The 144,179-nt window shown below is 37.3% G+C and overlaps 2 protein-coding genes across 4 annotated transcripts; one reads left to right on the forward strand and one right to left on the reverse strand.

Moving 5' to 3' along the window:
* Positions 1-17,585: 17,585 nt before the first annotated feature.
* Positions 17,586-18,059, forward strand: LOC145667682 (uncharacterized). The gene has a single exon (XM_081735140.1). It carries the CDS (start codon positions 17,586-17,588, stop codon positions 18,057-18,059), a length of 474 nt encoding a protein of 157 aa, XP_081591266.1.
* A 2,055-nt stretch (positions 18,060-20,114) lies between these two features.
* Positions 20,115-51,747, reverse strand: LOC145668360 (methylmalonyl-CoA epimerase, mitochondrial-like). Of its 3 annotated transcripts, none has more exons than XM_081736131.1 (4): positions 51,621-51,747; positions 25,611-25,786; positions 24,402-24,531; positions 20,115-20,525 (listed from the first exon to the last, which is right to left on the reverse strand). In XM_081736131.1, exons 2-4 carry the CDS (start codon positions 25,778-25,780, stop codon positions 20,322-20,324), a joined length of 504 nt encoding a protein of 167 aa, XP_081592257.1. In that variant the 5' UTR covers positions 25,781-25,786; positions 51,621-51,747; the 3' UTR covers positions 20,115-20,321. The 3 variants fall into 3 exon arrangements, with proteins under 3 accessions (XP_081592257.1, XP_081592256.1, XP_081592255.1); XM_081736130.1 differs by lacking the exon at positions 51,621-51,747 and adding an exon at positions 51,274-51,412; XM_081736129.1 differs by lacking the exon at positions 51,621-51,747 and adding an exon at positions 33,119-33,233.
* Between the last annotated feature and the right edge of the window lie 92,432 nt (positions 51,748-144,179).

Consider the following 144,179-nt stretch of genomic DNA (forward strand, 5'->3'; position numbering starts at 1 on the left):
GAGTTTTTCAAAACTTTTAGCAAAATTCAACAATTCAGATTTCAAATTTTCAAAATGTAGATGGTAGTGAAAACAATCGGTGTTATTTTATGATTGTAAAATTTATTTTCTAGGGATTACAAAAGGTGATATTATGCTTTATTGCTAATCGCTGTGAAGTGTCAAGAAAATACCAGAAAACTCATCGTTAATCGGCTTCTAAGTTATGGCAATAATTAATTTTAACATCTTTCCGTGACCTGTTTGCTTCGGGGAGCCCTTCGTATTAAAGACTCATATGACCTGTGTAATCCATACATTAGCCTGATGAATTATTCCACGTAACACACGTATAAATACAATTCAAATTATATTCCGCCTTATGCAGAGTCAGTTTGACGTATGATTAGGGTCATACTAAAGGCCTGACTACTGCAAGAAACATATGTTAGTCGAATTCTTTAATATGGCACTATTCACGCGTCGGAACGACTCTGCATAAGGCCCATTATTTTTAATGTTACTATTAGTAGCGTAACTAAGATCGCGTGCCCTCACCCCCCGCAATATTTGAAAATGGCCCCCCGTCAATGTTTGTGCAGTGTTGTTAGGTATACCGAAGTAGAAATCCCCTCTTGCTATCCCCTTCCTCTTTATCGAGTCGAATTAAAAAAAAAAAAAAACTATGCATCAGCAATGAACACCTCTTTCTACCCGAGTTTTGAAAGTAAGTAAAAATATATATTTGGTCTAGGAATTAATTCGTGCGGTTGGTACGCACACATTGAAGCTGTAGTACAAACACAAAATACATAAATACCTTAAGAAAAATATTGTCCATCGCTAGCTACCACTTTCGCCCATCTGTCAGGCAATGTACGGATTCCGTGGCGAAAGAAGTCCTCATCTTTGGAAGCGATCCAGTCAGAGACCCATGTTTCGATATCTTCTGAAGAAGTAAACCGCTGTCCAATCAAATCGTTGTTCATGCAATCGAACAAGTAGTAGTCCAAAGGAGCAACGTCTGGTGAATACGGCGGGTGGGGTAAAACTTCCCATCCGACATTTTCTAAATAGGTTTTGAAAGTTTTGCGACATGTGGGCGAGCGTTATCATGTTGAACAATAAGTTTATCATGTCTGTTCTCCCATTCTGGTCGTGTTCTGGCCAGAGCTTGCTTCAAACGCATTAATTGTCGTCGATAACGTTCTCCATTCATAGTTTCACCCGGTTGCAGCAGCTCATAGTACACCACACCTTTCATATCCCACCATATGCACAGCATAACCTTTGCACAGTGAATATCTCGTTTTGGTTGTGATGGGCCTGGTTCACCTGGTTTCACCCAGGCCTTTTTTCGTTTAGGGTTCTCGTAATGGATCCACTTCTCATCACCCGTAATAATTCGATGCAGAAACCCCTTTCTGCTCTGTCGTTGAAGCAGCAATTCGCAAATGGTTTTTCGTCTTTCAACGTCTCTGTCTTTCAGTTCATGTGGAACCCAATGTGACATCTTTTGAATCATTCCCATGGCTTTCAAGCGTTTGGAGACTGTTGTTTGATCAACGCCTAATGCTGCTGCAAGTTGTTCCTGCGTTTGACACGAATCCTGCTCGAGCAATGCTGTCAATTCTTCGTCTTGAAATTTTTTTGGCTGTCCAGCTCGCTCTTGGTCTGCCAAGCCGAAATCACCACTTCTAAACCGTGCAAACCACTTCTGACACGTTCGCTCAGCTAGAGCATGGTCACCATACACTTCCACCAAAATACGATGACTTTCAGTCGCACTTTTCTGCATGTTAAAGTAATGCAGCAGGACACCCCGCAAAAACACTTTATCAGGCACAAATTGCGCCATGTTCACTTAACTACAAACTGGTGTTGTTGACGCTTTAATCCACTGCCCTATACTACGAACGATACGCGATGACAGGGGTTTGCAACACATGTGTGGATACACGGAACTGTGGGACGCTTCGTTCGTTGCGCCATCTCTTGTCCACCCGCACGAATTAATTCCTAGACCAAATATATAGAAATCATGTGTTAAAAATAAATATTTGCAAGAAAGAAATGGTGCGTTTCATTGGGGTTCACTATTTCCTGTGTACTTTATATATATGATAAAAAGAAATTGTCCCAATCTAATACCCTGTTAATTCCCACAGCTTTATAATGTCTTTGTTACTTTTGGATAACAAAATGGAGAATATACCATGAAAATCCTCCTACAGTAAGGAAACCATGTTAGACATGGAGTTGAAAACGCGGGTTGTGACGTCGTAATGAACCGGGTCTTCTGAGCACAGCGGTTATGTTAGAAATCGGTCATGTGGTCCGAAACTATAGAACTCGGGCCTCACATGTTTGAGCTCAGGTCCCTTCTAATGAATAACATTGAGTTACCATCCAATTATGTAGCTGAGAAAAAAGAACGTAACAAAACACAGAAAGTTTAGAGAAACGGTTTTAAAACATTTCTGATAAAGCATGCTGAGTTTGATAAGAAATAATTTCTGGTTGACTTCTTAAACACTAATTAAATTGCAACATTTCTACAATATATTAGCATCACAGCCTAATGTTTTTCTAAGAAAAATGGAACGAATAGCACGAACTTTTGATGTAAAAATTCACATATTTATTGACAACACAGAGGTGATAACGCATTTGTCAGTCATGTTTTTGATGCGTTCTGTAATTCTTATAAAATGCGTGAGTAATGAAGTTCATTTATCAAACCAACTTTTACAGTACCATTTTTCTAAAGACAGAGGAAAATTTCCCAATTTCATCGATAATTTCATCATTAAAGATTTTTTAATAGAGCATCCCTTTAAATGGGCATAAGCATAAATGATTCCAGAATATAACTGAATGCTCGCTCACATGAGTAACTGAAAGAGTTATCAATATTTGTATACAGTAAATGGTGTTTGAAAAGCGGAAATATGCATGTTATATCCCTTAACGTACCAAGCCTAAATCGTCAACGTTGTTTACCAAGCTGGGGTCTTATGAGAGCCCCAAGTATTATTTTAATTTCTCAACTTATTTTTTGTACGTTTTTAACGAACGTAACATTGATCTTCTTATGTAGCAGATATCCCAAAAGGATGAAGGGCACATATAAAAATCGAGAATAAATTGGTTCTTATAGTTGCAGCAGTATCACAAAATATCACCCTCTGGTGTCCCTAGAGGACCCCGATTGGTGTGTTAAGGGATATATTAATAGCAACACAAGTAACACTGCTTACACAGATTATTTTCGTTGCACATCTTATAAGACTGGCATTTTAAAAAACAGGCAATGCATTTCTCAGGTTCACTTTCGCTCTCCGAGCACCACAAGGAAAGTATTTGGGCTCGAACGGGTGAATACGCACAAAAAAGAAAGCATGTGTAATGTTAGCGCCCCGGGAGCAAACAGTGATATCCGTTTTTCTACAAGATGCTGTAAACGTCCGCAAGAGCAGAGAAAGGTAGAGCATGCCATAATTACAGGACGTCTATACTGTTCGACTCCGGGCGATTTTCTGCACAAAAGGGTTGGGTGAATTGAAAAAGATGCGAACACAAATCCCATTATTTTTATTGCACTCATATTGAATGAAAAAGTTATCCCAGGGTCTCCCGAAGGATCCCAGACAAGGTCCAACCAAAATTTTCAAGTGGTTAGGAGGAGTCAAGTAGTGTATCGTTGGAAAGGTATTGCGAAAGAAGACAAGATAAAGCAAGTCCCGAGTCTCTACGCTCAGCCTGTACAAAATGGTAGACGGTCAAAATGTCAACACAGTTGTCATGAAATCGTCTATGACCACCGTTTTGCATAGGGTGCGCATATAGACTTGGGACTTGTTGCGCTTGTTTCTTTCCACAATACCTTTCACGAAATACTACTTCACCCACCTTACCATTTGAAAATTGGTACCCCCTGGAAATCTACAAGGGCCTCTGGGGTAATATGTTTTCATTAAGCATGTGTGCCCCGAAAAATAATGGGATACATGTGCGCCGATGTTTCCATCTACCCAAATGTTTCAGCAAAAATTGCCCGGGATCAGAATTTCTAGACGGCATGGTACACGCTCTTGCGGACGTTTACATCAGCTTTCAGAAAACCGGACATTACTGTTTGCTTGATGGGTGCTATCATTACACATGCTTTCATCTTTGTGCGTATTTGCTCACGTACTAGACCTAACAAATGCGCATAGAAATAAGAGTATGAATAATGTTAGTACCCCAAAAACGATAGGTGATGTCAGTTTGACTGCAAGATGGTACAAATTTGACCAATAGATGGCGCTACATAGTGACATAGAGAGCCCACCTCATATCTACCGCTACACTACTCCCAACGGTGAAGCTGCAAACGCTAGTTCTTCGCACGAGGAAAGATTGAATATGTAGTGAGACGTCATATGGCGCGGAAAGTGGTGATCAAGCTAATGAATGTAGTGCGATTGGTTGGAGTGAAAGTGTGACGCAAGGTACATCATTAGGAAGGAATTGGTCTGGAAGATGAGACATTTGCATGTTTTCTAGAATAAATAATGATGCAAAAATATGGAAGTCAGTTAGAAACCGAAAGTCTCCGAATGTTAGAATGCAGTGGTGAAGATTGTAAAGAGAATGAAGAGGAAGAAATGAGAACGTATAATGACACTGTAAGTCTTGCAAGAGACAATGAAAGTAGCCAAAATGAATACAAACCGTCGCCGAAAAGGTGTAATGTCGACAGTGTGATCACACAGTTTACTGATGTCACACTAGATAACATATTCGAGGATTATCATGTGCACGGATTCAACGCAAAAACAACTCCTGCAACGATACCCGAAACTTAAGAAAAAAAACAATATTAAATGCGTGTTACAAAACGTAGCAAAAAAACGGAAAACACGGCTGCGTTCAAAGCAAATCGTTCACTACAGTTAAAGACAATCAAGCAGGGTACCATAACAAAGTTCGATGAAGCGCGAGGTATGGGAGCTAGCACCCTGTGATTATGGCACGTGCTGTACTTTGCCCTGCTCGTGTGGACGTTTATAGCATCTTGCAGAAAAACGAATAGGTGTTTGCTTCCGTACACTCAGTGGTGCCCCCCCTTATGTCCATGACGCACCCCCCAATTGTCTATTCGTAGGTGTTCTTCCATGAAAAAAAAACTTCGATTAATTTTTACACCCCCTCTTAACTCCCCAAATTTCAATGACGCAGTTTGCGTCATAGCCCCCGTCGGCACCACTGATTACACATGTTTTCCTTTTTGTGCGTATTCACCCATTCGAGCCCAAGTACTTTCCTTGTCAGTAACTGTCGCATTCTGCAACATCTATGTCGGGTTGTATGTCAGTACAATCGTTATTATTTGGTTTATCACAGTAGTCTGGCAGAGTTTTTCAAAACTTTTAGCAAAATTCAACAATTCAGATTTCAAATTTTCAAAATGTAGATGGTAGTGAAAACAATCGGTGTTATTTTATGATTGTAAAATTTATTTTCTAGGGATTACAAAAGGTGATATTATGCTTTATTGCTAATCGCTGTGAAGTGTCAAGAAAATACCAGAAAACTCATCGTTAATCGGCTTCTAAGTTATGGCAATAATTAATTTTAACATCTTTCCGTGACCTGTTTGCTTCGGGGAGCCCTTCGTATTAAAGACTCATATGACCTGTGTAATCCATACATTAGCCTGATGAATTATTCCACGTAACACACGTATAAATACAATTCAAATTATATTCCGCCTTATGCAGAGTCAGTTTGACGTATGATTAGGGTCATACTAAAGGCCTGACTACTGCAAGAAACATATGTTAGTCGAATTCTTTAGTATGGCACTATTCACGCGTCGGAACGACTCTGCATAAGGCCCATTATTTTTAATGTTACTATTAGTAGCGTAACTAAGATCGCGTGCCCTCACCCCCCGCAATATTTGAAAATGGCCCCCCGTCAATGTTTGTGCAGTGTTGTTAGGTATACCGAAGTAGAAATCCCCTCTTGCTATCCCCTTCCTCTTTATCGAGTCGAATTAAAAAAAAAAAACTATGCATCAGCAATGAACACCTCTTTCTACCCGAGTTTTGAAAGTAAGTAAAAATATATATTTGGTCTAGGAATTAATTCGTGCGGTTGGTACGCACACATTGAAGCTGTAGTACAAACACAAAATACATAAATACCTTAAGAAAAATATTGTCCATCGCTAGCTACCACTTTCGCCCATCTGTCAGGCAATGTACGGATTCCGTGGCGAAAGAAGTCCTCATCTTTGGAAGCGATCCAGTCAGAGACCCATGTTTCGATATCTTCTGAAGAAGTAAACCGCTGTCCAATCAAATCGTTGTTCATGCAATCGAACAAGTAGTAGTCCAAAGGAGCAACGTCTGGTGAATACGGCGGGTGGGGTAAAACTTCCCATCCGACATTTTCTAAATAGGTTTTGAAAGTTTTGCGACATGTGGGCGAGCGTTATCATGTTGAACAATAAGTTTATCATGTCTGTTCTCCCATTCTGGTCGTGTTCTGGCCAGAGCTTGCTTCAAACGCATTAATTGTCGTCGATAACGTTCTCCATTCATAGTTTCACCCGGTTGCAGCAGCTCATAGTACACCACACCTTTCATATCCCACCATATGCACAGCATAACCTTTGCACAGTGAATATCTCGTTTTGGTTGTGATGGGCCTGGTTCACCTGGTTTCACCCAGGCCTTTTTTCGTTTAGGGTTCTCGTAATGGATCCACTTCTCATCACCCGTAATAATTCGATGCAGAAACCCCTTTCTGCTCTGTCGTTGAAGCAGCAATTCGCAAATGGTTTTTCGTCTTTCAACGTCTCTGTCTTTCAGTTCATGTGGAACCCAATGTGACATCTTTTGAATCATTCCCATGGCTTTCAAGCGTTTGGAGACTGTTGTTTGATCAACGCCTAATGCTGCTGCAAGTTGTTCCTGCGTTTGACACGAATCCTGCTCGAGCAATGCTGTCAATTCTTCGTCTTGAAATTTTTTTGGCTGTCCAGCTCGCTCTTGGTCTGCCAAGCCGAAATCACCACTTCTAAACCGTGCAAACCACTTCTGACACGTTCGCTCAGCTAGAGCATGGTCACCATACACTTCCACCAAAATACGATGACTTTCAGTCGCACTTTTCTGCATGTTAAAGTAATGCAGCAGGACACCCCGCAAAAACACTTTATCAGGCACAAATTGCGCCATGTTCACTTAACTACAAACTGGTGTTGTTGACGCTTTAATCCACTGCCCTATACTACGAACGATACGCGATGACAGGGGTTTGCAACACATGTGTGGATACACGGAACTGTGGGACGCTTCGTTCGTTGCGCCATCTCTTGTCCACCCGCACGAATTAATTCCTAGACCAAATATATAGAAATCATGTGTTAAAAATAAATATTTGCAAGAAAGAAATGGTGCGTTTCATTGGGGTTCACTATTTCCTGTGTACTTTATATATATGATAAAAAGAAATTGTCCCAATCTAATACCCTGTTAATTCCCACAGCTTTATAATGTCTTTGTTACTTTTGGATAACAAAATGGAGAATATACCATGAAAATCCTCCTACAGTAAGGAAACCATGTTAGACATGGAGTTGAAAACGCGGGTTGTGACGTCGTAATGAACCGGGTCTTCTGAGCACAGCGGTTATGTTAGAAATCGGTCATGTGGTCCGAAACTATAGAACTCGGGCCTCACATGTTTGAGCTCAGGTCCCTTCTAATGAATAACATTGAGTTACCATCCAATTATGTAGCTGAGAAAAAAGAACGTAACAAAACACAGAAAGTTTAGAGAAACGGTTTTAAAACATTTCTGATAAAGCATGCTGAGTTTGATAAGAAATAATTTCTGGTTGACTTCTTAAACACTAATTAAATTGCAACATTTCTACAATATATTAGCATCACAGCCTAATGTTTTTCTAAGAAAAATGGAACGAATAGCACGAACTTTTGATGTAAAAATTCACATATTTATTGACAACACAGAGGTGATAACGCATTTGTCAGTCATGTTTTTGATGCGTTCTGTAATTCTTATAAAATGCGTGAGTAATGAAGTTCATTTATCAAACCAACTTTTACAGTACCATTTTTCTAAAGACAGAGGAAAATTTCCCAATTTCATCGATAATTTCATCATTAAAGATTTTTTAATAGAGCATCCCTTTAAATGGGCATAAGCATAAATGATTCCAGAATATAACTGAATGCTCGCTCACATGAGTAACTGAAAGAGTTATCAATATTTGTATACAGTAAATGGTGTTTGAAAAGCGGAAATATGCATGTTATATCCCTTAACGTACCAAGCCTAAATCGTCAACGTTGTTTACCAAGCTGGGGTCTTATGAGAGCCCCAAGTATTATTTTAATTTCTCAACTTATTTTTTGTACGTTTTTAACGAACGTAACATTGATCTTCTTATGTAGCAGATATCCCAAAAGGATGAAGGGCACATATAAAAATCGAGAATAAATTGGTTCTTATAGTTGCAGCAGTATCACAAAATATCACCCTCTGGTGTCCCTAGAGGACCCCGATTGGTGTGTTAAGGGATATATTAATAGCAACACAAGTAACACTGCTTACACAGATTATTTTCGTTGCACATCTTATAAGACTGGCATTTTAAAAAACAGGCAATGCATTTCTCAGGTTCACTTTCGCTCTCCGAGCACCACAAGGAAAGTATTTGGGCTCGAACGGGTGAATACGCACAAAAAAGAAAGCATGTGTAATGTTAGCGCCCCGGGAGCAAACAGTGATATCCGTTTTTCTACAAGATGCTGTAAACGTCCGCAAGAGCAGAGAAAGGTAGAGCATGCCATAATTACAGGACGTCTATACTGTTCGACTCCGGGCGATTTTCTGCACAAAAGGGTTGGGTGAATTGAAAAAGATGCGAACACAAATCCCATTATTTTTATTGCACTCATATTGAATGAAAAAGTTATCCCAGGGTCTCCCGAAGGATCCCAGACAAGGTCCAACCAAAATTTTCAAGTGGTTAGGAGGAGTCAAGTAGTGTATCGTTGGAAAGGTATTGCGAAAGAAGACAAGATAAAGCAAGTCCCGAGTCTCTACGCTCAGCCTGTACAAAATGGTAGACGGTCAAAATGTCAACACAGTTGTCATGAAATCGTCTATGACCACCGTTTTGCATAGGGTGCGCATATAGACTTGGGACTTGTTGCGCTTGTTTCTTTCCACAATACCTTTCACGAAATACTACTTCACCCACCTTACCATTTGAAAATTGGTACCCCCTGGAAATCTACAAGGGCCTCTGGGGTAATATGTTTTCATTAAGCATGTGTGCCCCGAAAAATAATGGGATACATGTGCGCCGATGTTTCCATCTACCCAAATGTTTCAGCAAAAATTGCCCGGGGTCAGAATTTCTAGACGGCATGGTACACGCTCTTGCGGACGTTTACATCAGCTTTCAGAAAACCGGACATTACTGTTTGCTTGATGGGTGCTATCATTACACATGCTTTCATCTTTGTGCGTATTTGCTCACGTACTAGACCTAACAAATGCGCATAGAAATAAGAGTATGAATAATGTTAGTACCCCAAAAACGATAGGTGATGTCAGTTTGACTGCAAGATGGTACAAATTTGACCAATAGATGGCGCTACATAGTGACATAGAGAGCCCACCTCATATCTACCGCTACACTACTCCCAACGGTGAAGCTGCAAACGCTAGTTCTTCGCACGAGGAAAGATTGAATATGTAGTGAGACGTCATATGGCGCGGAAAGTGGTGATCAAGCTAATGAATGTAGTGCGATTGGTTGGAGTGAAAGTGTGACGCAAGGTACATCATTAGGAAGGAATTGGTCTGGAAGATGAGACATTTGCATGTTTTCTAGAATAAATAATGATGCAAAAATATGGAAGTCAGTTAGAAACCGAAAGTCTCCGAATGTTAGAATGCAGTGGTGAAGATTGTAAAGAGAATGAAGAGGAAGAAATGAGAACGTATAATGACACTGTAAGTCTTGCAAGAGACAATGAAAGTAGCCAAAATGAATACAAACCGTCGCCGAAAAGGTGTAATGTCGACAGTGTGATCACACAGTTTACTGATGTCACACTAGATAACATATTCGAGGATTATCATGTGCACGGATTCAACGCAAAAACAACTCCTGCAACGATACCCGAAACTTAAGAAAAAAAACAATATTAAATGCGTGTTACAAAACGTAGCAAAAAAACGGAAAACACGGCTGCGTTCAAAGCAAATCGTTCACTACAGTTAAAGACAATCAAGCAGGGTACCATAACAAAGTTCGATGAAGCGCGAGGTATGGGAGCTAGCACCCTGTGATTATGGCACGTGCTGTACTTTGCCCTGCTCGTGTGGACGTTTATAGCATCTTGCAGAAAAACGAATAGGTGTTTGCTTCCGTACACTCAGTGGTGCCCCCCCTTATGTCCATGACGCACCCCCCAATTGTCTATTCGTAGGTGTTCTTCCATGAAAAAAAAACTTCGATTAATTTTTACACCCCCTCTTAACTCCCCAAATTTCAATGACGCAGTTTGCGTCATAGCCCCCGTCGGCACCACTGATTACACATGTTTTCCTTTTTGTGCGTATTCACCCATTCGAGCCCAAGTACTTTCCTTGTCAGTAACTGTCGCATTCTGCAACATCTATGTCGGGTTGTATGTCAGTACAATCGTTATTATTTGGTTTATCACAGTAGTCTGGCAGAGTTTTTCAAAACTTTTAGCAAAATTCAACAATTCAGATTTCAAATTTTCAAAATGTAGATGGTAGTGAAAACAATCGGTGTTATTTTATGATTGTAAAATTTATTTTCTAGGGATTACAAAAGGTGATATTATGCTTTATTGCTAATCGCTGTGAAGTGTCAAGAAAATACCAGAAAACTCATCGTTAATCGGCTTCTAAGTTATGGCAATAATTAATTTTAACATCTTTCCGTGACCTGTTTGCTTCGGGGAGCCCTTCGTATTAAAGACTCATATGACCTGTGTAATCCATACATTAGCCTGATGAATTATTCCACGTAACACACGTATAAATACAATTCAAATTATATTCCGCCTTATGCAGAGTCAGTTTGACGTATGATTAGGGTCATACTAAAGGCCTGACTACTGCAAGAAACATATGTTAGTCGAATTCTTTAGTATGGCACTATTCACGCGTCGGAACGACTCTGCATAAGGCCCATTATTTTTAATGTTACTATTAGTAGCGTAACTAAGATCGCGTGCCCTCACCCCCCGCAATATTTGAAAATGGCCCCCCGTCAATGTTTGTGCAGTGTTGTTAGGTATACCGAAGTAGAAATCCCCTCTTGCTATCCCCTTCCTCTTTATCGAGTCGAATTAAAAAAAAAAAAAAAAAAAACTATGCATCAGCAATGAACACCTCTTTCTACCCGAGTTTTGAAAGTAAGTAAAAATATATATTTGGTCTAGGAATTAATTCGTGCGGTTGGTACGCACACATTGAAGCTGTAGTACAAACACAAAATACATAAATACCTTAAGAAAAATATTGTCCATCGCTAGCTACCACTTTCGCCCATCTGTCAGGCAATGTACGGATTCCGTGGCGAAAGAAGTCCTCATCTTTGGAAGCGATCCAGTCAGAGACCCATGTTTCGATATCTTCTGAAGAAGTAAACCGCTGTCCAATCAAATCGTTGTTCATGCAATCGAACAAGTAGTAGTCCAAAGGAGCAACGTCTGGTGAATACGGCGGGTGGGGTAAAACTTCCCATCCGACATTTTCTAAATAGGTTTTGAAAGTTTTGCGACATGTGGGCGAGCGTTATCATGTTGAACAATAAGTTTATCATGTCTGTTCTCCCATTCTGGTCGTGTTCTGGCCAGAGCTTGCTTCAAACGCATTAATTGTCGTCGATAACGTTCTCCATTCATAGTTTCACCCGGTTGCAGCAGCTCATAGTACACCACACCTTTCATATCCCACCATATGCACAGCATAACCTTTGCACAGTGAATATCTCGTTTTGGTTGTGATGGGCCTGGTTCACCTGGTTTCACCCAGGCCTTTTTTCGTTTAGGGTTCTCGTAATGGATCCACTTCTCATCACCCGTAATAATTCGATGCAGAAACCCCTTTCTGCTCTGTCGTTGAAGCAGCAATTCGCAAATGGTTTTTCGTCTTTCAACGTCTCTGTCTTTCAGTTCATGTGGAACCCAATGTGACATCTTTTGAATCATTCCCATGGCTTTCAAGCGTTTGGAGACTGTTGTTTGATCAACGCCTAATGCTGCTGCAAGTTGTTCCTGCGTTTGACACGAATCCTGCTCGAGCAATGCTGTCAATTCTTCGTCTTGAAATTTTTTTGGCTGTCCAGCTCGCTCTTGGTCTGCCAAGCCGAAATCACCACTTCTAAACCGTGCAAACCACTTCTGACACGTTCGCTCAGCTAGAGCATGGTCACCATACACTTCCACCAAAATACGATGACTTTCAGTCGCACTTTTCTGCATGTTAAAGTAATGCAGCAGGACACCCCGCAAAAACACTTTATCAGGCACAAATTGCGCCATGTTCACTTAACTACAAACTGGTGTTGTTGACGCTTTAATCCACTGCCCTATACTACGAACGATACGCGATGACAGGGGTTTGCAACACATGTGTGGATACACGGAACTGTGGGACGCTTCGTTCGTTGCGCCATCTCTTGTCCACCCGCACGAATTAATTCCTAGACCAAATATATAGAAATCATGTGTTAAAAATAAATATTTGCAAGAAAGAAATGGTGCGTTTCATTGGGGTTCACTATTTCCTGTGTACTTTATATATATGATAAAAAGAAATTGTCCCAATCTAATACCCTGTTAATTCCCACAGCTTTATAATGTCTTTGTTACTTTTGGATAACAAAATGGAGAATATACCATGAAAATCCTCCTACAGTAAGGAAACCATGTTAGACATGGAGTTGAAAACGCGGGTTGTGACGTCGTAATGAACCGGGTCTTCTGAGCACAGCGGTTATGTTAGAAATCGGTCATGTGGTCCGAAACTATAGAACTCGGGCCTCACATGTTTGAGCTCAGGTCCCTTCTATTCGATATCAAATAGCTATATTGCGCTGTTCCTTACTGACATGCAGCATCACAGTATTGTCTTGTAATGTTCGGTTGAATAACATTCATTCAGGATAATAAGGAAACTTACTTTTGTGAGCAAAAATCATGCAGAATATGGCATGTACATCCTTTGGGGCCCAATATCTTGGGCTTCGGGCCCCGGGCCAGATTGACATCACCGGTGTGCTGAAGGGAAAGCGACCCTTTTCAATGCAACCACCCACTCCAAAAACTCCATTCTTCATTAGTAAATAGAAGGGACCCGACCCTATACTTTTGGGGCCTGATCCCCAGGCTCGATTTATGACATCACCGCTGTGCTCAGAGGACCATTATTTATCGCCAGCACTCGCTTCCAACAACTCCATGCCTAACACGGTTTCCTTATCGTAGGAGAATCAGCTCCATGCTCTTTATATATTATCGATTGCACATCACATTACTGAATACACGAATTACGGACGAGATTGTATTTTCGAGCTAATAACTCACATGTATTTTTGAGACTTTGTTATTGTCTCATTCATTTTTCAACAACAAAGGCTACGGGTTGTGCAGGGCTTCCCTTTCTCTAGTGCCCCCAACCCCCTCGCTAGCACTGCAGGCCCATTAGTTACGTCACTGGTTACTGTGAACGAGAACAGTTTTGAATTAGTTATAACTAATCGAGCAATATCTTCAGTGATTTTACAGAGGGCAGGGCCCACCTGGAAATTTCTGGGAATCCGGGCGGTCCAGTCCGCCTCTGTATACAATATAGTAATTGATTTTTACTCGCATATAAATTAAGTGCACAGTTATGTACCTTAGGAATGATAATTAATACTTATACGACACACACTGAATTAACACACAAAACTACTTACAAGTAACAATTTTAATTTAATGTTCTTACTTAAAGAAGTTCCTGATTTTCATTTACTTTGTTTTTGCAGTTCAACAAGATCTTCAACTACATTTAATGCGTGAAATATGTCATTAGTTACATTTGGTTGAAATTCAATAAACCTTAAAATTTTTAACAATTTCGGAAGTTTCAGACTAGGTTGTCACCCGCTATTCTTTACCTCATCGTCTATCTTCTTTATCATCACCAGATGGATGTTTCCGTATTGCTTTACCTTACGGCTGCATTTGGATAATTGACAATCAGTTGAAACTGCATTCTTCTGTTTGCAATCTGACTACACTAAACATTTTAGTACTGTATTACTTCGAATCGATTCACTCACTGTTTCTAATATTCCAGTATTTCGCTCAATGGGAGTCATTCTGTCGGAAAATAAATGGCCACTATGTTATAAATATTCATACTACAACAACTGTAAAATACCCCAATTTTATTGTATTTTCTCTGGATTCTAGAAATCATTTGTGTCAGTGTAACGGCTATAATACAGTAAAGCCCGATAATCCGATTCCCAACTAATCTAGTTCTATGTGGTTTTTTATAAAAGGAGCAAACAGTTCGCGTTGTAGTGTACCGGCAGAAGCCAAGGCGACGGAACAAATTTAAAAAATCAAAAGAAATAAACAATCTCAGGACCACTAACTTTAAGGTTTAATAGGCACGGCTATAGAGCCACTCTCCCTGTTGTATACGGAAAATCTGGTCATTCTTGCTCTTAGTTTTCTCCCTTATGATCCTTTTTCTCGCCCCTGTGTGTAGTAATGGAACAGTTCTTCAACAATGTGTGCTGCTGTCAACAATCATCTTCGAAACTTCTGGATTATCTTATGATGTAATTTTGAAACACAGTGTATTTTATCTTTCTTTCTTTTCTTTCACTTTTCTGTTTTATTGTTTTACTTTTCAACTTACACTAGAACGGTTAAAGACCTGGACAGCAATTAATATAGGCCTATTTAATTATATACTGTACTTCACGCCTTTATTACTGTATTTCCACACAGCATTTCACTTGATTTTGCAGAAAGTGTATTCGAGCTCCGATTATCCGAGGTTAATCAAGTCCACATTAGTTTGGGTAACCGCGGTTCTACTGTACTCCTTTGAGAATACTGTCACTAAAAAAAAAAAAAAAAAAAAAAACGAATGTGCTTTATGGTATAAGCAACCTGAAGGTTCATCGCAACAATCAAAATCTCTATTTTACCTACTCCCATGTTACATGTCGTCTGATTATATTATCCACATGATATTCGATCACCTGTAGTTATTCCGATGTTTCACATTATCAGGGTGTCTACTAAAATTTCAAAATGAAATTTCGAGACTTTTTCTTGACTTTCATGACAGTTTTCTGATTTCGCGACCGACGGACACCCTGATTCCGCAATATAGTCGCTTGTTTGCTCGTTGCATCTTGCATGAATTCTTCTATAAGGACTTATTTAGATAACACTGTATTTACAATAAATTAATTTATACGGAGATATGCTTTACTTGATAGTAGCGTAAAATTAATGGTTCAAAAATAATAATTTTGTTATTTAAGGAACTTCTGTTTACAAATATTTTCTTATATTTTGACAATTTTTAAGTGTGGTTTTCTACCAAATTTACATAAAATAATAAATAGATTTGCTCATAATGTAATTAAAGCTCATAATCTATATTATATAAAGAGTAGAAGTGACCGACTTATCGACGACTAAGCTTTACTATACGTAGAAACGTGAAATTTAAGCAGATTACTCCTTTTGTCCTAAAATCAAGATAAGGATTTATTGAAGTATGTATTTTAAAGGAGCTTTAAGGCATCAATTTTCTGTCACGAATTGAATATCTCACGAATCCCTGAATCGAAAGGTGAAACTCGGCTCATAGACCCCTCCTTAAAAATTATAAAAAGACATGTTCATCGTTTTCGAAAACTCTGCTCCTAAAATTCAAATTTATCTATCTCTATTGAGAAAGTGCCAAATGTAAAAATTTGCTTAAGTTGGAGGTGTAAAATTCGGACTATAGGCTCTCAGAAGTAATTAAATATGTTTCAGTGTCTCAAAAATTCCGCTCCTAAGGGGATCATTTATATATATATATCAAAATTTCCCTTTATTTTCTTTACTCTGGGACTCTCGAATGTAGCCTCAGGATACGTTTAAGTTGTAGGTATGAAATTTGGAAAATAAACTCTTCATTAAAATCAATGAAATAAGTATTTCAGTGTTTCTAAAAGTTCCACTCCTAAGGGCAAAAAAGGATATTTCTATAATATCCAAATTGCCGTTTCTTCATTTTAAAAAATCCCATGTGGAGGTGTATATAAACTCTTAATTAAAAGTAAGGTAATACATATTTCAACGATTTTGAGAACATGACTCCTAAAAAAAGAAAAGAGGAAACTTCTAAATTATTCAATTTTCTCTTTAATCAGAAAGTATTCAATATGGAGATTTATTGAAACCTGTATCCTAAATATGGCCGTATGCTCCTCGGTACACAGGCTGTTCATTTAAACTATGTGATTCAGCGTTTCCGAAAATTCTGATCTTAAGGGGGGAAAAAAAAGGAGACAATTTCTACAATATTTAAATTTCCAGTTTTATATTTACTACACGTTATTCTTGGCGTGCTCATAACGGACACTTCTGTTACTATTGGTATAACTTAATGGCCATTTATTTCCTTCTACAATGATTCCTCATGCGCTAAATACTAAAGATTTCATTCGTTTAAGATGAATATATTTCCACATTGCTTTCTATTACAGAGTATTCAATAGAGAGAAACGTGAAGGGGGCTAGTTTTTGTTTAATATGTATATCCTATTGTATCGTATTACTTAGCTGTGATATAAATTTCTTACCTTAATACATGGATGTTCCTTGTCAAAAAAAAAAAAAAAAAAAAAAAAGGATTCTTTATATATATGAAATAAAAGTACTTGTTGTGGACAGGATTCGAACCCATATCAAAACGAACAGTGACACATAGTTTCATGACGCTACCCACTACAAGAATACATGATTGTTTCTCTTCCGTTTGTTTCCGCTGACGCTGTACCTTCTACAAACTTGAATCTGACATGCAGAATGTCAGTTTTGACTTCTTTTTTTAGTCATACAACGTATTTTATGATTGTTTCCTGCATGCCACTTCTATATTTACTTGGCAGCGATGTCCAGATGGTCTATTTCTATTCAATATGCATGTTGCTCCATAACAGAATGAAGGGACAATAGGTTCCCTTGTAGGCAGACCCAAGGGACGTACGGATCTACACTCGTGCTCATAAATTAAGGATAATGCGGATACATGGTGAAACAACGCTCTGGTGGCCTGTCTTCGGTTGGAAATCACCTCGGGGTATGACCATGCGGTGCATTTGACCATTCGGTGCGGTCATCACACAGTGGCGCTGGCAGCAGTCCAACTACGCAGAGGTGTGTTCGTGCATGTCAGAGTACGGTGCAGCGTGTTAGTGTGCAGATGTTGTCAGACGTGCTAATGGTGACTGTGTGTTGAAAATGGCTCAAAGAACACATATTGATGACGTTATGAGCGGTAGAATAATAGGACGACTGGAGGCTGGTCATAAACAGCAGGTCGTAGCACGGTCCCTCCGTGTATCACAAAGTATGATCTCAAGATTATGGCAACGATTCCAGCAGACAGGAAACGTGTCCAGGCGTTACAGTACGTTACGTCCACAGTGTACAACACCACAAGAAGACCGATATCTCACAATCAGTGCCCGCAGACGGCCACGGAGTACAGCAGGTAGCCTTACTCGGGACCTTGCCACAGCCACTGGAACAGTTGTCTCCCGACACACAGTCTACAGACAACTGAACAGACGTGGTTTATTCGCCCGGAGACCTGCAAGGTGCATTCCACTTACCCCTGTTCACAGGAGAGCCCATAAAGCCTGGTGTCAAGAACAGTACATGGTCAATGGAACAGTGGTCCCAGGTTATGTTCACGGACGAGTCCAGTTATAGTCTGAACAGTGATTCTCGCCAGGTTATCATCTGGCGTGAACCAGGAACCAGATACCAACCCCCTAATGTCCTTGAAAGGGACCTGTATGGAGGTAGTGGTTTGATGGAGTGGGGTGGGGTTATGATTGGTTCACGTACACCCCTGCATGTCTTTGACAGAAGAACAGTAACAGGTCAGGTTTATCGGGACGTCATTTTGCATCAGTATGTCCGCCTTTTCAGGGATGCAATGTGCCCCACCTTCCTCTTGATGGATGATAACGCACGGCCCCACCGAGCTGCCATCGTGGAGGAGTACCGTGAAACAGAAGAATCAGGCGAATGGAGTGGCCTGCCTGTTCTCCAGACCTGAACCCCATCGACGTCCTGTCTGGGATGCTCTCGGTCGACGTATCGCTGCACGTCTTCAAACCCCTAGGACACTTCAAGAACTCCCACAGGCACTGGTGAAAAAATGGGAGGCTATACCCCAGGAGCTTCTCGACCACCTGATCCAGAGTATGCCAACCCGTTGTGTGGCCTGTTTACGTGTGCATAGCGATCATTTCCCATATTGATGTCGGGGTACATGCGCAGGAAACAGTGGCGTTGTGTAGCACATCTGTTTCTCAACTTATCACCAATACCGTGGATACCGTGTATATCACCAATACCGTGGTACTGATATGTTTCGTTTGTTCGTATGGTGTGTTCACTATGCGACTATGCTATTAGCGCTAGTTTTGTGTAGTGTTACGTTGTGTAGTACCACAATCTGCAATTATCCTTAATTTTTGAGCATGAGTGTAGATTTTGGACTTAGTTTCTGGAAGGCATGAATTAGAAATTAGATTTCTGGGCTTTCGGCATCTATGGCCTTGTTAGCCCGTCACGTATGAGGGATGACGTCTCTTGGCAATCACACTATCCGAGGAAAGAGAAGGAAGAAAGGATTGGGGAAGGAAGGGAACGACCCGTGACTTATGTTAGGTACCATTTCGGCATTTGCCTGGTGTTAATGAGGAAAACCTCTCAGCATGGCTGGTCTGAAAAAAGCTTTTACACTTTTTCGACCGAGTGTCCTCACCGGGAATCGAATCCGGGACCGCTCGCATCAAAGGCGAGAGCGTTAGCGATTACGCTACGCGTCGCCACTCTCTGGAAGGCAGTACAGGTTTTTGTGAACATAAATGTACATAAAAATATTAGATTTTCATAGAATGTGGCGTCTACTTTTATGATTTCACAATCATTTCCACTACTTGGGTTTAAAATTATTAGAGAGAGTGAACCTATCTGGCCCCTCCTTCCCAGGTTTAAAAAAGATTCGACTTTGACAGAATATGGCGTATGTGTTTATTGTAGTTTTCACATAATCGCCACTGCTTGGATTTGAAGGCAATCAAATATTATGATTCAATAACCCCCTTTCTCTACAGATTAAGAAAATATTACTTTCGTTAAAAAAAAAAAAAAAAAAAAAAAAAAAAAAAAAAAAACTGGTCGAATATGGCATAATTTTTTCAGAGAATTTCCAATCGTCTCAATTGTTGGAGTTAAACAGTGCCAATAATGAGGGGGGGAAAATCTTCCCCATTTTTTATAACATATTTTCAGCGAATGTTTATTAAAACCAAGATTAGATACTTACTCCTCTAGTTTGAGATTGAAATTTTTGAGAGGGATGATTTCACTTAAGGTATAGAGCATCACTAGTATAAACATAATCATTTCACTGAAACATCTTATTTCATGTAAATCACGATGCCACACTAAACAAGCAGACAACTGAAAGAATATTCCTGAAGGTAAATATGACCGCATCGGAACCAGATATAGAACACTAACATGCAATCACCAGACACGTTTCTACGACTATTATACATTTAAGCTGTACCTAAACAGATTTACATTTTAGTACCAAAAAGGACGTGTCTCTCACGCTATAAAATAAAACCTCATGGACATGCTTTCCTTTTTTAATTATTGCAAAGTGGTTAAGATTTCTTTCACAATAAGCTATAACCTATTAGCAATCTTCCATAATGTAATTTATTAAAATGAATATATAATATATAGCATTATCTTCAATTTTTATTATACATATCAACTGGATTTCTATATTACAAAAAAGAAAAAGATTATGTTTTTTACAATTAATATAATATATAACAAAAGTATGGTAACATGATATTCTTTCATATCAAAATATATGTACTACAATCGGTAAGCTTAAAAAAATCACATAACGTAGGAATATGTTCAGCGAATTCTATATCACCACTACGCCTGTTCCAATTCAATCAAAACTCCTGAACAATCCTTTGGATGCAGAAAAACGACAGGCTTCCCATGGGCACCTATTCGGGTAGTTTCACTCAAACATCTGATTCCTCTCTTCCGAACATCACTCATAGCTTGCTCAATGTTATCTACTTCAATGCATATATGGTGGATACCGCCATCTTTATTCTTCGTCAAGAAATTCTGAAAGAGAAGTGGAATATACATTTTAAAAATCAGAATAAATAACATTATTATTATCTTCAAAATAGGAAACATGAAATCTGTTATGTAAAAATGAAATTTTAAGTTAGTATCATCTTAATATCTCACTATACAATGGGATACGGCGAGCCAGATGGTGCATCTTTAAATATGGGACACTTTATAAGTGTATCGGTTTCGAACATGATTATTTCTGACTTGCTAGACCTGAGTTTAATCTCTCTTAAGCTCCCAATTTTTCCAAGATGTTGAGTAAAAAGTGAACTATTTGAAATCGACTCTAGAACCACGCATACTTGCCGGATATTAGAAAAAAAAAATACATAGAATTATTAAATACATACAAGTATACGGCATTTATATGGCACTAAAACTATGCGGGAACTATCTTTTTCCCGCACTTTTATCTTTTTCTACGAAAAGACGATCGAATGAGTTTAAAATTTCCACTTTTACATCGGTACTCATGTGCAGTCCAATGGTTAGAGTACATAGTACCGGATTCAGTGTTGATCTAGCATCATGATACAACGGACAATCCGGTCCAGAAATCCAGAATAACAGCGATTGGAATCAATGTAGTCATCTAGAACTCGCGTGACTAGCCATAGGTTTTCATGCTCCGCAAGGCCTGTTTATGCTATGCCTTCACGAGGATGCGTTTCCGATGCATTACACCCTGCAGCGAACGCAACCTAGGTAGCGACCCGGTAATTTTACTTTCGCCAGAGTTATAAATCATACTGTGAGCCAGTCAGGGTTCCCAGATCTATTTTCTGTGTCACCTAATTATGTTACATAGTTTCTGTGATTAACTAATTTTTCGAAATTTTCTTTTATTTTTGTGAATTTTCTTTTGTTATACACGCACATACTTTATAATAGCAGAGTTCCAATACTCTGCACAAAGCATCTTCCAAGCAGCTGTTTCTTGCTAAAAATCCCCTTGTCTGGCAACACGTCTTTCCTTTTTTCCCTTCCTTTAGACATCTTCTAAACAGTAGGCGGTCTGTTGTTCCGAAACGCACCAAATACGCTCGAGCCGACGTATTCCGCGCGTTTTTATTGCTTTCGCATTTGCAGCGCATTGTGATTAGCCATCCATATTTAAATACATGGTTAGCGTATTCCAAGCGTACGCATGTGCCATAAAAACGCGTTGCGAACGTATCGATGGGCCGTACACTTAGTTGTTGTAACGTTTCTACCGTATTCACTCCTAAAATTATCAGGTTAAGTACTCTTTGTCAATAGCGAAAAAAATATTCACAATAATGCAACAACGATAAACAATGTGCATTTTAGTGAATTTATGAAGATAATACTTACCTTTGAAGGACATGTTTACTAACTTTATTGATTCTTTTCGCTAACCAAGAGACTATATGTCGTTGATCTACAGTTTAATGTGTCATCTGAACCATATAATTCTCACATGCAAATTAATAATGCCCGATTTGCATCGTCCTTTACGCGTCCAGAAAAATATGCAACGAAGTAAAGATCACTCTTTATCATATAAAAAGATTTTCGAACATCGTAGACACCAACACTGTTTTGTAAATAGTTGTCCCTTTATCTTAACTTCTATGTCTTGTCGATGGAAATTAGGATTAGGAATTATAGTTTCTACGGTATTTTAAGACCATCATGTGTCCCTTGATGATCACACTACCGAGGGAAATGGGGAAGGAGGAAAGCAGCATGAGACCCTTATGTTAGGTAAGGAAGCATTTACCTGGTGTGAATGAGGACAAACCCACGAAAAACCTCACTTCGGATGGCTAGCTTGACAAGGCTTTTACACTTTTCCCAATGAGCATCTCCAATGGAAACACCTCCCTTGGCCCAGCCAAGCTCCAGGAGCTCAGACTCCGGAGCAGGTATCAACCTCCATCCTCGCTCATGCAACTGAAAGCTACATAAGGAATGGTGGCATAGAACATGGAGGAATGGTAGAATTCCTCTTGACATCATTCACGACATATGCCTCCATTCCACGACGAGCAAGAGCTGTTGTGCGAGGTAACGGCGATCTTACGCTCTATTAAGCAAGATGGATTTTTCTTTAGTCGTTTCCATTATTTTGATAACCTCAGTTTGTTTCAATGATGCTCTTGTAGTGGCTTTCACGGAAGTTAGTTTCTATGCAAGCTTGATATATTTATACAGAAGGTTGTTCGCTGTCTATCCGACCATTTTAGATTCGGTGCTGCCACCTGGCGTATCATGCTAGCAACTATGGGTTTGCTCGGGGGAACAATGTTGTGTCTGACCTTGTAGATGCATGAGTGTTATCAAATGGAGGCGAAAATCAACCGGTAGAATTATATAATGGCCATTTTCCATGCTAAGTTTTCGTACGTACGCATTGTGAAACAGTGTCAAGAGAATGGGCTAACACTCGGGGTAACTATTGCGAAAGCTATTGTGGTCCCTTGCACACAACAGCCTCCTCTTGAAAAACATTCACCCACGAAAACCACCAGGAGAAGGGCTGCAACCAAAGTGACACCCGTAGTGATAAGGGGATACGTTGATTGGCGTGCCAAGAAAATCCCCCGACGCAACATGATATGGACCACAGATTCCGCCTCACACCGTCAACTATGAACAAAATAATTCGCAAGCGCTAACAAAATAATTCGTAAGCGCCTCAGGTTGAAGTGTGTGCGGACGGATTGTGTACATCACCTGCTACCGCGTCGCATTGCCGAACGTAAGATGAATTGCAGGAAACTGTATGAAAAGTATCTGGCAGGTTCTAAATGGAAGAAATTTGTCAAATGGATGAATCATATGTCCATCTCGCTGCTGGTGGTCACATTTGGGCGATCACACACCGTGGCATTGACGGCAATGGGCGCAGCAACTTTGTTCGTCAGTGAAGGGAAAATTTCCCTCATGGCTTTGTGGTAGTTACTCAATTCGAATAAGAGGGTAAGTTGATATGCAAGGTGCACAAAAACGTGACGGTGAATGTAACATACTTCCAAGAATCCATTCCGACACCTATCTATCGGAGAGACATCCCACAATTGGTAATGGACGCGAACCAGGTGATGACCCATATACACAAGCTTCGAGTCATACCGCCGATAAATAGGCGTCAGAATGGATTCTTAGAAATATATATATATATATATATATATATATATATATATATAAGTATTTGCCATAATAGTTACTAAATTGTGCTCTTGGGTACATATTTTAAAAGTCAAAATCTTTCAGCATTTGCCGTGTTTCAACGAGGCACCCGTTTAATCAATGTAGGTTTTTAAGTAATATTTATCCGTTTTAAAGATCAATACCACAAATAACAATGGTGGTGTGTAAGTTTACTCCACAATGTCGTTCCTTATAATTTTTATAGTGTGCGTATGTATCTATGAAACTAGAAATTAATTTAAACAGGTTTGGTATATTAACAGTTGTTCGTGCTATGTGGAAAGTGGTTTTATTTATTTACGTGAACCTAAGATAATAATTTGTATTTATAAGATACCTAGCTGGAAATACTGAATCTCTAAGTGGACTCTATACAGTTCTTTACGATGATTTTCCCCCGAGTCTAAATTTTCTTCGCAAGTCTGATATAATATAAATGATTAAATATAAAGGATTTTCAAATAATGCAAAATGGAAGAGGAAATATGTAAAATTCATAGTATCTGTTTTGATGGAACCTGGAAGTGAATGTTATAAATACATCCCAATACCTTGTACAATATTCTAAACGAAGATGAATATCGAACACCCAAGACTATCTTATGACCAATGCTAATCATCATGCTTCATGGACACTGAAAATCTGTCCATTTTAAATCCCAGCGAGCTTATCAAATTCAGTACCTGAATGGGACTTTTCTCGCCCAGTGGTAAAAGCAGTTCCAGTTTTGTCTCTCCCAGTTCTACAAAGACAGTAGTAACTCCATGTTCTGGCAATGACAAAGGTTCACTAACCTTTGCTTTCAGCACATCTCTGAAACAAGGTAGGTGCTTATCATTATTTTTCCAGGTTATGTATTATGGTTCACAGTACAAGATTGATTTTAGCGATGATCACATTACTCACCCACGCCTTTCTTCCTTTCCCGTTTTTATTTATCTATGAAATAAGCTTTATCTGTGCACACATCCACTTAAAAAAATAAAAGTATTACAAGCTTTATTTACATACAGTAAAGGATGTATCAAAAGTTCACAGCCATAGATCAACTCTGTTATGAATAAAGATAGGAAAATATGGAGGGAAAAGTTGTTGGAAATAGGTGGAGCCAGCAGTTCAGGCTCCACATTGGTAAGGTGCTCTATGTTTAATGAAAAAGCAACGTTGCCAGTTCAGAAAGTGCTTGGGCTCTCACCACACCGAGCCGTTTGGGCTGTATACTCTTTATGCGCCCAATGTTAAATAAAAATGCAATATTTCCATTTGCTGGCAGGTGTATAAATTTTGTAAGAGTATGGTGAATGGGGACCGTTCGATTCGATTTTTAAAAAATCCCTTTACTTTAGATTGAAAACATCATATTTGGAGACGGTTTCCCCTTTTACATTCTGTTGTAACTCTGATAATAAGAGTTACCCTATGTCAAGGGACTTTTGAGACACCCTGTATAATAAATATAAATACAATATATTAAATATACAATATACTAACACATTTAAAGACCTTAGTATTACGTCTTAATGATTCATATATTTATCAACACCGCGCAGTTCTTTTTAGTGTTACTATTGTACGTAAAACTACATCTTACTATGTTATAAATGGATTTGAAATTATTTTTTAGCTTGCAAATTACACTATGACACTAAAAACAGATAAAGAAATAATTTGGGAATTTTCTTACAACTGACTACTTTAAGTTCGAAATTCAAAACTTGTAACCTATAATAAATGTTTTCATATACAGTCCTCAAAGTGATTTGGAATATTAAAAGTATCTTATAGTTTGATCCTCATAATTATTTAATTCAATATAAATATTAAGTGGCTTATAATTTTCTGAATTTACGTGAGGAATAAGCAAACCTTGAAAATCGAAAAAATTTACGTACCTATAAAATGCTGTTGCTTTTGTCAAATCTGATGTTGCAATTGCAACATGATTAAGTTTGCCAAGATTCCACAATGATGATGGTACACTTGTACTTGCATATCTAGTAATATTGGTAGAGGTAAGTTTCAGATTCAATCCAAGTTTGTGTATGTATCTTAAAGCTGACATATTGATCTAAAGAAAAATAAAGAAACTAAATAGAATAAATCCAAATCGATTGTACCGCATGGACAATATTGAATATATATATATATATATATATATATATATATATATATATATATATATATATACAGCTTAAGTCTGACAAAGATTACGACAGAATTCCATCACATAATTCTACTTTGGGATACTAATATGCAGTACAGCACGTACTGGAGGGTATCGTGACAGGAAAGACAGCAAGAGGGCGAAGCAGACTACAATTAATGAACGATATCAAAACAGAAAAATCGTATGTGAAGACAAAGACGTTAGCGGAAGACCGTGGAGCATGAAAGATTCTCAGTTGTGGCAAGTGAGCTGCAAATATTGGCAAAATACTTATGATGATGACTTTGCAGGACTATAGCTTTCGCGATATAATTTTATGATAATCTCCGTAATAAGCGGGCAGTTGTAATTCAAGTTTAAGAATCACAAATGATACAAGTTTTTTCTTCAATTTTGATTTAATGTTAAATGTATAAGTAAGTGACAAAAGACTATATAAATCTTGCCAGCACAACACAGTAACAAGAAATCCATTGTAAAAGCTAGAAAGTGACACTTGTAAAGGTATACCTAGAAAAAAAAGTGTAAAAAGTGTATTACCACTAGAAAGATTAGAAAAATTTTCTTGATTCAGAATCTATCAATGATTCGTACGAGATACGTAAAATAATAATAATAATAATAATAATAATAATAATAATAATAATAATAATAATAATAATAATAAGTGTTTCGTTTCATACTGTGAAACTACGGTAGACCTCCGAACTATGCGAATGCAATATTGAAACTGAAAATAGTAGATTCATAACTTCTGTTTATCGGACCCTCAATCTACAACGAAACCAGTTTCTCTTAGAACTTTCGACTTTAGAAGAAGAATAAGGCTGAGATGAAATCTATTCTTGGGATTTGGAATCCATAACAAAAACCGTTTTGTCCCCTCCTATTATCGTTTTTACTCTACGGGAATCAAGATTAGAACCGGAAGCGGTAGTAAATTTCTCACCACCAAATAATAACTATACACTAACGATATTTCTAATATCTCCGCATTTTAAATATACTCATAAAGAAGTACACATATATCAAAATTTGGCTTATTACTTTGATTACCTTAAACCAACGAACCTGGCTTATTATTTTCTTCTGAGCATTTGAATCATTTCATTAATTTCTTGTTTTTCTTACAAAGCTTAAAATTTCTGACACCTTCCGGTGCTTTTCAAGCTTCTTTATTTCTAAATATAATCTTCTATTTCTTTTTAGTTTCTTTCCGAATCAGTCATGATTATTTCAGGAGTTTTTCCATAGCTTTTATGAGCATGTGAAATAAAAAGAGAACCCAAACTCTTCTGTGAAATACGAGGAGCAGTCAGGAAGTTCGCGGAATATTGTTGTAGTTTTGGCATTTGTCATGCAATTACAATGAATCTTGTACAGAACAGTCCTTAGGTTCCCTAATTATGAATTTGACAAGTGTGAATAGTCGTAACAGTCAGTTTACGAATAATGTAGCTAAACACAGGAGTATGTGGTGATCAGTTGGTACATTGTCGCAGTTCGAGCATCCCGCAAACATCTGGTTTTTCTGCAAATTGGGGAAATCTACTTCAGATACCTACTTTGATAGCCTTAAAGTGTTTACGATAACAATACTTTTAAGGAAAACAGTGTCGGTACACGTTTCGTCAAGGTACAAGACATGACGAAAGAAGACTTTCGTCGGTGTTTTCAGCAAGGCAGGAGCGGTGGAGAAGTGTGTCTCTTCCGAAAGTGCTTACTTTGAAAGTGATTAAGTAAATGTGTAATTATATTGTGGTAATAAAGACCTACAATAAAATTCCGGGAACTTTTTAACTGCCCTCGTATAGCAGACTTCTCTGACTAATTTTAATTTCTCTGACTTTTCAGATCAGTGTGAACTCTGACTTAGTAGTTAATCAAAAAGTAGAAAATGCTCTCAGAACAGTAAAAGAGCAGTGCATTATTCGTATTTTAGAAAATCACGAAAACGAAAGCAGACAAGGATAAAATAAATAAATAAATAAATAAATAAATAAATTAATTAATTAATTAATTAATTAATTAAGAAAAGGCAGTAATCGGAACTGGCAGAATAACAGTAGAGAGAGTACTAACACGTCATGACGTTCTCATACTTCAGTTTCAGCTACTTCAATCCAGTAACTAACTTCAATATGTGCAAATCAACCTTGAAACCCATCAGAGAAGAAGAATCTTACTGTCATTATTCTGAAATCCTACATCCAAACAGAAAACAAACACACCACATGCGACGTAGACCAAGTCCACATGCTTTAGTTCCATTACGAGCAGATCAACCGAAACAACAAACACTGTGTACACATCACAAACAACCAAGAATGCATAAAACAAAATCACGAGATGGGTATGATAAAGAACTCGCCACAAAGAATATACATACACACACCATATTATTCAAACACTCGGTACGAATATACGATACACATCTGGTCACAAAAACATTATATGGCCTCCCAGGGTTGAAGTCCGAACCTTCTCACTTTCACAGGTTTGCACGCTAGGAAATGTATTTCCTACAAAGTACTGTAACATGCATAGTAAGCAAGACGAGTAAATCATTTCCACATGATCCCAAAACAAATTTTTAATTGATACATAGAGAACACTTACAAGAATGACAGAAAAGACTTAGTCAAAAATTGGCACAATGTATGCCAGATGATCTAAGAGTGTAGAGGAAGTACGGGGAGACTCGTCTTCATTATCCCGAAAGCTAGAAAGGGAAAGACAGACAGCCTTTTGTCTTTCTTAGTAATCGTATGCACTCTAAAGGGATTCATTTGTCTTACATTATGCCAGTTTTTATTATCTTCTTTCTGTCGTTCCTTGAAACTGACCTCTGCATTAGGGTGGAGTGAAAAGAGGCCAAAAAAAATTTTTTTCGAAATTCGATTTTGGATAGGGGGCAAAAGTTGCATCATATTATAGTACTTTACCATGGAAAATTTCAATTCTCTAAAATAATTTTTAGCCGGGGCGCAATGGGCCTAAAGTTTGAAAGATTATGCAAATAAGTGAAAAGAGGCCATTTTTTTTAAAAATTAAATTCAAATTTGGATATGTTGCAAAAGATGCATCATATCGTAGTACTTTACCATGGAAAATTTCAGTTCTCTAAAATATTTTTAGCCGGGGCTCCATGGCCTTAAGTTTCGTAGATTTTGTAAACAAATACATGTTTGTTGTGTATTTGTGTAATTATTAAACAGCTTTTCGCTTGAAGTAGACTGTAATTTGAGGGTGTTAAGATTCGTTGTCGCGACGAGATGAATTTCTAAAACTACCGAAATTCATATTCTATGTTACAGGCTACATCAACCCAAAATTTACCACTAAGAGGTGACTGCCGTCGAGTTCAATCCCACCCACCCGCCAACATTAGATTGAATTTTTCATAAGTTGCGTTCACGTCTTCCTGCAAAATACTGCGACTGTCTCAAAAGTAGGCATTGTTTTTCTCGAGTCAATTTTGGAACGAATAGAGAAAACGCTTTCTCGTGCCCCAGATACTGAAAGAAGTTTCACTAATCAATCTTTCCACTACTTGCGTATGACATTTGAACTCAGGGATATCAACACATGTATTTTCTGAAGCGCGAATTTCTTGCAATTTTTCGTGTGTCTCATGAGTCAGTATTAGCGTTCTGTTATATTACACTCATTCCAGTTAATCATTTCTGTGTAATTATTAGTCTCGAAGTTTAATACTGGCACTTCGAAGGAACGAATTTCAGAAGGTTTCTGGATTGGAATATTTTATCAGCAGCAAGGATTCGTGTAGCTGATCTGTTTTCACCAATCATGGCAATGAGAATGTTTTAAGGATTCGCATAGAATGCATTTCTGGAGATTACTTTATTGACTGGAGTCTTGTATGGTTCTTGCAAACATCGCGAAAGTTTTATGGTCAGGAACAAATGTTTAGCTCCGTATTTGACAAGAGGTTTCAGTTTGATGTTGAACCACTTCTTTAACCACGAACTTTGATGTAGTTTTGAGCTCCTCTGAAGGAATTGGCATTGATATACCTATAGACGCAAAAGTCTGTAAGCCACTGTTAACCAGCGAACATGCCCAAGTTTCCCAGGTTTCTTAATCTGCTAGGCTTTTATCAGTCTAATCTTATGACAGATTGGAGTATTTCACACAAGTACCTCTGATCATAACTGAGATCACGCACATTTTGGAGTGTAGGAGGTTCTGAAGAAATCTTTTCGAAGCCGTACACTAAATTTGTTTCACAATACACTAATGATCTACCAATAGAGCCAGAGAAAGTGTAAGGGCCAGCACTTATACCATCGATTTCTTTTACTAAATGACGAAGTGGTAGTTCAATGAAATGCAATAAGCATATGCATCACTGCAAGGGCCTAACATTAATATTAGTGCCATCGCAGCCGATAGCTACCACATCTAATAGGTCCACATTATTTTCTTGTAATTCGCGGCAGATGAAACTAGCAATATTCTTTGCTGATGCTAATCCGGTCAAAGCATTTCCGGTATAGCCGAGAAATTTGTTACCAGTTTCTACACGGATAGAATAATGTTCTTCCATCTTCATCTTCCGGACATCGTGAGCGTTTGGTCTTTCTTCCAATCAAAATAGATGGCACGAGGTTTCACTTTATTAACAGTCTCTTAGTTCTTACACTTATATCATTTTTCACAACCTCTCTTTGAATTTTACTTCTGTCAATTATGTTTTGCGACTGCTCTAGACTCACATATTTAAAATCTTCCAAAACCGCAGTAGCAATTGCTGCAATTTTTCTTCTAGTCACGCCGGATTTCTCCTTCACTTTTGCTAATGTTGGGACGAATTTTCTAATTTGCGTGCATCCAATCTGTGCTTGCTCTCTTGTCTTCTTCAAAGGATATTTCCAACTAAAATTGATCTCCTCCAGCTTCAGTGTGTTCTTTATTGCCTTCCTATCTTGTTTCCGAAGACGACAAGTAGTCTGAAGATTCGATAATGTAACTATAGTAGAGTATAATACTTTTTGGGTGAAAGCTTCACCGTAAGATCGCTTTTTGGCTTTCCTTCCTTCTCTTTTCTTGAATTTCTTTGTCCAAGTAATATAAATAATACCGAATATCATTTTTTACTCACCACCCAGTGACACAACTAGGCTAGTTATCGTCCGGGGCAAGAACTCGCCTTAGCCCCCCCTTCCCCCCGACTAACCAAACCAAAAGGCTCCGCAACTATATCTGATATTGGCATCAGACAGTAGTTCTCCTATTCCATTCGTTCTTCAAGTGATAAAGCTTGGTTTCAAAATTGTAGTACATATTTTAATTTTTAGTACAAGATAAAACACTAAACTACTTTGTAACTGATTGACAAATAATCTGAGAGTAGCATGCTTGACACATTCTTACAGTCTTAACGAAATAACTGCAAATCGCAATGTTTTCGGAATTATATTGGGATGTGGATATGTGTAGAATGAATCAACATCTTTTGCTTTTGAATAGAATGTTTAATTATGAAAAACAATATAGCTGTTGTCTGGAGTATTATACTCGGACATTTTACAAATCTCTTAAATCGATGTAAGTTAAATAAAAACACAAAAAGCTGGAACTAAAATTTAACCTTACGGCTTCTTTTGGATGCAAAGGTTTTACAATGTCCTCAAAAGATAGCTTGAAGCCAACATAAGCTCTATGGATATGATCCTAAGGTTGGTGAATCGTTGTTATCCTGTTAAGTTTCTAAGGTATTTTTTTTAATAATATTTAGTTTGCTAAAACTCCTTTCCTTGCTTTATAGTGAAAATAATTATATCCTCGGTTTTGCGGCTTCCAATTCGACGCCCGGGGCACAAGCCCCGTTCCCCCTACTTACATCACTGTCACCACCAACCAAACTATTGTACTATTAACAATACTGCCTAAAGTTCATTGTAGGATATCAGAAGTCTTATTAAATAGCAAAAAGCTTCTTTATGACAGACTCGCAAAATGCTTATAGTTGATCACTTTTCGTCTTATTATTCCCAAATTTCAGGACTATTGCGCCCCGGCTAAAAATAATTTTAGAGAATTAAAGATTCATGTTGTTATCTATTGACAAAGGATACATCTTTTGCCCTCTATCCACAATATAAATTAAAGTCTACTTTCAGCAAACATTTGTTAAATGGTTACATAGTAAACGGAAATTGATTTGCAAAATTTCAAATTTAAAGCCCCTTGCGCCCCGGCTAAAAATTATTTTAGAGAATTGAAATTTTCTATGGTAAAATACTACGATATGATGCAACTTTTGCCCCCTATCCAAATTCGAATTTCGAAAAAAAATTTTTTCGCTCCACCCTACTCTGCATACCAGGTAAGATATTGTTTTGTGGCAAAGTAGACACGCCTACTCCTCTCAATATTGTGATGTTAATGTCTTTCAAATAATACAGAGAAAGCGCCTGTTGAATCGGGAAGGGTCTAGGCTCATCTTTTCTTAAATTCTAGCAATAGTCCCCAGTTTCTTTTTCTTTTTTTTTAAAGTATATATATGTATGTATGTATGTATGTGTGTGTGTGTGTAAGTAAGTAAGTGTGTACGTGTGAAGTCTCCAAGGTGCCAAAGCAAAATAACTCTGCAAAAGGAGTAACACAAGATTATTAATATAAGTTTTTACTTATGTAAGTATCGTGTTTACCTTACCTAAGTTTCTCTACTTCCTAAGCACCGTAAAAAATAAAAATCAGCCAAAAATGAAAAAAAAAAAAAAAAAAAAACTCTGCTAAAACTATAAGTATATGAAGTGTTTAGCGTGCCTAACCAGTGTGAAGCCCAAATGGCTGGTGCTTCTTCAAAAATTCTAACATTATACATTGAAAACAACCTATTTCCAACAACTTCCTTCTCTTTCCATTTTTCGTATCTTTACTTATAACGGAGTTAGCCTACGGTCCTGGACTTTTGATACACTCAGTATATATAAACCCGAGTACTGGTTCAGGCTCTCGGTGCTGAGAAAGGACGTTCATCTCTATTCTACTAACCAAACAACTAGCGAAGAATAACGAACAGACGCCAAAAGTGCAGTAGTGCTATTCGCAATAACTGTTGCTTACAATACAAAATAAGTTTGTTAAGGTTTAGCCTGAAATTAACAAAAATAACCTTTTTTATGTGCTAAGGGAATTCTTATTGGAATACTAAGCATAGATACATCTTGTAAATATTTTGCGTAAATATACTTAGGTACATACTTTTTCTTTTAAATATACGTTCCGTAATTCAAAGCACGACATTAACACTGTGAAACTATAGTGGATACCAGAAGATTGTGCCGTACAAGTCGTTTCTTTAAGATAAGGAATTTGTTGTTCTTAGTGTTTCATAAAGAGGAATTTTACTGCAAAAAACAGAGAAAGCAAATACGTTTTTCAGGTTGAATTTGACTTTATCCCACTTTGAAAAGAAGAAAGAAAGAAAAAAAAAAAAAAAAAAAAAGAAGAGAACCAGGTGTGCTCGTGTTAAACCCAACCCTATTGACAAAGATAAACGCCCGATTACTTATCATTTTCAATTTTTGTTAAGCTTACATTATTTAAGGTTTGCTAGGAAGTAACAAATCAAAAACTTACAAAAGCAAAAAAAACCTTGCAAAAGGTATAACACAAGATTATTAATTAAGTTTTTGCTTATGTATCATGTTTACCTTACCTAAGTTTCCTTATTTTCTAAGCAACGTAAAAAATCAAAATCCAGTTTAAAAACTGTCAAAACTATAACAAGATAACAATATACTTTTTTTTTTTTTAATTTTGCTTTGGTCCACACTTTCAATCACACTCTTCATACACAAGTAACATAATCTATAGTAACATAAGCACAAGTAACACAAGTAACATAAGCTAATGAATGCTGGGTTTTATTGCTACTTTTTCTAGCATTAGTTTCATTTTTAAGAAAAGATATCACAGTTAAGGAAATAATCTTCGTTCATGAAAGAAGTAAATCTGATGTAACTCTGATACAAACTTATTCCTTATAGTATATCCCTCTGTTTCACTGGACGTAACAAAACTATAAAAAACTACAAAATGTAATCAGACAAATTCACATGAATATCTATACAATACAATGACTCACCTGCAATATTTTTTCAATGAATGCTTTTTCAGTCTAACCCCCCTACCCTAAAGAAGATTGACCGCGAGTTCAACTGAAATGCTGACTCAAAAAGCATTCATTGAAAGAACATTACAGGTGTCATTGCATTACTTATACTAAAAATATGTTCGATACCCTCAATAAGTAATCACATGAATATAATTCTATCGCTATTAAAAATGAGGTTATCTACAGTCATTCTAGGCAGAACAAACAAGACATACTGCAGAATACGATTACATACTTATTATGATGTTATATAATTACATGCGTATTTCTACACAGTACTCACCCAGTATCTCGCAGTGATTAACAATTTTGTCTTAAATTTTCATAAATACTTTCGGCATAACGCATGAATGTCCTTCATCAGGATATATAATTAAGCTAAATTGTGAAGATGTATTATTCACTTTCTAAGGTGGTAATAACCAATAATCAATTTATAAGTCAATGATATCCAAATTTTCTCCACATGACGAAAACATTTTATCAAAATACTTTATTTCTACTTGCTACTTTGATAAATATAGCAGAAGTGCGCTTTTTTTCCAACATGAACGAATAATTTCTTTTTCAGGTTACCTTTACCAGCCTTCTACCAAATTATCGAAGAATTCATTGAGACAATGCGTACTCTTCTTCCATACCGAAGTAATAGAAAATTCTAACATTTAAATGAGATATAGTCCTGGTGAGCCCATTCCCTTATTTCCTTGCTTGACACCCAGAATAGCAAAAATTGTCAAAAAAATATAGCTTGAACATGGAAAGGAGCCTGAGTCAGTGTAATAGTTACTTTGCTGACAAGACTTTCACTAAGCGGCATTTATCAGGTTTTATGCGTTTGTAAAGAATCATACATTGTCATGACTAAAAGATACATCAGCATTAGACGTAAGGAGCATATTAGGAAATCTAAGAAGACAAAGACGCCATATCAAGTCTCTAAAACATCTGCAAAAATCGAAGCACACGGATCAGGACATCAATATATTAAACAGTGGCACCTATCAATTAAAAGAGTTTTTGTGGCTTACTACATCAGAGCCAAGAACCCGAGTCCACGTGCTGAAGAAAGGAAGTCTTGACAAACAGTGGTATGGTATCATTAAATTTTTATTAATAAGAATTAACATTCACAAAACCCTTTTTACATATCAAACCTTGTACAATAGACCAACAGAATAGCCCTATTACGTAATTTGGTACATATATAGTTGACACAAAATATATAATGTTACTATTTTATTTATTACATACATTTAAAAAAAAGATTTCATTACAAGGAAGATATAAACAATTATTGTGTACACACTAAGTGGGAGATTTTTATTTTTTTATTTTTTATTAATCATCAAATTAGTTACAAATTTGTCATGGCAACATTGATTCTCAAGACATATCGCACTTAAATGTTGGAATTTTCTATTACTTTGGTGTGGGTGGAAGAACAAGAGAAGACGGGTAGATATAATCTGAAAAAGAAATTGTTAGTTATATTGTTTAAAAAAACCTGTCATATTTATTAAAAATAGTAAACACTTATAGACTCTTTCATAAATTGTTTTCGTGGTTTGGAGTAATAAAAGAAACCACTGACTTATAAATTAGCTATTGGTACTGAAGTGCTATACCCTAAAGTGTAATAACCCATCTTCACAATTGGCCTAAGAAATACATCCTAATGAAGGGCATTCGTGCGTTATGTCGGAAATATTGATGAGAATTTACAGTAAGTTGTTACATGCGTGTTGTTAATTTACACCCATCATGTACTAAACTTCAATACTCATTATAGCGACGTTCAGTTTGACAAGTTGTCGGCCAAAAAGGAAATACAAATATAACATTTTCTCGGTAGAAATCACCTTCTACTTCGATAATAATGTTTGTTTTATTACCAACATACTACATTCATCTTTGTGCAGGTTTAGAATAGGAGCGCACGATGATAATGGCTACAAAACTACTTTTAGCTTTTAAAATAATTTTCCTTGAGAGCGTATATTTACATTCATGTGTTAGAAGATATAAGGTCCATGTTTATATCTGCATTGCTACATAAGAACAGTAATAAAATTCTAAGGATGAGAGAATACACAACAATATGGTTTCTCATCAGTTTCACTTTTGTCCCATAATATGTAGCATTCGATTCGTACAAAATATCATAACTGGCTGAGTAGATGAACGAATTCGGAGCTCCAAAATAACACTTTCAATGAAGTGCTTCCGGATATCTTCTAGCAACTGTTCACATTCAGTAGGAACATCTGTATGAAGCCACTATTTGCTTCATAACTCAAGTAAAGCACAAAAGGTTAGAGCATGATGACGCGGATGCTATATTGCGAGACAGTGTATCTGAGAGAACAGTGAGATATTTGGACTCAGTAAGTCATAGAGGAGGGGAGAGGGGGATCAGTATAAACTCACTTTTAACTCGTCTCTTAACACCAGGTTTGTTGTAATTTTCCCCAGCCCAAAAGTACTTAAAAAATAAATAAATAAATAAAATAAAACCCCGAGAAAACCCACGCACACGGTGTTTGTCCACCACAAAGTTCACTTGGCGGGGGCTGGGATCGAACCCGGGACCCCGAGAAAAAACGGACTGAGCGACATGGTTGGCGACGGTCAGTCGTTCAAACACCTGATCTGCTCCGGCCTGCTGCCAGTATCTTCATAAATAATTGAAGAAAGCACTTAGTTTAGTTCTATATACTATATAATGTAGTCTGCATATTAATTAGTAAGGAAGAAACACTGAGAATCCAAGTGATAGAAATACGATTTTCATACATGTAGTTCAGATAATGAATGTGGTCTTTGTTACTCACTAAAATCTTTTCACCGTGAGAAAACGTTTCACATATATGTATTGGTGAATGATGAAAGATTCTTTTGTTCTAATTAGTGGGAGAAAAATTGAGTTATTAGCAGTTCTCATCGAAGAAAAGAAATTATTTGCGACGCAAAATAAAGTATAAATTGAAGAATGATTTCTGTCTTTTCAAAATATACAGAGCGTCCACAAAAATTACTTATATAACCTGGTGACGGTTATAGTTTCCTTACGTGTAGTGTAGTTGCCCTGGGTAACGTAATTGTGTTGTTCTAGTAGTGTTACTTTTATTGACAAATTTGAAAGTGATAGTTTTACCCATAAATGTTGATTTACCGTTTATATCTGAAAATGAAATCTTTGAGTTTTACTTGCCACGGTTATGCCGGTTAGGCTAAAGGAGACGGTGATAATGAGTAATGAATGAAATGGTGGAATGAAGAAAGTGGGAGGAAACGGGAGAACCCCGAGGAAACCCACGCACACGGTGTCTGTCCACCACAAAGTTCACTTGGCGACGGCTGGGATCGAACCTGGGACCCCAAGCACCGATTTACCGTTTATAAATTTTTTACATCGACATGGGTAAATCGTGTGACTTAACACCACAGAAAGCCACTAGAATTAAAACATTAAGTGACTGTGGCAAAACTAATGCTGAAATACCTGAATTATGCAACTGCATAAAAGTAGAGTGGGTAGGCAGCTGGCCAAGATTCGGGAAGCAGGGTGCATAAAGAGTGGAAGAATTGGCAAATGTGGTCGAAAAATGAAATCCTCGCCTAGACAGAACAGTGCACTGAGACGGTTTGACAGGTTTGAGTCATCAGCAAATCTTGTTAGAAATTGTACGAAAACATCTGGCGTCGATGTTTGTCCGCGAACAGTGAGAAACAGGTTAAAATCAATGGGTATGCGTTTACATAGAGCTGTCAGGAAGCCATACCGGAACAACGTAAAAGGCGCGTACAGTTGGCCAAAATTCACAAGGATTGGATAAGTGACCAGCGGCACAAAGTTCTGTTTAGTGATGAGACGAAAATAAAAATTTATGGCAATAATTCACGTGCTAGAGTTTATCGCATGACTGGTGAAGCACTTAATTCTGTGTATACTGTAAAAACTTCCAGGTACTCTACCAGTGTAATGATTTAGGGATGTTTTTCTTTTAGTGGAATTAGTACATTCGCATTTGTGATGGTGTTGTTAATGCACAAATTTATAAAAATATTCTTAAAACGACAATGATACCTGCAGGTAGATATATATTCAACGTTGTTTCCATTATTTTTCAAGACGATTCTGCCTCCTGTCATTGCGCCAAAGTTATAAAAGACTATATGCTGTCCTTACGTCATGATACCCAACTTCCTTGGCCTGGTATTTTGCTCGACTTAAACCCAATTAAAAATTTATGAAGTGTTTTGAAGGATAAGGTTCCAGCAAGACGTCCTACAGCGAGAGCTCAGTTAATTCAAGCAATAAACGACGACTGGCAACACTGCATTTCAATAGAGACACTACAAAACTTAGTAAACTCCATGCTGCAACAATGCAAAGACGTTATTACTAAGCGTGGACATCCAATCAAGTATTAGCTTGAGCCAAAATTAATTGGGTACACTTCACTTCCTTTCACTTAACAATTGACGTCATATTTAGGTAAATATCATCAATTGTTGTAAAGATACATAACTTCTGTGAGTAGATTTGGATTTTATATAAAACTTCCTTTAATTTGATGTATATATCATTGTATGTTTGTGCATATTTGGGTAGAAACTTCTTTGAATTCCTTATAAATGCGTAAAACCCCAAAGAGTTGGTATTAATTTTTCCATGACTGGATATAGAGGGTGGAAGGGAACAAGACCGAAAAAATTCGTGAGGTGATGCTACAGCTAAAAACAAGGAAAAATAGTTCAAATAAATATAGGGCCAACACGGCGGCGCCTGTGCGTACGACATTTCGCCGGCATCCTTGCTCTAAGTGCAAGTACAATATCTGCCGAACAAATAGATATGCATCTGCCGAACTGCAGAAGACACTCCCAAAAGGAGAAGGGGATTCATAAAATTAGATATAGTAGGGGACGTGAAAATGAATAATACGTACAAACATAAAATGACCTGGTTATGTTTAGAATGCGTACTGAATGATTGATTGGAATGTACAAATGGAAATTTCCAACTGGAGCGTCAGGAAGTAATGTACACAACACCATACACCACGAACAAGATGGTTTGTTGGATCGACGAAAGCCACGTTTTACGAGTCGCAGTTGCCTAATCGGTAGGGTATGTACAATTCTGATGTCAAAATGCCAGACAACAAGGCGGAAAGAGCATGGGGCTGAACATACCGCCTACATTTTTAGCGAGGTAATGTGTAGTCGTACCTCCGAATTCTGAAGATGCCTTTTTGCCATGATCTGTACATTTTCACTTTCTTTCTTGTCACTTTGTATCTTACTGGTAGCGAAATAATTAACATCCTCCCCCGATTCCGCCACTTTTCTGTTTTGGACGCTGTCGGAAACAATAATTGCGAGTGGTACACTCGATCCAACAAACTACCACGTTCTTGGTGTATTCTGTCATATACATTGATCCACGACGTTGCAGTGGGGAATCCCCATTTGCATGTTCCAATCAATCATTCAGTATGTACGCTAAACATAATTAGTCATGTTAAGTTTGTACTATTATTCATTTCCACGTCCCCTTGTGCAGTTCGCTCTGCTCCTTTCTGTTTGCGCCATCATTTTGGTGGAGTATGACTTTCTTAACACACTTTTGATCCAACGTCAATATCTCTATTTACTCGGAAGATATTGCAGATAGAAGAAGGATACCGGCGAAACGTCGCACGGCTGGTGCTCGCAAACTCCGCTGCGTTGGACTATGTTTCTTTGAGCTTTTTCCCTTGCTTTAAGCTGTAGAATGAGCTCCCGAAGTTTTTCGGCCTTGTTCCCTTCCACTCTGTATATATACTCTTGAGACGCTATATCGATTGAATATACAGTATATCTATCTATCTATCTATCTATCTATCTATCTATCTATCTATATATATATATATATATATATATATATATATATATATATATATATATATATATATATATATTGCCGTTTCTGTTCTATGGTGACAAATGCTGAAATCGGAAATGGTTAATCTGAACCACTTTTCGTTTGAATAGTTAACGGAAAAGATGGAACCCATTTTTGGGCAGTTGAATTGATTGAGTAAACCGCATCTTGATATTTCTTACCATTTTTGCTCTATGGAAATCAATATTGAAAAAGACGTAGTTGTAAATTTCAACCATTCGTGGTTTTGGTAGTGTTGCGGGTTGTGATGGTATGTTCTCTTAAGACCCTGAATCGATTGCGGAAAAATGTCTGTCGCTTTCCATTACCATTTTTGTTCTATGACGATAAATGTCGAAGCTGGAAATGGTTAATTTTAACCACTTCTTGTTTGAATAAAGGCTGAATGGAGAAGACAGAATCTATTCCTGGGACGCTGAATCGACTGCAAAAAAACTGCTTTTGGATATCTCTTACTATTTTTGCTCTTATATTTGACGAAAGACGAACGGACGAAGTCGTTCTGTAACAAATGACATGAAATGAAATCTTTAAGTTTTACGTCCTACGATTATGCTGGTTAGGCTAAAGGAGACAGTGATTATGAGAAATGAAGGGAATGAAGAACGTGGGAGGAAACGGGAGAACCTCGAGAAAACCCACGCGCACGGTGTTTGTCTACCACAAAGTTCACTTGGAACGAGCTGAGGTCGAACCAAAGACCCCATGCACCAGAGGTGAACGCTCTACAACTAAGACACCGCAGCCCCCTCGTTCTGTAAAACTTCCAACACTTGTCTGTGAATTTATAAAATGAGACGAGACGAGCACATCTTTTTTGATAATAGAAATGAGTGAAGACAGGATTATATGATAAGACAAGGAAACCCAATTTCTCGTCTCGTCTCGTGGACAGAACTATATTCGCATTTATTATTTTATTGGTAATAATATCCGATCTGTTTTACACTTAGACTTCAGCGTTTATCAAAGTTTGAGATGGCGCCTATTACAGTACAATTCTCTGGTTTTGCTACAGTCAATAGTTACTATTTATATAGCACTTATCATTCTATTGCTATAAACAGTTCAAGGGAGCTGTTTATGTTTGTTGTGTTACATTGTTCTGATTTCGCGTTCAATATGTTTACTATATCTGATAAGTGAGTTACAAGAATGTGAAAAAAAAAAAATGTTACGAAAACAATTTTTAAAAATGATTAAAAAAAAAGAGGAAAAATAGTCTGACCCTCAGATTGTTTCCTTTGCAATATACTCTGCCTTATAATTTGGAAAGACATAAGGCAACATCGTTGAACGCATTAACGGATGGGTTTTGCCAGAGGGAGGGTTGTCTGTTGGCGTTATTAGTGCTGTTTTATGGTTCCGGGGAAAAAGAACCAAGCCTTTGAGATTCTAAAACTGGACATACGGAAAACGAAGTATACGCTCGAGTATTATCCTATTTTAGGGGAATAGACTTACATTCATGAAAGATTAACTTCTCTTAGCACGAAATGCTTTCTCACTGCCTTAGAAAATGTTTCTTAAGAGAAAAGTTGCATCAATTTGTAATGTGCCATTACAGTCTAGTGATATTATGTTCTTAACAGGAGGGTGCCCGAAATTTTTTGCACCGACTGTACTTGATGTTTAACAAAAAATTTCTGGCTGTTCATATGATTCGTAATTTTATTTGTTATTCTATTTCAAATTAACATGGAAAACAGTAAAAAATTCATTAGGAATTATAGTTTTGGGAATCAATACCTTTATTTATATTTTAAATTAGTTATAAGTCTTGCATATGTATATGTAAATGGATTATTACAATTCTTACGGTGTCAGTGCTATCTGAAAATATAGATCCACTATTGGACGGAACTTTCCAGATCAAATAACCAATCTAAAATTCGACAGAATTTTCAGGACCACCCTTCACCTCTCTTTTAGATACCTAGGTCCTTCTAAAATCTAGTTTAATCCAGATTTTACCAAATTTTATTCGTTTTAAAGCCCCACCGCCAAAAATGCTTTGTTCTGATTGGATGATAAACCCACGCTATGATATTAGGGCGCAATTATTCCATTCCATGCCGGAACGTCTCGCTGAAGACACTAGATTTGGATCGTCTAGCTCAAAAAAAGTTGAAAAAGGAGTAGAAAAGCTGCAAACAAGGTAATATTTGGGAGTTTTTTAACCTCTAAAATCTCTGGAAGTCTCGAGGAGCCAAAAACTATTAAATTTCATAGTCAAAACTAGACTAAAAAAGGCTGAAATAGTAAGGGCAATATACTGACGCCATGATTTCATCTGCCGATCGATATGGACAGGATTCAGAAGTGGTGTGATTTCTGTTTTCTTTTCTAAAACCGGTTCTGAAGATCAGTGTTTCCCATCATATTTCCACCTTCCAATTTTCCTGCTAATTGAGGGTTACAAGACCTGTCCATATAGAGATTTGTTTATGTAGGTAGCGAGTGATTTTTTTTTTAAACATACATGGCGGTATTTAATTTTGTTGTAGTTAGAATAGTAATCACAATGTACGTGTAAATTTACAGTAAGGCTCCTATCTGACTCCCAAATTGGGAGTACGGCTTCCAGCGGGATGAGTTGAACATTTAGTTTGTTTCCGGGTTCCTGCCCCTTCAGGGCAGGGGTCCTATTGCTAGCTAATACTCCGATATGTCCCCTCAGGGCATTAATTAAATACTCAAGAATGTGATTTAGTGAATACAGGGCCAGTTGGCCCTGTTTCCTTTCTTCCCCTTTCCTTTCATAGAGCCGATTTAAAATGGTAAAATCTGAATGTTGTCTGTGTATATTTATTAGTATAACATGTATTAATGTAGTGTGTAGTATGGATGTGGCATGTATGTGTTCGTAATGTAGAAACATGTTCTAGTAGTAGTAATTGTGGTAGTTAAGTGATGAAAGAGTGTGTGAGATAATTAAATATGGACAGTGTAGTATTTACTATGCGATAAATTCTTTATTATTCCGTCATTAAGTGAACTCATACACAATATTCAAAAGTGAACGTAATATAGTATAATAATTCCGTGTACAAGGTCACATTCAGTTGTTCAAGGGTTGATTATATCGTCGCTAGCCCTAGTGTCAAAAGTCAGTACTAACCGCCATTCTTCCGTCGAGGTGCTTAGTGATTTAGTTTTCATGAAATTGACCTTTCTTTCCGAAATAAAACCTAGAAGGTATAATTCACAGCCCATATGAATGTACAGTTAGGTTAAGTGACCCAAAATTAATATATTCTGAAAATTTCAACATTCTGCATAGTCTAGAAATCGAGATATTTAAGTAAATAAACAATACGTAATTTTTTAACAGAAGTCGGGCGATATGATGCTAGTTCTTCGCTTTGGAATTATATTAAATGTCCATTTTTTCTTCGTGGCTGCAGAAGCTCATTGTTGCTGCAGAATTTTATAAACATTAAATATTATCGCGGATAATTCTATTTTCAGTGAACATACGTAGGATTTTTTTTTTCGTTCTTAATAAAGCTACCAGGTATTACATAGTATTGTGTGTGTGTGAAAGAGTCTTGAGTTCGAGTGAGGTTGTCGTGCGGTGATCGGAATGGGAAATGTTTGTAGTGACTATAGATTTTAAAGTATTATGATGAAATGTGTAAATAGGCTGGGCGTAGATAGAGGAAACAGGGTGTTTGTAGAATATAGCGTCGTGGCAAATGAATATTAATGTGAATATGAATATAAAGTGTATGAATATTGTAGTAAATGAATATAGAAGATAGAACGCCCATATAGTTAAATATATAGTAGCCCAGTGAATACTTCGCCGTGTGTTGATATATAGATACGTGTAGCTACAAACATCTCAGGTTCTGACCCCTGCACCATGATATCACGCGGACCGGAGGGCGATATATAGTCGGACTACGGTAATACTTTGTAGTTTTATGTGTTATAATAATAATCAACCATAGTAATACCATCTGATAGAAGGGGTAGCATCATATAATCGTTGACTAGACATATTGAATAATAAATTATGAAAAGACAATAGTAGCTATAGAACGGGGCTGTAGTGAATTATATTTTCTGGTCGGTTTTTTAAAATAGAATATCCTGCTCCGTGAGATTTTTTTTTTCCTTCACGTTACCTACTCAGGCTAGCTTACAATGTTCATGGAGGCGACAGCTCTGATAGGGTTACAGAATCAAAACAATTAGTTATTGAAATTTATTTTAGCGTACCCGGATGTCGACCCCTAGTCCCTTTAAGTATTTTCATTTCTTTTCTTAGTTTAATTAGACGAGGGAAATTAACGACATCCCAGACCGTGGCGTGTCTGCGCAGGGTAGCTATCGGTGAGGTTTGGCAATAGAAATCACCGATCCAAAATTCAGTTTATTTAATTTTTTTTTTATTTCGGCAAATCATTAGTTAGGGATATCTTAGATAATACTTCTATTCTAGTTTCATTACTGTCCTCGAACCTTCTTAGTTTTTCTAAGGGGTCGAATATTTTTTTTTTTACTTAGAGATTTCAAAATTGGGGACACAGTTACCTGGTCTCTTTCCCCCCCTCATTTTATCCTGCTGGTCTGGGCCGGATACGGGGATCGGATTTCAATCTTACAAGCAAACTCTTGTGGGATTGGGATCTGATGGACACAGAACTTGCATCCTTGGCAGCAGGGCGCCCCTTGAGTCTACGTATTTGAGTAGACCACCCTTTTTGGCATGTTAAGAATATTTTGGCTATGGATTTTGTTGAGAGCGAAATTCGACTTCTATCTTTGTAGTGTTAGTTATTTCTCACTTAAGTCTTTGGCGCCCCTATTCTTCGTCTTCCTTCTTCTCTATCTCTCTCTCTGTCTTCATTTCTTCAAGTTTTTTTTTTTTAATTTCAACCTTCCCCCCCCCCCATTTTGAACTTGTCACTTACGATTTATTTAACGTACAACTCTGATCTGAAATTACCAGCTGAGACGTTGCAAGACACGATTCATGGATGAAGTAGATAGTGATTGGGTCCTCCATCACATTTTGACCTATCGCCGAAATGAACAAAGACTTAGTATTTGACGACACTTCGATTACGTTCTTTCACCGTCGTTCGTCTTAAGTTTTTTTTTCTGTAATCCGTTGGTAACTTTCCTTTCTGTTTTGGTTTTCGATTACTTTGTAGTTAACCTGGGCCCAGAAATTGTACTTTGGTTTATCTAGTTATATCTTTAGAAATGCTCTGTGTTACGTGCCTGCCTCACAAAGTTTTTTTTTCATTATTTAAGCACGAATTGAATATATAAAAGTGAAAAATGTATAGATGCGCGGTATCAAGTAAAAAATCAATTTTTCTTTTTTCATATGTAATGTCGGAAGTCATTTGTTTTTGGACAATGTTTGCAACCTTGTAAAAAATTTTATTATTGGGGTGATTAATTTAAATGTGTGCGCATTTATTGAATATAAATATATATATATATAGAGAGAGAGAGAAATGAATACGTCGAAATGTATATGTAATTAGTATGTGAATATGATTTTAAGGTAAAAGTATGATATTAAATGTATTATGAATATATGTAAGAGCGCTCGTGTCTGTCCCCCCTAAACGTGTATTGGTTGCTATAGTTTGCCAGTGAGTTTTCCGACGAATTTGAGAATGTAGATTTTGTCATGAATACCGCCGTGCACTTAAGTAATTTTCCTTTTCTTTTGAATAAATGTAAATGATACCTCATGTAATTCTGTAATGGCATGTATTGGAAAGTAACGGCAGGTCTAAACGTAACCCACATCATAACGAATATTATCCCTGAACTACCAACCAAAAACCATTGTGGAAAGTGTACCTTGAATCCTTCTCACCTGCATATGTATCCTGTGACTTGACCAGTTTTTTTTTTTTTTTTTTAATCCTCAATTTGAACCTTTATACTCCGTACACCTGCGAGAGATCGTTTTCAAAATCCGAATTATATACACATATGTACGAAAGTGATCCTAAGGAAAGGCCTCATGACATGTCCCAGTGTTGCATAAATAACTTAAAACTATTCAATTAATAAGTTTGGAAATTGACCGTCTAAGAGGAGAAACATCCTCTAGCGATAGTGATTTTTCGAAATCCCTGGATGGGTATAAAGCGTCGCAGTGTGCGATTGCAGATATAAACTGTTAAAAGTTATAAACCAAGTATAGACGACGAATGGTTTTGTAAACCAATAGATATATATATATACATATAGAGATATATATAAACACGAACGAAGTTAAATGGAGCGAAATGTTTTGGACACTATGAGTAGTGCGTGATTTGTGATTTGAACGCTCAAAATCATTAATATCTTATTACCCACTGTGAGGTAGAGACTCATATAAGTTCTAATACACCAAAAGTTTTTTTTTCTTTCCTCTTTGGCCAATTTTTTTTAAGTGAAATAAGTGTCTTCTTTGCGTATGTCGCAAATCATAATTTTGTTTTAGCATGCCTAAGATATGATACATGTAATTATTTTTTTTCTTTTCTTTTGTCAATATGATTGAATATATAAAAATTTACTAAAATATAACTCTATGTATTTTATTAATATATAACCAAGAACTTGTGCTTTTAAGATTTTCGTTGTAATTAAATTTTTTTTTCTTTTCACTATGAATGTAATAAACTATTTGTATCTTTGTAGTTAGTTGGTTTCCTTTAAACATATATACACTGTCCTGAGTGAGTGAGCGTGTGAATGCATGATAGATTTAATTTAAGTAATTTTAATGATATCATTTGTCATATTAACATCTGTAATATATGTGTCATGTTTTAATATATGTGTTAAGGTAAATAACCTAGGTCATGAAGGACCGCTACTAATGGTTTAAATCGGCTCGAGGAGTGAAACAAAAATAGCAGGATGAGCCTAAATACGACATCTTTCTTCCAGGAAGTTGAAATTCTTATTGATACGATACATAAATTTAGATTGAGTTAATTATTTTTTTTTTCCCTCTTGGCTAATTCATATGAGTGGTCGATCCTAGAGAACAGAGTTCGGATGCTGGATGGTTATCAATCACCGGTTGGAATAACAGTACAAAGAATGATTTCACTTTTCTCATCTCCAGGTCTAGGTCTGGGCAACCCCATGATCGTGGTGCCTGGAGCTAGGTCTGGGTGGTATGAGGGAACATGTGTCTATTCCGAAGCATTCCAAAATTGATTAGTTGTTAATAACATTTAGAATGATTCATCTTTCAACGACTTCCCGACCTCTTACTATATTTCCGAAATTATCCAGTAATCTGTTTCTTATTAAAATACCCCATTTCTTTTTCTTTCTTCTTTTCCTACCTCCTTCTTTTACCCTTCTACTTTCTTCTCTTTCTTTCCTATTTCTAAATGAAAGAAAACGGAGTCATGATTGAGAGTAGTCGCTATTGGCACGGTCAATAAGTTGTTTCGATGAGTTTTCTTCGGGAGTCCGATATGGAATAATTAACAATAACAAAAGGTTTATTGGAAGTTACTTTATTGAAGAATAATCATGATTTCGATTAGTAGATGATGTTTCGTAAATCGTTCTCGTTCAAAGAAAGTTAATTTTTAGCGACTCCTCTCCAGTACTTTGCATAATTTTCTTCGTTTACATATTTTTTTTTAACGTTTTCTTTCAAATTTACACTAGGAGGGCTGGGTATAAAACACACACCAACTTAAAAACATCAACGAACTTGTGCTAAGTGACCACTTCCAAACATTAACACTATCTAATCGAGTCAGGGCAGGAAGCACCAGGCGGGTCCGCGCGGTGGCATGTCAGCAACGGTGGGTATATTAACAAAAGAGAAAAAATGAAATGAAATTTTTGAGTTTTACGTCCCACGATTATGCCGGTTAGGCTAAAGGAGACGGTGATGATGAGTAATGAATGAAATGGTGAAATGAAGAAAGTGGGAGGAAACGGGAGAACCCCGAGGAAACCCACGCACACGGTGTTTGTCCACCACAAAGTTCACTTATTAACAAAAGAGAGTAGTGGAAAAAGACATCATATGGCATAAAAACACATGCCTTGCGTTTGCACAGCTTAGTGACACTTCTATGATCACTTTATATACTGCCTTCACACAGCACTTCATTATGTCTTCTTTAGGAGTACTACGTGGTAAAGAGTATACTTTATATTTTATATTCCTATTCTATTATACATGTGAGAGGTACGATCCCGATACATTTGATTACTTGTACAATCCTATTACGAAATCAAGTGATAAATTTATATCCATCTAAAATAGGAAAGCACCTATACTTGTCCATGAAGATCAACATGTAGTTTAGATTCCACGTTAAGCCGTAAGTACTGGTCTCATATAGCTTTGGGAACTATACAGGTATGAACCCTATAAAATTAGCGATTCGTTCAAATGACACAGATGCTACTTGAAGTCAATAAACCTTAAGTCACTGAATCTTAAAATATCTCAAGACAAGTACATAAAAGATGTGGGAAGTGTAGGCAGTGTATGCACATCAGTGCTTGTTTTATGGAGGTTTATGTGGTAGCCAAACTTCATATATTATTTCTACCTTTTTTTTTCTATTTTTTATAGGCAAACAGTTTCTTCCACCTGCATAAATAAGCGCTAATCTTTCGTTGATGGTGGCATCGGATTACAGCCATATGAACCTATTTTCAAGGTTTACAGATTAACTAGTAATAGCTCTTTCCTTCCTTTGTATGGGGCACGGTGGCTCAGTGGCAGAGCTTACCTCTGGGACCGTGGGGTCACTGCTGTGATTCCCGACCAAGTAAGCATGTGGTGAACAACATCGTATCTGTGGGTTCACGGCGTACTCCCGTTTCCTTCCACTTTATCATTAGACCAATTATTCCATCATCATTCACTTGCCTAAATCATCGTCTCAGCCTAAAGGGCACAGACGTGGGACGTTAAACTAAAATTTTCCTTCATTTGTAATTGTTTAAATATTTCTTATTTTCATGCTTTCCTTGTTCTTCACTAAAAACTTACGCTGCCATGTTATGTTACTTCGCAAAAGTAGTCCTTTTACAGTGTTTAGTGCTGTGAACTCTGTACTTTTCAGAAATAACGGAAACAATGAATCTTTGCAAAAGAGGATATGGCTTCTTTCCCTACCGCTTTTATTCTTTCTCCTCCTCTTTCAATTTTTCCAACTAGCATTAGAAGCAACCCCAGAATAAGAAGTATGTTAATAAACTTTAAGAAGAAGGGGGCCTGGAGCGGAGCCCCCAATAACATTTCGCTGCATTTTTACATCAGACTGTAACGAAAATGTTTCGCTACGAAACAATGCCATAACTTTCGTTATTTACAATTCGCTTTCACGTCCAGTAAAATCAACAGGATGTTCATGGTACATTCACAAGATGTCCGTGGGATATCAAAAATTACAAAAAGCCTATGGAATCATATCCCAACTGTACTAGGTTACCATACAAAGGAATAGGTATCTCGAGCACACGAGAACGCGGATAGAAATACGAAACAGAGCCAGGTGGTGGCGGGGAAAATGCCGCAGGCACCGTCAGTTTTGGCAAGAAGCCATGTGGTCGGATAGGACGCCGAAGGCGCTCCCAATAAATAGGACTATTCTGTTACGTGTAATGGATGTCCATCATACTGTTCCATTTGAAGCACATCACACTGCATTCATAAAGTAAATTTTAACGAAATTTGAATGCTTTGCAACTTCAGTTTCATGCGCTTTCGCTCTACGTTTATCTATTTCTCGGCATTATTGCAGCATACATTTCCTAGGTTAACCAAACAATGGGTTTGAAACACTGACACAATAGTTATACTAGATTGTCAGTTTACCTACAATAGCCTCAATATGTATCTTCATATAATCCAAATAGTTTTTCTCCTTTATTAGCAACCCTACAATGACGAACTTGAGAAATTTAATTAATTCATCTCTTAGTGTGATATTAAATTTTGTTTACTTTTCCGTCTTTTCCGTAAACTCTGTAATTCGGGGTCAGAATCTAGAACATTTAATCCTAAATGAGTTCTCTAGATTTTTACTATGCAATAATAATTTTATCCGTAAGTTTTAAATGCTAGGTTATTGTCAAACTGTACAGACCACTCTTTAGTCGCTGTGATAATAAAACTACTTTTGGATAGCATTTAGTATCTCAATGAATCCATCGACGGCTCATGAGCCGGTACTGTGACCTATATTGAGCAGTCGTAAACGTCCTCGTTTGAGTATACCCACCGTCATTGACAACGTATGCGTATACTATACGGACGCACCCATCGCTGCCTCTTGGGCCTCCCTTTCTTTCACTCCTGCCCTGACTCGGTTAAATAGCATTCATGCTTTATAGTGGCCACCTACCATAAGTTGGTTCGTGCTTTATGTTTTATAGAATGACTGCATCACAAATGACGAACCGTAATCACTAAGGTACCAAATAAGCTAGAGTCACCACAAAATGATTTGGAGGAGAAACTAAGGTAATTATTTAGTAATGGGAGGCCAACACTAACGAAGACAGAAAACAACGTGCCCTGTGGGTCTCTAACCCGCCTTCACTCGCTCGGCAATTCGTCTGAATGAAAGGTTATTAACCTCACCTAACCGAATGTGGGGTTAAGTTTAGAGTTACCCCTCCGCTTTTTATAAAAATCAGGAAAATTTACAGGAGAAATGAGGTAAGAAATGATAATTTGAAGTTTTTATTTGATGTTTAGGAATGTAAATTCGGCAGGAGAGTTAGGTTTAATACGAGAAAAGATATATGGAAGGTAGTTCTATTTGCCGGATGCGGAAGCATTCGCGGAAGGTTTCAGCAGCATGGTAGTTGTAAAATATGGCGAATATGGCGAACACGTGTAACAGATGCGCAAAAATAATGAAGAAAACCTTTTAAATTTTTGTGAAGCCCACGGAGTACTGAAGTTAAGTGAAATGTAACAATTTTTAATACTTAAGCACTGTTTTTTGTATGTTGCAAAGTCCAAGGGCAAGTCTGGACTGGAGGGGCAACTCTAAACTTAAGCCCGAATGTGAATTGAATATTGCAAAAAAAAAAAAAAAAAAAAAAAAAAATCAGTTAAAAATCTGCAAAAAAACAATCAGTTAAAAATATGGCCCCCCAAAGCTAAACAATAGCCGAAACTAATAAACTCCCATTTTTCACAGCAACTAGTAATGAATTTATATTACAATTTTATGTAGCAAATTTTAGCCAACAGCCCGTCAATCTGTCTCGCATATCTAGTCTACGTTATTACATAATTACGCGTTGCATTCTTACCACCAGTAAAACGATTCCAAAGACTGCTACTAATTATACTACCACGTTATATTATTTGCACTTTATTATTCCTTAAATTTTTAAACTTGGTGCTTTGTCTTCCAGATCCATTTCCGACGCTTTTCCTTCTGCTAGCAGCTGTTCTTCAAGCTCTTTTTCTAATAGTTTTTGTTGCGGTCTTATAACTGTTATGTACCTATTAACTCTCAGTCCCAATAAATAAAACCCGTACAAAGTTGCACCTACACAAGTTAAAACAAATCCTTTGTGCAACCTATCTAATAACACACTTCCCTTTTCATAACGTTTCATTTTCTACGATTTTAATGGTTTTAAAATATATGCACCTTTTCGCTTCAACTTCAGCCGGTTCAGATTCACTTTCACAACACACATTAAAAACTGAATGTTTTTTCCCTTCTTCTTCTTTTTCTTTTTCTTCTTCCTCTTCGGTGCCAGACCTTAAATCACTATCCCATAAATTGCAAAAATCGTAACTTCCGTAATCCCATAACCGTAAATAGTAACCGTATAAATCGGTAACTTTAGAAGGAAAGATGGATGAACGAGATAAATCTTTAAAGATGGTAATAAGATGCGAAATAAAGCAGAGTGTTGTAAATATACATAATAGGCGTGAAGCACAGATATATATAGGATCAAAATTAACGAATCACACAGGCCCGAAATATAGAGGGGCCGGCAGAAGTTAGGGGGTCCAATCCAACCATATTTTAGTTTATTATCATATTATAGTTGATTTGCAATCCTACCGTGCCGTCGTGGAAACGAGCCTGAATCCACATTAAAAGGGCCAGAATCAAGAAATTTATGGAGTAAGGAGAGGCAAAGTAGGCTATATTGCTGGTAGAGAGGACAGGAGAAAATAAGTTGATTGATAGTGCCAGCATCTAGACAACACACAATTAGAGAGAGAAGTAATTCATTTTCAAAGTAGAACTGAGCGTTGAGGAATAGAAAGGATGTGAACTCTGCTGTGGATGAGAAAGTGGAGGTAAGAGGGAGGGAAACCATCATGGAGGAACCAAGATGGGGGACGGAGAGGAAACATTATAATAAGTACACCGTTGAAAATGAAGTGTAGTAAGAAGCGGAAAAAGATCGAGAGGCGATACCAAAAGATCAATGTAAGTGCCTTGAATTGAAGGAAGTACGATGCTAAAGAAGGAGACGGATTTCAGAGAGAATTCAGGGGGATTTCGAAGTTGAAAGAGAGAAATGTAAGGATTGAAATAGAGATTTAGAATTAGGCTAGTTTTAGACGGAAGCATTTATCGTAGAAGAAGGTTCTCGTAGCAAAAATCGTATCATCGGCATCCTACCGTGTAAAGTAGCAAATGCTATAGCATTTCCCATGCCATGGCATATCCTACGGTATTTCTTGTCGATAGAACCTGCTCTATTTCGTAGCATTTTCCCCAGCATTTCTGCTCCGAATGCAACGCCGTGGTGTGTTAAAAGGAAGCGAAAAATTTTGTCAAATATTCATGCTCTTTGTTTTGTGTGGGAAATTGAATTGTAGTAAAGAAAAATGAGTTGGAGTAGGGATAGTATTATTATGTTTATTAAAAAATATGAGGAACATCCTTGTTTGTACAAAGTTAAAAGCGTGTAGTTTCACTATACGGATCCACACAGAAATTCATTTTAAAAAACGCTTTCTCGTTTCATTTATTGTACCTTCAGCAATCTTTTCTGAGGTGTGCTCTTGCATTCTCCGGTGCAGGTTCACTTTAACAGGTGGCAACGTTTAGTTTTACTATACGGATCCATAGTTTAAGTAGTAGTAGTAGGAGGAGGAGGAAGAAGAGGAGGAGTAAGTAGTAGTAGTAGAAGTAGTAGTAGTAGTATCTAAGAGTAGTAGTAGGAGTACTTAGTAATAGTAACAGTAGCATAGGTGTAGTTAAGTTAAGAGTAGTAGTAGTAACAGTGTTAGGAATAGGAGTAGGAGTAGGAACGGGTAGTAGTAGTAGTAGTTGGAATCAGCGGCGTAGCGTAAGGGAACGCCGGTATGCCCGGCATCCCCTGTTAATAAGAAAAAGTACGTATTTCATTATATATAAATTGTTTGCTTGTAATTATCACAATTATTTCCACTGCAATCTTCTGGCGCGCTCTCTCGACTTACTTTGACAAGAGGAACCTACGCATGTGCGTCGCTCAGATGCACATTTTCTGTCTTTCCTCCTGTCGTACGCTATTTTCCTCGGGCTTCCAGGCCTACTGAAAGCATCGGGGTTTTCGTCTGCTTTCTGTTGAATGCGCATGCGCAATACTTCCCTTTTCACTCCTCCTCATCCCTTGCAACCCTACATTTGCTTTAGATATACGCTGGCATATTCAAGTATTTCCAACTGTATATATTTTGAACTAAGCTATTGTTTTTGAACAGAACGTACGAGCCCTAATATAAAGGAAATAGAACAAAACGGAAATGGTTAGTTCAACGCATTTTTGAAGCATGTCGGTTATGTAAATAATAGTATTAAAATAGTTAGGCCTTAATCGTAACTAAATGCATCGTAATTGTAATCTTCATCGTAAAGGAGCTCACAGACACAGGCATAAATTTAAAGCATTCTGTAGAATTACGGTCACCGATCTGGTAGGACAAGAGAGCCACCACTCCCCGTCACTCGCAAAGATTGTGCCAGGGCCCTTCAGTCACTGGCACAAATCTCGGGGACATAAGAGGAACACAGTCTTGTCCACCCCCCACCCCCAATAATCCGATTTGAGATTGTGATGATGATGATTTCTATCCGACTGCCACAAAGGAAACTGATGTCCTTTGACTTGTTTCATTTTTAAAAAAGAATCGTATTCTTTAATATTTCATTGTCATTAATTATTAGTAGTCTATTTTCAACTATTTGTTTAATTCCTGTAACAATACCTATAATGCTATTGTGGTAATCATAATTTTGCTCAGATAAGAGTATTGTTGCGCCAAATATAGGCCTGATTGATTTTCTTTCATAGTTTTGGGGAAGTCATTATTTGTATTGTTATAAAACAAATGTCCTAAAATTTTAATGTGGATTATTGTGGATGCGTAAGTAGAAACATGTCAATTATTATTATGCATATATTCAAATTTCAGAATGCACTCACGGCACTGAGTTGTAATAATGATATGTACCACTATTTCATCTACATCATTTGGTATATTGTGACAGTTGCATCATTACCATTTTTATTTAATTTTTAAATAAATCTTTTAAATTCAATTTTGCGTATAATTATGGACATTAGTGAATATAATTTTCATTTTCATTTTTGTTTGTTTAAAGAGCCAAAGAACATTCTCTTTATTTTCCCTTACTATCCGAGAAGTAAGATGTTTTATTTTTTTTCGGTATACCTGTCCGTGCGGCGAGGACAGTTGAAAGACCCTTCCATTGTCTCTCAATACCGCTGCCTAAGCCACATACGTAGACCACACACAGCAGAGTTCCCGGCGTGAACGCAAGAAAGAAGAACAAAACAGCTTTTAGCATCTTTTTGTGAAATTGAGAAAAATAATAAAGTCCTAACACGTTGAATAGAATCCAAGTAGAAATATAATCTCTGCGAATTTGTCAAAATCACAGCATAGACCATATGTCGCCACTCAGAACCAAGATAAAATTTTAACATAGAACTGTGAAATGGTCCAAAACCACGCACGAGACGACTAGGTGCCAAATCAACTCTCATAAAAATTTTCGATATAACATGTGAAATTTGAAGGAAGCACGTACGTTAGAGAAACGACGCCAGAACACCGTAACTAGGCGGAGACCAAGAGAATCAAAATTTAGGACACCAAAATAACTTAACGAATAAGAGAGCAGAGACGAAATCGAAGACACCGTTAGAGGCGTATCCAAAAAGTTCGGCAGGTTAAAAATTCAAAACTCCAAGTCAGTCGTAAAATAATTCTTCACCGGGAAACAGCGTACCACCGCAACACAAAAACATACCCGGAACTTATACACACACTACATTCATAATCAAAAGTTAAGTTCACAATAACAATGTGCGGCTAAACTTACCGAAGCCGAGTGTACGAAATTACAATCTTTCCTTAGCATAGTAACCTACACATTGATCTTCTTCAAAATATATTTATATATATAAACATATATATATAAACTTTGTAACGCTGCTAATATATATATATATATATAGATCGCGAAACGCCTACAAACATTGTTTTTGAGTGACAGAGTTTCGTACTTATAAACGTAATCACGAGCTATTACAGACAATTAGAATAACCTACATACGCACCGAAAGCACTTGAACTAGTTTTAATCATACATAATCAGTTTTTGAAGTATTATACACAATGCTTAAAAACAATAAACACTGTTTATCCGTGTAACACTACACTTTTAACACCGAGAGTGATGTTGGTGCAGTGAGACGTCTGAAAGTGCTTTTAGTGAGAGTGCATCCTATCAGAAATGGACCAACAGAAGCCCCACCTTGATGGATCAGGAGACGCCCAAGAGCGACGCCCCTTCCAGTTTGAGAGGAGGACGCAGCGGGAATCGAAGAGAGGAACTCCGAATCCAGGACACTTCGCACGAAAGAAGGAAGCCAGTAAACGCAGGGACATCTGTATGTGTGTGCTGAGCTTAGTGGTGAGCTTAGTGGTGAGAGCAGTGTGTACGGCGAAAGGTAGGACCCATCCAAATTATTTTTTGTTGATTCCAAAAGGGAAATTTTCGTCATTGAATAAAATGCAAGACGTTCGCGATATAAAGTCGGAACTATTTGAAAACTGTTAATGTATTTACACCGCGTGGAGAAAAGATTTTCCAACTCGAACTGTAATTGCTAAACAATTAGAACTCTTTTTTTTTCTTTTTGAGCAAGGCTTATTAAAAATAGAGATACTTTTTAAAATGATACTTCTATATATATATATTCTGTGACTTTAGTGAATATGTCGTTGTTTTTATTAAGGAGATAGTAGTTTAGGTCATTTCTCTATTTGTCGCTTAGATTTTTTTTTTGATAACATATAAAGAAAGTTAATTTAAAAGTAGATCGAATGACGGGTTGTAGACCTTTAACGATGAAAGAAGTATTTACTTTAACATATGGAAATTTGTATGAAGTAAAAATGCATCATCTGCGCTATGTACATGTAATATGAGAACTTTAAGATAATTTTGAACAAGACATAATAGATATTCCTAGAAAATATATTCAAGACATTGCTTTAATTGTCCAGAGATTATAGTGTTTGTAAAGTAATTTTGCATAGAAGTGAACGTACTAAATGAGTCTATCTCGATCTATATACTAGTAAAACTCTAATAAATAATATTGTAATGAGTCATCAAAAATATGTTACGTAAGAGAGCTAAAGGATTAATTAGTAACTATGATGTATATGCGACTAGTCTCGCAATTAATCATTTTCTTGGTTGGAGATACGTAATCCATAAATAAAGCGGAACCGACATTAGTACAGTCAGGTAGAATACGGATGAAAAATACGAAGTAGGCTAAGTAAAGCCGCAATTATTACGTCAGTCTGATCCTCTAACAATCGAGCGATCAGACGTTTATGCGCATAAACTAGACGAACAAACATAGAGGAATACATGAAAATGTCCGGCCGTATACCAATCCTATTAATGATAAAGAGAAAATCACGAAAAACTCAATATATTCAGATTAAAGAAATCTCGAGAGACGTCTTGACATTTATTATTTATATTCATGTGTTATTTGATTTTTATGTGTGTATGCATGTATTTACTTATGATTTTATATATATATATATATATATCTATATATGTTTGTGTCCATTAATTTTCTACTTGTGTTAATATGAGTATATATATGTAGCCTTTATGCATAACGAAATGGTAATGCTACGCTCATTGATTTTATGTACTTGATAGTGTATGCTTGTTAGGTAAATGTCAAATTGCATATTTATTGCACTTATTCTCATTCTCAGTTATTAATTTAAATAATTAGAAATGGTTAACAGTCAGGCAGTAGGTTTACTTAACTCCTTTAAATCATTCTATGTTTCTTTCATACTTCCCACAAATCTCAACTCAAAGTCATGACTTGTTTCTCAATTTATTTTATTTTAGTTCAAGTTACTTCAACTCATTTCCACTTACTTCAACTAGTTTAACTCATTTTAAATCATTTCAATACTTAGTTTTCACCCGAATAAAATATAGGTTATTATATTCAAAATTCCGTCTAGCTATGTAATATCTTAATCTCGTAAATATTAAAAAGGTTATAGTCAAAACATATCAGCTGATCAACGTAAACTATATACTTAGCATATGATGTCAAATAATTAGGTATTTTTCAAATGCAAAATTGTAATCTAACCAGTTTGGTATGATATCTATGTAAATCAGGAAAGCTCTATATAGAATGTAAACAATGTAAGATTGCATCTAGCACTGGTTATAAACATCAATTCCACAGTTTGTTTATTTGTGTCAGGTTAATGATAACAATTCTTTCACTACATAGTTCAAGAAAGAAAGCCCCGAGGTAATTTACTTAAATTGATTTCTTTTTGTGTTAAGGCCTTATGCCTTATTCTGAACATTTGTTGTTAGAAAACCCAAAAGTCAATGTTAACTTTCGGCCTGCTTAATTTTTTTTTAGAAAACATTTTCTTGTTGTTGTTTTCATTTGCTCATTAAAACTTTTATTACATTGTTAATCAAATTCATAAGCTTTTTCTTTCATAAACAAGTTGTATCCCAAACCTCAAGCATATCATTGGTTTCCAAAGGATCTGTTAGGCAAATTAGGCAATATTAGCATTTCTCGACTATAGTGGGGATTAGACTGATTTTCAGAATTTTCAACTAAATTCTAAATTCTAGATTATTCGTTTATTTTCTGGTATTATTCTTATTACTACCATTATTATTCAGTCCACTTGGAAAGTGAAAGTCAGTCTAGTTCGTCCACTCAAACCAAACATTAGAGCAAAATTCTCTTTCAGCGTTGCAGCATGTGAATTCAGGATACGTATGCGAATAATATCAAGTTTCATTTGCTTACACGGTTTTAGAGGGATCTTGTTTCCCTAAAGCCCTGGGACACCGCGGGGAGATAGGATTTCCTAACCGTGAGATCAATCCTTATCGAGTCACAAACCATTTTAGTTCGAGGAACGGAGACTTTAACGGTGGTGCACAGGGAATAAATAGTGACAGACGGAATATGAACCCAAAACCCGCCATCTCATTTTTTTCTTTTTATTATTACAAAACCTGGCGCTACAAGCGACCACCACCGGGATCTTTCTCTTTTCATTTTTCAAATTTTACAAATATGGCGCATCCGAACAGGGACCCGATAGTTAATTTTTAGACTCGATAGTTAATTTTTTTTAAACTCGATAGTTAATTTTTTCAGACTCGATAATAAATTTTCGAACTCGACAATTTATTTTCAGACACGATAATAAATTTTCGAACTCGATAATTTACGCTCAGACCCGATAATTAATTTTTAAACCCGATAATTAACTTTCAGATTCGATAATTTATTTTTAGATGCGATAATTAATCGTCAGACACGATAATTACTCGATAATTACTTTACAGTCTCGACGAATACGCTTCAAAGAACTCCATTATTTTAAGAACTCGATTACATTGTTAACCTCAAAAAAAAAAAAGTAACTACTTGCTAAGATTATTATCAGCTACATAATGAGCCTTGGAATCGAACTAAATTCAACGGAAGTTGAACAGTACTTCCAGTAACTATCAACGTTCTTTTCCCTTCCAATTTAATTTCCTTTTTCAGCCAGAAGAATGTAAGTTATGTTTACGTTGAGCTAGCAATAGAGAATATTCAGTTTGCAGAATTTATTTGTATTGAAAATGGGTGATTGAACAAGGAAAAGAAGAAAAAGAAGAAAAATAAGGTAACCAGGTGAGGAAAATAGAAATAGGGTAATAACTAGAAGTTGCTAAAATCAACTCGAACCTGCTACCATTCATGTATTTGTAAGATATCCATTCATATATCTATATAGGAATAACTTTTCTTCTATTAGTTTATATTTGATGTGTGCATATATTCGTTTACTTTTTGAATTTTTAGTATGTATAGGGTTAAGCTAGAAACGTATTAATACTAATGTAGGATAAATATAGCATTTAGTAAATTTTAAGAGAAGATGATTTAAGGTGTGAATTACTATGCTTTGGAATTATTGCAAAAGATCGTACACTCAGGCTTATTTCATGAATAATAAATAAATAACGTAAACGTGTTGTGTGTGTATAACAATAAGCGACGAAACTTCAGATCTTAATATTGGAGTGCAAGAATATTGTTTGCAAAATTAATTTAGTAATTAAGAAATATATTTTTGTGTATGAGCAAAAATAATTCGGCGCAAAAGCCGTATATTTTTAGTTTCAGGTGCAGACACTTTTTGCACAGACGACAGAGTAAGGAGCAAAATGGCGACTGAAAAACAGACGGACACTCCCAATAGAAGTTCCTTAAGTCCAGAAATGTCCATCATGCTGCGGGCAATCCTAGAAAATATCGACAAGAAATTAGACGAGAAGTTAGATGTCCTCAAAGAAGACATCAACAAGAAATTAGACGAGAAGTTAGATAACCACTTCGAAGAAATCAACAAGATGTTCGACCAACACTTTGAAGAAATGAGGAGAGAAAGAGAAGAGCGAGAGGAGCTCAGAGAGAAGCAAAATGAGACATATGAGATTCGAGAAGAACCACTTCACGAGGAAAATCTGCAAGACGCTGAGGTTATTCCAGAACGAGAACAGCACAGTCAAATAGTAGAAAGGAGCGAACCAGAAGAAGTGGTACTGGAGGAACCCCCATCAGAAGAAATTGTGCAAGATACACACCAGGAGGCCAAACAGACTGACCCACCTGCAGAGATAAGCACAAGCGTTTCCAACGCTTTGAACACTCCGAAATTTAAGATTAAACGCAAACTGCGTGGAAGAATGGTCCCTGGGAAGACAAGAATACAGCCAATACGGCACAAGGATGCAAGAATGAAATGTTTCCACGACAAACGTCCAGGATGGCAACGCCGCCATACCTTTTGCAGGAGGAATAATCACCAGAAGCCATGGAGAAAATGGGCAGAAGACTCCAGAAATGTAGAAGGAAAAGGAATACTTGAGGTCGAAGACCAAGATTCATGGATAAATTACAACGGCCAGAGAAGCCCATGTGACCGACAAGAGATTCACAGTCAAGTCAGACCTAATGAAACACAAGAGATGAGCGATGATAACTGGGAGAACGAAGCAAATCCGCAATGTATTACCGTTCAGGATAAAGGTACCAGGAGACGAGAACACAAGTTAGACGCAGGATGTAAAGATGGCCAGCACGATACAATGATTGCCCCTATCAAAGCGGTGAGAACTCAAGAAGAGAGTAATGACAATTGGAGGTACCCAGATGATAGAGAGGAAAACCCCGAAAATGAGAAGAATGGTATCGGCATTGTCACCATTCACCCGGCTATGACATTTGTTTACTAAAAGTTGACTTGCAACGGTCCAGGTTCGAGTCAAGGTCACGTGACAGCTTGCTAGAAAACAACCTCAAATACACAATGGCATGAAAACAAATAGAAGCACAGTAATAGAATGATTGCATGCAAGAAGTAAAGAAGAAGAATTGTAAGAAGATAATGCAAGAAAAGAAGAATTGAAAACTGAAATATCAGCGCGGAGAAGAAAACTTAGCAGGAAAATAATGAAAGAAATATAAGAGAATTTTGTCTATTGCACAGCTCAGTTGAATATACCTGCATCTCTTATCCAAGTGGCTAACCCTAGAAGATAAACATAAAGAATAAGAAGATGAATTATATGGACGCATAATGCCCAGAAGTGAAATTGTTTACCAGCGTATTTACTTTAACTTTATTTCAGATACCGGATGTGAGACAAACCAAATTACAGAGGAAGATTGGAAAAAGATATTCGCCAATGTGCGCAACCCAGCATTAAAACCGGCCCAGGAGATATAATTTTTGTTATGCACGAAGAAGTGCCTATATACAGAGCAATCGGTAGAGAAGGATTCCCGATTTGAGCTCTCTGAAGTGGAGTTTTGCGTTTAGAGCAGAGACTCAACGCACCCCTTCCGCTTGGTGATGATACCTGCGAAAACGCGCCGAGCCAAAGAATAGTGAGCTACGAGCTGCGAGCAGATGACAATTCCACCAAGATGTTTGCAAGTTCCCACAATTGAATGGTTGCGACATGGAACTTTGCCTTAATCATTTTACTCTCCTTATATTTTAAAGTTGTGTTACTGAAGAAGAATCATGGCCGAAGAATAAAAGCAGAAGTGCGAGCAGTGGCTTTGCCCTCGCACATGGAGGAATTGAAGCTCCATGCCACCCTCTGTAACCAATGCTCTCTTTCCCGATGATATAAGACGCTGAAGATTATATAATACTGTTGTTTTGTTGTTTTGTTACCTAGGGCAGCCAGAACTTTGGAAGAAGAATAAAAAATCGTATCCCGCGCAGATAAAATAAAGAAGAACTCCAAGAGACAAGAATGATGTCATATGTTATTTAAAGCATGCCTCATAAGCTTGTGTCCAGCAGCTTGAACTGACCACAAACTCGATACCTGAGACCTATAATCCAGATTGAAGATCAGAGCACACGAGGTAAAAACCATTCGGGTTTGGATTTTTTATGTACATCAACTTTTCTATGAACTTCAAAATTAGGGATAGAATTTTCATGTACTTCAGAATATTTTTGTGAACTTTGAAATTTCTGACTAGGGTTCGGATTTTTATGCAATGCTCAATTTGTACTTAGAATTCATGATGCAATGTCAATCACAAAGTTTCTCTTAGGATGGAGATCTGCTTCAACTAAGTTGCATCATTTGCTCCATCTTAGGAGGGGGATAACTGTGACAGTTGCATCATTACCATTTTTATTTATTTTTTAAATAAATCTTTTAAATTCAATTTTGCGTATAATTATGGACATTAGTGAATATAATTTTCATTTTCATTTTTGTTTGTTTAAAGAGCCAAAGAACATTCTCTTTATTTTCCCTTACTATCCGAGAAGTAAGATGTTTTATTTTTTTTCGGTATACCTGTCCGTGCGGCGAGGACAGTTGAAAGACCCTTCCATTGTCTCTCAATACCGCTGCCTAAGCCACATACGTAGACCACACACAGCAGAGTTCCCGGCGTGAACGCAAGAAAGAAGAACAAAACAGCTTTTAGCATCTTTTTGTGAAATTGAGAAAAATAATAAAGTCCTAACACGTTGAATAGAATCCAAGTAGAAATATAATCTCTGCGAATTTGTCAAAATCACAGCATAGACCATATGTCGCCACTCAGAACCAAGATAAAATTTTAACATAGAACTGTGAAATGGTCCAAAACCACGCACGAGACGACTAGGTGCCAAATCAACTCTCATAAAAATTTTCGATATAACATGTGAAATTTGAAGGAAGCACGTACGTTAGAGAAACGACGCCAGAACACCGTAACTAGGCGGAGACCAAGAGAATCAAAATTTAGGACACCAAAATAACTTAACGAATAAGAGAGCAGAGACGAAATCGAAGACACCGTTAGAGGCGTATCCAAAAAGTTCGGCAGGTTAAAAATTCAAAACTCCAAGTCAGTCGTAAAATAATTCTTCACCGGGAAACAGCGTACCACCGCAACACAAAAACATACCCGGAACTTATACACACACTACATTCATAATCAAAAGTTAAGTTCACAATAACAATGTGCGGCTAAACTTACCGAAGCCGAGTGTACGAAATTACAATCTTTCCTTAGCATAGTAACCTACACATTGATCTTCTTCAAAATATATTTATATATATAAACATATATATATAAACTTTGTAACGCTGCTAATATATATATATATATATATATATATAGATCGCGAAACGCCTACAAACATTGTTTTTGAGTGACAGAGTTTCGTACTTATAAACGTAATCACGAGCTATTACAGACAATTAGAATAACCTACATACGCACCGAAAGCACTTGAACTAGTTTTAATCATACATTATCAGTTTTTGAAGTATTATACACAATGCTTAAAAACAATAAACACTGTTTATCCGTGTAACACTACACTTTTAACACCGAGAGTGATGTTGGTGCAGTGAGACGTCTGAAAGTGCTTTTAGTGAGAGTGCATCCTATCAGAAATGGACCAACAGAAGCCCCACCTTGATGGATCAGGAGACGCCCAAGAGCGACGCCCCTTCCAGTTTGAGAGGAGGACGCAGCGGGAATCGAAGAGAGGAACTCCGAATCCAGGACACTTCGCACGAAAGAAGGAAGCCAGTAAACGCAGGGACATCTGTATGTGTGTGCTGAGCTTAGTGGTGAGCTTAGTGGTGAGAGCAGTGTGTACGGCGAAAGGTAGGACCCATCCAAATTATTTTTTGTTGATTCCAAAAGGGAAATTTTCGTCATTGAATAAAATGCAAGACGTTCGCGATATAAAGTCGGAACTATTTGAAAACTGTTAATGTATTTACACCGCGTGGAGAAAAGATTTTCCAACTCGAACTGTAATTGCTAAACAATTAGAACTCTTTTTTTTTCTTTTTGAGCAAGGCTTATTAAAAATAGAGATACTTTTTAAAATGATACTTCTATATATATATATTCTGTGACTTTAGTGAATATGTCGTTGTTTTTATTAAGGAGATAGTAGTTTAGGTCATTTCTCTATTTGTCGCTTAGATTTTTTTTTGATAACATATAAAGAAAGTTAATTTAAAAGTAGATCGAATGACGGGTTGTAGACCTTTAACGATGAAAGAAGTATTTACTTTAACATATGGAAATTTGTATGAAGTAAAAATGCATCATCTGCGCTATGTACATGTAATATGAGAACTTTAAGATAATTTTGAACAAGACATAATAGATATTCCTAGAAAATATATTCAAGACATTGCTTTAATTGTCCAGAGATTATAGTGTTTGTAAAGTAATTTTGCATAGAAGTGAACGTACTAAATGAGTCTATCTCGATCTATATACTAGTAAAACTCTAATAAATAATATTGTAATGAGTCATCAAAAATATGTTACGTAAGAGAGCTAAAGGATTAATTAGTAACTATGATGTATATGCGACTAGTCTCGCAATTAATCATTTTCTTGGTTGGAGATACGTAATCCATAAATAAAGCGGAACCGACATTAGTACAGTCAGGTAGAATACGGATGAAAAATACGAAGTAGGCTAAGTAAAGCCGCAATTATTACGTCAGTCTGATCCTCTAACAATCGAGCGATCAGACGTTTATGCGCATAAACTAGACGAACAAACATAGAGGAATACATGAAAATGTCCGGCCGTATACCAATCCTATTAATGATAAAGAGAAAATCACGAAAAACTCAATATATTCAGATTAAAGAAATCTCGAGAGACGTCTTGACATTTATTATTTATATTCATGTGTTATTTGATTTTTATGTGTGTATGCATGTATTTACTTATGATTTTATATATATATATATATATCTATATATGTTTGTGTCCATTAATTTTCTACTTGTGTTAATATGAGTATATATATGTAGCCTTTATGCATAACGAAATGGTAATGCTACGCTCATTGATTTTATGTACTTGATAGTGTATGCTTGTTAGGTAAATGTCAAATTGCATATTTATTGCACTTATTCTCATTCTCAGTTATTAATTTAAATAATTAGAAATGGTTAACAGTCAGGCAGTAGGTTTACTTAACTCCTTTAAATCATTCTATGTTTCTTTCATACTTCCCACAAATCTCAACTCAAAGTCATGACTTGTTTCTCAATTTATTTTATTTTAGTTCAAGTTACTTCAACTCATTTCCACTTACTTCAACTAGTTTAACTCATTTTAAATCATTTCAATACTTAGTTTTCACCCGAATAAAATATAGGTTATTATATTCAAAATTCCGTCTAGCTATGTAATATCTTAATCTCGTAAATATTAAAAAGGTTATAGTCAAAACATATCAGCTGATCAACGTAAACTATATACTTAGCATATGATGTCAAATAATTAGGTATTTTTCAAATGCAAAATTGTAATCTAACCAGTTTGGTATGATATCTATGTAAATCAGGAAAGCTCTATATAGAATGTAAACAATGTAAGATTGCATCTAGCACTGGTTATAAACATCAATTCCACAGTTTGTTTATTTGTGTCAGGTTAATGATAACAATTCTTTCACTACATAGTTCAAGAAAGAAAGCCCCGAGGTAATTTACTTAAATTGATTTCTTTTTGTGTTAAGGCCTTATGCCTTATTCTGAACATTTGTTGTTAGAAAACCCAAAAGTCAATGTTAACTTTCGGCCTGCTTAATTTTTTTTTTAGAAAACATTTTCTTGTTGTTGTTTTCATTTGCTCATTAAAACTTTTATTACATTGTTAATCAAATTCATAAGCTTTTTCTTTCATAAACAAGTTGTATCCCAAACCTCAAGCATATCATTGGTTTCCAAAGGATCTGTTAGGCAAATTAGGCAATATTAGCATTTCTCGACTATAGTGGGGATTAGACTGATTTTCAGAATTTTCAACTAAATTCTAAATTCTAGATTATTCGTTTATTTTCTGGTATTATTCTTATTACTACCATTATTATTCAGTCCACTTGGAAAGTGAAAGTCAGTCTAGTTCGTCCACTCAAACCAAACATTAGAGCAAAATTCTCTTTCAGCGTTGCAGCATGTGAATTCAGGATACGTATGCGAATAATATCAAGTTTCATTTGCTTACACGGTTTTAGAGGGATCTTGTTTCCCTAAAGCCCTGGGACACCGCGGGGAGATAGGATTTCCTAACCGTGAGATCAATCCTTATCGAGTCACAAACCATTTTAGTTCGAGGAACGGAGACTTTAACGGTGGTGCACAGGGAATAAATAGTGACAGACGGAATATGAACCCAAAACCCGCCATCTCATTTTTTCTTTTTATTATTACAAAACCTGGCGCTACAAGCGACCACCACCGGGATCTTTCTCTTTTCATTTTTCAAATTTTACAATATAATATACGAGTACAAGAGGTTTACCTCAGAAATCTGATTCATTTACTGTAATATGAGTCTCTTCTTCCCTCCCTCCCACAATAAGCCTTAAAATGTGCCCTCCTGCCGATGTTATAGACAACTTTGCTCCCCTAATCCTCCACAGCATTTTTTTCAACTTCATAAATATTTTGAACATCGTTAAAAAAAGGAAAGGATTATGGGAACAGTCTTACCCATCCCACGAACGTTGAAGACAGATTTGCGCCCTTGACTTCAGTATCTGGATACAGAAACAGGCCCCCAGAGTTGGTTTAAGTGCTTTGTATTTACATCTTCAAATGATATATACACTCAGGCTCATATTCACGAACGGGCGTCTAAGTTCCGGACCCAAGATGACAAATTTCTAGGGGCGATATATATATATATATATATATATATATATATATATATATATTTAAGAACGAGATTGACGTGTGGAATGTGGAGAAAAAAGCCGCCCACGAGAAAGAATGAAGGGAACGATACTGGAAACAATGTTCATACAAAAGTGGGGCTTAGTTTTCTCGTCACAACGGTAGTGGCAAGAAGGAGCTGAGACAATTGGTTATTAAATCCTAACGTAATCCACGCATTCGCTTCTCTATGCCCCACTAGACCTCCAATTAGGGGGGCTTCCTCCTAAATTTTGTATAACCCTATAATTCCATTCGGAATAGCTATATATTGCTGCTTGCAGTAGTGCTATATCGCACAAATGACTACCTTTGGCATCCCCCTTTCGGAATATCACGCTACGCTACTGGTTGGAATAGAAGTAGAAGTCGTAGTAGTAGTAGTAGTAGCAGTAGTGGGAACTGGTTAGAAGCTCCGAAGGGGTTGGTTGGGTTCTGTTCTCGATAGAAAATGGGGGAAATTACAAACTTGCCAAAATTTTATGGCAGCTTATTGAAGATTACATGCATTTCAGGTTCGACTTTAATTTCTATATTTGCACGTAAATACGCATCTCAGATGTAAGTGCACACCATATTTCCATTACTTATACACTACACTATTAAAATATTAGAAATTTCTTCTGTAAATTTTAAAATCTATGGATATGTATAGTATAACTGCACCGTTAAAATTCCTTTGTAAATACGCATCTCAGATGTAAGTGTACACCATATTTCCATTACCTATACACTACCCTATTAAAATATTAGAAATTTATTCTCTAAATTTTAAAATCTATGGATCTGTATAGTATAACTGCACCGTTAAAATTCCTTTGTATCATAATAAGCACATGCGAAAAAGGGCTTTAGAAGAAATAGTGACTGAAATATCTGTTCTTAGTTTTGGAGCCATAATTGCGCTCTTCTCCAGTGATTTGTCTGCTACGTCACGACAAAATGCTTATTAAAATACTACCGTGTAAAAGCACATTATACTTTTGATGCCATAGAATATTATACAAGATTTTTGGCAGCACATCTGCTACGATAAATGCTTTCGTCTAAAACTGGCCTTACTGGCGATGTAAACAGACGGATACTGATGCTAAAGAGAGAAAAGAAGGCACGCAAAAATGACACAAATTTTAGTGAGAAAAGAAGAAACATAACTGGGCAGTTTAAAACTGACATTGCTCAAGAGGGGAATAATAAAAAACAGAATCCAAATTCAAGCCCTGGGCAGAACCATCGTAGTACAAATGTACACTATGTGGAGGAAGAGGATAAATGATGTTGATAAGAGGCAAAGGTGGAAATGGGGCGCGGACAAAATCCAAGCGGATAAAATCCAAGAGGACAAAATCCAAGCGGACAAAATCCAAGAGGACAAAATCCAAGCTAAATTCTGACAAGGCGGACAAAATCCAAGCGGATAAAATCCAAGGAACAGTATCATGTTTACAGCTGTGATATGTACACAGTAAGAGTGCAGATGAGCTTTAATTACTTATCACATCCATATGAAAGTATGTATAAATATTATATGTGTACAAATACATTATAAAAGTATGTATTTTCTTCTCAATATATATACAGTATAATACATTTAAGACCTCGGCATATTATTGTGAGACCAATCATTGGAGTATTTTAATTCAATTCTTATGAGGTGGCATACAGAAGTCTTGATTTGTTTGTTGGTAGTGTTTTATGTATATTTCGAAACAAATAATTATGAAATATGAAGTGTGTATTTTTAATAATGTAATAATGTATGTGAATTAAATAATGTAAAAGTGTTATCTAGAAAATGGAAATGTGAAAATGTGTCTAGACAAACTAAATGAAAATGTATATATTATTGGTTATTTTAACAATTGTAACTGAAGTAGATACTTTGAGGGTGGAGAAGTATTTTTTATATCTAAATTATATCTTTTTAATTTTATTTTTACTTTAATTCTCAATAAATATAATAGAATTAAGTAAATAGTGTACTCTTTTTTAAGACTGGGCTGCTTTGCTGTTATTTGTTATCTCTGATATTAGCCAGTGCTTTCATTTTCTGGTTAACTTATGTGAGTATACTCTTTTTAGTCAAAATATTTCTGATCACCCTAAATTGGATTCACCTGGGCATCCTAGCAGTGACCAGACTGTTGTATGAGTAATTAAAGCTCATCTGCACTCTTACTGTGTCAATCTTACATATTTTATTGGATTTTCAGTTCTTTAAATGTAAATGAAATATTATTTCAATACATTGAAGAATTACAGATAAAACTTTAGAATGAATTACAATTGCAGAAAGAAACAAACATAAAATTTAATTAGAGTGTTCACAGGCACATACCACAGCTACGCACATGATACTGCTCCGTGGATTTTATCCGCTTGGATTTTGTCCGCCTTACCAGAATTTAGCTTGGATTTTGTCCTCTTGGATTTTGTCCGCTTGGATTTTGTCCTCTTGGATTTTGTCCGCTTGGATTTTGTCCTCTTGGATTTTGTCCGCTTGGATTTTGTCCTACACTCGGTGGAAATATGGGGAAGGGAGTATTGAGGGAAAGTGATAGAAAGGAATTGGAAAAAAAGAGAAATCAAGATAGCATAGAAGAGTGTGTGTGTTGTGTACATGTAGCAGATACGGTGAGCGCTCGAGATAATTAGGGTTATGAAACGGTATATGAGGAATATTTAGGGGTAGTATGGAGATGTCGAAGCAAAGTAAATTTTGGTAGAAGAGGGAAACTGGTGAGTTGGAAACGTAAACAGAATTTACACGAGAAGTATTTCACGTAAATAGTTAGGGGTGGGACCTGAGTTTCAGTATAAGGCGCGGTGGCAGCAATTGTGGTGCAAAGGCATTCTATGACAAGTGTAGAATATTAAAGAGTTTAAAGCGCATAGAAGGAGAAGGGAAAGGAAGAAACTACCATAGGTTAAGATGGGTAAGTACACTTGTTTAGATGCAGGAGAAGGAAACGGAAACCAGTAGACCAGGTGGAAGTGGAAATAGGGCGTATTAGGCGTAGGAAGGACGAGTTTTTTTTAATGTAACAGTTGATAATGAGGGGCCCAAAGAAAAAGAAGAATCTAAAACAGATATTTAACAGAAAGTCAATGGAGAAGGGCAATGCCGGTAAAGGTAAGAGAGGGAAGGGCTGGAGTACGTTTAGGGTAAAGACCAGAAAGGATGTTTTGTTCCAATTAATGCGCAAACCATGATCAGAAAACCAGCTGGAAAATGTAGTAAGTGCTTAAAAAGTTGGGGTATTGTGAGTTGGGAGAATGAAAAAGTAGTACAGAAGATTAAATTATCGCAATAAGGTAGAACACAAACGCTGTTACCTGTTTGGTGGAGGATAGGAGCCAGAAAGAGGTTGAATAAAAGATAAGATAATGCAGAGCCTTCAGGAAAACCTTGGGAAGTGCACAACAGGAAGAGAATTTAGAAGGAAGGAGAATATACAGGATACGTTGGACTAGAAGGTTGTACATAATTCCTAGATATTTAGAAGGGACCCCTTGTTGCCAGAGAATATCAATGAGATCATAAAGGGGAACAGAGCCATATGCATAAAAGAGGTCAATAAATACAGCAAAAACAAACTGAGTACGGAAGAAAGCAACCCGAATATTGGAGATAAGAAGAGAGAGGTAGTCAGAAACATTGGAACCAATTCTGCAGCCATATTGTTGTTTAAAGAATAAGATGTGATGTTCGGAGAACTGTTGTAGGCGTTGTTTCGGGACATTTTCAGATACCTTCAGGAGACATGAGGAGAGAGCAATAGAGCGATAATAATCAGTAATACCAGGTTGTTTAATGGATTTGAGAATGGGAATAATGAGTAGTTGTTCCATGAAGGGGAATTTGTTCAGAAGATCAAACTGAATCACACAGTATAGGTGCGTTAGAAGAAGGCATTGTAAACGACGGTAGATAATACCGTCTTTACAAGAGGAAGATTAGGGTAGACGAGAAAAGGTGAGAGAGAGAGTTCAGAGAGGATAAAAGGAATATGTAAAGGATGATTCTGGTGTGTGAAGAGGAGAAAGCCAGAGAAGAAGGACAAGGCACGTGGCAGGAGCTAATTGGGAATGAAATTGCTAGAGCCAAGGAGAGGAAAGAGATTCACAAGGAGAACGGCAACGCAAAAAGAGAGAGGAGCCATAACAAAAGGTGGAACAAAATTGTCGGCAGACGTTACAACGACTTTGCTGAAGAATTTGGGTTGTAGTAGCATGGGTTTGCTGATATACCAGGAAGGTAGTATAGGATCGAGTTGGAACGTAAGTTTTAAGAGCTTGGCTTTGAGATAATGGATGAGAAAGGTGGAGGAAAGAAGTAGGTGGGTGGGATTAGAGTGAGAATAAGAAACATTCAGGGAAATGCGAGAACAGAAGGCAGTGTGGAGGATTAAACAATCGCAGAACGAACGACGGTGTGAGAGATGGTCAAAACAGGATGAGAAGAAATTATCTACGTGAGATCGCTAGAGTAAGCGGGTGAATAACCAGCTAAGCAAAAATGGGGGAAAGGAATTTTGCTCGCTTACAATTCGACTTGTAAAGCACAAAAGAAAAAAAGTCAGAGGGAAAACAAATGGATCAGCGACTATAGCTTCTGCACCAAAGAGATTTTACATAGCAACAGAATCCTAGTAGCCTAATAAAGCATTATGTACGTTGATCCCTTATTTCTACCCTTCTCTTGAACTGATAAATGAATAAATAACTAATTAGTGATATTTTAGGAAGCAGGCTAGTAAACGGGGTCCCATTACTTGGATCATAAGACCTTACAATGTAAACAACAGAATATACTTCGACTTTCTTTCGGGGGCCGCGGTGGCTCAGTGGTAGAGCGTTCACCTCTGGTGCTTGGGGTCCCGGGTTCGATCCCAGCCCCCGCCAAGTGAACCTTGTGGTGGACAAACACCGTGTGCGTGGGTTTTCTCGGGGTTCTCCCGTTTCCTCCCACTTTCTTCATTTCATTCATCACTCATCATCACCGTCTCCTTTAGCCTAACCGGCATAAACGTGGGACGTAAAACTCAAAGATTTCATTTCATTTTCGACTTTCTTTCATTATATTTTAATTCACACTCAGTTTTTTTTCTTTAAATTTCTCTGAGGTTATTGAACGGAGTCAAACTTTTATTTTATTCATATTTTAATCCACATACAGTTTTCCTTTAAACTTTTTGGGGCCCTAACAGAGTGAAACTTTTATTTTATTTATTTTTCACCTACATTCAGCTTTTTTCTTTAATTTGATGGGACCCCAAGAGAATGAAACGTTTATTATTATTTCACTTACATTCAGCCTTTTCCTTTAAATTTCTTTGGGTCCCTCAAAAGCGTGAAACGTCTACTTTATCTATTTTTCACCTATATTCAAAGATGTTTTCCTTTAAATTTCTTTGGAAGCCTCCAAGATAATGAAACTTTTATTTTTTTTTTTTTAATTTTTAATCTACATTGTTTCTTCTCTAAATTTCTTTGTGGGTCACCAAGAGAGTGAGGCCCGAAGCCATAGCTTGTTTAGCTTATATGGAAATCCAGCACTGATTAGCTTTATTATATTTCTGTTGTTTCATCCGTTATTTGTAGGGATGCGCACGAGTCGAGTCGAGTCGAGATTTAAGCCTGTCTCGACTCGAAAATATGTTGCTGTCTCGACTCGACTCGAATTCGAGTCGAGACGTCTCGAAATTCGAGTCGAGACAAAATATACGAGTTAAAATATACACACACATCAGCCAGACTATTATGACTAACTATCTAATTGCTAGTATGTCTACCTTTTGGCACGAATAACAACGGCAACGCGTCTTGGCATGGTCGCAATGTTTCTCGGTGGGTCACTAAAGAGAGTTGGCACCACATATGCACACACAGGTCATCTAATTCCCTTCGAGGAGGGGGTGATGCGCCCTCACGTCACGTTCAATAACATCCCAGATGCGATCGATTGGGTTCAGATCCGAAGAGTTTGGGGGCCAGCACATCACTTGGAACTCGCTCCTGTGTTCCTCGAACCACTCCATCACACTCCTGGGCTTGTGACATGGTGCATTATCTTGTCGAAAAATTCCACTACCGATGAGAAACATGGCCGTCATGAAGGGATGTACGTAGTCTGCAAGCAGCGTGCGACGCCCCGGCCGTCATGGTGCCTTGCTCGAGCTCCACTAGACACATGGATGCTCACCTGAATGCTCCCCAGATAATAATTAAGCTGCAGCCAGTTTGTCTCCGTCCCGCAGTACAGATGTCAAGGAGCTGTTTCCTTGAAACACGACGGATTCGCACCCTCACATCGTCATGATGAAGAACATATAGGGATTCATCAGACAATGCAACGCTCTGACATTGTGCCAAGGTCCAGTGGCGATGGTCACATGTTCATTTCAGTTGTAGTTGCCGATGTCGTGGTGTTAACATTCGCCATCGTTAGGAGTGTTCGGTGCACTGTGTGTTCAGACTAGTGTTGTAAAGGCCTGTGAAAAAACCGGACATTTTGGGTAAAAAACAGTTTTTTTACGGTTTACCCGAGCTGGGGAAAAAACGGAAAATTTGGGTATTATCAGAATCATCATTTTAGTTAATCACAGAATCATTTTAGTTAATATGTTAAATCAAACATATATTTTTAGAGATATCTTCATTCTTCTATGTAAAATTCCGGAAATTTTGAAACCATTAGAAAAAATAATTTGTTCGGAAATATTGGCAAAAACAGGAAAATATAGTTTAAAAACTATTTATTGGCCTGATGCTAGTAATCTTACTTGCTGTAATATGTCTGCAACATATACAGTGGGAAGTCGAAAATCCGAACTAATTGGAACCACAGGTAGTTCGGATTTTCGAAAATGACCAAGAAAATGCCATTTAGGCTTACCTATAAAGTACGGTATGTTCTTCTATCGATACAGTGGTTATTCAGAACATACAGTAATTACAATACCGTACGTAAGGCTACTTACATTTTAATGTTTCTGAAGAACCTGCTTGCACTTTAAATAACACTGTTGTTGTAAGTCACATTTAAAACTTATAGGACTAAAAAAAAAAAAAAAAATACATGACAAACAATTACATATAAATGAACTTTTGTAAAAACACTGACTTCACATAACGTCGACGGACACGCTATTGTTTGTTTATCGCTAGCGTTAAGACAAAATGTAAAAAGATTCTAGGGACCGCGTTCGAATTTTTGACGTTAGGATTATCGATGTCCCACTGTATATACAATGTATTTCGCTAATGGAAATATACTTAAAGCAACAGGTTTTAATTCTACTTTACACACATATACCGCACAAGTGAGTAAATTTGTGCATCGATAAATACATTAAGTGAAACTTCCATTAGTTATTATTACAGACTAGCAGAATACCCGTTGTTCGCACGGGGAGAATACGTTTCATTTTGGACACAGAGGGCGCCAAAACTGTCACCAATGAACTTGTGGAGCCCGAAAACTATGAATTTGACATTAATATCGATAATTTTCAATTATCTTTACATGTCACCATCCCCCTTAGAGTACTAATGGGGCTGAATTTGTGGATTTAAACGGTATCTTCTGTTCATCTCAGCGAGTATGGATTCGAGGCCATTTTCGATCATGTATATATCTATATCTATCTATCTATCTACCTATATATATATATATATATATATATAAAGAGGCGGATCCAAGGGGGTTATAGGTCCCCCTTCACACTGCATAAAATGGGCTTCAATCCTGCTTTACACTGGATAAAACTGCAAACTATGGTCTAGCCCCTCCCTTGATCATATCCTGGATCCGCCACTATATATATATATATATATATATATATATATATATATATATATATATATATATATATATATATATATATATATATATATATAATGCTCAAAAAAATAGGGGATCAGCTGAAATATCACACAAGACCTTAAGATAAGGTATGAATAAGCTTGTGTTTTACTCATATATATCATACAAGAAGGAATGGTTTAAGATACACTAGAAAAATGGGGCACATACTGGTGTTGGGGCACGGAAAACCTTGTTCACATGGCTCATGACACAAGACGTTATGTGTGCACCTCTCGAACTGCTCACAAACAGGCAAGGCAACATCACTGATTGTTCCTTAATATGTCATATGATCACTTCGAATAGCCAACAGAGCCTCGCACCTGCGTGGCATGGATTCAATCAGATTATCGATGAGTTCTTGGGGGATGTTGTGCCACTCATCCAGAAGAGCGACTTCCAACTCTGGAATGGTTGTTGGATTTACTGGCCTAGCGGCAATTCGTCTGCCAAACATATCCAGTCATGCTCAATTGGAATGAGATCCGGAGAGCATGCTGACCACTTCATCCGAGCGATACCCTCAGCATCCAGCATCTCACCACTAACCGAGCTCTGTGAGGACGAGCATTGTCATCCATGAAAAGGAACGAATCACCAATGGCACCAGCATAAGGAAGAACAAGTTTTCAGGATCTCATCTCTATATCTGAGAACCGTCAAAGAGCCATTTCGGATGATGTGGAGCTCAGTACGCCCACCAATGCTGATTCCTGCCCACACTATCAGTCCACCACCACGATACTGGGATCTTTCTCGCATTACGTTGTGTTCCACACTCTCTCCAGATGAAAACACGTCGATTATCAGGCACCACACTCAATCGAGACTCGTCAGAGAACAAAACATTGCCCCATTCATTGCGTCCCTATCCACGATGTTCCTCCGCCTACGATCTTCGATCAACACGGTGTCGAGGAGTTAATGGGACACACACCATAGGCCTACGTGCGTAGAGATCACCTTCTCGAAGACGATTGCGGACTGTTTGAGTTGATATTGTGCGTTCTGTTGTTGTTCGGAAGGCTCGCGGGAGCAGAGTCAAATTCTGACGCCGGTTTCGACGGGCTGTTATCAAGAGATAACGATCGCCTCTGTCTTTGGTTGTTAGTGGACGACCCTGTCCTTGTCTTGTTTGAACACATCCAGTTGTTTAAAATAGATTCCACAACCGGGAAATCACACTTTGTGCCACTCCTATGGCATGTGCCACCTCCCGCTGTGACTGACCAGATTCCAACCTGCCGACAGCTCGCCATGCCAACGATTCTGGCTAATCACGTTGTTGCGCAATTTCACTACGTGAATTTGTGACGCACTAAACACAATGAGAACAAAGGTATCCTGGAACTGGAATGTGTTGGCAGCGCCACGTCACTGATCACGTGCACAGATGTTCCAAACGGTTCGTTTGCACGTTGGGCCTTCATGGTTTTAATCTAAACTGGACAAGATACAGTGTTGTCACATTATTCGTAAGAAGTTTTATATGAGTTTTCATCTGATTCCCTAAATTTTTTGATCAGTGTATAAATATTGTATATATTGTATATTGTGTATTGTATATATATATATTGTGTATTCTATATTTAGCTAATATGTATATTGTATATATATATTAGCTAAATATACCCATTCTTCGCATGGAAGTCAAGGCCTGTGGAAGTATTACCCTCATTTCGGCGACCGCGAAAACTATGAATTTGACAGTAATATCGGCCATTTTCTACCACTTCTACATGCCCCTGTAGGCGCCTCCTGAGACCCCCTGGTTCGAATTTTGAAGAAAAGAGATTCGTCTTGATCTGGGGCCTGGGCCAAGGTATCCCTGACCAAAAGTTGATAACTCTCGGTCCACTCTTCTGGTCCCCAGGCCGCATACAGACAGATAAACACACAAACAAACTATTTATTTTATTTATATTAGACTAGATAGATTCTTGCAAATTATGCCAGATTTTCATATTGTCTTTCCGAACTAATTTTAAAGGCCCGCTCCTACTTATTTTTATATATATATGCAGTATATCTATATTTATATCTATCTATATCTATATAATTTATGTATATAACAAACGCAGGAATTACCCCCTAAATAACGCTCCTGGAGGACCCCTTTCTCAAAAAATTTGCTGGGGAAACACTTGTAGAAACTTCAGTTTTCGTGCCGGACGATTACCGAGACCTGGTGAACAACAAAAAATAAATAAATAAAAAAAACTCCTTTAGCGATCGAATTTTAAAAAAAAGTAGTTCTCCTCAGGTTAGTATTCACTGAGAATATTTTTATAAAATTTAAATTTGATGGGTAAGTGAGTGGACTTTGAATACATCCACATCGTGTCCACTGAGTTGCGAAATTGTGTACCTCCAAACATGGGCAGCCAAAGAAAATTTTCTATAGGGGGCATCTTCAGTGTTTCCTATATTAGTCTGGCATTTAATGTGCATGGTTTGTTATATTACCTATACATTTTCGTGAATCAGGGAGGTTCATTCTTATCAAACACGGAGATTTGAAGGAGCAGATCTACTGTACAAAATATAATAAAAACACCTCTTTCGGATTTCTATCATTCTGCAGTCCAACCCCAAGACGGAAACATAAGAGATAGGCTTTTTGTTTTAAAACAAGATAACGTGTCTAGCGAAGGCTTAACATTGTGAAGATTATATTAGTGAAAATTAAACGAATATAATTTTACAACTTAATATACGTATTACTAAATGTTGAGCTCCCCGTTGCTATGTGGTTAGCGTATGCACCTTTCTTGAACGAGGTTTGATTCATGGTAGGAGCTCATGTGTTTCAAATTCGACGTTAAACTGTAGGTTCACGTCTTGTAGAACTTTACTTCTGAAAACGGCGCTAAACTATAATCTAATTTAATACTACTAAATATTAAAAAATAATGACTTACCAAGGTGACGTCAATTTGGCAATCATCAAATCCAATTTATACTTTCACTTAATTCAGTGGATATTAATATAACAATTACAAGACACACGCTCATACAACTACTCAGAAACAAGCACATACACACGTACTCATAGGCAAATATGAACATTTCAAATCTATTTACATGTGGTGGACTGCGCTGCATCAAGCACTGTTATCTTCGTCATCATCTTCTCATGTATTTGCATTATTTGATTCACTCACAGATTGTTATTTGTACGCATCATTCATCTTAACATTTTCGGCAGGATTCAGGGTTCATTCTTCATTTAAAGAGTCGGTTCTCTGTATTGGAAAGAGAATTAGGGGAGGAAGGGGGGATTTATACTTTATGAATGGATAACATTTTAAGAAATATATACATAACATGCCGCTTCAGATGCAGCACTGAAGCATTTTTTTAGCGGTGTATTACTAGTGGTCCCCTGACGATCATACCCCCTCCCCTCTCAAGTTGCAAAGTGAGAAGGGAAAGAAATATCCCAGATAACCTCACACTCAGGGTTCAGTTGACAATAATAAAACTATGGGTAAGTAAACATCTTGTGCAGAGTCATGTTTTGCTTATTTTTGAACATTTCTGTGAATTTAACAATACAACAGCGGAAATACTAACTGGTTTTATTACTACAACCATCGTTTCAACTAAGGGATAATTCCCAACGGTCAGTGAACCATCTAAATTTTCGTTCTTTTTCTGTTCTCCAGAGGGAAGAATGAGATTTTGCTAAGGTGCTAAAGTCAAGATGCTAGATGCTAAATGGCAGTGAATTATGCTAGATTTAGCACCAAGATTCTAGATATGTCGTCATTGGCGGGCTTCGATATCTACAGAAGTTTCTGCCAAAGCATACAAAGAAACAATAGCACAATAGTTTCGATAACATCTGTGTGGTCCTTCGGTAGGCTACACATCTAGTAAGCAGCTCAATCCTAATTGTAAAATTCGTCGGAGGAAAAAGTAGTTTGTGTGTTTTGTTGTGCTCTGATATATATATATATTTTAGTTTTTGTCTGGTTTACCCGTGTGTTAGAGTGTTTTGGTTGTCTGTAACTGCACAACGGTGTGATATTGAAAAATAGTGTGTTTCTCAGTGCTGTGTTTGTGATCTGTCTTGCTCTGACAGGATGTTTTCTTTTCCGGTATCATCCTTATCTGAGACTCTTTGGTCTGCCATTACGAAACCTTCTTCTTCCGAGCAGGTTGACTCAGGTAAGAAATCTGCCAATAAATGGCACCACCTGCTGCTGATCGTTCTGCTCAGTGGCGATGTCCACCTTAATCCGGGACCCAGTGAGGACCATGCCCTTTCTATCTATTATCAAAACGTTCGCTCCGTTAAAAACAAACTAAGTGACTGCGAAATACATTTAACAACTTTTAGAATATGACTGACTGTTTAGTTTTTACTGAAACTTGGATGACTGATGATATTCTTGATTGTAAACTGTTATTCTCCGACAGCTTTACTATATACAGACGGGACAGGATTTCACGTGGTGGTGGTGTAATGATAGGCATGAACTCTAAACTAAAAAGTAAAGAACATAAAGACTTATACAGTAAGGACTGTGAAATCTTATGGGTTGAAATAAACGTTCCAAAACAACTCATAGGCTGCTTTTATCGATCACACAAAAATTCTTCGTTGTACATATTGGAAGCATGTCGTGATTCCATGATTGCCGCCGTAGCAGACTGCAATGCAAATCTTTTTGGAGATTTCAATCTCTCCATTAACTGGCTTTCCCCCACATATGGTGTCCCACATTCGATAAACTATAATAATGACTCTTGGTTTTTGAACATTTTATACATGGTCTTGGATTAGCACAGCATAATATGCACCCTACTAGAGGCGATAGTAACTGGACTATATTGTGTCAACTCAGAAATCAATGGCTGTGGTCTCAAAGTTAAACTTTTTCCCATAAGATCACGACTCTCTCAGTGTGATTTTCCCTCACATCAAACATAAAATATCTCAACGTCAAAAATCGGTGAATTCTTTACCCCAGTGGAAAAAGTCCCCTTGGAGTGAAATACGTCAAGTTCTTCATATCTTCCCATGGTGCTTACTTGCCTCATGCTCAGTTGATGATGCAGCTGGCTTATTTCTGACGTCATTCAGGCTGTAGTTAAATACTTTGTGCCTTTCCGTAAAAGACCTTCAAAGTTTCCTCCGTGGATTGATGAGGAACTAAAGTACATACTTCACAACACAAAAAGTACATGGAAGCTATGGAAGGATTTTCCCAGTGAGTATAGATACAAGAACTTTACAGATATTTGAAGACATAGTAAATAACTTATGAAAAGAAAGAATGAGGAGTACATTGAACACATCACAATTGATACATGTAAAAACCCTAAGCGTTTCTGAACCGTAATAAACAATCGAAGAAATAGTTCTCGCATAGCGTCAGAACTGACCTACAAAAATGCTTGTGTAAATGAAGAAGATAGAGCAAATGTCTTAAATTAATATTTTGCTAGCAGCTTTGCTTCCTCCCCTCCCACCTCTCCTTCCTTCCCCTACTCTCTTCAACCTGTTTGTTCTGAGTCTTTGTCTTCTATCAGTGCCACACCGACTGAAGTACTCTCTCTTCTCTTGTCATTGCCCCAACAGCGCGCCTTAGGGCCAGATAATATCTATACTTGCTTCCTACGCAGTGATGCCAGTTCGCTTTCTCAACCTCTTTCTGTTTTACTAAATCGTTTTTTCGCAGATGTCTTTCCCACAAGCTGGAAGAGAGATAAAATTACTCCTGTTCATAAGTCTGGTAAAAATAAAAATGATGTGTCCTCCTATCGACCTATTTCCTTATTATCTCCACCTTTACTTGTTTGTGAAAAGATAATCAAAAACAGGCTCTTTCAATTTGTTGTTCCATTTATAAACTCCTCACAACACGGATTTTTGCCAGGAATATCTTGTCTTACTAATTTATCAGTTCTGTCTGATGCTGTGGACAGCATCTCAGAAAATTCTCAACTCGATATTTTGTATTTGGACCTGTCTAAGGCTTTCGATTTTCTTCCACACCATCTTCTATACAAACTCAGTTCTAGATTCAATATACATGGTAAATTACTTAGTCTTCTAGAAACATGTCTCAGTAATAGGACACAACGAGTTTCAGTTTCAGGTTACTTTTCTGACTTTATTCCCGTAACTTCTGGAGTTCCTCAAGGCAGTGTTCTGAGTCCACTTCTATTTTTATTATACATGGACGATCTGCCTTCTTTGTTCACAAACAGCTCCAGCAATATTCTTCTATTTGCTGATGAGTGCAAACTCTACAGCCAAGTTAAATCAGAGTACGATGCTCTTGCTCTTCAGCATGATGCTTCAATTCTTCTCAACTCTTGGAAACTTAGTTTAAACATCGAAAAATGTACTCTTTCAATAAAAAAGGAACCTATATACCACATCGATTTCTCTTAAAACAGAACCTATGAACCATATCTACAAAATTGGTCATCAGAAAATAAATCCTGTCACCTCTTTGAAAGATCTTGGTGTTATCATTGACAGTAAGCTTACTTTTGCGGATCATATAAGCACAATATCTTGTTCTGCTATGAGAAAACTGGGACTCCTTTATCGCTTCACTGACATAAAAAATCCTAATTCCTTAAGCTTGTTCTATAAGTCGTATGTTGCGCCCACTATTGAGTACTGTTCTCCTATCTGGTCTATGGCCTGCCCTACACATCTGAAAAAATTAAATTCTGTAATTAATTTCTTTTTAGCCATTGTGTCACCTTGAACACTTCCAAAAAATGACGTTTTACATTTCTTAATATCAAACCTCCCCTAGTGAGAAACAACATTTCTGACCTAATATTTTCGCATAAAATTGTAAATGGCCATATATTATGTGAATAGTTATTAAGTCAGATCAATTTTCGCGTACCCGCTAGAACAAAACGGTCTAGTGATCTCTTTTACATTTGAGCTGCAAGCGGTAATATTGTCCAAAAGTCCCTTCTAAACCGAATTGTTAGCACGTATAATCAGTTACCAGAAACTGTAGATGTTTATTTCAAATGAGCATACTTTAGATCATCTATAAATAAACTATCTTTGTAATGTTGCCATTGTACTGTACCATCTTGATTTCAAATTGTTATTCTGCTGTTATGTTACAAATTGTTAAAATGTTTCATTGTAAAATGGCCTAGTGCTGTATCTGAAGCCTATTATAAATAAATAAATAAATATTTCATTCATTCTCATCAAGTCCTCTTTAGCTTAGCCAGCACAACCATTCTTAGGGCTCTTGTGAGTTCAGTAGCCCTATTTTCTGCATGTAATTTGCCTGGAAAGTTTCCGTCTAACATTTAGCTATTTGTAGGTTCGTACATAGATTATGTTCCGGTCGTCCGGACGCTTCTCTCCAATCCCGACTATTTTTTAACTTTTGTATAATGTTTAATTCTGTCCTCATACGGAATTTTCTTCCATATATTATTATTATTATTATTATTATTATTATTATTATTATTATTATTATTATTATTATTATTATTATTATTATTAAGAAAGGCTATCAACCTCGTGCTTATATATTAAAGAAATCTGACGGAACAGTTCTCACTGATACGGATAGCCTCTTAAATAGATGGAAAGATTTCTTTGACGATTTGCTGAACACGCAGCCAAAAACTAATGTGCGTGGAGAAAAGGAGATACACACCGCAGAACCGTATATTCCAGAACCCAATCGAATAGAAGTGGAAGCCGCTATAAAGAAATTAAAGAAACACAAATCTCCGGGTGTAGATGAAATTCCGGCTGAGTTAATTTTAGCTGGAGGCGAAAAATTGTGGAACAAGATACACAAACTCATTCTCCTTATCTGGAACAAGGAAGAATTGCCACAAGAGTGGAAAGAGTCAATCATTGTTCCAATTCACAAGAAAGGCGACAAAACTGACTGTAATAATTATCGAGGCATTTCTCTTCTGTCAACATCCTATAAAATCCTTTCAAATATTCTGTTAGCAAGATTGACCCCATACGCAGATGAAATTATTGGAGATTATCAGTGCGGATTTAGACGAAATCGATCAACTATCGACCAAATATTTACCATTCGCCAAATACTCGAAAAGAAGTGGGAATACAATACCCGGTACATCAACTATTTATTGATTTTAGAAAGGCTTACGACTCGGTTAGGAGAGAAACATTATACAACGTTCTTACAAAGCTTGGAATACCGAGAAAGCTAATTAGATTAATTAAGGTATGTTTAAGTGAATCCCAAAGTAAAGTCCGGGTAGGAAAATTTTTGTCCACGAGCTTCCACGTCGAAAATGGCCTGAAACAAGGAGATGCGTTGTCGCCATTATTATTTAACTTTGTGCTGGAATACGCCATAAGGAAAATCAAAGATAGCAACCAGGGCCTAGAGTTGAACGGCATTCACCAGGTTATGGCATATGCTGATGATGTAAATTTAATAGGGGATGATAGGAGAACAGTAGAATTAAATGCAGAGATATTATTAAACGCTTGCAGGGACATGGGTTTAGAAGTAAATGCAGAGAAAACTAAATACATGGAAGTGCGTCGGGACCGTAATACGGCAAATTGTGGAGGCGTTAAAATATTAAATAATACTTTTGATAAAGTGGATACTTTCAAATATTTAGGATCAATATTAACAGACGAAAATCATATTCACGAAGAAATTAAATGTCGACTAAAAGCAGGGAATTCGTGTTACTATTCGGTTCAAAATCTCTTGTCGTCGCGAATTCTGTCGAGGAATTTGAAGCTTAAAATATATAAAACGATAATCATGCCTGTTGTTCTGTATGGTTGCGAAACATGGTCGCTTACTCTGAGGGAAGAACATAGACTGAAAATATTTGAGAACAGGATCCTGAGAAGAATATTCGGACCCAAGAGGAACGAGAATGGGGAATGGCGGAAGCTTCATAACGAGGAACTACATAGTTTATACGGTTTACCCAACATTGTTAGGGTCGTCAAGTCTAGGAGGCTTAGGTGGGCAGGTCATGTAGCTAGAATGGAAGAAAGTAGAAACGCTTTCAAAGCCTTGACTGGTAGACCCATAGGAAAACGACCATTAGGAAGACCTAGGCGCAGATGGGAGGATAATATTAAGATGGATCTCGCAGAGATAGGAATACAAAGTAGAAACTGGATCCAATTAGCTAAGGATAGAAGTCAGTGGAGAGCTTTTGTGAACGCGGCACTGAACCTCCGGGTTCCATAGGCCATAGAGTTAGTTAGTTAGTTAGTTTATTTATTTATTTATTTATTATTATTATTATTATTATTATTATTATTATTATTATTATTATTATTATTATTATTATTATTATTATTATTATTATTATTACTGAAGTTGTGAGACCTCAATTTACGTCCTATTCCAATGCAAATTAGTAGATAGAAGAAGGAAAAGAAATTAATTTGGGCCCTTTCTATTTTGAACTGCCTTACAAGAGGTACTTTGGAAGAATTAGTGTCCGGAAGGAAAAGAGGGGGGAAAGGTGTCAGCTCCTGTAAAATATCAAAATCAAACCATCGGATGCCTTGGGAGAAACTAAGTACGATTTGTCTTCATCACGACACATAAAATGCTCTTTCTTTGGGTAAAAGACTTTGGATTATGTATGCGTCAGTAGTACTCGCAGCACTTGATCGGGTTTTTGACTTTGATCCCGACCTTTGTGACGTCATAGGTCAATGGTCAATGGCCTTGGCCTGCGGTCAATGACCTAGGGGTACCTAGGACCACTACCTCTAAATTTTGGCAGGGGTACCTTGGCCCACCCCCAAATTTTGGCAGGGGTACATAGGACCACCCCTTTAATTTTGGAAATTGCCAAATCTAAAAATTTGGTGTGGTAGCCTAGGACCACAGTATGTACCTCTATCAGTATTGGAGGTCTATGTTGTTCCCTTTCATGGGTAAAAAATTGCCAAAAATTCAAATTTCTGAGGTTTTTGACCTAATTTATCGCCTCTGATGAGGTGTTATTATCCTATATGGTTATATGGGCGTATACAGGGGTTCATTACCTTTCAGAAGACATGGGTATATTAATGCACCCCTTGAAAAATTTGGGAGGGGTACCTTGGCCCACCCCTTTAATTTTGGAAATTGCCCAATTGAAACATTTGGTATAATAGTACAGAACCCAAGTATGTACCACTATAAATTTGGGTGGTCCATCTCCTTCCCTTTCATGGGCACAAAATTGCCAAATTTTAGTACAACCACGTGTTTAGTTTTTGGCCCCATCTTATCCCCGTTGATGAGGTTCTATTACCTTATATGGTTATATGGGCGTATACAGGTGTCCATTCCCTATCATAGGTATATTGGTGCACCCCTTTAAAAATTTGGGAGGGGTACCTTGGCCCACCCCTTAAACTTTAGAAATTGCCAAATTTAAACATTTGGTATTATAGTATAGGGCCCTAATATGTATTATGATAAATTTGGATGGTCCACATCGTTCCCTTTTAGGGGTACCAAATTGCCCAAATATAAACGTAAGCAATACGTAGTATCACGTGTTTGGTTTTGACCTAAGTTATCCCTTTTGATGAGGTCCTATTACCTTATATGTTTATATGGGCGTATACAGGAGTCTATTACCTTTCATAAGACATGAGTATATTAATGCACCCTGGAGGGGTACCTTGGCCCACCCCTTAAATTTTGGAAATTGCCAAACTTATACAGTTGGTGTAATAGTATAGGACCCTAATATAGATCACTATAAGTTTGGATGGTCCAGCTTGTTCCCACAAAATTGCCAAAATATAAACGTAAGCAATACGTTGTACCACGTGTTTGGTTTTTTGACCTAAGGTATTCCCTTTGATGAGGTCCTATTACCTTATATGATTACAGGGGTCCATTTCCTATCATAAGACATGGGTATATTGATGCACCCTTTTTAAAATTTGGCAGGGGGTCCACTGAAATTGCCCAATTTAAGCATAGTACAGGACCTCAATACGTATCATGATAAATTTCGGTGGTCCTTTCATGCGTACAAAATAGAACCACGTGTTCGGTTATTGACTCAATTTATCCTCTTTGATCAGGTTATAAGGTATGGACGGGTATCCCCTTTCAATGGGGTACCTAGGACCACCACCTCTAAATTTTGGCTGGGGTACCTTGGCCCACCCCCAAATTTTGGCAGGGGTACATAAGACCACCACCCCTAAATTTTGGAAATTGCCAAATCTAAAAATTTGGTGTGGTAGCCTAGGAACGTAGTATGTACCTCTATCAGTATTGGGGGTCTATGTTGTTCCCTTTCATGGGTAAAAAATTGCCAAAAATTTAAATTTCGGAGGTTTTTGACCTAATTTATCGCCTCTGATGAGGTGTTATTATCCTATATGGTTATATGGGCGTATACAGGGGTTCATTATCTTTCAGAAGACATGGGTATATTAATGCACCCCTTGAAAAATTTGGGAGGGGTACCTTGGCCCACTCCTTTAGTTTTGGAAATTGCCCAATTGAAACATTTGGTATAATAGTACAGAACCCAAGTATGTACCACTATAAATTTGGGTGGTCCATCTCGTTCCCTTTCATGGATACAAAATTGCCAAATTTTAGTACAACCACGTGTTTGGTTGAGTTGAGTTGATTTTAGTTTAGCGTCCCGTTCAGCAGCGAGGCTATATGAGACGTGGACCTACTGATTAACGTGGAATCCGAACCACATGAGCTTCTGCCGGGAATCGAACCCGGGTCTCCCACGCCAAAGGCGCGTACGCTAACCGCTTAGCCACGAGGGACCACGTGTTTGGTTTTTGGCCCCATCTTATCCCCGTTGATGAGGTTCTATTACCTTATATGGTTATATGGGCGTATACAGGTGTCCATTCCCTATCATGGGTATATTGGTGCACCCCTTTAAAAATTTGGGAGGGGTACCTTGGCCCACTCCTTAAATTTTAGAAATTGCCAAATTTAAACATTTGGTATTATAGTATAGGGCCCTAATATGTATTATGATAAATTTGGAGGGTCCACATCGTTTCCTTTTAGGGGTATCAAATTGTCCAAATATAAACGTAAGCAATACGTATAGGGATGCGCACGAGTCGAGTCGAGATTTAAGCCTGTCTCGACTCGACTCGAGAAAATGTTGTCTCGACTCGTGTCTCGACTCGAAAATATGTTTCTGTCTCGACTCTTGTCTCGACTCGACAGTCTCTGTCTCGACTCGACTCGAATTCGAGTCGAGAGGTCTCGAAATTCGAGTCGAGACAAAATGTACGAGTTAAAATATACGCACATATCACCCAGACCATTATGACTACCTACCTAATTGTCAGTATGTCGACTTTTGGCATGGATAAAAACGGCGACACGTCTTGGCATACACGCAATGATCCTTGATAGGTCGCTGGAGAGAGCTGACACCACATGTGCACACTCAGGTCACCTAATTCCCGTAAATTCCGGGAAGGGGGCGATGCGTTCTGACGTCACGTTCAATCACATCCCACAAGGGACATCACTCAAATGTCCGGCTCCAATTTCAATGAAACTGTTTTTGCTGATAGAAGGCATGTATGCATTCCTTGTGATGACAATTTTTTGCCATGGTGCATGTTTTCTATTTTTTTTTAATAACTTTTAAGAGTTGTGATGTGGTTATTAGAGATTACTACAGAAGTCCCTTACTACCCTTTGTAAACGGAGCGTTAATGAAGAAAAGTGAAGAACAACCATGTGGATACATATAAGTCCTGGGGGAAGTCGTATGGTAGGTATGACCTTGACGGCAGCCATCTTGAAATCCGCCATTTTGAATTAAGGTCAAGTTTTCAAAATAGGAATAGGATAATATGATACATAATTTCGGGCTAGAATTTAATTAGGAAAACAATGGTGAGGTTAGTTTTAAGATACACCCATTTGGGGGAAAGTTACAGGCATATTAATTGTTTTTACTTACTATGTGCATAAGTCCCTTCTTACTTTCGTCTCAAGACCTGCAAATCGATCGGAACGGCAGAGCCCGGTTTTGCACTAATGTTTAGAAATCTTTAAACTCACTTGAGGCAATATTTGTGTATTATTGTATTGTATTTTGCCTTTAATTAAATTGGAATCTACTTCGTGATCTTGTGTAAAGTATCACTAAAAGAGAATTTCTGTTTTTATGGAGAACGTAAGCATAGCAATTATAAAAGGTGAGTAAGGTGCGTATGTATTTATAAGAAAGTTTATTTTACGAGTCTTTTCTGGTTCCGCCAACCTATTCTTTATTTTTATTCAAAATACTCACATCTCGTAAAGAAAAGAGCTATTATAAAATCTCTTACCACTATTCTTTAATACTTATAAAATTTTATTTATTGTAAAAGCACTGGCGTGATATTTCTTATCGCCCACTAAAATTATGGTGGAGCTCCTTCGTGGCTAACGGTTAACATACTTGCCTTTGGCGTGGGAAACCTGGGCTTGATTCCCGGTGGGAGTTCATGTGGTTCGGATTCCACGTTAATCAGTAGGTCCACGTCTCACATAGCCTCGCTGCTGAACGGGACGTTAAACTCAGAATCAATTCAACTCAAAATTATGGTTTTGACTTTATTATGATGTCATTAGTTTAAACGCCCAACTGCCCAGTAACTATAAACATTGACTACATTATAAAATTGTAATTTGTGACGACTAAAATATCAGAAATTAAAGATTATTCTTTGGATTTTGGAAAACTTTGAAAAACGTGAAAAACTTGTACTGCACCGATCAACACACTTTTTGGATTTGTCATTGTGTAAAGTGATACAAACTAAAGAAGAATTACAACTTTATGAAATTGTATTAGGAATTATTATTTAGAAATAAACAGCAAATAAGTGTAATTGAATTGTTTACAAAACTAATCATGATGAGAAAACTCTTGAATACTATTATACAAACAATTATTCTCTTTTGTTTAACACTGTAATGTAAAGATCCAATAGTCAGAGAAATAAACATAATAATAATTGTGTTTGAACATAATTCACGATCCTTTTTTACAATCCTAAAACACAATTGTCTAGTTTCTTCAGCATTGTTTATTAAAAGAATACTTAAGAGCCTGACTCTAAATGATGTCTGTCCGACCAAATCTTCAAGCCTGATTACGTCCATGGGTGTCAATATGTTTCCCATACTAAAAGAATAAGACTTCAATTTAATTATGATTTAATTGGTTTTTAAAATGAAATGGTTTGAGTTTAATGTCCCAGGATTATGCCTGTTAGGCTAAAGGAGATAATGATTAAAGTAAGTGAATGATGATGGAAGAATTGTTGGAATGAAATTGTGGGAGGAAACGGGAGTACCCCGAGAAAACCGACGAGCACGATGTTGTCCACTACAAAACTACTTTGCCAGGAATCAAACCACAGCCCCACGCACCAGAGGTAAGCGCTCTACCACTGAGCCATAGTGCTCCACCTAATTTGTTTAGATAATAAACTAAGTAGTAACAAAGACTATTTCAGAACCACTGGTTATTTACTAAGTAGTATTTTGTGTTCGCAAATATGATGTACGCAAATGTTACCACCAGGTCTCAAAGGGTTAAACATGCATTTCGCGGTCTGCAACCCGATTTCCAATAGTGATTCTGGACAAACATTCATCTACCAAGAGATAGAAACACGCAATGAACCCAGGAACATTGTCGAACATGATCGTTTTGGTGTACAGGTGTTCTTGTGTGTGCGATTAGAAAAAAGAAAGAAAGAGAAGAAAAGAAAATGAGTTCGTGGCTTCTATTGCTACTAGTGTCGCTTTTAAAATAAAATATAGTAAATAACTATTAGTCTTGTAATCTTTTCTTTAACTGTAAAAATTTGAACTGCCCGGTAAGTTTGTCTAGGGTAATTAACAAGCACAGAGTAGTACATACCACATGTTTAGGGAAACTTTGATAAATAAAGCATTTCCACAGTCCATACAGGATATTTTGGTGCTTAAGAATGGTGCTCTGATTTGAGAAGAATTTTCTTTAAGTTAACTGTCATGAAATAAAAGACCAACTTTTCAGTCCGGAGAAGAAGTAGCCTACTTAAGCCTTCATGAAACTATAACTTCAAATCGATTTTCTTTAACGCAGCTAAGCTGTGCTTTAATCATGAGAGAACAGAACATGTGTTTTCTTACATCATACTGCCTCACATCTAAAAAAAATTTCAATAATCAGAAAGCTGTCTGGCCTAAAGTCCTAAACATGGAATGGTCTATAAACAGACTCTCCATCAAAAAGGCTAATTCTGTTACTTATAGGAATGAGTTGGTTGAATATAAGAAAATTCCTCTCACCAGAGAAGTGAAGGGCCTTCAGCAGAATCTTCGTTTGAGGTTAGGTTAGCATCGAGAACTAGTCCAGTATTCTTTAAGTTCACGCTCAGTTGAATGAATACAGTTAGACTGTGGTTTAAAAACAGTCTTTGAACCTTCTAGCATGCTTCTTGCTCACAATTCAAATAAGGCTCTCACTCTAAAATCCCTACGACTTGCTCCGTTACTATGGAAACCAGGTATTGCTAGCAATCTTAAATATACGTGGAAATGTCAATATCCATAAAAAGACACTGTCACCCGTGAAAATGTTAGATGTCCCCTACTAAGAAATAACATAAGAGTAATCTATTTCTCTATCCGGGGATTGATTTACCTTGAATTACCTAGAAACAAGTCGAACTGACTCAAAATAGTTCTGAATTCCACTCATATACTCAGAAATAACTTATTTCAACAGATATGCTGCCTGCTTCAAAGCTTGTTATAGAGAATACTGCTCCAACTCGAGTTGTATATCTGAAATATTCCAGAGAATCCATTATTCTCGAAGCAAAACCTTTAAGTCATGGTTGCCACTCTTCAGACAATCGATGATGCCAAACACGGGCCTGAATTACCATATATTTTTCTAAATTATGCCAGATTCTTTACTAATCTTTCCAAACTAGTTTTAAAGACCAACCACCACTTATTTTCATTAAGAGGAGCTAACTGTATTCATGAACTTGTATTAAAGAAATAACATGACTCTTTCACGAACGATCGATATATATATATATATATATATATATATATATATATATATATATATATATATATATATATATATATATATATATATATATATATATTCATATTCAATTTTTGTTTAAAGGTATTTGAATGACTTAAATTTATATTTGTACGTTTTTAGTTATGTCAGTGGAAGGAATTGCATTCTATTATACAAGCGCAATTTCACAACTTTATGTACACATTACTAAATATTGAACACCCTTGTCCATATGATTAGCGTACGCGTCTTTGGTGCGGGAGACCTAGGTTCGATTTCCGATAGGAACTCGTGTGCTTCTGAACTCACGTTAATTTGTAAGTTCACGTTTCATATAGCCTTGATGCTGAAAGGGACACTAAACTCTAATCTAATACTAAATACAAATATTTAAAGAAAAATGATGACGCACCAAGATGACGTGAATTTGGTTATCAAATCCATTTTGTGTTTTCAGTTATTTTCTAGCAGCATTTTTTCTAGGTATCCTTTCAAAAGTCAGTGATGCAAATTTCGTAACTGCGAATTCCTGTTAGAAGCCACGAAATTATCCAATTAGATGCAAAATTTCCCGTCCACTAAAATAGATACAGTAAATTTACAATATCTAACAATAAATAATTTTGAAAAATATCGCTTTCGAGGGAAAAATGAAGTGAAATCTTTGAGTTTTACGTCCCACGATTATGCCGGTTAGGCTAAAGGAGAGGGGTGATGATGAGAAATTAGTGAAATCGTGGAATGAAGAAAGTAGGAGGAACGGAAGAACCCCGAGGAAACCCACGCACACGGTGTTTTTTCACCACAAAGTTCACTTGGTGCGACTGGGATCGAACCAGGATCCCGAAGCACCAGTGGTGAACGATCTACCCCTGAGCCACCGCGGCCCCGCTTTAGAGGGGCCTTGACGTATAGTTGAACTCATTCTCGTAGTATGAAAGGTATTATTTATAATTATGCATGATAGGATCACGAACAAAATTTTAAAATATTATGTGCACTTTCTTTTACAAACATTATATTGTCTTTTATGGTGTGGGAGGGAATGTTTATTCGAAAAAAAGTCCTTAACACGATTCTTGTTGCTGGGCACTGCATGTTCCTTGCCACAGAAAAGATGCAGCGATAGGTAGGCTATTTTTCAATTGCTTTACATTAGCTTGATGTTTCAAGTCTTTTGTGTGTTTCTGAAGTTCACTTTTACCACAAAAGAGCTCAATATTAACATGTCTTACATAGCTTTGGTTCGATTCTCAACACGGACTGCAACTACCCGTTAAATTGTGCATCCGAAAGGCACTCTTTGTTAAACCTCTCTTATCACCGCTCCTCTTAATAATATATATAACTTCACCGCGGAGCAAATGTTGCATTTCTCTCTTTCATCCTAACACAAAACAAAAATAACCACAGCTGTGACACGAAGGAGCTATTTCGAAAAGAAACAAGCTATGCTTCATAGAGATGTAGAAGTGTAAAGTATTGTTTTCTTTCCTGTTTATTGATATCAGTTGGTGTTCTTAATGAGTTTACTCATTAGTTTAGAAAGAGTATATATGGAATTTGGACATATGTTGTACGTATTCTCCTGAGAAATTGATGAGACCAGAAAAATTATAAGGACAGATGGAATAGGTTTAAGCGCATCTACGTGACTTTATCAAATATTTATTCTCCATAATGGTACCACGCGAAAAACTTTGTATACTATAATCTTAGCCTCCCTCTGTTAGCTGTTTCGTATCATATATATCGGATGGTTTTGATATTTCTTCTGATCATTAAAACATAGCAATGGTACCTGTGTGCGTGCAGAAATGCAAAAGCACAAGATAATTTCCTATTTGTTTTGGAAACAACAAACCCATTTCACGTGTGCGAGAGAAATTGAGCACAGCGAGATCGGGTGTTTACTTACGGCCAGTTCGCAGCAGGAGTCCATGGTGAAAGAGTTGGCTAACTATCTCTTCATATTGATGTGAAAACACTCGCAAAAACCCTACAAATACAAAAGACTGCGCTTCAAAGAAAGTTTAGACACAGATGTTTCAATTTTCTCTTAGCATCTTACTTCAGCAAAAGAGTCGGTTCATTATATTCGAAAAAGGGAAGGGAGAAAAGGGTGAATTTATATTTTATGGGGTGGGGGTAACATTGTAAGTAGTATAAACAATACATACCGCTTCCTACTCTGTACTGAAGCACTTCCTTTAGCGGTATATCACTAGATCTATCCTGACCCTCATCCCACCTCAAGTTGTAAAGTAGAAAGGGACAGAAGTATTCAACATGACTGCGCACTTGAGTTTCAGTTCACAATACTAAAACCAGTGAGCAAGTAAACAGTCTTTTGTAGGATCGTGTTTTACTTCTTGAATTTATTTTTGAACATTTCTGTGAATTCAACAACAGAACGCAGTAGAAATAAGGAAGAGTTTTTACTCCAACCATTACTTTCGCTCCAACCCAGGGATGCCACATTTATGATTTCGTATAATACTAGATTTAGTGATTTTCTATTGAACTAGTGATCTAGTACGTACTTTGGGTAAATAGGCACATTCTAGTGATTTTTTTGCATTTTTTCTGATGCAGACAAATGACAAGGAAATGGTTGTTAAAATAAAAGGAAGAAGTATATTGCAGTTTAAAACAAATGTAGAAACTTTAAATTATTTTTTATTTTCCCTCTGACTGAATGAAACCCGTGCTGTGTAACGACCTTAGGTAAACAACGGCTATCTTTGGTCCGCTACCTCCTTTTGTTAGCCGACATGAGGTGGGTTACTTTTTTTTGAAGAAAGTGAAGAAATAATTATCCAGTACATTTACGTTTTGTCAGGCACACAGGCGCAGTCTGTACTTGTTTCCTAACGAATTTTAGCAACATAACATAAATGAAACATATGTACCAGAAAATAGAGGCAGTACAAACGGACATTTTCATCTGTGACACATTTGATGAGAAATATAGTTAGATGTCACGTGCAAGCACTCTAAACATGTCCTATTCTTTAATTCTATTCGTATGTTTATGTAGGTGAGACTGAGAAATCAAGAAACAATAATAACTGATTTTCATCCAGGGGAAAAATCTAAATGTGAAGGGGTGTTACACTGGGACTTTAATTGCGTCCTTTGTACAAGATTAACAAGTAATCGCAATTTTACAAGATTAACAAGTAATCGCAATTTTACAAGATTAACAAGTAATCGCAATTTTTTAATTTATCTTAGTTCTTGGGGAGAGGAAGATGGAAGCGAACCCTCGTAAGGACCTCTGCAAGAAAACATGAATACTATCCGCCACTGTTTGTTACATTACACAAAATAGTTATATATATAATATTGAGTTTTAGTCAGGGTTTTCATTCTGCAGGAGAGGGGGGATAATAATACCTGGCGAACATTTTCTGTTCTCAGAGTGTTGCAAATAATAGCATTTCCTCCATTATAACTTGGCCAAGCTAGTTGCATTATATATAAGGATTAAGTTAGCCTAAAAAGCTTAAATTTTTATGGCAGTTTTACTCTGTAGCCATGTTTCTCATTTTCGGTCTACGGGACTCTGTGTCCGGAAATTTTCGATGGCTTCCAAGTCGGAAAATAAGTGTATCAAAGGCATATATATTATATGTTTGGTTGTATGAGGCATGGATCTACAGTTTAAAGTGGGATACCGGTAACAACTTCATGAGCTTCCACCGTAAATCGAACCAGAGTCTCCCGCGATCGAGGCGTATGTGTTAACCATACAGCCACGAGGAAATTCACATAAGCACACACACATATATATTGTTGAGTTGATTTTGACTTTACCGTCTCTTTCAGCAGCGAGGATATATGAAATGTAGACCTACTGATTAACGTGGAATCCGAACTACATGAGCTCGCGCCGGGAATTGAACCCGAGTCTTCCACGACAAAGACGCGTACACTATCCACGGAGTTCACACACACACACAGAATCAGAGTCCTCACACACCAAGGGTGAAAGCGGTGCCACTGAGTCACAGCAGCTACGGGGCTAGGTCGAGTCCACTTTACGTTCATAGTTTCTTAGTACATAAATGTTACGATTATGAAATAGATTTTCCTTAATGAGCTGCATAAAAACAGAAGCTTTCGAAATGCATTAAACAATTAGCTCGATTTGAGTGTGAACTTAAAGTTATACCAGAGTGTAAATACGGATACGCACCAAAGCTCGAAAACTTAATACACTATTTATCCTATATAGTCAGCATGTATCAAGCAATCGTTCAGCTTTCATTTGAGAGGATGGAAATCGAAGGCTCCTGAACAACTATGCTACTAATGTGCGGAATGTATTTATCTTAGAGTGAACTACTTTGATGTCAAGTGGCCTAACTCCAAAATTGAAATTTTCCAGTAGTGAAAGTTAAAGTTCAATATCTCATAAACAATCCATATTTCTTTTATGTTGGGAACCAAAACCATAACTACTGTATGTAGTTCATTGTTTTATAATTTAGTGTTTACCAAAATCCTTTTAAAAATACCTATTCACAGAAGTGAAAGGTACTTATCTGTACTAGTTCTTGGCATCCAAGTAGTCCATTTATTGTAATACTAGCTTAATATACCCATTCTTCGCATGGGGGCTGTATTTGGAAGTCAATACCTGTGGAAGTATCACCATTCATTTCAGCGACGGCGAAGACTATGGATTTGACACTAGTATCAATCAATATGGGCTATTTATACATGTCTCGGTATTCCTCACCCGCTGACACCCGGCCCGCATACAGTGGTAGCTGAATTTGCAAGTCATCGCTTATGGTAGTGTCACCATTGATCTCAGCGACCGTGAAAACTATGGATTTGACACTAATGTCGATCAATTTGGATTACTTTTATTACATGTTTCGGTAAACGTCCCCCTGAGACCCCCCTGGTTCCCATTTTTACAAAAACGCTTCGCCTTAGACTGGGACCTGGACCAAGGTATCCGTGACCAAAATTTGGTAACTCTCGGTCAACTTGTCTGGTCCCCAGGTCGGTCCCAGTAAACGTTCTCCCCGAGACCCCCCTGGTTCGAAATTTAAAAAAAAACGCTTCGTCTTGATCTGGGGCCTGGACCAAGGTACTCGTGACCAAATTTTGGGAACTCTCGGTCCACTCGTCTGGTCCCCAGGTCGCACACAAACAGACACACAAACACACAAACAAACTCTTTATTTTATTTATATTAGATAAGATATACTATGTAAAATAGTCTCGTATCATAATATGTGATGTACAACAAATGTTACATTATATATTATCCGTAGCTCGTGATATGCTGCAACATATTAAAGCCTCAAAATAGTTGGGCAAGCGAATAATCCAGAAGTTACGTAACCCTATTTCGTTCATGGGAACGGAAACACAATAATTATAACTATGCTAAATTGCTATAGACTACCAACTGCTCATTCGGAGAATTTATGAAGTTCACTTTATCGCAATAGTTTTATACAAACTAGATTTAGACTACGGATATTAGTTTTATACAAACTAGATAATCAATTATTATTGTTATTATCATTATATTTGCAGTACAACCAAATACAACGACATTAGCTATTAGTTCTAATTAACTGAATTGAGCTGAAAATTAAATCTTGATCTTGAAAGATTAACTATTAATTTTATGCGTTCTGTATCTTTCTGAAGAAATAAAAGCTGGAATTGGTTTCAAGGCTGTTTCTGAGTGAATACTTTCTTCAAAATAATATTAAAAATTATAGAAAGATTTTCGAGACATTCCAGTCGAGTCGAGATTTTTAAGAGCCGAGTCGAGAAATACGCTTGTCTCGACTCATCTCGAACTTTACAAAGTGTGTCTCGACTCGAGCGCATCCCTAAATACGTAGTACCACGTGTTTGGTTTTGACCTAAGTTATCCCCTTTGATGAGGTCTTATTACCTTACATGTTTATATGGGCGTATACAGGAGTCTATTACCTTTCATAAGACATGAGTATATTAATGCACCCTGGAGGGGTACCTTGGCCCACCCCTTAAATTTTGGAAATTGCCGAATTTATACATTTGGTGTAATAGTATAGGACCCTAATATAGATCACTATAAGTTTGGATGGTTCAGCTCGTTCCCTTTTAGGCGTACAAAATTACCAAAATATAAACGTAAGCAATACGTTGTACCACGTGTTTGGTTTTTGACCTAAGTTATCCCCTTTGATGAGGTCCTATTACCTTATATGATTACAGGGGTCCATTTCCTATCATAAGACATGGGTATATTGATGCACCTTTTTTAAAATTTGGCAGGGGTCCACCCCTTCAATTTTTGGAAATTGTCCAATTTAACCATACTACAGGACCTCAATATGTATCATGATAAATTTCGGTGGTCCTTTCATGCGTACAAAGTAGTACAACCACGTATACGGTTATTGACTCAGTTTATCCTCTTTGATAAGGTTATAAGGTATGGACGGGTATCCTCTTTCAATTTGGTAGGACCCTTAGGGTGTCAAATGCTAGTACGGTCACGTGATCGATGATTTGTTTTGATGCGCGACGGGTCCCTGGTCAATGTTCTCTAGGAATTAGGTGAAAACTTTGAAAGAAAAGATTCTTGGCATTTAAAACTTTTTTTAACTTTGAAACTAAAATAATCAAACCAAAATTTTCAAAACAAAAATTAAAACGAAAACTTTTAAACGAAAATCTTGAAACTAAAATATTTTCAAAACAAAAATTTGAAACGAAAAATTTTGAAAAAAAATTTTCAAAGAAAAAATTTCAAACGAAAAATTTTCAAACAAAAATTTTGAAACGAAAAGTTTTCAAACAAATATTTTGAAGCGATAAAATTTTCAAACTAAAGAATTCTCAAAACAAAAAAGTTTGAAGCAATATTTTGAAACGAAAAAAAATTTCAAACTAAAAATTGGTAACAAAAAAAATTGTAACCAAAATTTTGAAACAAAAAAATTTCAAGCAAAATTTTTGAAACAAAAATTTCAAAGCAAATTTCAAACGAAAAAAATTTAAGTAGAATTTAAATTAAAACAATGATCAACTTTCACGGTTAACCGTTAAACTTTATCCGGTTTTTAACTATTCGATTAACAAGTAAACGGTTTTCAACTATTCGATTAACAAATCAACGGTTTTCAACTATTCGATAAACAGATAAACGGTTTTTCCGTTTGTCACCAATATTTACCAGTGAGTACAAGAATTTACAAACTAAAACTAATAATTTGAAGTCAATTTAAATACGCATCATATTTGAAACAAGGTTTTAGTGTTCATCATGGATACACAGTGGAAACATCCATTTACCTGTATTCTCGCAGGATCTAGTAGGTGTGGAAAAGCGTATTTTGTGAAGCGATTACTGTCACATCTCCCAACCTTGATCAATGCGAAATTTCGTAAGATATACTGGTATTATGCAGAATGGCAAGACGTGTATGCAATAGTGCCGCTTCCAGTAGAATTTCACGAAGGACTTCCACGAATGAAAGATTTTCAGCCTCAAGATGGACCACATTTGATTATTATTGTTGATCATATGCGAGAAGTGAGTAGTGATATTGTTGATATGTTCACGAAAGGATCGCATCATCGAAATATTAGTGTGACTTTTATAACACAAAATGTATTTCGTCAAAGTAAAGCAAATAGAAATATGAAGTTAAATTGTTCGTATTTGGTGTTGCTTAAAAATCCGCGTGACAAGTCACAAATCAAGCATATGAGTTATCAAATCATGCCTGAGCATCTACTGTTTCTACAAAAAAGTTATGCAGACTCAACAAGAAATCCACATGGCTATTTACTGATAGATCTTAAACAAGATACACCCGATGAAATGCGATTTCGTACAAATATTTTTCCCGACGATTTGCATCATTACGTTTACGTACCAACAAAACATGTTTAAATTATTGTGCATGTGAAAAGGATGACTTAGTCTGTCACGATGTCTCCTACAGTGAAACACGCTGATCTGCTACGTTCTCTGCACAAAGCTAAAGCAAGATTGCGTAAAGCTATTATTGCCAATGCAGACGCTTCATTAATTCATAGTGTTTGTGAATGTTGCTATAATGTCTTAAAAGGCAATGTTCCACTGACAAGTGCGCAGAAGTCAAGATTAAAGCATTACAAGAACACGCTCTGATATCTCGTGGACAATACAAAATCATTGGATAAAAAGAAGAAACATTTAGCCGTACAACAAGGAGGATTCTTACCTGCATTACTTGCACCTATTGTAGGAAGAGTGTTATCCAGTATTTTGTTTAAACAATAAACATCATGGAACATAACAAGAAGATGGTTTTAGTGCCACCAGAAATGCTTCAACGAATGCATGCATCATCAGCCCGTGTGAGTGAAAATCGAGAATATAATCTCGATCGTGAAATGCAATCTATATTGAATACATCGTATCCAAGTGATGAAGAAAAATGGAATCAGTACAAAAGAATATTACAGAAATACCTTTATGTGATACGTAAACAAGAAGAACCAATGCCACTTACAATTACATCAATAAAACCTGATGGTGACGTTCCGAATGTTGACGATAGCACGAAGCAAGAAATTTTAGCCGCAATACCACAAATGTATCGTAAGAAAGCCGAACTACTATTCTGTCGTTTAAAACAAGATGACGCAATTACGTGGGATCATAAGGGAACAGTGTACACCAACGATAATAAACTACATGGATCCAATATTGTAGATTTAATGTGCGATGTAACTCGACCGAGGAAACATTCTAATCCTCAAGGCTGGGAATTGTTTTGCAACTACCTTGCATCGTCAAACACACCTCAAGAATTGATTGGTAATCCACGAAGATTAAACTATATTGTCAAGCATAATAGTACAACAGCATATGAAGGATCTGCACCACCAAAACCAGCACCTGAATTATTTTCTTCCGGAGAAGAAGAAGAAGAAGACAATGATGATGTTTTAGAAGTCCGACCAAAAAGAAAACGTATCATTCCACAATGGTCAAAGTACAAACCATGAACAGAAAGTTGAAATCCATTTTTTACAATCCAGCATATCTTACATCATTTTCTACAGCAAAGAAATTATGGCAAGCCACAGGAAAATCTATACCTCTAGCCAAAATAAAACTTTGGTTAAACAAACAACCAACCTACACGTTACATCGTCCTGTACGTCGTCGTTTCCGTAGAGATTTTTATCTTGTCAACAATATTGATGATCAATGGGAATGTGATTTAAATGATTTACAATCACTTCAAAAATATAATGACAATTACCGTTATATTCTTACAGTGATTGATGTGTTTAGTCGGTACGGGTGGGCTGTACCACTAAAATCGAAAAGTGCCGAGGATATAGTGAATGCACATGAAATGATTTTCCAGGACAGGAAACCAATTGTGCTACGTAGTGATCAAGGAACTGAATTTACCAAGACAGTACAAAAGTTTCTCAGGAAACACAACGTGCAACATGTTACAACAAAGGATCCAGATATTAAAGCCAGCATCGCAGAAAGACATTGAAACATCGTATGTGGAAATATTTTACCAAATATCAAACATACAATTACATCAAAGTATTGCCTTTACTTGTAAAAGCATACAATGAAAGTCGGCATTCCAGTATTAAAATAGCACCTGCAAACGTTTCTCAGGACAATTTACTGCAGGTGGGGCATAACTTATACGACAAAAAACTACAGCGCTCAAAACAAGATACGGATTTATCTGTTGGTGATACTGTTCGTATTAGTAAATCAAAACGCATCTTTGACAAGGGTTACCTCGAGAACTGGACTTGGGAAATATTTAGAGTAAAAGCCATTTTACCAAGAAACCTACCAGTGTATCGACTAGAGGATTTAAATCATCAACTCATCGATGGTGTTTTCTACAGAGAAGAATTCCAACCAGTACCGCTCCCTTCGACGTTCCTCATCGATAAAATATTACGTACAAGAACAAAAGGTCACAGAAAGGAGTATCTCGTCCAGTGGAAAGGATATCCTACCTCATTCAATTCGTGGATCCCTGTAACTTCATTGAAGAAGAAGAAGAAGAAGAATGGAACCTGATCAAGATTTTACGTTACACTTCCCAGTAATAGTTCCATGGATTATTTTCCAGAAAATACATTGACTTCATATATTACGAAATTACAACGACGTGTAGAGTTTCGCCAGAAATGGGATGTGGCAATTGTAGTGATTCATTATCCACATTCTTTGCTGAACATTAACAGTAAAAACAATAAAATATATTACAAATCATCAAGTAGTAATGATCAGGAACCGTGGAAGTTTGTAACGATCCCTATACGCTATTATAACAATATAAGGGATCTTATTCATGCAATTGATATACATCATAAAGAAACCAATTTATTTATATCTCATGATGCATCTAATAATATACGCCTCATAAGACATCCCAATAAGGAAATCCATACTTCTGTACAATTCTCACCAAGTATTAGTTTAATGCTTGGATTTGAACCGAAAAGTGATTTAAAAGATATGCAAAAGGAGCAATATACACCGGATGTAGATTAGGCTTACCATCACAAATGTACGTCTATTGTGACATTATTGAATCTGTCATTGTTGGAGATACAATAGTACCCTTGCTACGAATTGTCAACATGGATCCTGTGAATTATACTTTTGGAAGTCATGCAGTACAAATCTTTAATCCTGCACATTATGTTCCGGTGTAAAAAATGAATTTTGAGCAAATACAAATCGATATAAGGGATAGCACAGGTCATCGTATACCATTCACCTTTGGAACTGTGTGTACAAAACTACATTTCCGTCGTCGTCGTCATGACTGATCCGTATTTGCAATACTACCAAAAACAAGCGTTGTCCGGTATCGGCAACGTCTATGTGGAAAGTCCCTATCAAGCAGGACATGGCATTGGAAGTTTCCTTGGTGGCTTATTTCGTTCAGTGTTACCACTTGTGAAGCAAGGAGCTAAAACTGTGGGAAAAGAATTATTAAAATCAGGTACCAATATGATTAATGATGTTGTGATCTCGAATCAACCGCTGGAAGAATCGTTTCATCAACGTATGCAAGAGGCAAAATCAAATTTACAAGAAAAAGCTAAAAATAAGTTAAAAACTATGCTGGGAAGTGGATATCATAAACGAAAATGGGATGACTGCCCTCAGTTTGAGGTTGACGTTCCAACGATCAACAACACCATCAATCCTACGAAGAGACGTAAATTATCACATAAGAAGAAGAAGAGATCATTGGCATCGTCACCAGATATTTTTTATTAACTCAACGATGGCTTTCTTGCATCATCAATCCTGTGAATGTGTAAAAAGTGAATTGGACATTTTTTCAACGTTACCCACGCAAACCAGTGTTCTGGACAATCGTATTATTGGCTACAAACCAATTAGTTCAATAGCTGAAAATTCACCAATAGAATTTGTAGTGAGTGGTAACAGTGATGAATATATTGATTTGCCACAAACCTTATTGTACATCCAAGCACAAATTGTGAAACAGATGGTTCCTCCTTCACCGAAACGGATAAAGTAATTGCACCTGTCAATGATTTTCTAAATGCTATGTTTAGTGAAGTACAAATCTACTTTAACAATAAACTGATTTCATTTCCGCCACATAACCATCCATATCGTTCGTACCTGGAAAAACTGCTCAATTATAGTGATGGAGCTAAAAATACACATTTACAAACAGCAATTTGGTTTCAAGATACGGCTTGTCATATGAACGCAACCACCAGGGAGAACAAAGGATTTCAACAACGCTATGTACTGACAAAACAAAGTATGAAATTCGATATGATTGGACATCTTCATTGTGACATTTTTAATCAAGATAAATTTTTAATTCATGGAGTGGAATTACGTGTGAAACTTATTCCTGCAAAACCAAACTTTTGTCTCATGGCCAGTGAAAGTGATATCAATGCAAAAATCAATATTCTAGATGCATCGTTGCAGGTGAAAAAAGTCAGCATTAGCACTAGTGTCAAATTGGGACGCAATAAAATTTTGCAATCTACACCGACAAAGTATCCTCTGACAAGGGTTCAAATGAAATCATTTACCATCCCGAAGGATATACAATCCAAAACTATTGATAACCTGTTTATGGGAACATTACCAAATCGTATTATTGTAGGATTTACATCGAATGAAGCATCCAGTGGAACTATCACCAGCAATCCATTTGAATTTCAACATCTAAACATTAATTTCTTTACATTGTACGTGGATGGAAAAGCTGTACCTTCAAAACCATTGCAACCCAGCTTTGAAGAAAATCTCTACATTTCATCGTACCACATATTGTTCTCAGGCTCTGGCATACATTTTACCAATACTGGAAATACAATTTCAAGAGCCGACTACAAGAATGGATATACACTGTTTGTATTTGACCTAACTCCCGATTCTTCTGCTGGAGATTGTCACTATTGGAATTTACAACGACATGGAGCCATCCGACTAGAAGTTCATTTCCAAGAGAAATTAGCAGCATCTGCAAACTGTATTGTGTATGGGGAGTTTTCCTCACTCCTAGAGATCGACCACCAGCGCAACATTATCCTGGACTTTTAATTACAAGGTACGTATACGTTATGTATCATTTCCATGCACGATGTTGAATACATTACAATTAACTAGTGCTTTAAACGGTAGTCCATTATTCAGAAATCATTTTACCGGAGTATTTGCAAGCGATGAGTTGCCCTCACGGATTTCTCTATCTCTGGCAATCATTGTAAATACAGATCCATCCACAAAATTGGGAACCCATTGGATTGCAATTTATATTGATAATCGCGGTGTTGGAGAATATTTTGACAGCTATGGCCTTCCTCCTTATGTATCACAACACGTTGCATTCTTAAAACTTCATTGTATGTACTATAAATATAATAATAGCCAAATGCAAAGTCTTGGTTCATCCGCATGTGGCTATTATGCTTATTTTTTATTTGTGCTGTAAAGCCCAAGGAAAATCTCTGCGTGAAATTCAATACTTATTCACAACAATACCTACGGTTAATGATCGTAGACTACTACAATATACATTCCAGGTAATTTTATCTTATTTATCATGGAGAGTGAATTTGTTTTATCATCACCTATTTCTATACTAATCATCTTTTTTCCTCGTTCTTTTACAGAATTCACAATACGAAGCTTTGCAAATCGGTGCTATGCTGCGAAACATGGAAACAAATCATCACAATCAAGAAGAGGAGGAGGTCTAATGAAGAAACCCAGCTCAATATACAAACATTGTCAATAAGAAAGAAAAAGAAGAAACCAGAAAAATGAATAAAATACAATTTATGCTTATCTATGTGTTTTTATTGTTCATTCCATCAATATGATACATACAACGTTATCAGATTCTCCTAAAGAACTGAAGGATATAAGACGAGAACCCTGGACAAAGTTTCCGTCTAATTCCTAGAGAACATTGACCAGGGACCCCGTCACGCATCAAAACCAAATCATCGATCACGTGACCGTACTAGCATTTGACACCCTAAGGGTCCTACCAAATTGAAAGGGGATATCCGTCCATACCTTATAACCTGATCAAAGAGGATAAATTGAGTCAATAACCGAACACGTGGTTCTACTATTTTGTACGCATGAAAGGACCACCGAAATTTATCATGATACATATTGAGGTCCTGTACTATGCTTAAATTGGACAATTTCAGTGGACCCCCAGCCAAATTTTAAAAAGGATGCATCAATATACTCATGTCTTATGATAGGAAATGGACTCCTGTAATCATATAAGGTAATAGGACCTCATCAAAGGGGATAACTTAGGTCAAAAAACCAAACACGTGGTACAACGTATTGCTTACGTTTATATTTTGGCAATTTTGTACGCCTAAAAGGAAACAAGCTGGACCATCCAAACTTATAGTGATCTATATTAGGGTCCTATACTATTACACCAAATGTATAAATTTGGCAATTTCCAAAATTTAAGGGGTGGGCCAAGGTACCCCTCCAGGGTGCATTAATATACTCATGTCTTATGAAAGGTAATAGACTCCTGTATACGCCCATATAAACATATAAAGTAATAGGACCTCATCAAAGGTTATAACTTAGGTCAAAACCAAACACATGGTACTACGTATTGCTTACGTTTATATTTGGGCAATTTGGTACCCCTAAAAGGGAACGATGTGGACCATCCAAATTTATCATAATACATATTAGGGCCCTATACTATAATACCAAATGTTTAAATTTGGCAATTTCTAAAGTTTAAGGGGTGGGCCAAGGTACCCCTCCCAAATTTTTAAAGGGGTGCACCAATATACCTATGATAGGGAATGGACACCTGTATACGCCCATATAACCATATAAGGTAATAGAACCTCATCAACGGGGATAAGATGGGGCCAAAAACCAAACACGTGGTTGTACTAAAATTTGGCAATTTTGTACCCATGAAAGGGAACAAGGTGGACCACCCAAATTTATAGTGATCATACTACGGTTCTATACTATTATACCAAATATTTAAATTGGGCAATTTCCAAAACTGAAGAAGTGGGCCAAGGTACCCCTCCCAAATTTTTCAAGGGGTGCATTAATATACCCATGTCTTCTGAAAGGTAATGAACCCCTGTATACGCCCATATAACCATATAGGATAATAACACCTCATCAGAGGCGATAAATTAGGTCAAAAACCTCAGAAATTTGAATTTTTGGCAATTTTTTACCCATGAAAGGGAACGACATAGACCCCCAATACTGATAGAGTTACATACTATGGTCCTAGGCTACCACACCAAATTTTTAGATTTGGCAATTTCCAAAATTAAAGGGGTGGTCCTATGTACCCCTGCCAAAATTTGGGGGTGGGCCAAGGTACTCCAGCCAAAATTTAGAGGTAGTGGTCCTAGGTACCCCTAGGTCATTGACCGCGGGCCAAAGTCATTGACCTTTGACCTATGACGTCACAAAGGTCGGGATCAAACTCCAAAAGGCGATCAAGTGCTGCGAGTACTACTGCGTCATATTGATATTTTAACAAAATATACATATAAATATAAAAAAATAGTTCCTATTTACAAATTTTGGTTGAACGGATATATGGAACGTGTTGAAAATTACGAACGAAAATATTATTATTATTTCTAGTAATAGTGGAAGAAGTTAAAAACAATTCCACAATGAAACAATAACGTTTCAGACACATTTATGACTCCTACTAGGTCCTAAGTATGACCCTTATATATTCATGAATTGTTTGCTAAACACGTTACATTCTCAGGAAATGCGAATCAAGGTTGTAGACATTTTACGCTTTGTTGTTAGCATTTCCCTTTGAAGAAATTCGTTTTAACTCTAACTTGTAAAATCGAGAGAAATTGAATATTTTTCATGTTATTATACATAAGAAGTGGCAACATTGTAATTGAAAAAATCTTAATAACCTCAGCGGGAATCGAACCCAAGACCCATAAATTACAAAACAAATGCTCAAGCCACTACCCTAAGACTGCTCTTTCTAGTAAGAGTTAGAAAACACTCGTGTATGTAGCAAACTGCACGCTTTTACGATTCCAATATTTCATTAACGAAACACACTGATTTTGTTGATGATAAAATACTATAGTCCGGTGAATCCAAATTTAAATTTAAAAAAGGACGTACAAACACGCAAGGACATAAAAAAAGAAAGTGGTCTTAAGAGTAATTCGAACCCTAAACTGAAACCTGGTGCCTCAGACCACGTTTTTTCTGATTCACCGAAAGCATCTCCGTAACTTGTCTCTATTATACTCGGTTATACTCGTTTCAAAGTTACTTCGAGTAACCTTGAACGACAGGGACACGAGCACAGATACATCGAGGACATTTAAAAAGGCTCTCCCACCTGAAATCGAACTCGGGAACCCGCCCACGAAACTTTCTGGAGGGTGGGGTACCTGGTTCGTTCTCAAGGGGTACCTGGTTTGTTCGAAGCAGAACCCTGAGAAAACCTACACACACGGGGTTTGTCAGCACAATGTCCAGTGGGCGGGAGCTGGGTGGAACCATTAAATTCAAAACACTTCAGTAATAATGATACTACTACTACTACTACTACTACTACTACTACTACTATTACTACTACTACTACTACTACTACTACTACTACTACTACTACTACTACTACTACTAATAATAATAATAATAATAATAATAATAATAATAATAATAATAATAATGGTGTTGACATTTTTAAAGTTACCATTAAATTAGGCAAATCTTACAGAAGAGTTGGAATTTCGGGGAGGGGGTCCGTCCTTCCAAGACACATCTCTACAACTACCCAAATTTTAAACGAAGGTGCTCCACTAAAGTTTCAGGTAGAAAATATTCTATTAAGGAAAATAACTGTAATAAAAATAACTGAATATTATTGAACAGTAAGACATTAGGATATGTAGAGGTAATTATAAAAGGTTTGCTACAAAAATATCTACGCAGATCATAATTTAATGATCTCTGAAATACAAAGTAACAAAATAGTGTATAATATTCAGTTTACAGAGCAATTGTTACTTAAAGAATAGACATACACTATTTTGAGAATCGAGATAAGACGAGAATTGTTTACAATACTTTTCGTCTCGTCTAGATTCTCATCCCCAAAGTGAGACGATAAGTTGAATTAGCCTTGTTCCGTCTCGAATGTAAAATGTTAATTCTCGTCCCGATTTTGTTCTGTTTTAGAAACGAGATAAGAAGTTCATCTTCTCGTGAGTAACATTAAACAAAACCGAAATATTCTTACCAAATGTCACGTTTCTGCTTGTAATGGTATGACTTGAGTGCAGAGATTTATCCAGAATTTTGAACATTGGGGGTATTCAAAAAATCCAGGGGAGTGCATTAAGGTCGTGTACTATTATCGTGTTTTTAGTTAACTTTTTGTTTACAAACTTTAAAATTTGTTGCTGCAACGAATGATTGCATTGGATTTCCTTCCTCAGCCAGAGCCAATTAGCGTCGACTTTCTCATGCTTTGTGTAACGTCGAGACGAAATCGTTGGCAATCGATTGATCAAACGTTGTAGTGACGATCGCAGCCGTGTAAAGGTTTATTTCTATTCAATCTTGAGTTGCGTGCTTTGCTTGAAAATTTATATTGTCAAAAGTAAGTTGTTTTAATCTATTGGTACTTAAAAACAAGAATTCATAATCTTTTAAAAAACAAAATAGCAAGAATTTTAATTAGGTCTTGCCGTTCTGGCTCCTGTAGCTCTTTGTAGAAAATATTTTAAATGATCTTATATTTAGGGAGAATGAGAATTTCCGTTCTGTCTAATCTTTTGAGACGAGGAATTCTGTCCTTGCAGGGATTTCTTCAAGAAAATTGTTCTTTAGTAATTGTAACAGATTCTGTAAGAAGAATATCTATTTCTTTAAGTTTTATTATAAATTTTTGATGTTATTCAACTTGTTCTTCTCAGAAAAATGACTAGACACAGTTCTGTTATTAACATTGTTATTCTCATCTATTTCACTAAAAATGAATGTGATTAAAAACAACTATCTGCAGGGAAATGGAAAATTAATTGACTCAATTGGAAGAAAGCCGTTTGACATTGTAACTGAAACGAACATAAATCAAATTTACTTCGGTGTAATATCAAGTCATTTCACAACAAAATTTTATTCAGTTTTCCAGTAGTTCACCTCCACCATACTAAGGCTCGCAGTACGTAAAAGGTAAAACATTTCATATTCTCAAGATATGAAGGCATTGTTTGGCCATATATTAAGCAATCAATGCAAAAGGATGTTTAAGACGGGTCTTATCCCCGATTATCTGATTTTTTGATTTGATTGAAACTAAAAACACAAGTATTTCAATATTGATATTGTTATTTTGTATTGCTGCTCTTTACATTGACAATATAAATATGAAAATAGAAATAAATATTATACTATTGCATATAGAATAGAATGATGCATATAAGAGAAATCAGCTGATAAGGTAATGCCGAAAAAAGGGGTTGTGATGTAGAACACTAACATTCTTTCTTAAAAGTCGCCTTATGCATCCTCTTGCATTGTTTACTTAATATATGGCCAAACATGTCTTAAGAATATGAACTGTGGCACGTTTTACGTACTGCGACTTTTAGCATGTATAAAATCTTGGTGTGAAATAATTTGATATATTACCGAAGTAAGTTTATTTTATGTTCGGTTCAGTCACAATGTCACATGGCTTTCTGGCAACTGAGTCAATCAATTTTCCATTTTCCCGCAGGTATTGTTTGAAAAATTACAGTCATCTTTACTAAAGTAGATGTGAATAACACTGCTGATAAAGGACTGTATCCTCGTCGTGTTTCCGAGAAGAACAAGAAGAATAACATCTAAAATTTATGATGAAACTTGAAGAAATAGTTATTCTTCTTACAGCTTATGTTAGAATTACCAGATTATTACGAATTTGAGGACAAAATTCAAGAGGACAAACCCCAAGGAAAATTTAGACAAAACCGACTAAATTTTAGGCGACAGAATCAAAGGCGCAGATTGATAAAGGAATGATTATTTTGTTCTTCAACTGTTATACATGTAAAATGTTATCTGAAATTCTTCACTTTACGAAAATAAACTTTTTAAATGCTGAAAACCCAATAAAAGACATAAGACTGTTATAGTAAGTATATATTTCACATTTTGATAGTTGCTAAAAAATTGATTAGTATTTCAGAATTAAAATAAATATTTATACATTACTCAAAATAAAAGACTGCTATATGCTACCACACAAGAACGACTTTTTAAAAATCAAATAGCGTTACAGCTACTTTTCGTAATTAAATTGAATGGTCTTACAGTAATATGCTAACGTATTTCAAATGTATTAAAAGGATAATAAATAGGAATAACAAGAACTTTTCATGTGGGTATGTGTGAAAGTAATTAAAGCTAATCTGCCCTTTTATTATAACATTTTTACGTTTTGTTGAGTTTTCAGCATTTTAAAGGAAAGAAAAAATATTTCAGTTGAAAAATGCAGATAACATTTTAGAATATATGACAATTGATGCGGAAAAATAATCATATATCGTGTGCAATGGTGCATCCAATATATACTCCTGTGATTTTGTTCCTTGGATTTTGTCCTTGTCAGAATTTTCCTTGCATTTTAACTGCTTGGATTTGGTCCCCGCCCTCGTTACTACAGCCATTTCATACATGAGTTCCGATCTGCATACAAACACGCTAGAAATCCAGCTTTTCGGTGCTATATTTTCCTAAAAATTTCCTCTCCCAAAGAATTTCCTGTCTCCAAAGATTAGGCAGAACGGGAATCCCCGTTCTGCCTAAATATAAGATCATTTAAAATATTTTCTAGTAAGTCCTGGAGGGCTTTTAGGCAGAACGACAATGAATCTTTTTAATATTACTCCGCCCTAGTTGGGGAGTGTAAGGAATTTATTTCCGGGAGTGCTCGAAAATTTTAGGCGGTGCTGAGAGGTGTTAGGGGGTGTAGATAAATCACTGCGTGAGTGATAGTAAGCTCCTAACTTTTAATCTTTTACAATGTAATTATTATTATTACCTAGGTAGTTTATTATTATTACTATTATTATTTCTGAAGATTTATTGAAACATCCCAGTATTCAAAATCTGAAAATAAAAAAAAAATGTGTGTCATCACCAATCAATCGCCACCAAAAATTCTAAAGTAAAAAATAAAAATACTTGGCCGACTTGGATTCGATGCGAGTACCTCCAGACTACTGGTCGAGCTCCTTGACCACTTTTTTTTTAAAAAAGTTTGTCTCAACCGGGATACTGTTCACCATGGACAGTTCGCGCAATTTCTGAGTAATCAAACACGACAGGGAAACGAATACAGAAAGATCCAGGACAGTTAAAATTCCGACCTTGCTCTTCAGAGGGATTCGAACACCCAGTAGATTGCGCCTCATGATCCGAAGCCAAACGCCCGAGATCACTCAACTATTGCCACCGGCGATCACTGAACCACGATCACTACGCCAGGGGTACCCACCAGGGGGGACTATGACGCAAACTGCGTCATTGAAATATTTGGGGGTGTTAAAAATCTATATAAATATGTTTGAGGGGGTGTAAAAATTAATCGAAAAGATTTTTTTTTCATGGAAGAACTTCTATGGATAGACAATTGAGGGGGGTGCGTCATGGACATGAGGGGGGTGGGCACCACTGACTACGTAGTAAGTGATTCGTCTTTAGTTTGTTTGCGGTAGGTTTCTTTGCTTCCGCTTACAAAGCTTTACATTATATTTATTTGTTTCAAAAATTTTTCGTATTTCCTTTTACTTTAAAAAAAAAATTTGAATAATAAATGTAATTGAATTGTGTTTTGTATGATGTTCCCTTTCCTTGAGATTACATGCTATGTTGAATGTATCACTGACTAGTGACACCGAACCTACCGGGCCCGTATGGGCTCGTCATCAACAGCCACTGATACACTCACCAAGCCAATCATCTACGGAAAATAGAACTCAAATTTGGCCCGAAATATAAAGCTTCCAAACTCTCTTCCATCTCGACTCACAGTCCGATATCCAGGCCTGCAGTTCATCATCCACATCCCATCCGGAAATAGGTTGTGAACCACGACTACAGACACAGGACACCGACCTCCGAGTGGAGCTGGCGCTGAGCACAAAGAAGATCTTGATGTTGTCTGTGAAAGCCCTATCTGAATTTAAAAAAAAAAAATCTTGAAACAGAATTTTGTAAATTAAAAAAAAAATCTAAACTGAGATTTTGATCGAAACTGATAAAATGAGAAATTTCTACAGATTCGGTTGTTTTCAACTCGGTCACACTAAGGAAAGTCTTTTCCCTGAATTTCACAGCTATTTCATTTCCCCAGCAAACTTATTCTGTACATACTGCTCTCTGTTTTGATCATGCTTCGCATGCATACCAAAAACATCGACTACATATTTCTATGACTTCTTAAAATTACAAGCTAATTAGATTTTGTATTCGAAAAGAAAGATGCGTTCACGGCTAGTAAGTTTTATTCTTAAACTATTCATGAATGTATTATTGGACAAAATATTCGATAATAAGAAAATATTTACATTGAACTGACATACCCATCTAAATAAAATTTAATAAGATCGATTTCTATACTTTTCAGAGCCGAAACATTCTTTACTTTTGCTCATATTCTCAAAATATTCATATTCTTTAATATTCATTTAATATTCTTGCCTTCTAGAACATTGACATTGTATCGACACGCAAAAACAAACAAAAGGACACAATAGAAATACAATACACTACTGAAAATAATAACTTCACTGCCTACATGTTGTGGTTAGCTTATTTCACTCTTGTATATATATTCTTTGGTGCTTACACTCCTCTGTGCATCGAGATTGTGGCCGGCGTAGAGGATTTACGCTCTTCGCGACCTCTTTTCAGCTCGGACCCACTTGACAATCTAGCACAGGCAAAACATTCATGTACATATTGACATACTTAAACCTAAAGCCCTACTCTAACTATACTAACTTAACCTAAACAAGCATGTATATAAAAAAAAAATCACACATCTATTTCATAAAGCACCATACTTATTTTGCATTTATATTTTGTTTTGTTTCGCTACCACATTCATACCGAAGACGCAGTGGTCATTTTTGCATCAGTGTCGCTCTGAATATATATTGAGTTTCTTAAAAAAGAAGGAAAAGATATTTACTAGTAATTAACAAAAATTGCAATTTCTAACTTGATGGGTATCAGATTTTTAAAATATTACGTAGGTTTAGCCTATTGATGAAAGTTTTCAGTTACCGGTACGCAAAATGCATGTACCCTTGCACTTGACAGTAGCCGTGAATCTGACACTTGATTACATCTTCAACATTCGTAATCATTCTATTTCAAAAAACCAAAGAAAACATGCCAAAATAAATAAAGGTTGAATTTTGAGCAGAGTTACCGAAAATGAATAATTTCTAGATTTTGGGGAATCTAAAACATCTTTTCATCACTGGGGAAAATGTGTGTGTGGTACACACATTTTTCTTGAGATTACAACAATCGCTCTGTGCTGAGATTCTAGCTTTCGTTTCCCCCCCCCCCCCATCGAATGAAAACACGATGTCACATTGCCTGAATCTACATGTGTGCGGCGTTGAGGGAAACTTTACGAACTTAATGCTTCATATTACGAATATTACACGTACACCAGAAAATATATTCACACATGTTTGTTAGAACAAGGAAATTTTGACGCCAAATACCTGGATTGAGTTTCACTTTCACTATTCCTTACTTACTTGAATCCTCTTCTTACACAGACTGAACGGATATATTAATAACAAAAAAAAGTTCCTGACGACTTTTCCACTCGAGATTCCTGGGAAACTCGTAAAACGTGGTCTCAAAACAGTTTTAGGATACTAACTCCTACAGCACCTATCCAGGAAAAAGCATCGAGCGTGGCTTGACTTCTTCTTCCTCGATGTCTGCACCACTACTCAACGTTCTCTCTCCTTCACCGTCTCCTCTGGCTTCTCTTAGGTTCTCTGGCTGATCGAGAACGCAAAATTTGCTAAGGAGCTCATTCCATAACACTAGACATCTACAGGCTAGTATCCATTATGTTATACCAAATCACTTCACAATTGGACTATTTCTGGATTAATAATCTGTTGAAAACACCAAACACCGTACGTTTATCTCTGATGACAATTTCCAATATTCGCCAGAACAAAAAAAATTTAACACAATTTAACGTGATCGCAAATTACTCCACTTTTCTGCAGACGCTAAACACTGCACGTCTGACTCTTGAAATGGCTGACGCCGTAAGACAAAGAGTTACAAGAAGATGATCCCTAATTGGAAGATAATCATGACGTAATGATCGGATGATAGGCTTCTGTGTGAAGATCAAAGAAAACCGAAATCTCAGCCGCAGCTGTGATTGTGGATTATCCAATCAAATAAATTTCCTTCGAAACAAAGAGATGCACCAAGAAGGGATTATGGCTGACTTTATTAATTTGGAATTTTGAAGAAGATTTTACGAAATAAAATTTTTAGCTTTCTTGTGAAGATTCCCTATGCCGAAATATGAATAGAAATGAACTGAAAACCATTGAAAAAGCTGAAATATACACTTATTTGTCTAAAATAATAATATATTCATGGATAAATGCGTAAAATATATAGAATATAATTAATAATCATGTAATCTTCATATAACATCTATCGAAACGCTCTGTTGTACTAAAATTACGCAAAATTCTCGATCTACGGTTTTCTACTATAAAATAAAAGTTTCTCTTAACATTCTAAATAAATTTTAAAATTTTCCTACCAACATACAAGGTGCTCAAAAGCATCGGGCCATGTTACCTTATGCTCAGCATAAGGTAACATCCTCCGGGAGCTTCGGAGAAAAAAAAATCTGAACTTATGAGTTCTTCTTAAGTTGTTTTTTTTTGTTACTACTAAATTACTAGAGACTATACAAGATAAAACATCCTTCTTTTTTTTTCTCTCTCAATTCTAATTACAACTATACATTCTAATCAATCCTAACCTAACCTTAACCTATAAACTAAGTTTTTTTTCATCCTTCTAATAATTCCTTTCTTTTCTCTTCTGAGCAGCGAAACAGTTTCAGATTGTCAAAACTCTGAACTCCTATGTTTTCTCCCTGCAGAGTCTGCAATCTCGCCGAATTTCGAGATAAAGATACCACTTTGTAAGGTCCGACGTATGTGTGCATAAATTTAGCAAACACCTTTTTGGGTATTGACGATATATGATGAGTTTTCACCATCACCAAAGAACCTTCTGTGACGATGTCTTGCTGTTTCCGCAGCTTTCTCTCCTTCTTCGGTTCTGCTGCCGGAACAGAAACTACAAATTTCTTGTCTTCATTTATTTGCACCGTCTCTTTGGGCCAAATGAAGTTTTCTTTGAAGCTCTTGGATGCTGAATACGTTAGGAAACGCTCCGCTGGAGTACATCCGAGAGCATCACACCAAGAGTGATTGCACAAATCTTGGGCTGCTTTTAGAAAATTACTCCATTTGGACTGGTTGTCACTGCAATACAGGCGGAGAATGCGATGAAGGTCACGATGTCTGCGTTCGATAATGCCATGAGAAGCCGGATGGTATGGCGTGGTAAGTATATGTTTTATCCGGTGTTTTTGACAAAACTCTTTCCAGACGCCCGATAAGAACTGCGGACCTTGGTCACTCACCAAATACTTCGGGTATGGTAGCTGATAATAATATCTCTTTTCAAGGACCGCCACAATCTCTCTTGTGTGTGCCGTCCGAAGAGGGAAGAAACACACAAAACGACTGTAGACGTCCAGGATGGACAAGATATATTTATATCCCTGGCTCTCAGGAAGAGGCCCGACCAGGTCGAGGCATTGCTTCTCAAAGGAAGAAGACGCCTCAACATGACAGGGCTCCTTTCTAATCACCCTGTAGGAGTATTTGGTTCGTGCACAAAGAAGGCACTCTTGAATATACTTTGTAAAAGTCTCACGCATACCTCTCCAATGGAACATGGCCTTAGCGAACGACAAACATCGCTTCACTCCAAAATGGCCTTTGTTGTGAATTGCCGAAACAATATTTTTCACTGAGCTGGAAGGAATGACCAGCAACCAAACAGAATTTTGAGAATTTCTGACATAAACTAAATTATTCTCCACACGTACCCTAGTATTGTTTTGACAACCCTTCCAAATGGCATGTAGTTTTCTACAATACGGATCTTTCCGCTGTTCTCGCTTCAGTTCCGTGACATTCAAGAAGTCCGTGTCCTCCGCGGTCAAGAAATTTACAAAATGATCCTCTTCTGCCTGAGGAATCTCTGGAGGATAGCGACTCAACAGGTCTTCGATTTCATTGTCCGTGCCTTTGATGTGAATGAACTGAAGATCAAAGCGTTGCAGTTTAAGCAGAAGACGAGTTGTTCGAGCATCTAGGTTCTTTAAACTGAAAGCATACGTGACTGCAGCATTGTCACAGTGGACCGTAGTCCGACGACCTAATATGAAGTATGAAAATTTCTCGCAGAGGAAAAGAACTGCAGCTAATTCCAACTGGAACACTGACAACGAGGCCTCGTGCGGTTTTATTCGCCGACTCGCATACGCAATAACCTCCGGATCATCCTGTCCCGGGGGATATTGCGCCACATAGCCGGCCAACGACTCCGCAGATGCATCGCTGTACAAATGAAAATCAAGATTGAAGTCCGGTTGCGCAAGTGCGGGAGGACTACTTAAAAGTTCTCTCAACTGATCGAATTTTTCCAGTAACTCCGGAGAGTATTCAATCTTTCGATCCTTTTTCAGAAGATCATAAAATGGAGCTGTTAACCCCGCAAAGTCAGGAAAATGTCGCTTTCGCCATCCCACGAGACCAAGAAATCTTCGTAAAGCTTTCTTAGTCCGCGGCAGAGGAAAGTGACGGATGGCCTCGTTACTTTTGGGATTAATTTCGACTGAAGATCCTGAAATTATGTGGCCAAGAAAAGGAATTTGTGATTGAAGGAAATTACACTTTTGAAAATTGAGCGAAAGATTTGCCGAACGAAGAGTTTCAAAGACCTTTTCCAAATGCTGAAAGTGTTCGTCAATAGATGATGAAAAACAAAGGACGTCATCCAGGTACACAATGAGAAAGTTTTTGAAAGGTTCTAAGCCGAAAAAAGTATACATGATTGACTGGAAAACTGCTGGAGATGATTTCAAACCCATGGTTAGACGTGTCATTTGATACTGACGACCTTTGTAAATGAAACTGACGTATTTGTAAGAGTCTGGATGGATCGGGACACTGTGATATGACTGCGTACAGTCCAATGAGGTGAAAATGGTTGCACCACTGACTCGCGCGATTAGATCGGAGATCGGTTCGACTTGAATCTTTGGTGCAATCACACGCTCATTGATACCACGCAAATCAACTACAGGCCTTAGCTCTCCAGACGCCTTACGCACAATATGAACAGGGCATCTGTAAGGTGAAGGACCTTCTATGATGATTCCGAGTTTCAACCATTTGTCCAGCACTTGCTCAAATTCTTTCTGGAGGTGAACAGGTACAGGATACAACTTTCCTACCACGGGAACGTCGTCTGAAAGCTGTATTCTATACGGCTCAACCTTCACGACTCTGGGATTCTCTGAAAAAAGACAACGAAACCTGATCAACAAAGAAAATAAACGATTCCTAGAATCCGAATCCAAATCAGTTCTCTGAGAAACAAAATTTTGAATGTCTTCTTTCGAAATAGCTGGTTGGTACAAAGAGTCTTCCTCTTCATCTGATGATACTTCCGCAACTGTGACTCGACAACAATGCTGCTTTTCCATGTTGATGGAGATGGTCTGACCAGAATCAGTCTCAAGAGAGACTTCTTTCGTTTTACAATTTAGAAGAACATGATACCGAATAAAAAAGGGAAAACCTAGAATGCAATCTGTTTTCAATTTCTGAATCACATATACCGGAACCTCGAAAACGTAACCTTGAATCGTGAAATTTAGAATCTGAAAACCCTTGACTTGAAAAGATTCGTCTCCTGCGAAACCTCGTAATGAAATGTTGGATTTTGGACGAAGTTTAGCTGACGGATAAATCTCCTTGATCCTCCTCCAAACGTCTCCAGACAACAAATTCGTGTCCGCTCCAGAATCCAGAATGCAAACTAGAGTTAAACTTCCAACTGAACAACTTAACGTGGGCGAAGGATACGTTAGAAGGATACCCTTTTCCGCATTGGAGTCACACTCCTTCTCGTCGATCACGAAACGAATCGAGAACAGAGGCGTGCCCAATTTTGTTTCCCGATTTTCGGAATCTGCCAAAACATTGAATTTTGAATTTGGAAGGTTAGAATTAAAATCGAACGAGGTTGTTACCAAATTGGAATTTTGACTACTCGCGAACCGATCTTGTTCTTTCTGGGGAGTTGAGGAATCCACATCGCAGTCCACACTCTCCCCTAATGAGGGCTGCGGTATGCATTTCCCAAACTATTCCCGTTCGTTTCTGGTGGCTGAGCCATCGTAGGTACCAATGTCGTATATTGCGGAGGCCATCCGGTGGACATCGCCATGTTCACTCCCGGGGAAGAAGTGGACGTGGGAGCCGCCACTCCCCCTCCAGGAAGTAAATTCGGCGCGTATCCCGGATAGGCTTGCGCTCCTGCTGAGTTCATCGCGTTTGGCGCGCATGTCTGAGATGTACCCCGCGGATACCCATAACTCATCGCTGCTGGATAGTAGCGTTGGTTGTACCCATACGGAGCATTCCGATTTCCATTACCATCTCTTACCCAATTCGGTCTTCCTTGATTGGGCCATGGTCTTCGAGACTGAAAATTCCTTCTTCGACCCCGGTTTCCGGAAAATCGGTCATCTCCTTTGCCATTGGAACTTCCTTCCTTCCTCTTGCTTTCGTCTTCCTCCGTCTGAGACGAAGTATCTTTGGTGGTTTGTTTCCCTGACCTTTCTGTCTTTTTGACGACTTTCGCCTGACGTACCTGAAAGCGTCTAAACTTCTTATCCGTGACCGGTTCACTAGGCTCCGGATGTCCCTCTATCTCAGCTATTTTCACCATAAGGTGTTGAATGTTCTTTGGCTCAACAGCCCTCAACAACTTGGCATCACCAGCTGGTAAGCAATCCAAGACTATCTCAATCAGTTCGGTTTCATCCGGGTGTTGTGCCACAGCATAATATTCTGCTACAATTTTCCACGCAAAGTCCGTTAATCGGCTGTACTTCGCTCGATCGTATTTCATTCCCTGAATGAACTTCTTTTGCAACCTTTCCATTCTCGCCGAAAAATAGTGTTCTCGGAACAGACGCACAAAATCCGCATAACTATTAATGTCTTGACATACAGTCTGGAACCATGTCTTGGCCCCAGCTGTTAAGCAACAAGGTACCAAGGTTAGACGTTCGTGTTCTGATGCCGAAATTACCTTAAAAGTTTGTTCCAAATTTTCTAGAAATGTTCTAGCCAAACCGTATTCACCAGAAAATGTAGGTAAGTGATTTAGTTCAGAAAGTCTTAAATTTAGAGTTCGCTTGCCAATGCCTTCCTCGCTTCTACTGGGGTTCACGGGAGAATTGTGGCCAACGACGGGGCTCTTTGCACCCAAGTGATTTTGACCGAAAATGGAATAGTGTTGGTAATTTTGTCCAGAAATTAAGTTGTCTGGCATTGATACCACCGCGTGACCACATATTCCCTCCTGAACTCCAGCACACGAAGGAGTCATGTCTGCTACATTACTAGAGGACACCACATGGTTCAACCGACAACTAGGATTGGAAAATCCTGACACCTGAGGTGAAACTAGCAATGGATTCGACCTCCTGGACAACGCCTGACAACCTATTGTCTCAACACAGGACGTATGTGACTTGTTTAAGTTCAACGTACGTGTAGATAATTCAAAGGGAAGGACATTTGTGCCGTGAATGTTGGTCGGCTGACAGACAGAGACAGTCACCGTGGGAATAGTACGAGTCTCCCCAACCGAAGAGACCGGTACATCCACTTGGATGTCTGACTCGGTCCCGTCAGACTCGATTCCATCACCGACAACAAAGTCTCGCGCTCGTTTACGACTACACCGTTTATCTTTTCTTTGGTTTTGTTTTCCCTCTAACTTTTGAATCCTGGCTTCAAGTGCCTGACACGACCTTTGGGTACTGAGTTCGAGATGTGAGAACTCCTTAGTCAAGTCGTCACATCGTCGATTCTGCGCTTCAACCGATAACCGGAGACCTTCCTCAACGGCATCTACCCGCGCGTCTATTTTATTCTGATAGTTCCCAACAGAGGTATATAAATCGCGAACTTCTGACCTAACAGCCTCTACGTCTTCGTTCACATGGGCTACTTTTTCATTAATTGTTTGTAACAATTCAAATTTTACATTATCGAATTTTTCATTCATTGCCTGAAAGTTATTATGTGTGTCCTGAAATTTACTGTCAACTTGATTGCTCATCGCCTGAAAATTACTATTAACATCCTGAAATTTACTGCTAATATCCTGAAATTTATTGTCCACCTTTTCGAATTTTTCATTTAGGGTTACAGTTAAAGTTTGACTGAAGCGTTCCATCATGGCCGCAAAGTCCGTTAATTGCACATTTGGACCGGAAGCTACGTTTCCTCGACTTCCTTCCTCCTTATCAGAATCATTCGGGCTACCCCGCGTTACACGTTCGCCTTCATCACTCTCAGTTTCCGGAGATTTCGGCAGTGGCAACACTGTCACCTGCTTCGCCAGGCAAGGCTTACATAACCACGGCTCACTGCTTTTGTCTAACTCCTGCACTTGTTCCTCTGACAAACCATAACACTGGGCATGTACCCATCTAAAACAACTGTCACAATAAACACTAAACCCTGCAATTTCATCAGAACAGCATATGTATTCACTCGGATGACGAGATTCGTTACTTGATCTGCTACCCACAGACATTTCCACTTTCATGAAGTTTGTTTACCACAACATCACGCACATACAGATTCAGAAGTGACCATGTTTCATTCAATGTAGCGATTGTCGTAATGATCCCCATTACAAATACTCTGCTGTGATTGTTTGTTTTCCTTAGCGCTCGCGTAGGATTGAAACAACAGAAATCCTGGATAAGGGTCGCCATTTTTACTTTAAAAAAAAATTTTGAATAATAAATGTAATTGAATTGTGTTTTGTATGATGTTCCCTTTCCTTGAGATTACATGCTATGTTGAATGTATCACTGACTAGTGACACCGAACCTACCGGGCCCGTATGGGCTCGTCATCAACAGCCACTGATACACTCACCAAGCCAATCATCTACGGAAAATAGAACTCAAATTTGGCCCGAAATATAAAGCTTCCAAACTCTCTTCCATCTCGACTCACAGTCCGATATCCAGGCCTGCAGTTCATCATCCACATCCCATCCGGAAATAGGTTGTGAACCACGACTACAGACACAGGACACCGACCTCCGAGTGGAGCTGGCGCTGAGCACAAAGAAGATCTTGATGTTGTCTGTGAAGGCCCTATCTGAATTTTAAAAAAAAAAATCTTGAAACAGAATTTTGTAAATTAAAAAAAAAATCTAAACTGAGATTTTGATCGAAACTGATAAAATGAGAAATTTCTACAGATTCGGTTGTTTTCAACTCGGTCACACTAAGGAAAGTCTTTTCCCTGAATTTCACAGCTATTTCATTTCCCCAGCAAACTTATTCTGTACATACTGCTCTCTGTTTTGATCATGCTTCGCATGCATACCAAAAACATCGACTACATATTTCTATGACTTCTTAAAATTACAAGCTAATTAGATTTTGTATTCGAAAAGAAAGATGCGTTCACGGCTAGTAAGTTTTATTCTTAAACTATTCATGAATGTATTATTGGACAAAATATTCGATAATAAGAAAATATTTACATTGAACTGACATACCCATCTAAATAAAATTTAATAAGATCGATTTCTATACTTTTCAGAGCCGAAACATTCTTTACTTTTGCTCATATTCTCAAAATATTCATATTCTTTAATATTCATTTAATATTCTTGCCTTCTAGAACATTGACATTGTATCGACACGCAAAAACAAACAAAAGGACACAATAGAAATACAATACACTACTGAAAATAATAACTTCACTGCCTACATGTTGTGGTTAGCTTATTTCACTCTTGTATATATATTCTTTGGTGCTTACACTCCTCTGTGCATCGAGATTGTGGCCGGCGTAGAGGATTTACGCTCTTCGCGACCTCTTTTCAGCTCGGACCCACTTGACAATCTAGCACAGGCAAAACATTCATGTACATATTGACATACTTAAACCTAAAGCCCTACTCTAACTATACTAACTTAACCTAAACAAGCATGTATATAAAAAAAAAATCACACATCTATTTCATAAAGCACCATACTTATTTTGCATTTATATTTTGTTTTGTTTCGCTACCACATTCATACCGAAGACGCAGTGGTCATTTTTGCATCAGTGTCGCTCTGAATATATATTGAGTTTCTTAAAAAAGAAGGAAAAGATATTTACTAGTAATTAACAAAAATTGCAATTTCTAACTTGATGGGTATCAGATTTTTAAAATATTACGTAGGTTTAGCCTATTGATGAAAGTTTTCAGTTACCGATACGCAAAATGCATGTACCCTTGCACTTGACAGTAGCCGTGAATCTGACACTTGATTACATCTTCAACATTCGTAATCATTCTATTTCAAAAAACCAAAGAAAACATGCCAAAATAAATAAAGGTTGAATTTTGAGCAGAGTTACCGAAAATGAATAATTTCTAGATTTTGGGGAATCTAAAACATCTTTTCATCACTGGGGAAAATGTGTGTGTGGTACACACATTTTTCTTGAGATTACAACAATCGCTCTGTGCTGAGATTCTAGCTTTCGTTTCCCCCCCCCATCGAATGAAAACACGATGTCACATTGCCTGAATCTACATGTGTGCGGCGTTGAGGGAAACTTTACGAACTTAATGCTTCATATTACGAATATTACACGTACACCAGAAAATATATTCACACATGTTTGTTAGAACAAGGAAATTTTGACGCCAAATACCTGGATTGAGTTTCACTTTCACTATTCCTTACTTACTTGAATCCTCTTCTTACACAGACTGAACGGATATATTAATAACAAAAAAAAGTTCCTGACGACTTTTCCACTCGAGATTCCTGGGAAACTCGTAAAACGTGGTCTCAAAACAGTTTTAGGATACTAACTCCTACAGCACCTATCCAGGAAAAAGCATCGAGCGTGGCTTGACTTCTTCTTCCTCGATGTCTGCACCACTACTCAACGTTCTCTCTCCTTCACCGTCTCCTCTGGCTTCTCTTAGGTTCTCTGGCTGATCGAGAACGCAAAATTTGCTAAGGAGCTCATTCCATAACACTAGACATCTACAGGCTAGTATCCATTATGTTATACCAAATCACTTCACAATTGGACTATTTCTGGATTAATAATCTGTTGAAAACACCAAACACCATACGTTTATCTCTGATGACAATTTCCAATATTCGCCAGAACAAAAAAAATTTAACACAATTTAACGTGATCGCAAATTACTCCACTTTTCTGCAGACGCTAAACACTGCACGTCTGACTCTTGAAATGGCTGACGCCGTAAGACAAAGAGTTACAAGAAGATGATCCCTAATTGGAAGATAATCATGACGTAATGATCGGATGATAGGCTTCTGTGTGAAGATCAAAGAAAACCGAAATCTCAGCCGCAGCTGTGATTGTGGATTATCCAATCAAATAAATTTCCTTCGAAACAAAGAGATGCACCAAGAAGGGATTATGGCTGACTTTATTAATTTGGAATTTTGAAGAAGATTTTACGAAATAAAATTTTTAGCTTTCTTGTGAAGATTCCCTATGCCGAAATATGAATAGAAATGAACTGAAAACCATTGAAAAAGCTGAAATATACACTTATTTGTCTAAAATAATAATATATTCATGGATAAATGCGTAAAATATATAGAATATAATTAATAATCATGTAATCTTCATATAACATCTATCGAAACGCTCTGTTGTACTAAAATTACGCAAAATTCTCGATCTACGGTTTTCTACTATAAAATAAAAGTTTCTCTTAACATTCTAAATAAATTTTAAAATTTTCCTACCAACATACAAGGTGCTCAAAAGCATCGGGCCATGTTACCTTATGCTCAGCATAAGGTAACATCCTCCGGGAGCTTCGGAGAAAAAAAAATCTGAACTTATGAGTTCTTCTTAAGTTGTTTTTTTTTGTTACTACTAAATTACTAGAGACTATACAAGATAAAACATCCTTCTTTTTTTCTCTCTCTCAATTCTAATTACAACTATACATTCTAATCAATCCTAACCTAACCTTAACCTATAAACTAAGTTTTTTTTTCATCCTTCTAATAATTCCTTTCTTTTCTCTTCTGAGCAGCGAAACAGTTTCAGATTGTCAAAACTCTGAACTCCTATGTTTTCTCCCTGCAGAGTCTGCAATCTCGCCGAATTTCGAGATAAAGATACCACTTTGTAAGGTCCGACGTATGTGTGCATAAATTTAGCAAACACCTTTTTGGGTATTGACGATATATGATGAGTTTTCACCATCACCAAAGAACCTTCTGTGACGATGTCTTGCTGTTTCCGCAGCTTTCTCTCCTTCTTCGGTTCTGCTGCCGGAACAGAAACTACAAATTTCTTGTCTTCATTTATTTGCACCGTCTCTTTGGGCCAAATGAAGTTTTCTTTGAAGCTCTTGGATGCTGAATACGTTAGGAAACGCTCCGCTGGAGTACATCCGAGAGCATCACACCAAGAGTGATTGCACAAATCTTGGGCTGCTTTTAGAAAATTACTCCATTTGGACTGGTTGTCACTGCAATACAGGCGGAGAATGCGATGAAGGTCACGATGTCTGCGTTCGATAATGCCATGAGAAGCCGGATGGTATGGCGTGGTAAGTATATGTTTTATCCGGTGTTTTTGACAAAACTCTTTCCAGACGCCCGATAAGAACTGCGGACCTTGGTCACTCACCAAATACTTCGGGTATGGTAGCTGATAATAATATCTCTTTTCAAGGACCGCCACAATCTCTCTTGTGTGTGCCGTCCGAAGAGGGAAGAAACACACAAAACGACTGTAGACGTCCAGGATGGACAAGATATATTTATATCCCTGGCTCTCAGGAAGAGGCCCGACCAGGTCGAGGCATTGCTTCTCAAAGGAAGAAGACGCCTCAACATGACAGGGCTCCTTTCTAATCACCCTGTAGGAGTATTTGGTTCGTGCACAAAGAAGGCACTCTTGAATATACTTTGTAAAAGTCTCACGCATACCTCTCCAATGGAACATGGCCTTAGCGAACGACAAACATCGCTTCACTCCAAAATGGCCTTTGTTGTGAATTGCCGAAACAATATTTTTCACTGAGCTGGAAGGAATGACCAGCAACCAAACAGAATTTTGAGAATTTCTGACATAAACTAAATTATTCTCCACACGTACCCTAGTATTGTTTTGACAACCCTTCCAAATGGCATGTAGTTTTCTACAATACGGATCTTTCCGCTGTTCTCGCTTCAGTTCCGTGACATTCAAGAAGTCCGTGTCCTCCGCGGTCAAGAAATTTACAAAATGATCCTCTTCTGCCTGAGGAATCTCTGGAGGATAGCGACTCAACAGGTCTTCGATTTCATTGTCCGTGCCTTTGATGTGAATGAACTGAAGATCAAAGCGTTGCAGTTTAAGCAGAAGACGAGTTGTTCGAGCATCTAGGTTCTTTAAACTGAAAGCATACGTGACTGCAGCATTGTCACAGTGGACCGTAGTCCGACGACCTAATATGAAGTATGAAAATTTCTCGCAGAGGAAAAGAACTGCAGCTAATTCCAACTGGAACACTGACAACGAGGCCTCGTGCGGTTTTATTCGCCGACTCGCATACGCAATAACCTCCGGATCATCCTGTCCCGGGGGATATTGCGCCACATAGCCGGCCAACGACTCCGCAGATGCATCGCTGTACAAATGAAAATCAAGATTGAAGTCCGGTTGCGCAAGTGCGGGAGGACTACTTAAAAGTTCTCTCAACTGATCGAATTTTTCCAGTAACTCCGGAGAGTATTCAATCTTTCGATCCTTTTTCAGAAGATCATAAAATGGAGCTGTTAACCCCGCAAAGTCAGGAAAATGTCGCTTTCGCCATCCCACGAGACCAAGAAATCTTCGTAAAGCTTTCTTAGTCCGCGGCAGAGGAAAGTGACGGATGGCCTCGTTACTTTTGGGATTAATTTCGACTGAAGATCCTGAAATTATGTGGCCAAGAAAAGGAATTTGTGATTGAAGGAAATTACACTTTTGAAAATTGAGCGAAAGATTTGCCGAACGAAGAGTTTCAAAGACCTTTTCCAAATGCTGAAAGTGTTCGTCAATAGATGATGAAAAACAAAGGACGTCATCCAGGTACACAATGAGAAAGTTTTTGAAAGGTTCTAAGCCGAAAAAAGTATACATGATTGACTGGAAAACTGCTGGAGATGATTTCAAACCCATGGTTAGACGTGTCATTTGATACTGACGACCTTTGTAAATGAAACTGACGTATTTGTAAGAGTCTGGATGGATCGGGACACTGTGATATGACTGCGTACAGTCCAATGAGGTGAAAATGGTTGCACCACTGACTCGCGCGATTAGATCGGAGATCGGTTCGACTTGAATCTTTGGTGCAATCACACGCTCATTGATACCACGCAAATCAACTACAGGCCTTAGCTCTCCAGACGCCTTACGCACAATATGAACAGGGCATCTGTAAGGTGAAGGACCTTCTATGATGATTCCGAGTTTCAACCATTTGTCCAGCACTTGCTCAAATTCTTTCTGGAGGTGAACAGGTACAGGATACAACTTTCCTACCACGGGAACGTCGTCTGAAAGCTGTATTCTATACGGCTCAACCTTCACGACTCTGGGATTCTCTGAAAAAAGACAACGAAACCTGATCAACAAAGAAAATAAACGATTCCTAGAATCCGAATCCAAATCAGTTCTCTGAGAAACAAAATTTTGAATGTCTTCTTTCGAAATAGCTGGTTGGTACAAAGAGTCTTCCTCTTCATCTGATGATACTTCCGCAACTGTGACTCGACAACAATGCTGCTTTTCCATGTTGATGGAGATGGTCTGACCAGAATCAGTCTCAAGAGAGACTTCTTTCGTTTTACAATTTAGAAGAACATGATACCGAATAAAAAAGGGAAAACCTAGAATGCAATCTGTTTTCAATTTCTGAATCACATATACCGGAACCTCGAAAACGTAACCTTGAATCGTGAAATTTAGAATCTGAAAACCCTTGACTTGAAAAGATTCGTCTCCTGCGAAACCTCGTAATGAAATGTTGGATTTTGGACGAAGTTTAGCTGACGGATAAATCTCCTTGATCCTCCTCCAAACGTCTCCAGACAACAAATTCGTGTCCGCTCCAGAATCCAGAATGCAAACTAGAGTTAAACTTCCAACTGAACAACTTAACGTGGGCGAAGGATACGTTAGAAGGATACCCTTTTCCGCATTGGAGTCACACTCCTTCTCGTCGATCACGAAACGAATCGAGAACAGAGGCGTGCCCAATTTTGTTTCCCGATTTTCGGAATCTGCCAAAACATTGAATTTTGAATTTGGAAGGTTAGAATTAAAATCGAACGAGGTTGTTACCAAATTGGAATTTTGACTACTCGCGAACCGATCTTGTTCTTTCTGGGGAGTTGAGGAATCCACATCGCAGTCCACACTCTCCCCTAATGAGGGCTGCGGTATGCATTTCCCAAACTATTCCCGTTCGTTTCTGGTGGCTGAGCCATCGTAGGTACCAATGTCGTATATTGCGGAGGCCATCCGGTGGACATCGCCATGTTCACTCCCGGGGAAGAAGTGGACGTGGGAGCCGCCACTCCCCCTCCAGGAAGTAAATTCGGCGCGTATCCCGGATAGGCTTGCGCTCCTGCTGAGTTCATCGCGTTTGGCGCGCATGTCTGAGATGTACCCCGCGGATACCCATAACTCATCGCTGCTGGATAGTAGCGTTGGTTGTACCCATACGGAGCATTCCGATTTCCATTACCATCTCTTACCCAATTCGGTCTTCCTTGATTGGGCCATGGTCTTCGAGACTGAAAATTCCTTCTTCGACCCCGGTTTCCGGAAAATCGGTCATCTCCTTTGCCATTGGAACTTCCTTCCTTCCTCTTGCTTTCGTCTTCCTCCGTCTGAGACGAAGTATCTTTGGTGGTTTGTTTCCCTGACCTTTCTGTCTTTTTGACGACTTTCGCCTGACGTACCTGAAAGCGTCTAAACTTCTTATCCGTGACCGGTTCACTAGGCTCCGGATGTCCCTCTATCTCAGCTATTTTCACCATAAGGTGTTGAATGTTCTTTGGCTCAACAGCCCTCAACAACTTGGCATCACCAGCTGGTAAGCAATCCAAGACTATCTCAATCAGTTCGGTTTCATCCGGGTGTTGTGCCACAGCATAATATTCTGCTACAATTTTCCACGCAAAGTCCGTTAATCGGCTGTACTTCGCTCGATCGTATTTCATTCCCTGAATGAACTTCTTTTGCAACCTTTCCATTCTCGCCGAAAAATAGTGTTCTCGGAACAGACGCACAAAATCCGCATAACTATTAATGTCTTGACATACAGTCTGGAACCATGTCTTGGCCCCAGCTGTTAAGCAACAAGGTACCAAGGTTAGACGTTCGTGTTCTGATGCCGAAATTACCTTAAAAGTTTGTTCCAAATTTTCTAGAAATGTTCTAGCCAAACCGTATTCACCAGAAAATGTAGGTAAGTGATTTAGTTCAGAAAGTCTTAAATTTAGAGTTCGCTTGCCAATGCCTTCCTCGCTTCTACTGGGGTTCACGGGAGAATTGTGGCCAACGACGGGGCTCTTTGCACCCAAGTGATTTTGACCGAAAATGGAATAGTGTTGGTAATTTTGTCCAGAAATTAAGTTGTCTGGCATTGATACCACCGCGTGACCACATATTCCCTCCTGAACTCCAGCACACGAAGGAGTCATGTCTGCTACATTACTAGAGGACACCACATGGTTCAACCGACAACTAGGATTGGAAAATCCTGACACCTGAGGTGAAACTAGCAATGGATTCGACCTCCTGGACAACGCCTGACAACCTATTGTCTCAACACAGGACGTATGTGACTTGTTTAAGTTCAACGTACGTGTAGATAATTCAAAGGGAAGGACATTTGTGCCGTGAATGTTGGTCGGCTGACAGACAGAGACAGTCACCGTGGGAATAGTACGAGTCTCCCCAACCGAAGAGACCGGTACATCCACTTGGATGTCTGACTCGGTCCCGTCAGACTCGATTCCATCACCGACAACAAAGTCTCGCGCTCGTTTACGACTACACCGTTTATCTTTTCTTTGGTTTTGTTTTCCCTCTAACTTTTGAATCCTGGCTTCAAGTGCCTGACACGACCTTTGGGTACTGAGTTCGAGATGTGAGAACTCCTTAGTCAAGTCGTCACATCGTCGATTCTGCGCTTCAACCGATAACCGGAGACCTTCCTCAACGGCATCTACCCGCGCGTCTATTTTATTCTGATAGTTCCCAACAGAGGTATATAAATCGCGAACTTCTGACCTAACAGCCTCTACGTCTTCGTTCACATGGGCTACTTTTTCATTAATTGTTTGTAACAATTCAAATTTTACATTATCGAATTTTTCATTCATTGCCTGAAAGTTATTATGTGTGTCCTGAAATTTACTGTCAACTTGATTGCTCATCGCCTGAAAATTACTATTAACATCCTGAAATTTACTGCTAATATCCTGAAATTTATTGTCCACCTTTTCGAATTTTTCATTTAGGGTTACAGTTAAAGTTTGACTGAAGCGTTCCATCATGGCCGCAAAGTCCGTTAATTGCACATTTGGACCGGAAGCTACGTTTCCTCGACTTCCTTCCTCCTTATCAGAATCATTCGGGCTACCCCGCGTTACACGTTCGCCTTCATCACTCTCAGTTTCCGGAGATTTCGGCAGTGGCAACACTGTCACCTGCTTCGCCAGGCAAGGCTTACATAACCACGGCTCACTGCTTTTGTCTAACTCCTGCACTTGTTCCTCTGACAAACCATAACACTGGGCATGTACCCATCTAAAACAACTGTCACAATAAACACTAAACCCTGCAATTTCATCAGAACAGCATATGTATTCACTCGGATGACGAGATTCGTTACTTGATCTGCTACCCACAGACATTTCCACTTTCATGAAGTTTGTTTACCACAACATCACGCACATACAGATTCAGAAGTGACCATGTTTCATTCAATGTAGCGATTGTCGTAATGATCCCCATTACAAATACTCTGCTGTGATTGTTTGTTTTCCTTAGCGCTCGCGTAGGATTGAAACAACAGAAATCCTGGATAAGGGTCGCCATTTTTACTTTAAAAAAAAATTTTGAATAATAAATGTAATTGAATTGTGTTTTGTATGATGTTCCCTTTCCTTGAGATTACATGCTATGTTGAATGTATCACTGACTAGTGACACCGAACCTACCGGGCCCGTATGGGCTCGTCATCAACAGCCACTGATACACTCACCAAGCCAATCATCTACGGAAAATAGAACTCAAATTTGGCCCGAAATATAAAGCTTCCAAACTCTCTTCCATCTCGACTCACAGTCCGATATCCAGGCCTGCAGTTCATCATCCACATCCCATCCGGAAATAGGTTGTGAACCACGACTACAGACACAGGACACCGACCTCCGAGTGGAGCTGGCGCTGAGCACAAAGAAGATCTTGATGTTGTCTGTGAAGGCCCTATCTGAATTTTAAAAAAAAAATCTTGAAACAGAATTTTGTAAATTAAAAAAAAAATCTAAACTGAGATTTTGATCGAAACTGATAAAATGAGAAATTTCTACAGATTCGGTTGTTTTCAACTCGGTCACACTAAGGAAAGTCTTTTCCCTGAATTTCACAGCTATTTCATTTCCCCAGCAAACTTATTCTGTACATACTGCTCTCTGTTTTGATCATGCTTCGCATGCATACCAAAAACATCGACTACATATTTCTATGACTTCTTAAAATTACAAGCTAATTAGATTTTGTATTCGAAAAGAAAGATGCGTTCACGGCTAGTAAGTTTTATTCTTAAACTATTCATGAATGTATTATTGGACAAAATATTCGATAATAAGAAAATATTTACATTGAACTGACATACCCATCTAAATAAAATTTAATAAGATCGATTTCTATACTTTTCAGAGCCGAAACATTCTTTACTTTTGCTCATATTCTCAAAATATTCATATTCTTTAATATTCATTTAATATTCTTGCCTTCTAGAACATTGACATTGTATCGACACGCAAAAACAAACAAAAGGACACAATAGAAATACAATACACTACTGAAAATAATAACTTCACTGCCTACATGTTGTGGTTAGCTTATTTCACTCTTGTATATATATTCTTTGGTGCTTACACTCCTCTGTGCATCGAGATTGTGGCCGGCGTAGAGGATTTACGCTCTTCGCGACCTCTTTTCAGCTCGGACCCACTTGACAATCTAGCACAGGCAAAACATTCATGTACATATTGACATACTTAAACCTAAAGCCCTACTCTAACTATACTAACTTAACCTAAACAAGCATGTATATAAAAAAAAAATCACACATCTATTTCATAAAGCACCATACTTATTTTGCATTTATATTTTGTTTTGTTTCGCTACCACATTCATACCGAAGACGCAGTGGTCATTTTTGCATCAGTGTCGCTCTGAATATATATTGAGTTTCTTAAAAAAGAAGGAAAAGATATTTACTAGTAATTAACAAAAATTGCAATTTCTAACTTGATGGGTATCAGATTTTTAAAATATTACGTAGGTTTAGCCTATTGATGAAAGTTTTCAGTTACCGGTACGCAAAATGCATGTACCCTTGCACTTGACAGTAGCCGTGAATCTGACACTTGATTACATCTTCAACATTCGTAATCATTCTATTTCAAAAAACCAAAGAAAACATGCCAAAATAAATAAAGGTTGAATTTTGAGCAGAGTTACCGAAAATGAATAATTTCTAGATTTTGGGGAATCTAAAACATCTTTTCATCACTGGGGAAAATGTGTGTGTGGTACACACATTTTTCTTGAGATTACAACAATCGCTCTGTGCTGAGATTCTAGCTTTCGTTTCCCCCCCCCCCCCCATCGAATGAAAACACGATGTCACATTGCCTGAATCTACATGTGTGCGGCGTTGAGGGAAACTTTACGAACTTAATGCTTCATATTACGAATATTACACGTACACCAGAAAATATATTCACACATGTTTGTTAGAACAAGGAAATTTTGACGCCAAATACCTGGATTGAGTTTCACTTTCACTATTCCTTACTTACTTGAATCCTCTTCTTACACAGACTGAACGGATATATTAATAACAAAAAAAAGTTCCTGACGACTTTTCCACTCGAGATTCCTGGGAAACTCGTAAAACGTGGTCTCAAAACAGTTTTAGGATACTAACTCCTACAGCACCTATCCAGGAAAAAGCATCGAGCGTGGCTTGACTTCTTCTTCCTCGATGTCTGCACCACTACTCAACGTTCTCTCTCCTTCACCGTCTCCTCTGGCTTCTCTTAGGTTCTCTGGCTGATCGAGAACGCAAAATTTGCTAAGGAGCTCATTCCATAACACTAGACATCTACAGGCTAGTATCCATTATGTTATACCAAATCACTTCACAATTGGACTATTTCTGGATTAATAATCTGTTGAAAACACCAAACACCGTACGTTTATCTCTGATGACAATTTCCAATATTCGCCAGAACAAAAAAAATTTAACACAATTTAACGTGATCGCAAATTACTCCACTTTTCTGCAGACGCTAAACACTGCACGTCTGACTCTTGAAATGGCTGACGCCGTAAGACAAAGAGTTACAAGAAGATGATCCCTAATTGGAAGATAATCATGACGTAATGATCGGATGATAGGCTTCTGTGTGAAGATCAAAGAAAACCGAAATCTCAGCCGCAGCTGTGATTGTGGATTATCCAATCAAATAAATTTCCTTCGAAACAAAGAGATGCACCAAGAAGGGATTATGGCTGACTTTATTAATTTGGAATTTTGAAGAAGATTTTACGAAATAAAATTTTTAGCTTTCTTGTGAAGATTCCCTATGCCGAAATATGAATAGAAATGAACTGAAAACCATTGAAAAAGCTGAAATATACACTTATTTGTCTAAAATAATAATATATTCATGGATAAATGCGTAAAATATATAGAATATAATTAATAATCATGTAATCTTCATATAACATCTATCGAAACGCTCTGTTGTACTAAAATTACGCAAAATTCTCGATCTACGGTTTTCTACTATAAAATAAAAGTTTCTCTTAACATTCTAAATAAATTTTAAAATTTTCCTACCAACATACAAGGTGCTCAAAAGCATCGGGCCATGTTACCTTATGCTCAGCATAAGGTAACATTCTTTTATCATGATATAAGTCAATGATCTTTGGCATAGTTTATATTAATAACTTGAGTCGTTCTTAAACCTTTGATTAACAAGTTTGTTTCTTCTCTATACCAAACTACACATATGACAGATTTAATTCTCATACCATGCATTTGTTTCAAAGCAGTCGCCATTACTTGATCAAAGACTTCTGTCCGCCATGATACATCATTTATTAGTTTGCTTCTGATGCCTAAGATGTGTATTTCAGTCACTGTAGATCGTATCAATTTCATGGAAAATCATTTTCAGAAATTAGAAAGGAATTATTGAAACAATGAGCATAACTATAGCTTGTTGTGTTCTTTTCCCTCTTCTCTCCTTTAGCATAAAGAGCACAAAGCTAATGGTTCATTTGTTTTTATGTATTTTCACCAAAAATTGAACCAAAGTATTACGCACCAAAACAAGAACCCTATCAATTTGCATAATGAGCAGGCCATTTGTTTCCACATAAAACCAAAAGTATCAACTTCACTGGAATAGTGGAGTTCATGAGGTAAAATATGTTAAAATGCCTCTCTCTCTTTTTTATAAGACGAAAACGATCTTAGTATAGTCTATTAATTTAGTAATTTACAAAAGTTTAAAGTGGAACATCTTCCTCTGCATGATTTCCTTAAACTATCTACAGCAAACTTATCACATGACATGGCTTTTTAAAATCCCACAATCATTTTCCGGGGCTAAGGGATGAATATAATGAATTAAGGAAGTGGAAGGAAAGAGAAAAAGATCCAGGTATACAAGGTTTTGTTTACCACAAGGTCCACTTGGCTAGAGTTGAGATAGGTAGATACCACATGCATTAGACTATAGATGAGCGCTTTACCATTTGGCCACTGCAAACAATATATCTACCGTCCTAGTATAGATGTATGCAAGCAAATAGCACTGTTTATTGTCACAAGCTGACAAACCGGCATACTACATCTTCACCATTCCGGAAAGAAGTTTTGATGAATATTAGGGATTTACAGAGTGATTCTGTGAAAGTAGGGGAAAAAAACAACTTTTGTTACTGATAATATCGAGATATATGTATATATTAGTATTACTACAAGAAACTTTTTTGTTTTGATACTTCTTATCACAACGATGGATGGCTTTACAAGCTAAAGGAAGAAAACTTAATATATGTAATAGGTAGTACAAATTTCAGGTTTCCTTCTTTTAGCTTGTAGCGATAAAATTTATTTTTATTTTTTATTTTTATTGATTAATTTATTTATTTATTTTTGCTGATGCTGCCTTCTTCACGAGTCACCATTGTACGCAATATTCTAGCAAACATACTTACGAAAGTGCGCTACGGGATAGTCTTACCACTCATGGTTATGATGTCATACTCTAACGTCACTTCCGCTTCTCGACAAACTGGGATAGAAAATGTAATGTCGCCGCTAGACCCTAATTCGACCACTATCAAACGTTTCAAGCGGTTTCATATCATACGATCCTAAACAAGATCATTTCCATTTTATATACTATTAGATGGAAAATATCGATATGTCGATCATAAAAATTTCGATAACGATATCTCGGTATTTGAAACTATCGATCAATTGATCGCTTATCTCTACTATAATGTCGACTATAGCAAAATAAACGCAAATTTTGAGTTGCGCTAATGCAAACTGGTACGGAATGAGGCACCTAGAACTTCTCTCCTTAAAGTAGTTAATACTAGTGTAAAATAATTTTTCAAAAAATATTTAGTATAAATTATTCATATATTTAAATAGTTTTCTTAACTTTACCTCTTCCCTCTTTTCTTCCTTCGCAAAAGAAATAAATAATGATTGATTTGCACTAAACGCTCATTTTTATTCTGGAAATGAGTAGAGTAATAAATTTCAATGGTGTTTTAGTCACAGCTGAGACAGTACTTTCCTCTCCTGCCGCGCGCACGCACCTTCATCTTTCTCCCATGGAACGATGTGTTACTTGTTGCTCGTACTGCGTGCGGCCAACAAGCAACACCCATGTGGACTGCTGCATCGTGTGTTTTATTCCATTTATTAACATTGTATTATGGGCCGCGTGGTTGTGTGCTCTCAATTAATCTTCGTAATACTTCTTTTATTTTTTTATTTGTACATTTTTCTTGTAGACTACTCTCTTATACTATTGCTTCGTACCCATCTTTCCATGTTTCTCTTTCATAACTCTGTATTTTTTTTAAAAAAAATTCTGAAGTTTTCTTCTCCATACCAATTGGCAAGGCAAGCGTATATCATTTCATTATTTGTATGTTATATTATGATAAAACTTTGGGTTGTCTTATTGGATCAATAAGTCATCATTTTATAAAGGTAACCAGAAAGGTATGTCGCTTTTTGTGGAGGTCTGTGTTCCATTGGCCCTCACACAATGAGTTGAATGCGAATGGAGGTAATGCGAAGGTCAGTTGATGGTATGAATATATCCAACAATCTAACTGGTTGTGACAGTTCACACCGTGTACTTGAGTGAGGAGAGAGTGAACATGGGACCTCCACAGAACGTCATAAGGCCGTGTATGCTGTACGAGTTCAAACTGGGGTCAAACGCCGCTGCAGCAGAACGGAAGATATGCCTGGACTTTGGTGAGGGTGTCGTGACTACGCGGATAGTGCAGCGGTGGTTTAACAAGTTTAAGGACTGTGACGAAACAGTCGAAGATGCACCACGTTTCGGAAGACCAACACATATACAAAATGGAGATCTTCAGACAGTAATTAAGGCGAACAGTGGCTAGACATGTGACGAACTAGGACTACAATTTGGTATGAGTGAAAAACTGTTCGGCAGCACCTCCATTAACTTGGAACGCACTACAGGTTGGGTCGATGGGTCCCACATGATTTGACTCCGGTCCAGAAAGCAACGAGAGCATATACCTGTATTTCTTTGATGTTTCGTGTGAGGAAGGAGCTATTTCAGGACAGGGTGTTGACATGTGATGAGAAGTGGGTCCTGTACGAAGCTCCATGGCGCCGTCATAATTGGTTAGAATCCCATGAACCGGTTCTAAAACAGCCGAAACCAGTACATCACCAGAAAAGAAGGTCCTTCTGTGTGTTTGGTGGACTGCTCACAGCATCGTGTGTCGGAAACTGCTACCAGCTGGTCAGAGCATCAATGCAACTGTGTACTGTCAGTAGTTGAACCGTGTTTAAGAAAAACTCGAAACTCTGGAGCCATCACTTCGGAATCGCAACGGAATCCTCCTGTTACAGGACAACGTTAAGCCCACGTGGCTAGGTTGACCCGGGACACTATTCTACGCTTGGATGGGAAACAGTATCGCATCCGCCATACTACCCAGGCATTGCACCGTCCGATTATCGCCTGTTCCATTCCTTGGACAATCACCCCAGAGGACGCCAGTTCAAATCCCTAGTAGAGGTGCAAAATGCACTTGATACCTTCTTCGCTTGGCAGCCCACCAAAGTTCTACAGCGATAAAATCCATGGTCTTCCAAAACATTGGCAGCAGTTCGTTGATGCTGATGCAGATTATTTTTGATCTTCCATGTTTTTCCATGATCTTCCTTATTTTTCATCTTAGGTGACATGTCGATGTTCGAAGATGGTGGGTAAAAAAGCGACAGAACTTTCTTGGTTACCTTTATAATTGAACGAAACTTTAAAATTACATGTTTACTTTTGAAAGGTCAATATCATTTTGAAATCAGAGAGATACTGATGCAGCGATGGCTTAGTAGTACAGCGCTCACTTTTGGTGAGTTCGGTCTCCGGTTCGATCTCAGTTCGCACCAGTGTGTTTGGACAAACACAATGTATTTTCTTGGGATTCTCCCGTTTCCTTCTGCTTTCTTCATTTCATTCATCCTCCTGCTCATCATCTTTCTTAGCCATGGGGCATAATCCTGGAAAGTTAAACTATAAAATTCATTTCATTTCGTTCAAATCATAGAGACATTATGGATTAGGCCTAAATTATATTTCTTTTCTGATTTTTCAAAATCTGGAAGAAGTAGATTCATGTGCACTTCATTACTGCACCAATGGGTGATTGAACGATTTTCCAATCAAGTAATTTCGTGCTTTCACTGGTTAATATATCATGATTCTTTAATCTTAAGAACAAAGGGAATATATTTAAATTCCTTTCCTATCGGAGTAGATAATATTAAGAAATATGATAAAAATGTCATTAAAAGGCAGTTACTATAAATTGTTCAGGGAATGGAGAAATAGGCAGTGTTTTTATACTGGTTTTTGTTGAGTTTTTCAATATAGCAATATTCCAAGTTTGAAAGAGACTTTTGTGATATCTTTTAATACCTTGAACTGTTGCTTTTTACTTTGATATGGTTTCAGAAGACATTTTGGCAAGCAGGTAACATTAGAAGTAATTTAGTGGGATCCATAATACAAGTAAATAAGATCATTATTCATATTTTCAAGTAAACTTTGTAGCAAAACATACTTCAATGCACTAGCGGATCCAGAAGGATCGTTTGGGAGGGGCGGTTCGCTTCCTGGATAATGAGCGTAGCCTTAAAGTGACCAGGATTTTAATTTGCAACAATGGGACTCATATGAATTCGGAGCTGCAAGGGGGAGGGGTGTAAACCTGATACCCAGATTCCCTTTGGAGTCCCGAACTTGTAAGTTTTCTTTTTCTTTAATAGAAATATATTCTTTCTGTAGATTTAAATGAAATATGCACTTTCGTTTTGGAGGCGCAGTGATGTCATGATTCACTTCACACATGGCTACCACAATATAATAGATTCATTGTCTTGCACAGTACTTGCACAAAAGAAAATACTGTATTGACGACGGCATTCATTTTAACGAAAGAGTGTAGAATTTGCTCTAATCATTTATATTTTGAATGACAATTCCGGGACAATAGTTGAAAAAAAAAAACTCGGTCTACGCAAAAATAGATAACAAAAGTAAACATGCATAAAGAATAAAGAAAATTCATCTATCCCTATATGTGTATGGGGTCTACGAAACACAGTATGCTTACAACAACAATAAAGTTAGACTCTATATTATACTAGCCTTCGGCCCCAGATCTCCAATTTGCTCCGCATGCGGCCTCGCACAATACAGCAAATGCTCCTACGTGCTACTGTGGCACTTCTTCTTTATGTGTCTTTCATATAGAATTGCATTGAGCTAAAACTCTGTCACGAAATTCAAACACCTTGTAAGGCATTTTAGAGAACCACCCCCTCCTTTTCTTCCATTCTACGTTAAGTGGCAAAAAACACTCAAATACATGTTGAGTTGTTTTAAATGAAAATTCAAACTACCAACTTCCATGTTTTTAACCATAAGGGATCCCGAGATATGGGAGTCTTATAATAATAATAATAATAATAATAATAATAATAATAATAATAATAATAATAATAATAATAATAATAATAATAATAATAACTCCCACACCTTTTTTCCCTTCTAGGTAAAATATAAAAACGCTGAAATACGTATTGAATTATTTTAAGTGAGAAATCAGTAGAAGGTCTATATAAAATTCAATGTTTCTACCCTTTAATGATTCTCAGATATTAATATCTTATTATGATAATTGCAATCCCCGTCCCTTTTTCTTTCCACCTCTTTTTTCTCCATTTTACTAAACTATCAAAAAACGTTGAAACGCGTGTCAAATTATTTTAAATGATAAATCCAAATACCAAATTTGAAGTCTCTAGCCTTAACGGATTCGGAGAGATGGCTATCTTATTAAAATAATTTCGACCCCATTCACCGTTCCTTTCTTGCAATTCCCAAAAAACCCTTCCTTAGTGATACTTTACGCCACAATTCTTTTCTACTGTCTGAATTTCAAGTTTCTAGCTTAAGCGGTTTGGCCTGTGCGAAGATAAGTTATTCACTCAGGACTTCATATTTTATATATGAATTACAATAACAGCTTGTATCTTCTGTTATTTTCCAAGAAAGATGAAATGCCATTAAAAGCCACAATGAATCCTTGGTTCCTTCCACATATTCCCAGAAGTCACGGCTCTCTTTGTTGATCTAGTAGTTAGCGAACGTACTTTTGATCTTTGATGCATGAGTACTTTGATTCCCGGTAAGTGACCATCAAACGCACTACAGTGGTTCAAATCCAACTTTAAATTCTAGTTCTTGTTCTGTAAAGCATCGCTTTTGACAAACGACGTAAATACATATCAATCAATCAACCAACCGAAAAGTCTCATCTCAGATTCAGAGAGCTTTTCGGTACAGAGCGCTGAAGATTTTATACTTCTCTTTATTCAAGATGAAAGTAATTGAAGTTTCGGGACCCGAATTTCATTATCCTTCTTCTAGGACACAATTTTAAAATATACATTTTTAGTTCAAAGAGTGAGACGTCTTATGCTCCTTTCTACAGGTGTTGGTCCAACAAATGAATCATATTCTCATTCCTATGGGGCTTGTAGTGACCGCCTCAAGGAAACTAGGGATAGAAGTATTTACTATTCAAATATGTCTGTGTTATGTACTATTAAGTACCACACATTTTGATTAGACTCTGCTAGGCTTATCACGTAGATTGGATTAGTCGGGAATAGACCATATTATTTCCCAATGATGAATGCTGGAAGTAAATATATATAAAAAGACCTTTGGAGGGGGCGGTCGCCCCCTCCGCCCTCCCCGTGGATCCGCCAGTGCTTCAATGTGTAATAGTTTAGACTAGAAATAGTTACTATTCAGTTTGTGATGAACAATGTTTATAAAGTAGTGGTCCCTACTGTATTCATAAGTTTCATCTAATTTACAACTGAAACTTATTATCTACTTGGTAACACAATGGAAAAGTTGTGACACTGTATTCTTCTTTTTAAGACCAAATATAATCAGTTGAAACCAATCAGAACATAATAATTCTATAAGAGTAAATTAGTTGGAAGTAATACCAAAATGTTATATTTGTAGATACTAGATTATTCCGTATTCGAATAAGTGCTAGTTTCCTACGTAAGCCTATTGTGATTATCTTATTTAAGAGCTGTTGATCTTCTATTCTTTGGTGCTCGTGATTATATATTCAAGCTTATCTAGAATTGTTTCATTTTACCATAACTTTAAAGATTAGCTTTAATTACAGCTACAGAAAATTACCTCATTAGAAGATGTACGTAGTTGACAGAACAATTCAGTGTTTTGATTTTCTTTAACATTGCGCACTCCTTATGTACAGTATCACTACTTAAACAAATCGTGTAGTGATTGTCTATTTTTTTTTTTTTTTTTTTTTTTTTGTAACAAAATGTCCAACTTCCTTTTTTGCGGTGCACGTGGTCCCAGAGTAGATTCATGATGGAAGAATAGATTTACCGGTGTTAACCTGGCATCGATGTGTGATTGGTAAGTTAGGTCTGCTTGAGTTATATAGTGAACTTTAGTCAAGTTAAGTGAATATATTAGAAGGCAAGTTAGAGTGATGCTTTGGAATCCCTCATAGTTAAGGCTTTCAGATGTCACGGTTTATCCAGAACAGTCCTGGATTTACACCATCTGTCTCCCCCTGAAAATTGTTCAAATCTCCAAATGTTCCGATTTCTTTTCAAGACATAAATAAATATCATTCCAGCGATATTTAAAAAATGTGTCGCTTTTATTAGTCAAATTATCGCTCAATTTTGGCGAGTGTTGACAAATTATTTAATTAATTATGATAATTAAGCCAAGAGCAAGTACATAACAATGACTATATAATAAGTTTGGGTGATTCCGGACAGTCGCTGAATCCGGACATCTTAAGCTTACGATAATACTGTTATTCTCATGTGTAATGTAGAGACTTGTTGTGATGCCTATTTGAAGCACCGTACCTTCCTACAGTTTAGTGCTGAGTAGGAAATGGAAAGTTTCGACGGTAGGGGAAAGAAGAAAAAACAGGAAAGTTCATGCACGTTTTTTGACCTGATGTAACTTTTTAGTGGAATATTTTAAGGTTTTACACAGAGTGGTTATCAGCAAATGGTTAAGTAAGACATATATCGAAGCGAAGACCCTACTTTACTCGTTGCATATTGGAAGAATTCTGTTACTTTGCGAGTGTCTGCTCAACGCGTGCTCAACTGTACAGTGCTCAAAACGGGCGAATCCGGACTTTTAGGGAAGGGTGAATTCGGACACGTTTATTACGTTAAGCTGAATCCGGACAATGTGATTAATGAACTAAGAGGATTCACAACACTCTCTTCTCTCGCTTTTCACGTTTATTAGTGTGAAATAGTATGTGAGGTCTATTGCTTATATCTAGCGTCTATTCATTTTTGCCATAAATGGACCCCGAGGAATCACCAGAAAAAGCTATAAAATTATCTTACGATCTACAAACACAACTAAACTACAAAATGCTTATCATAAGATGCTCAAAAATTCTACACAACTGAACGGCTACATAATCTGGTATATTCCCATTTGATCCGCAACAAATTCGGGAACATGAATTTCTTTTGTTGAATGAATATGATCCACCAGTAGCTGGAAACAATTCCTCTTCTGTGTCATCAGACTCATCCTCAAACACGTCTCAATCGCCTTCAGAGTCCTCAGTTAAACAGCTCATATTTTTTCCTGCTGTTACTTCTTCCAAACCCACATCCCAAAGGCCAGGTGTTGCTAAAAGATTAAGTGTTATGAATTTCAGTTTGTTTCAAACTGTCTCCTCAAAAACAATCGAAGGTATGGATGAAAACAACTGTGGATTTTGTGGGAAGAATTATTATGCACCATCATCAAGCAAATACGATTCCTGGGTGTCCTGTACTGAGTGTAAGACCTGGTTTCATGAAAGATGTGTGGCAGGTGATAAGGAACTGTATTTTATCTGTAGATGATGTGTCTGAATTATGATTAGTGCTTCACGAAATTGGCAGACGTCATTAATGCAAAAATAAATAAATAAGTAAATGCTAATCTCGGTACACACACATTATACATTTTACTAATAATCTAGTCGTTACTTGCAAAAAATAGTAGTACAATGTAGTTCTAATGGAAACAAATGTGATTACTATGTTTAATGATTAAACGCTATAGTGATAGATACACTACTGTGCATTTAGCTTGCAATTTCAACAGTAAAGAAATTAGTATAGAAATTGTTATGTTCGTAATTTGTATGTATTTATCATGCATTTGTATTATATTCTGTACTTATCATGTTAGAATGTTAGTGTAACAAGGTAGTAAGCTAAAATATACCTATCAGGTATATATCTTCCTTCAAAGTTCAGTGTCCGGAATCGCCAACCTACTGTCCGGATTCATCCTTCCAAATTTGCAAATCAAAGATTTCGTCAACTTTCAGAAAATTATTTTGTATTTCTCAACATGCCATTCGATGAAAACTATTTCAGTTGTACCAACATATCATTAAATAATATGACGAAGTATTGGATATTTTCGTTTAGCGGGGTATAGTAAAAGAAACATCAAAACTGTCCGGATTCATCCAAACTTACCCTACTGTGTCCCAGGTTTTAATGTAAATTTTTATAATGCCCCATTTTCCAATTTGGAAATGTGGGAGCCTTACTCACAGTATAAGTTTTAAATATTTTTCTCTCCTCAAGTTTTGTTCCTAATTGTTATCTCGTTTCATTAATTGATTGATTGATTGAGGTTTAATGCGAACGTCAGCGTCTATGGTTATCTCGTTTCAGAAGATACGAAGATATTTATTTTCAGCTAGTCACAATTAAACATTCTGCTTATGTGTAAGTACAGTGCTTGTTCTAGCGAACACGATAATGAGAATAACCAGTTGTGTTATCTTTATCATTCAGAACGATAATTGCAGTGCCTTTAAATATGTGTTACAGGAAAATACAACACAGTGAAATCATGATTATCCAAAGTAATGTCGGCCTCCGATACTCAACAAAAATATAGGGGCCGCGGTGGCTCAGTGGTAGAGCGTTCACCTCTGGTGCTTGGGGTCCCGGGTTCGATCCCAGCACCCGCCAAGTGAACTTTGTGGTGGACAAACACCGTGTGTGTGGGTTTTCTCGGCGCTCTCCCGTTTCCTCCCACTTTCTTCGTTCCACCATTTCATTCATTACTCATCATCACCGTCTCCTTTAGCCTAACCGGCATAACTGTGGGACGTAAAACTCAAAGATTTCATTTTTTAAATTTTCAACAAAAATATATTATAATATATTATGAAAGGCGATCGAATGCTATTTCTAGGCTTGCTATAAATCTAGAAGTTACTAGGCCTACAATATTATCTTCAATTGCGTATAGCAAACCTCAAAAACAAAGGAGCACCTCTAGCTCTACTTCTTCAGCCTACACAAATAATAATAATAATAATAATAATAATAATAATAATAATAATAATAATAATAATAATAATAATAATAATAATAATAATAATAATAATGTTGATATAACTCAATTTTAACACAGGCCAAACATGTTATTTCAATGCGGTTAACATAGTCTTAATGTTACCGGTTTGACATAGAGCCGATGTTCTGTGGTGTGAAAATAGCACTGCGGCAGTGATACTGAATGAAGGCAGAAATAGTAACAGCACTGCTGTGTTCTTTCAATATTTACCTTGTATTTGTTAGTTACACTCCAGCTAGGATGATTGACACAGACCATTGGAGTATTAATGTTAATAACTATTATTCATCAGTGATTAGCCAAGCTTTTTATTAGCTAAGAACAATGATTTAGCAAAGGTATCACAGCTACGTCAAAATCCTGTGTATCCGATAGATAGGCCTACATACATGTGTATTATAACTTTTAGCGTACTTGCATGTCTTGCATAAATATCATAAATAACTACCTAGCTAATGTTGAAGATGTATATTGGTTTCTCACTTTTTGTTATGATCAAAGCTATACACTTTATATTTAAAGTTAGGTATATACCAAGCAAGAAACGACGTAAAAATTATATTTTTTGTAATCTTTCACGAAAATAATTTTGTAAGTGTATCAATTTTCTGACCAAATTTACATTAGCAGAAGTGTTGCCATCTGCTTTTGGTCTCCTTACGTTTGCTTTGAGTGTATCTCAACTAGGGGTGTTCGGAATTGAGATTTCAATTCCGGAATTCGGAATGTCGATAATTCCGGAATTTTTCGGAATTCCGTTTTTCGGAATCTCGGAATTT

This window comes from Thermobia domestica, chromosome 13 (genome assembly GCF_964235325.1).
Source record: "Thermobia domestica chromosome 13, izTheDome1.hap1.1, whole genome shotgun sequence".
NCBI lineage: Eukaryota > Metazoa > Arthropoda > Insecta > Zygentoma > Lepismatidae > Thermobia > Thermobia domestica.

What these genes read in the sequence shown, in the direction of transcription:
- LOC145667682 (XM_081735140.1), top strand. Translation starts at nt 17,586, where the DNA reads ATGGCTCAAAGAACACATATTGATGACGTTATGAGCGGTAGAATAATA.
- LOC145668360 (XM_081736129.1), bottom strand. Translation starts at nt 33,160, where the DNA reads ATGTCGTGCTTTGAATTACGGAACGTATATTTAAAAGAAAAA. An exon ending in ACGTATATTTAAAAGAAAAA is followed by an intron (nt 25,787 to 33,118) that starts GTATGTACCTAA and finishes ATTTTTCTTTAG; the next exon opens with ATCAATATGTCAGCTTTAAG. An exon ending in GCGAGAAAAGTCCCATTCAG is followed by an intron (nt 20,526 to 24,401) that starts GTACTGAATTTG and finishes CTTCTCTTTCAG; the next exon opens with AATTTCTTGACGAAGAATAA.